General features: G+C 46.4%; 4 protein-coding genes and 1 long non-coding RNA gene across 7 annotated transcripts; 1 reads left to right on the forward strand and 4 right to left on the reverse strand.

Moving 5' to 3' along the window:
• The first annotated feature begins 43,530 nt into the window (after positions 1-43,530).
• On the forward strand, positions 43,531-97,724 carry LOC135401120 (neprilysin-1-like). 2 transcript variants are annotated; one of them, XM_064633317.1, is made up of 3 exons: positions 43,531-43,942; positions 47,382-47,432; positions 94,802-97,724. In XM_064633317.1, exons 1-3 carry the CDS (start codon positions 43,901-43,903, stop codon positions 96,908-96,910), a joined length of 2,202 nt encoding a protein of 733 aa, XP_064489387.1. In that variant the 5' UTR covers positions 43,531-43,900; the 3' UTR covers positions 96,911-97,724. The 2 variants fall into 2 exon arrangements, with proteins under 2 accessions (XP_064489387.1, XP_064489388.1); XM_064633318.1 differs by lacking the exons at positions 43,531-43,942; positions 47,382-47,432 and adding an exon at positions 71,008-71,298.
• Positions 59,256-65,676, reverse strand: LOC135399885 (uncharacterized). 2 transcript variants are annotated; one of them, XM_064631620.1, is made up of 4 exons: positions 65,584-65,676; positions 64,711-64,765; positions 64,165-64,306; positions 59,256-59,502 (listed from the first exon to the last, which is right to left on the reverse strand). In XM_064631620.1, exons 2-4 carry the CDS (start codon positions 64,754-64,756, stop codon positions 59,313-59,315), a joined length of 378 nt encoding a protein of 125 aa, XP_064487690.1. In that variant the 5' UTR covers positions 64,757-64,765; positions 65,584-65,676; the 3' UTR covers positions 59,256-59,312. The 2 variants fall into 2 exon arrangements, with proteins under 2 accessions (XP_064487690.1, XP_064487691.1); XM_064631621.1 differs by having other exon boundaries at positions 64,711-64,762; positions 65,584-65,649.
• LOC135401121 (acetylcholinesterase-like) lies at positions 97,195-99,575 on the reverse strand. Its single transcript, XM_064633319.1, has 4 exons — positions 99,254-99,575; positions 98,154-99,149; positions 97,476-98,086; positions 97,195-97,415 (listed from the first exon to the last, which is right to left on the reverse strand). The coding sequence occupies exons 1-4, from the start codon at positions 99,389-99,391 to the stop codon at positions 97,262-97,264; spliced, it is 1,899 nt and encodes a 632-aa protein (XP_064489389.1). The 5' UTR covers positions 99,392-99,575; the 3' UTR covers positions 97,195-97,261.
• Positions 99,576-106,206: 6,631 nt separating this feature from the next.
• LOC135401122 (uncharacterized) lies at positions 106,207-109,690 on the reverse strand. Its single transcript, XR_010424723.1, has 3 exons — positions 109,629-109,690; positions 106,470-106,523; positions 106,207-106,404 (listed from the first exon to the last, which is right to left on the reverse strand). It is a non-coding gene; the product is annotated as an uncharacterized LOC135401122 (long non-coding RNA).
• A 2,114-nt stretch (positions 109,691-111,804) lies between these two features.
• Positions 111,805-119,757, reverse strand: LOC135399886 (uncharacterized). The gene is made up of 8 exons (XM_064631622.1): positions 119,709-119,757; positions 119,484-119,548; positions 117,662-117,770; positions 117,351-117,442; positions 115,897-116,004; positions 114,465-114,518; positions 114,109-114,162; positions 111,805-111,840 (listed from the first exon to the last, which is right to left on the reverse strand). The coding sequence occupies exons 2-8, from the start codon at positions 119,532-119,534 to the stop codon at positions 111,820-111,822; spliced, it is 489 nt and encodes a 162-aa protein (XP_064487692.1). The 5' UTR covers positions 119,535-119,548; positions 119,709-119,757; the 3' UTR covers positions 111,805-111,819.
• Positions 119,758-121,896: the final 2,139 nt, after the last annotated feature.

Here is a 121,896-nt window from a genome sequence, read left to right on the forward strand (position 1 = left end):
CCAGGGAATGAAAAAAAAAAAAAGTGTGCAAACGTGAATCAAATCCTCATAGCCTCTGTTCATAAGTTTGAAGGAGATGTAAAGTGAATCGCAAACCTGTAGAAACTGTATGCTTTTCTGAAAGCTTATAACTTGGACGCTTCAGATATGTAATGGCACTGCTGTACATTGAGCATTTTTTCCGTCATCAGCCCCATCTCATCATCGTCTATTTATGTGTGCGTGTGTGTTTGGGTGAGCATGTTTCCAGCAATCGAATTTCAAAGATTGCTGCGCGAAGCAAAGCTTGCTGACGGCCAGACGCGCCAAACGACGCGCAACACGTGCAACACGCGGCAATACGCGCGCACTCTAACAAGAGAGCTTCACCGCAAAGTATACGCTCCTATAGCAAACCATCATCCTGAATGACAACGTTCTCTCCCTTTATTTGATGGGAACTGGGTTCGTACGCCATTTTTGTGGCAATTATGAACTGCATAATGCCACAAAAATAGCGTACCCCCCCCCCCCCCGTTTTCCGCAAATCAGGGGAAAGAACGGTGTCACTCGTGATGATGGTTGGCTGGGAGCGTGTTATGTGATGAAGTTCATGTTTTAGGGTGCGCCATCTATTGAAAACGCAAGCAACTAGGCGAGCCATCTAGGCGACGTCGTGGCGGTTGTCGCGAGTGCAGTGCGCCTTTCATCGTCGACGATGCACAGTTTGTGTTTCCCGGAACACAAGAACGTAAACGAGACATCCGAATAGATTGCCTGGATGCGAGGTTTTGCAGACGTAGGCGATACAGCGAGCAGACGACGCGGAGACGCGGAGAGATAGAAAGGCCAACAATTTACAGTTCCTTTAAATTTTACCGTAGCAAGCACTTTGTACCACCTACGCGTTTCACCCGACGCGAATATATTGCCTCCGCTGTTTGCTGCACTAAGAGAGTTTTATGAGTAGGCAATACAAAAGTTCCAACTCATAACGTTTTCGTAACTGTTTAGCAAATGCAGAGCGAATAATGCATCACCTCTCCCACGATTCGTCACGAGCTTCCGTTCCTTTTTTTTTTCTCTTTCTCACGTTCCGGTAGGAGCGTGCCAACTTAAAGAAAGTAATAAATAATGCTCGTTAGGTACGAGTTCAAATGACGACGACCTAACAGATTAATTCGACATACAATGCAACTAGTCAGCCGGACGAATTAGTTAAGCTAATTGATGCACCCGCAGCTTTAATTGCAAACAGTCATTTTACGCGCAGTGTCTGTAGCACATCAACGGAAAATCAATAGGCGCAGAGATAATTATTGCTCTTCTCCTTCTTTCGCGCTTATTTCATCATTTTCCTCTTGCGGCCTACACGCATCCCACAGCGGATGCATCCCGAGGGTTACTAATAACCAGCAGATGCTCCTCCATTAAAAGACCTCGTGATATTCCTGACGGCAAATGATCTCCCCATCGTTCAATATCGAGGGCGTAGAGGGACCGTAAATCAACGTCTATTACGCAGTACTGTCCTTACTGTCGTCCTTACAGTGCAACCAACGCGCAAAAAAAAAAAAAAGAAAAGAAAAAAAGAATATATACCAGGGAGGCAGACTAGACGTCGCTGTTTCCAACGGAGCTCGCCCCAATGAACACTTACGGTATACATGACATCTTCAAGGAAAATCATTTCCATGATTACGTTGGTAAAGGACGCGGGATGAGATTGACCCGCACCAATATCGCTTTCGGAGCTTCATTTACGTGAAGTGCAATCCAATCCTTTTTTGTGACACTTATGCTGTTCATAATTGTCACAAAAAGGTGTACGCCCCCTTTTTCAACAAATCAGGGCAGATAACGATATCATTCGAGATGATGGTTGGCTAGGAGCGTGCTATGCGGTGAAGTTCATTTTTACCCGGGTTCGAATCCCGGTGTCGGCTGTGCTGTCTGAGGTTTTTTCCTGGGTTTTCCTCAGACGCTTTCAGACATATGTCGTCACAGTTCCCTTAGAAGTCGGCCCAGGACACACATTCCCCCTGGGCGTCAGTCGTGACGTTGCCCACATCTGTGAGGCCGACAACGACGAGCCCTTTCACAACCACCACCACCACCTCATTTTTAAGAGTGCACACTCAACTTCACAACATCTTCACCCACAACGACTTCACCGCATAGCACGCTCGGAACCAACAGTCATGCAGGCTTATATCCCTTTCTCTTTCCTGATTTGTTGAAAATGGGAGGCGCACGCGTTTCTTTTATTCTTTATTTACTTATTTTATTCTTCTGCCTCTACAAAAGGAATCAATGCAATTTTTGCCACAAAAATTGCACTTATCCTAGTTGGCGAGATACACATACTTGAACAAAATTAGGCGCCGTGCTCCGATCGTCAGAGGGGCGCGAGCCTTGGTCCTTCGTATTGGCTCTCATAAACACGTGACCTCTCCCGGGGCCACATCGCCGACAGAGATAGACGCATGCCGTTATGACACAGCCGGATTGACTTCGGTGTTCATCTGGCATATTTTCGACTCGTCAATTTTACCGTTTGTTGCATAACTCTATAGGCATACAATCTCACATCGATGTAGATAAAGGTCTTTTACGTTTATTCGGGATAACCTGAAACAATATGTCGCCAACACTTCAAGGAAATAAGAGCTTATTTCCTGCATATAGGGAGACCGGGAGAGTTGTCACAGTGTTTACTTCTGACTTTGCTGCGACGAAAGTGTACGTTCGTCAGTCTGATGAAACCAACGCTGAATTTTTGGTGCGATCTTTTGGCTACACAACGCACATATTAAACAAAAGCTGGCTTCCAAAAACAGTTTATAAAAGAGATTTGTAAGAGAGATTTGCGCGGAGGTCGTCAAGTGTGACAATACGCCCCAGTAGCGGGGCAGGTTGTCACACGGGTTGGGGCAGGTTGTCTCAGCTGCATTTTCTCGTAGTCTCTATTATGGAGGTGTACCGAATGAAATACCATTCGAAGTGCGCATGGAAAACAAACTAACCGAGCAGAGAAGAACCTATTATCTTAAGCCGTACAGTTGGTCGTGCCGCTAACAAACAGCGGGAAAATGACTCAGCTGCTTTCTTTAAGTAGCGAATGTGACAACTGACCCGTGTGACAACCTTCCCCGATCTCCCCTACCACATGAGGGTTAGACGGTCTATTGTAAAACCGACTGAACTGGGAGGTGGATGTCCAGTCCGCTGCTTCGAGAATTTGGTCAAATGTGACGCCCAGTGGATCCGATTTTGATGAGGAGGCACCTCGAGGCGAGTGTGCTGAGAAGTAGGTAGTGTCAATGCCAGGTTGTGCCAAGTTGCGTTTGATCCAATTAGCAATTGCGGTCGGAAACCATGATAGTAAGTGTCTCCGTGCGCCTCGTATAATGCCAGCTTCCCTATCAGGCAAGTACCGTTCTGTGAAACTGGTAATTGTGGTTGGCTAGCAGTGTGTCATGCGTTGAAGTTCTGTCTCAAAAGTGCATTTAAGGGTGACGCCCTGTTTAAGGGGGGAGCGAATACACCAATGCCACACCATGACGTAGTATCAGCCAGGCTGTCAATGACTCTGATCGAAACACTTTCAAAGCAGAAACTTTATGCCGTTTGCAGTTCTACCGTATCGCATCAGTCCCTCCAAATTACCACGATAATTATCGTTACGCCAAAACTGTCACTCTCAGCAAAATACCTTATTGCGCGCCTGCTCCGAACCGAAATTAACGACAGTTTCATTCTTCCTTCATAATGCCCTCCCTATTCAGCTATCCGTTTGTCCTGCTGGTATGGTAATACTTCTTGGTATCGGAGTCCCAAGTAAGGGAGGCAAACTGCCATATCGCGGAAGCCGAATGAAGTTCCAACGTCGTTAGCGTTAACGCGGCAGCAGATGGCGCTCGCAACCGACGCGTTACGAGACGCCAGTCGCAAAGAGCAAACACACAGCTGGCGCTTCGCAACTTTTGCAACCTTTTCCGGTGTGCGCGAATTGTACGCGCTTTTCTACGAGACTTGCTGAATTGAAAGCTAGTTACGCTTAAGTTTTTTTTCTCTGTAAGAATACACTGAGAAGGGAAGAGGTAGAAGAGGAGATAGTGGGAAGAAGAAAACCCTAATGAGACAAAAGTTTCACGTTTTCGTCCCTATTTTCTATATATTATGATGCCTCAAGGGCCCTATGAAGGGCTTTACATCAAAGCACAAGAGCCTGACTATGCAAGTACACTTCTGTATAGCTTGGAATAACAAACGAAAAGTATTATTCATTCAGTTCAAGGTAATACGCTATGAGCAGTTTGTGAGAGGAGTGAGGTAGAGTGTGGTGAAACCGTGAGACGAAGCGTCTGTCGGCTACCTCGCTTCAAGATGGAGAGGTCACGTGCGTCTCACGCTGGATCGTTATTTGGGAGTAGGACAAATGAGGTCGCTCCCCAGGCATGAGGTGAAAGAGAGAAACTCCGGAGGTGCGCAAACAGTTGACGCACTTGCCTAGCGTACAAGAAAGCAAACAATGGCAAACCTGTTAAAGCTACCACAAATCAACGAGCAAGCGGCTAACATGTTCGCTGTCGTTTAAGAGTTTGTTTCTTAAAAATACATCGCAACATAACACACGCGTGGTATATGGTGCTCCAATCTTTTTTTTTTCTTTTCTTTTAACAGTTTGTTGTCGAAATTGCGATAAAATTGCTAGGGGCGCGACCTCTGGTGTCAAGCAACCCTGATTTTAGCGGGCAACATTGGCGCTCACGTACCCAGATTTTCTGCGTTGTGATTTTGGTTTCCAGGCGGCGCGGCGTACACTTCGCCATGTGAGACCCATTGTTGTGGATGCACTGTTGCCTCGCAGACGTACTTGACTGCAATTCGAAGTTGGGCCCACGGCGTACAGTGTCGCCCACAATTTCCAATTTTAATTTAACCAAAAATACAGCGCTTGGGACAAAACTGGTGGCGCTAGAGACGGGGGAATTAAAAAGAGGAAGAAGAAGTGAGGTCTGCCTGCTCAGCCAAGGCGGCAAGTTTAACTCCTGAAAAAGAAAATTACAAAAAAAGGAGGAGGAGTTAAGACAGTCCTACGGACGAAGCGACGGCCAACAACGTGTCCTGTGCTTTCCGACGGATGTGTGTAGGACCTTGCGGGAGCAGGATGCCTTTCAATGTGACACAGGGGATTCGAAGAGCTTCCAACTGCGCCATCATTACTTCTCGTGCGACCTGGTGTTCAGGGCAGTCCACAACGACGTGCGACAGATGGCCTTGGGTGAAACAAGGCTCGCAGTGGGGGCGAGTCCAATCTTGTAACGGAAGGCAGGTGTTAGTACGGCCTTGCATCTCAATCTGTGAAGCAGGATAGCCTGGTTGCGGCTGAGGTCCTTGACGGGACCTCAGCCCGATCTTCAACTTGACGTTATCCCATGGGGGGGGGGAGGGGGAGGGGGGGACGTCAAGTGCATCACTTCGGCCCGTGAGTCGCCACGGGCTCTTGCGCGAGCCTGTGGCGAGAAAGAGGAAGTGAGCTCAAGGCTCGCGGCCGAATAAAAATCACGATCAGTTCCGTAGCTGATCTCGTCGCATCTAGACGTCTTTGTTCTGTCCTCCATAGTGGTGACCCGAACGTTCTTCACCATGGACGATAATGCACCAGCCCCTCTTCTGTCGCACTTCGCGATCAAGTTACCACAATTCATCCGCCCTCGGCCTGATGTGTGGTTTAGCCAGGCAGAATGCCATTTCACATTGGGCCACATCACATCATCAACAACAAAGTTTCATCACGTGATGTCAGTGCTACCGGAGGACGTACTGATTGAGGTCGCAGACATCCTAAACTCCCCTCCTTCCGACGACCCCTACGAGGCCTTGAAAAACGCTATCATTAGGAGAGCCTCTCCGTCGGACCGGGAATGTCTGCGCGAGCTGACATCGAATGAGCCGTTAGGGGACTGCAAACCCTCCCAACTACTCCGCCGACTGCGGTACCTGCTCAGTGGCCCCCCGCCGCTGCTCGACACCAGGACTCATCGCGAAATGTTTTTGTCGAGGCTTCCACCTTCGGTCCAGATGGTCCTCTCCGCCTCGGAAGATACCACCCTTGAGGCGTTGGCGGAGCGTGCGGACAAACTCATGGAGCTAGGCCGAAACAATGATTTTGCAACTAGTATCTCTGCGCTCCAGTCACCCAGCAACGACCCCGGTGCTTCCTGTCAGACGGCAGTCTCTGTGAGTGGCCAGGCAGGCTTCGCGTCTCTATATGTCAGCAGGTGCGCCGACTTGCCGACATTATGGAGGACTTTCGTTTCGACAACCTTCCACGCCGCCGCTCCTTCTCTCCTCGCCCTCCGAGCCGTTCCCGCCCGCGCCGTGGCAGCAGCCCGAACCGTGCAAATTCTGAGCTTGCCCGATCGCCCCCACCTCGACACCTCTGCTGGTACCATAGCCGTTTTCGCCATCGCGCAAGGCGCTGTGAGGCACCCTGCGGCTGGCAGGAAAACTTCCGCGGGGACCGCTAGCGGCGACGAGCGATTCCCATCAACATCGGCAAGAATGTCGCCTATTCTACGTCAGGAATCGGCTCAGGAGGCAGCAGTTTTTAGTAGATACCGGGGCAGAAGTTAGCGTCCTCCCCGCCACTGTTGCCGACCGCAAGCGGCAACAGTGCGGCGCAATTATGTGCCTTCGAGCAGTAAATGGATCACGTATTCCAGTTTACTACCGGCGCTCCTTGACCCTTGATTTTGGTTTGAGAAGAGTATTTCACTGGGTTTTTCTTGTTGCCGACACAACGTACAGCGTTCTGGGCAGTGACTTCCTGGCGCATCACAACATATTGGTTAACGTCGGCCAGCGAAGGCTTCTTGACGCTCTTACAGGCCTTAACATCAACGGAGTGACCACAAGCCTTCCTTCAATGGGTTTCGCCACTCTCCTTCCGGAAGATGCGACCTATGCCGCGATCCTCAAGGAATTCCTGTCCCTAATCCTGTCGCAGTGTGACTGGACCCAGCCCGTTAAACACCCCGTAGTCCACCGCATATCCACATCCGGACAGCCAGTTTTCGCTAAGGACCGACGTCTGAGTCCCGAAAAACTGGCAATTGCACGACAAGAATTCGATCATATGTTAGCTGTCGGAATCGTTCGCCCATCAGCCAGCACTTGGTCATTGCCACTCCACATGATTCCTAAGAAAACTAGCGACTGGAAGCCACGTGGAGACTACCATGCACTTAACTTGGCAACCGTTCCGGACCGCTATCCATTACCCAACATATCGGATTTCACAGCGAGTCTATCAGGGGCCCAGATTTTCTCAAAGATTGACCTCACAAAGGCATACTACCAGATACCCATGGCAGAAGAGGACATCCCAAAAACCGCAATCGTGACTCCTTTTGGACTATTCGAGTTTCTTCGAATGCCGTTTGGACTGCGTAACGCAGCCCAATCGTTCCAACGCTTCATGGATAACATCACGAGGGGCCTGCCCTTCGTTTTTGCTTACCTTGACGACCTCCTTGTGGCCAGTACCTCCCGTGAAGAACATATAAATCATCTCCGTCAGTTATTCCACCGCCTTGCCGACCACGGCCTTCTTATCAACGCCGACAAACGCGAATTTGGAGTCCCCGCGCTCGAATTTCTGGGTCATCGGGTCGATGCCAGCGGGATTTCGCCACTCGCGAGCAAAGTCACTAAAGTACAGGAGTCGGTTTCCCCTCCCAACATCAAGTACGCAACTCCGACGATTTATTGACATGGTAAACTTCTACAGGCGTTTTGTCCCCCATTGTGCGACAATCCTCCGTCCACTCGAGGAGCTCCTTAAGAATGCCCGCAATAAGCCTTCGGGTCTCATTTGGTCACCGGAGCAAACCGACGCGTTCAACCAAGCGAAACGTGCCTTAGCATCAGCAACAATGTTATTCCATCCTGTCTGTGAAGCTCCCACGTCTGTAATGGTGGACGCCTCCGGTCGAGCACATGGAGCGGTCCTGCACAACACGTCGGTGGCCATTGGCAGCCACTAGCTTTCTTTTCCAAGAAACTCTCACCAGCAGAAGAAAAATAGAGCACGTTCGGTCGTGAGCTTCTGGCTGCATTCACCGCGGTGAAAAACTTCCGATAGTTCTTGGGAGACAAGCAATTCATCGTTTACACTGATCACAAGCCACTGGTATACGCCTATCAATCCGGCAGTAGCCGCTACTCCCCTCGAGAAATCCGTCAGCTCGCTTTCTTGGCACAGTTCAATGCAACGTTCGAGCATGTCAAGGGCGCTGACAACATCCCTGCCGATACGCTTAGCCGCATATCCTCCATTCACCACAACCCAGTTAGCCTCGAAGAGATCGCACAACGTCAGCACGACGATCAAGAGCTGGAGCACCTTCTCTCTGGACGTTCTTCCCTCACCCTAAAACGAGTACGCTATCACGGAATTTCGGAGCCTATTTTCTGTGATACATCTACGGGTTTAGAGCGACCATTCGTTCCTAGGAGCCTCCGGCGCTCAATCTTCGCAGCCCTCCACGGGCTTTCCCATGCGGGTATCAAGGCTACGCAGCGCCTCGTGAGCGCCCGTTACGTCTGGCCGTCCATGAACACTGACATGGACAAGGTCCTGCACGTCTTATCAGCGAGCCAAGGTGCACAGACACACTGTTCCCCCCCTATCCACATACCCATTGCCAACTACGCGTTTCGACCATGTCCACATCGATATATAGTCGGGCCGCTTCCTCCTTCGAACAACCATCGTTACCTTTTGACATGCATCGACAGGTACACGCGCTGGCATGAGGCTTCCCCGATGCAGGACATTACCGCCGAAACCGTCGCACGCACTTTTGTCTCAACATGGATCGCCCGCTTTGGTACCCCTTCCCAAATCATAACCGACAGGGGAAAACAGTTCGATTCCCGCCTTTTCACGGCCTTGACGAAGCTCCTGGGTACCAACCGCTGCCGTACGACCGCGTATACCCCGGCAGCTAACGGGCCTGTAGAACGTTTCCATCGGCACCTCAAAGCAGCGATCATGGCACGAGACGACCCATCCCGGTAGCACGACTCCCTTCCCCTCGTCCTTCTCGGGATCCGGTCCGCTTGGAAACAAGACCTCGGACGCTCGTTTACGGTACGACTCTTCGCCTTCCGGCCCAGTTTTTCGGCAGCCCCTCGCCGGTTCCCGTCGACCCTTCGGTGTACTTGTCCCGCCTCCGCGAGCAGTTCTCCAGGATGCGGCCGACTCCAACACGTGCTCAGCAACACGGAACAACTTTCGTGTCCCCGCACCTGCGCTCCGCTTCGAAAGTTTTCGTTCGCACGGATGCGGTCCGCAAGTCTCTCCAACCTCCATATTCGGGCCCTTACACCGTCCTGATACACGGGCCCAAGCACTTCACCATCGACTTCAACGGGAGACCAGACACCGTATCTATCGAGCGACTCAAACCTGCCTTTACCGAAGCCGACGTCTCGGCCTCCAGTTTCACATTTGAAGACTACGAGTGACTCCGTCCCTTCTAAGGGGGGGGGGGGGGGGGGAGCCATTGTGGCGAGAAAGAGGAAGTGAGCTCAAGGCTCGCGGCCGAATTAAAATCACGATCGGTTCCGTAGGTGATCTCATCGCATCTAGACGTCTTTGTTCTGTCCTCCATAAGCCTATACCGCAGCGGCTTTGGAGCGCGGTAACTTTAAATATAACGATAACGTAAGGGTAAGGATGTAGGTACTCACCCCTGTAAGGATCAGCGGTGAGTACCGGCGATGAAGGAAGATTACTTCAGTCACGTGACGTTTTCAGAAAAATCTGAAAGAAAATAAAAGGAAAGGCTCAGAAAAGCATTTCCTGTCATCGTCGTCATCATCAAAAACAACAACAACGTTTACGGAATCAAGTCCGCTCCGAACTCCGCTCTCATTTTTTTAAAATTCCGTGTTAGCGCCGCGAAGCAACTGCGGCCATGAGCGGCGTACAGACGTGGACAGGTGGAGAGAGGACAGCAGGAAGGAGTGGGGGACAGAAGGGTTAGTATGCGTCCTGAGTCGACCTCAGGGGGAACTGTGCTAACATTCGCCTGGAAAGCCTTCGGAAAACCCAGGGAAAACCTCAGACAGCACAGCCGGTGACAAGATTCGAACCCGTGTCACCTCCCAGTCTCAGCGTGGAAAGCGCTCATCCTAACCACTATGCCACGGGAGCTGAACTCCGCTCTCAGAAAAGGGGCACTCTGGCTGAGAAAGCACAGAATTCATATCAGATTTAATTTCGAGTGTTGCGTCGGTACATTAACAACTGGAATCACTTCGCCATGCCGCGAATGAAATTCTACAGGACTAATCAACTGCTATGACGAATACAGAACGCTTCTTTTCCTTTTCCTGTTTTTGTTTTGTTTTGTTTTTTAAGCGGAGCTGAACCATAGAATCCAACCATGACGGCGAACCAGGCCCCACGAAGTTTTATGTGTCGCGCGCGTTTACGAAGTCGTACAGTTAGCTTCCAGTCTGAAATGATTCCGAGGGCCATTCGGACGGGGCTCGCAGCGTAACAAATGTGGAGAAAGCTATTTCCTCCGTCCAGTTACATTAAAGCCTGGCAAACACCGTAGTCGTTAGTTTTAACGACAGCATTCTCTCCAAACAAGACCTAGTTCTCATTAGTCTCAGGGCCGTATCTAAAAACGGACAGCGAGCGCGCAACAATTTTAGCATGCAAGCAAACACTTACAGGACATGGCATAGTATACGTTGTGAACTTTCGTTGATGAGAAAGCTTTTCTTTTGCTTAGTTGCTTCCGTGATGTCACTCCATGCGAGAAAATGGGACGCTTTCTGACGCTGAAGTGAGAATAATAATGCACCATAGTTTGTTCAAAGGCCCGTCCACTGCGGAATAGCAAGCCGACGTCCCGTTTGGCTGACCTTTCCCTCCGTTTTTTTTCTCCTTTGGTCTAATCTCCGCTGCAGTCGAAATGAAGAGCGCCACGTTTCATACATTATGTGAACAGTTTGTGGATGAAATAGGATTCTTTTGCTCACTTTGCTCAGAAAAGCCGCCACCCTCTGAACATGTATACGGCTTGCTAAACATGGTATGTTGGTGAGATTGCGTAATTCCATATAGCCGTATCACGTTTTCTCTTTTTCTTTTCTTTTTTTACAGCTTCGCATAATATCAATTTTTGTTGTACAGCTTTTAGTAAGTATGCCTTGCAGAGTTAATTGGAAAGCCCCAACGTTCCCTGCCAGCTCGAGAGAATGGCGAATCAGGATATCGACAATGTACAGGTAGGGGATGTTTCTCATGTTTCGTAATTTCCTGAAAGAAATCTTGCAGCTTCAACTTCCTGCCACGCTTTTTAAAAGCACTTGTTGACGAGGGTTTCCGCGTCTACTGTTCCTGCGCATTTGTTTACAAGGCGAAAAAAATGGGGTACATAAACGTTGGGTGACCCCGTATACTGCGGCTGCGCGAAACACGAAACGTGTGCCTATTGACTTGTTGAACGGCGCAATATAGACACAAACACGGATAGTAGCTAGACAGGACGAGCTACCCGTACAGCGCGACGTTCGTGGAAGAGGAGAGAGGCCTGCTTGACCTTGCCCTCGAGAGAGATGTAGCTCAGTTCAGAGTAGACATGTTTTTGAAGCCCTTCAAAAGTACTTTACCCTTTAAAAAAACGTTATTTAGTTTGATTCGTATTATATATCAACCTCGACTCCAATACTCAGTATACACAAATCTACCTGCTATCTACGAGTACGTGTAAACTCCCAATCATAATTACTCGGTACGCAAGGGACTTTCCAAGCGAATGTCGGTACAGTTCCCCCTGATGTCGGCCCAGGGCGAATACTAACTCCCCTCACTCCTTCCTGCTGTCCTCTCTCCATCTGTTCACATCTGTACGCCGCTCATAGCCACAGTTGCTTCGCGGCGCTTTATACGGAATCAAAAAAGAAGTGCGCAAGGTATATGACGCCTTCAGCGTGCCGTGCACTACGCGCTTCCCCGAATTTTGGAAAGAACCCGCGAAGCTTCATAGTTTCGGAATGTCCAAGGGTAGGTGACGTCACGGAGAGTGCCCTTGCATCCCGTCGTTCAGCAACAGCGTGCGCGCCTTCGCGGTTTCCGCTCTCCGCCCCATGTTGGAAGATCGATTTCTGTCCTGCAGCTGTGGACGGAAATCCACCTAGGAGGAGTAATGTTGTCAGACGCGTAGCTGATTGCGCACCTCATGACATACTGTACTTCTCAAAGCTAGATATTAATTTGGTGATACTTCCGCGTCACATAGAGACCCAAGCAGCACAGCATATCTTGGCCCAATATTGGCTGGATATTGGCAGTACTGGGCCGATATTGGCCCGATATTGCCGATATCCATCCAATATTGGGCAAGTGTAATGTGCTACTTGGGGATAGTGATAATCCGTGGCTTTACGTCGCGAGACAACTATACAGTGTTTTGAGAGAATGCCGTGTGAGACAGTATTCGTCGTAATGGTTATGCATTCTGAAAAAAATAAAAATAAAAGAGAGAGAGAAAATACCAGCAACGACATCGCAATTTTGTACTCGTCGTAATGCGATTTTATGGGAAAATTAAAAATAATCATTCCATTTCTGATAAGGTTGAAATTTATGGCAACAGCCGACGAAGGAGAACTGCTTTGACGAATCTCAGACATTCCACTTCGGCTAGCTGCATGCGGCGCGATAGCAAGTAAGCAACTCCATAATCGAGTTTTCCGAGACGAAGGTAATTGAATCACGGACAGCCAAGAGGCATTAGGCACAGGTTGAAGAAAAAGAAGAGAGAGAGAGAAATAAAAAAGAGGGAAATAGAAAATGATAAAGCAAAGGCTAAAAATAGGAATGACCTTTACCACAATTCCTCAGCTTCGTGGCCGCTTTTGCTTTGCCAGCTATAGGTCGAGCTCCTAAAGAGGCTAAACAACTAAACAGGCTTCTAAGCATAAATAAACGGATGACAAGTATCATATCAGTCTCTACTTGACTTCGGCGGCATGCAGACCGAATAATTATTTATTTGTGATTATAGCCAGCAGACAGTTAGCCAAGTTAGGTAAAAACCAGCTAACAACATCATGAGCTATCAGCTATCAGCTAACAACAAAATAAGTACTAGTCAACGACAACTCTGCACGCAAAATAAAAACAAAGCTTAACAATAAACCAACAGCAGAATGATAACACGACACCTAAGTTCACTCAACAGGAATACTAAGCTAACGTTCGATAGCCAATGAAAATGAGGATGCACGAGAAATTTCTGTAACATCTGCTGGCAAATCATTCCTCTCGCGCATTGTGCGAGGGAGAAATGAGAAATACCAGACATTCTTCCTCGAACGTAGCTCACAGATGAGCTTGACGTGTTTTGTGTCTTGTCAAGCGACTGGAGTTATACGCCAAATAATCGTCGAACTTTAACCCTATCTTATCGTAAACAATGTTACGCAAGACTTTCAGTCGCTTGAGTTTTATCCGAAGAGTCAATGAGAGAATTCCAGAGGCTTCGTGCAGCGTCGTTACTGATGACCTATGATGATTACCGCCTGATGATTACTCTCTGATAAATACTGATGATTACCGCCTCTGCAGAATATGTTCGACACCCTTAAAAGAAAGCTCCACCGCATAGTACGCTCCTAGCCAACACAACAAACACCGTGTGAGTGACGTAGAAACGTGTTATGCGGCAAAAATGTTGTTTTTAAAGTATTGGAAATGGGAAGCGTACGTCTTTTTGTGACACTTATGTACACTCTTAAAAATGAACTTCACCGCATAGCACGCTTGTAGCCAACCATCATCTCCGGAATGATATCGTTATCTGCCCTGATCTGTTGAAAACGGGAGGCGTACGCCTTTTTTGTGACACTTATGCTGTTCATAATTGTCACATCGAGCCTGGGAGGTACCCGGGTTCGGATCTACACTCTTAAAAACGAACTTCACCGCATAGCACGCTCTTAGCCAACCATCATCTCGAATGATATCGTTATCTGCCCTGATTTGATGGAAACGGGAGGCGTACGCCTTTTTTGTGACACTTATGCTGTTCATAATTGTCACAGAAAAGGCATACGCCTCCCGTTTTCAACAAATCAGGGCAGATACCGATATCATTCGAGATGGTGGTTGGTTAGGAGCGTGCAATGAGGTGAAGTTCATTTTTAAGAGTGTAGGTGACGGCTGTGCTGTCTGAGGTTTTTCCTGGATTTTCCTCAGACGCTGTCAGACATATATCGGCACAGTTCCCTTAGAAGTCGGCCCCGGACGCACATTGCCCCAGAGCTTTAGTCGTGACGTTGCCCACCTCTGTGAGGCCGACAACGGCGAGATCTTTCAGCAGGACCACCACCAGCATTAAGAGTGTATTTTGCACTATCACTGCATTCAACGTAGTCATGGTAACATATATCTCCTCTGTCCTCCATATTTTCAACGACGATTTTTTTTTTAAATTACTCCCACACATGTCAGGTTGCCACGAAGCTTCGGCATGTTGACCAAGACAAAACATAGTGACTGTCTTTGCAATCTCGCGCGAAAGAAGCGCGGAAATAAGACGAAAGTCAAAGAAAAATATCTGCGTTCACGGCAAGACGGGAAGAGAATGCTCCCCAGCAAGGTAGAAAGTCTTGCAATGCAGTTACTCACCCTGAGCCGGTCACGTTCGTTAACCAGACCTAAAGTCGTTAACCTCCTCGGAAGCATTCAAAGCGGAAAAGACTTGAAGGTGAAGACAAGACGAAAATCATGCATTCCACGTTCCCTCGAGACAAAGCAAAGTGAATTTATTCCTGAGAGGACTAACGAAGGAACAAAGGAAGGTGAACAATATTACTCACAAAATTCCTCGTTGAAGTGGCAGCACCTGAAAGAATTGTTGGAGGCAAGCTGGGGAAAATGGGACACGTGGTTGGTGGTGTTGAAACGTTCGATTCGCAGATCTCCTGCGAGACCATGTCTTGCGCCACTCATTGAGTTTCATTCGGGAGACGCACAGCAGTTTAGGAAGTGGAGCTTCGTGCATGTGTACTTTCGTAGACAAATGAAGTACACACATCGTGACTTAGACACACTCGTAGTCGGAAGAGACTGAACACATTAAAAGGAAGAAGGAATAACTTGGCACTGTTTGTATCTGCTAGTTTTCGTCCGAGATATTGGTAGTTTAAATCTCTTATAATTTTATACGAGGTATGTACTTATTTTATGGCCCGCTTGTATGTCCTACGCTGCGTAGCACTGCTTCTAAAAAATAGCTCTTTCCGTCTTAATTAGACACATCGCTTATCACCATGGTTTTGGCGCGCCATTGCCTTCGTCATAAAGCTCGAATCGCCAAAACTGCAACGAACAGGCGAAACCATCCGAGTAGCTTGAGCAAGCGTTGGCATTCCGTGAACAACGCGAAATACCGCCTCGCGGACTCTCTGTAGAATCTCCATTTTCTTTTCTTATTACCATCATCATCAAATACATGAAGTGACGATGAATGAGGAGAGAAGACTTGCTACATTATTCCCATCATCATCATCATCTTTATTATTGTTACATATTTTTTAACAAGTGTGAAAGACGAGGCCGAAAAAAGCTGACCAGCGCGAGGGAAGCGCACGTTCTGCATTTCTGCGATCCGGCCTGCTGGGAACCGGATGCTCTGGGAGACTGCTGGGAGCTGTCGTCAAAGGACTTCTCATCATAATAAAGGGTTCGTTGTGTTTTTGGAGCTGCGGAAGTCAGGTCCAGTCATTCTTAGAGTGGAAGTTCCACATCAATTATTATCATTACCAGTGTCGGTCTCGATGTAAGACCCTCTCAAGCATCGGAGGAGCCGCATGACATTTTCGTACTGATTTGCTTTTTTGCCTTGTCCCATCCGTGTGTTACAATGCGTTTCTGGACACTGGGAAGAGGAAGTAGTAATAATAATAATAATAATAATAATAATAATAATAATAATAATAATAATAATAATAATAATAATAATAATACACCTCTACCCGAGAAACGTCATCATGACATTGGTAGACAAACTGAAACCGAAACATATCGGAAGGAGAGGGTTCCACGAATGGTCACTTGTTCGCTGCCTCCTATTGAAAGAAAAGTAGGACCGAAGGTCGCGTCCCTTTCAGGGACCATATACCGTAATCCCCTCAAGACCGTGGCTTTTGGGCTCGACCGTGTTCGCTTCTAGCTTCGAGCATAGTTCAACTCTACTAAACTGGTGGCGCTGTCGAACACTATGACGTCATTTGTTTACAAACAGGGAGAGGTCTAATGGGAGTAGAGGAAGTTATGTTTTGTGCGAACGTTATTACAACGGGAGAGTCGGCCTCTCCAGCTAGACGAGTATTGCACACAGCGATATTTAGGAGGCACTGCTATTGAAATTTCCACACGCACGTCCTTGCTGGTATGATACTTTTGAGATTACGTTCGTCAATCCTAACAATTTCCATTCTGATGTACGAAAACTGGAGTTTCCCCGACACTTCGACACACCGTGACTTCATCTCCCATCGCGAAGAGCTGGTCGGCTTAACTTAATTAACGAGTCGCCACGTGCGGTTGGCGTCGCGCACGTCTAATTCCAGAACTCGTACCGCGAAACTAAGGTCGGGGAATGCTGGCCTGGCCTTCGAGATATCCGAAGCCAATTGCGGGACGCGGCCACGGACGATGCTAATTTGCAAACTCGGGGGAAATTCTCGCTTGTGCGTTGGATTACGAGATTCCCGGGGCACCTCGTATATATTATGGTGATTAATCACACGAACGTTTAACTTGAAGATGTAAACTTGCGAAGTGAAATGAAAAGGAAGGTCTCAATTCGTGGAATCCCGTCTCATCAAGAAGCACGTCACCGATACCTGTCATCCAAAGCTTCTGAACAGTCCACAGTCACCAAACCGCGTGTAATCGATATAAAAAATGCATATATCTATGGGCATTGCGCACGACGCGTTTCACCGCGGTACTTTTATAGGGCCATCGTTAATGATTAATTTGTTTTCAGCATATTTTTTTGTTTGTGTCACGTGGTGTATCTCATAACCCTATAAAAAATAGGACGGTCCTATGCGGTGGTTGCTCCTGTAAGGCTTTCGGTTTAATATCTTCAAGAAACATTCTAGTGGACAACGAGTAAAATCAATGAGAGAGAGAGAGAGAAAGAGAGGAACCAGCTCGCGTGGCGTACACTCTTAAAAATGAACTTCACCTCATAGCACGCTCCTAGCCAACCATTATCTCAAATGATATCGTTATCTGCCCTGATTTGTTGAAAACGGGGGGCGTACGCCATTTCTGTGACACTTATGCTGTTCATAATTGTCACAGAAAAGGCGTACGCCCCGTGTTTTCAACAAATCAGGGCAGATAACGATATCATTCGAGATAATGGTTGGCTAGGAGCGTGCTATGCGGTGAAGTTCTGTTTTTAGAGTGTAGTGGTTAGGATGATCGCCTTCCACGGCGAGCCTGCACTCTTAAAACAAAGCTTCACCACATAGCACGCTGAAGGCCAAACATTGTACAGAGCGATACCTCTATCACTCTTGATTTGTGGAAAGCGTGGGGCGTACGCCTTTTTTTGTGATAATTAATATTTCTGCATAAGTGTCACAAAAAGGCGTGCGCCTCCCGTTTTCAACAAATCAGGGTAGAGAACGACGTTACTCGGGATGATGGTTGACTAGGAGCGTGCTATGTGATGAAGTTCATTTTTAAGAGTGTGGGGTGTGACGCGGGTTTGAATCCCGGCACCACACTCTTAAAAATGAACTTCACCACATAGCACGTTCTTATAGCCGACCATAATCTCGAATTATATCGTTGTCTGTCCCGTTTTCAACAAATCAGGGCAGATAACGATATCATTCGAGATGGTGGTTTGCTAGGAGCGTGCTATGCGGTAAAGTTCATTTTTAAGAGTGCAGCTAATGTGTCTAATGTTTTACCTGGCGATTTTCCGCAAGACGAATGTCGTCACAGTTTCCCTGAAGTCTGCCCAGGACGCATACTAACCCCCTGTCCTCCCCCAGTGTTTCCTGCTGTCCTCTTCTCCATTTGTTTACGTCTGTACGCCGCTCATAGCCCCAGTTACTTCGCGGCGCTTACGCGGAATTAAAAAAAAAGAAAAAGAAAACAGAGAGAGAGAAGCGTTCGTTGGCTCCCGAAAGTTTTGCTATATCAACGTCGCAACCGGAGTGGCAACGCAAACGGGCGGAGGGAACATACGTTTATTCGAAGGCAAAACCAACAAGGGAAAAAGTGCAAGAGTCGGTCAGACGGAAGGTTGACTTGCCGTTCCGGTGGAAAAGAAAGAGAAAAGCAAAAGAAGGAAAGGGACGGGTGAAGTAGGGCGAACCTCGCTTTCAGCTGGTTCACAAAGACTTCGCATCCTAGGAGAATTAATTTGAGAAGAGGCGAAGAAAATCAACACGCTAACATGGCACGAAACTACATCACCTCGTGCCTTCGCTGCTACGCTATACGTGGGAAGGAACTTTGTTTACTGCTTGGCGTATGCATATTCGTACGCGCACAAGAAGAAGCGAACAGAGCAGTTTGCTCTGGCGTTTACAGGATCAGCATTCAGCCAGGCTACACTCCCTTTTGCTTCCCTCTGGGTGTTTACATCAACAAGACAGCGGTCGTCAGAGAGACACGGAGAAAGACGCCAACAGTTTGAAGCCACCTCTACTACTGCACCAACAAAACACATAAAAAAAACACATAATAAACGCAACCCAACCTCTTTTCGCGACGCATTGCGCAGGAGTCGTTTTCTTGGTGAGTCCGAAGGAGAGAATGGAAAAGAAGCTGCGTCATTTCCGGAAAGCAGGGACGTTGTTCCGCTTAGCTCTCGCTGCCTTTACGAAACCGCGGTTCCGGTGAGCTGCAAATAATGTGTTGTGAACGGTACATTAAGGATAACTGAGAATATAACGCACGTATCAGTATCGGACAACTTGGTGTTGCTGATATATTCCGATACGGACGTAAAATACGTTCTTGATGTGGGAACTCCTACGCATATTGCTGTTGACGATTGCTACGCTTATTGCTTATAATGTTATAGTTGAACACCAGGGCTTATACGCATTGAGTTCACCAGTGCTCCCGCACATGCGCTGCTGCACACCTGTTTCCAGAAACGGGATGACATGACAGCAACCAGCAGATCTTGCTGCTCACACTCTTAAAAGAGAACTTCACAGCATGACACGCTCCTCTTTGTGACACTCATTTAGTTATATTAACTGTCGCAAAAAGGGCATACGTCCCACGGTTTCCCAAGACAGCAGTGACAACCCGACACTTTAAATGCAGATCTTCACCGCATAGCACGCTCCTAGCCAACCATCATCCCGAATGACAACGTTCCCTCCCTTGATTTGATAAAAACCGGGGGCGTACGCCATTTTTTGTGGTCATTATGAACTGCATAATGCCAAAAAAATGGCGTACGCCTCCCGTTTTCAGCAAATCAAGGGAAAGAAGGATGGCACTCGGGATGACAGTAGGCTAGGAGGAGCGTGACATGTGGTGGACTACTTTGGTGAACTTACTACTGGTGAACTTTCCGGAGATTCAATCTTTTCCCCAATGAGTTTCCCTTTCCCCTTTCTGCTACACTGCTGCATCGCAAAGACAAGACGCGTGCTCGGGGAAGTAGAATTGCGAGCCCAATGGCGTATTCTAACGTAGCTGGCAATGTTGTTCTATAGTGTATCGTATAGTCGTCCCACATCAGCGGGCAATGTCACGACTTCCGCGAAGATAGAGAGGTTGATGATGATGATGATGGGGGTGAAAGGGGTGCGTTGAGGTAGGGAGTTTCGGGACTGCTGATTTGTTCTTGATTATTTTAGAGTTGCAAACTGTTGGGTTTCTTCCTACATTCTTAAAACAGAACTTCACCATATAGCACGCTGAAGGCTAACCATGATATGATACATTTATCACACTTGATTAGGATATATCGCGGCGCGTACGCCTTTTTATGCCAATTAACATAATTGAATATGGTGTCACAAAAAGGCGTACACCTTCCGTTTTTAACAAATCGGGAGAGAGAAGAATGTAATTCGAGATGATGGTTGGATATCTGTATAATTCGTTTTGGATATCACCAATGCAATGAACTGGATATTGGCGCGACGGTATCCATTTATCATAACCGGAGACCGGAACTGGGTTGCACATCTCGCATATGCGCATTAATACACTCTTAAAAATGAACTTCACCACATAGCACGCTCCTAGCCAACCATCATCCCGAGTGACATCGTTCCCTTCCTTGATTTGTTGAAAACGGGAGGCGTCCGCCTTTTTGTGACACTTATGCAGAAATGTTAATTGTCACAAAAAGGCGTACGCCTCCCGTTTTCAACAAATCATGTCAGAGAACGATGTCACTCGGGATGATGGCTGGCTTGGAGCGTGCTATGTGGTGAAGTTCATTTTTAAGAGTGTAGTCTTGCACCCTAAACAGGGAATTGCACTGCATATAGCACGCGCACGCTCTGCTGCAACCTTTGCGCCAGATAATATAATCACCGCTTCTGTCTGAGGGAGACACCGCTTTTGTTTCATATTATTATTATTATTATTTATTGTGACAATTTTACACACATCCAAATTTCCAGAAAAAGGCGCGGGCCTTCCGTTTTCAACAAATCAGAAAAGAAACGACGATCAGTTCTGAGCGTGTTGTGTAGACTCTCTTCAGTGCGTGACGTCACAGCGATGCGGCGGCGCTGCTGTCGTATTTCGTGGGCAAAAATTGTGTGATCATCGAGTCACAGTGTGTTTTCGGTCGTTATTAAAGGCATGCCGCAAAGTGGTGTAGCTATTGCATGTGCTACGCGGTACAAAAAGGCCAAATACGCCGTACACACCATGCGGTTTCCTACTCCCTTTTTCCCACCAGCGACGCCTGCTACATGCGCATGCGCAGGCGCACCGTCTTGTTTACAAACTGAATTCCGTTTTAGAGTGTAGTATAAGGCTTAGTCTTATTAGACAGGCAGCTGCCCAGTATACAGGGTGTTTGCTCTAACGTATCCAGAAATTTTATTTAAAGCGAGCGATAGAGGAGAAACGAGCGCTACTTTTCATCTACTTGACTAAGAAACAGGTGCTACTAGTGAAGCAGTTACCTGTTTCTAACTCAAGTAGCAGAAAAGTACCACTTGTTTATTCTTTTATCGCTCGCTTTAAATATAATTTCCGGACCCGTTAGAACTGTAGCGGCCATAGATAACGACGAAGATGGCCACGCGCCTGGAGCACCGGCCTCAGTTCCACCAGCGTGGCCATGGAGACAGGCCACCGTCATCGCCGCTCGGGATTCATGTAGAGAGACGCCGCCTCCTCTACATTTGGTGACCCGAACGATGAACATCAAGTTCGGAGCAATTCGGCCCTTCACTATCCCAAATTTCTGACGACACCATCGACGAGCACTACCACAGCGCGCTATCTATGGAAGCCATCGCCATTCCTCGGCTCACGACGACAGCATCACGATTGCCCTTCTCCTCTCGACCGACTCGCCGACCGCTCACGTACACTCTTAGAAATGAACTTCACTGCATAGCACGCTCCTAGCCAACCATGATCTCGAATGATATCGTTATCGGGCCTGATTTGTTGAAAGCGGGAGGCGTACGCCTTTTTTGTGACAATTATGAACAGCATAAGTGTCACAAAAAAGGCGTACGCCTCCCGTTTTCAACAAATCAGGCCAGATAACGATATCATTCGAGACGATGGTTGACTAGTGGCGTGCTGTGCGGTGAAGTTCATTTTTAAGAGTGTACCGCTTCCGTCGACGCCACCGATTCGGACGACCACACAACGACCCGACCGCTCACTGATTATCCCATCCGCCCACCGACCATCGCTTCACAGCTTCCAGGGACCGGCCTGCGCTGTCCGTGGCACACTCACGACCCGCCCCTTCATTTCTGCATCTTGACGCTCATCCACTGCCAGCCACGACACCAGAGCAACGTGCTCGTCTGCCGGTTTCGGCTGTCGCGGCAGCCGACGCCACGGCACGCGTCAGCCGGCATCTCGGCAGTCAACAAGGCTAACGCAGCCTCACTTCCTGGGACCCTGCGAGCTCTCGCTCCCGGGCCGGTTGGGGCACCCCAGGCCACGACTCTTGCGCACGAGTCCGACGCCCAAAGACTTCGCCCCTCATCTGCCCCGCTCAACGATAGTTTCTCGCAACGGGTGTTGTGCCGTGCTACGAACACGTCCAGTAGTGCGCGTCGTCCACGGTCGCTCTTGCTCTCTCCCTCCTGTGCCGACGTGATTCTTCATTCTTTCCTGTCGCCGCTCCGCGTCTGAGGGGGAGCACTGTAGCGGGCCGTAGATAACGACGAAGATGGCCACGCCGCCTGGAGCACCGGGCTCAGTTCCACCGGCGCGGCCATGGAGACAGGCCACCGTCATCGCCTTTCCGTGGCATACCATCATCGCCGCTCGGGATTCATGTACACTCTTAAAAATGGACTTCACCGCATAGCACGCTCCTAGCCAACCATCATCTCGAAGGATATCGTTATCTGCCCTGATTTGTTGAAAACGGGAGGCGTACGCCTTTTTTGTGACACTTATGCTGTTCATAATTGTCACAGAAAAGGCGTACGCCTCCCATTTTCAACAAATCAGGGCAGATAACGGTATCATGACGAAGAAAAATCGTAACGAAGAAAAATCGTAACGAAGAAAAATCTCGTGACGAAGAAAAATCGTAAGATAACTAGATAAGAGAACTTTATTTCATACTTTCAAGTGTGGGATGTAAAGCAGGGCAAAACAGCCAGAGGCTTGACAAGGCCTTCTAACACTTACATTTTTTTGCAATAACCAATACGCGAAAAATGCAGCCACGCAATACATGGAAAACAATTTTTGAAAACAACAACAACGCAACATGGAAACATGGAAAACAAGAAGCTCATTTTGGTGTGATGGTTATGTTTGTTTTTTGGTGCATAAATGCGAAATACATTTATGCACCAAAAAACAAACATAACCATCACACCAAAATTAGCTTCTTTATGTCCCTAATCGCAAGACAAGAAATATTGCCGTTCTTGGAGGCCAGGTCATTTAACAACTTCAGCATCCTGTACACAACGGACTGAGCACTACAACACGGAATATTCCAAGAAGACTCAGTTCTAAATGGATCTCTACGTGTTCGTTCTTTTAGAGAGAATATGTGTATGTGTGATTTTTTTATTCTTATGTTCAAATAGAACTGCAGTAATAATGAGAGTGAAGCACAGAAAGCCAGGACGAGTTCCTCCGGTTACATCCTAATTAAATATGGGCCGGAACACCGCGATGTGTGCTGAACAAGATTTCCAACTATACTGTGCCCGACATACGCAAACCATCGTTAAATGCACGGTGTCAATTTTCCCTACCGATTCGCTCGACTACCTCCGTGACAGCGACTAATTGGGTGGTACTCATCGAGGGTCATGTTTCGGCTCACGGGTCGTTTGGTGCGGTATTCTTCGTCGTTATTATACGCGTCAATTAAACACGCTTTCTTGTTGATGTCAAAGCGTCGTGAAGAAAATTACCTCGCCACTGGAAAAACTGTTCCACCGTTTTCTTGTAAAGGTCTGGTACTGGCACTGAAGCTGTTCCTGAACTGTTCGGCTGTTTAGAGGCACGTGATCAATGGCGTTCGAGACATCGCTAAAAATAAAAACAAAAGAACGGGGGAAAAAGGGGAGGGAAAAGAAACGAGAAAATGACTTTAGAGTGATTTCTAGTCGCTGCTTGTGACAGCGGCTCTTGAAGAAAATCGAAACAACAAAGTTGCATGAAGCCTGCATTGTTTTTCACTGTTCTAGTGGCAGACGCACCGATTTCTTTATCTTTTTTACAGCACACCATTACTAAAGCAGAAGTAGAATATGTCATGTTTTGCGGCTGATGGTTGATGTCAACACTTTTAGACTGAATGAACCAGAATGAAATTTTTAAAAAGCGTTCACGCGAAACTCAGTTCTCTTGTGAACTCGAAACTTTTCAATATACCGTGGCACAAACAACTTCCATTCATTGATGTTATGAAGACACTCGGTGAATCAGACTCATCAAAAGCCATTCAGTGCCTAATAAAAAGAAGCAGCCCTTGGAAAAAAAGTGCATTTCCGTGTCGTCTCATCACCCTCCCTCCTACACACACACACACACACACACACACACACATACAGATTCCTCTGTTCCTTTCGCCCTTTCATATTGAACTCAGAATCCCTTTCAGTCGGCTCACAGTAGGAAATAGGGCCAGGGCATTCTTCGGCGCTCACTGCATTTCGGTTATGTAACTTGGTTGCCTATCCGTGCAAGTTCCTTCGAGTGCTATGGGAACTTGGTCGATTATGCACACTGAAAAAAAATGAAAAGGAGACGCATATATTGTCAGTCGGGTAGTGTGTGTGTGTGTGTATTCTATATTACACAGTGATATATATATATAAAAAAACAGCGTCTCTTCGTATCTTTTGCGCCGAACTCTTAAATTGCGTTAACTGTTAATTGTTAAAACGGGAATGCGTTAATTGCTAATGTGTTAATTAGTTGGTCTTCCGCGTGCTATGTGGTGAAGTTCTCGTTTAGGAGTGCGGGTTTCCGCGCTGTCAGTGTTTTCTTCGTTGTTGTTGCGTCATTAAACAGCAAATGAATCAATCAATCAGCACATGTGAGTGGCATGTCAGCTGTCGAACTTTCATCTGCAGTGTACGCACTTCGCATAAATATTTTGGGAATGTCGTATTTGTTACGTTTCGTAATAAATTTTTCAAAGCGATTCTAAAATAAAAAATTACGATTTATTATTCTTTTTCAAAAGTGGAATACGTTGTCTAGGAAAACCCTGTACATCTCACATTTTCTACAACATTCGTATAAGGTCGCTTTGACGTGAATCTCCCAAACCGCCGAGATACTGGATAAATATTGTGGCGAATACGGCAGAAGCGGTTCTCAACGCGCAACCCATTTTGTCCGCATATATTAAAGTATGAATGCTTCGATATGCACTCGCGCGGCATAAATATTAATTATATTGGTATGGCTGCCGATGTATGCTCTACCTTCCAGTCAATACTTGAGCATTCAGTACGGAGAACAGCCCATTGGCTATTCCTGACATTCTGCACTGAGTCTCCCGCATAACTCTTTTATTGCATGACAAATGTTCGCGCCTTTGCATTATTGGTAGAGATATCTCCACGTGCACACGTATTGGACCCTATGCTCTGAAACAAATGGTCATTAAACATTTCATTTCATTAAACATTCAGGAGTGAAACTTGCCGCCTTGGCTGAGCAAGCAGACCTCACTTTATTATCATTCATATTATTATTATTATTATTATCAGTGAACGTCACCCCCCTCCCCCCTCCCCATTAAACATGCGCGTAAGCGATCGTTCACGAAGCTCAGCACAACATAAAAACCACCTCGCGTGGCTGTGTGCTGGCCATGTCACGTTGAGAGTGGGAGGTAGCCGGGTTTGAATCCCAGTGCCGGCTGTGCTGTCTGGGATTTTTCCTGGGTTTTCCTCAGGCGCTGTCAGATATATGTCGGCACAATTCCTATAGCAGTCGGCCCAGGACGCAGATTACCACAGAGCGTTAGTTGTTGAAGTTGCCCAACCTCTGTGCTCTTTCGCTAGCACTATCACCACCACCACAACATAAAAGTAGCATTCGCAATACACGTGACGTGTGTCTTCTAAAAGGGGTACATGAAAAATGTGAATGGCATAAGTAATGCAGATGTAATGACCGTAATGTAATGTAAGGCAGATGTAGTAATGACCGTAAGTGCACGAAATGTGGCTGAAGGCAAACACTCGGAGCAGCCAATTTCAACGTGGAAAAGAAGGTGAGGTAAGCTATTAGACGCTGGTGTGATAAAGTAAGCGCATGGAGTTTTCTCACAGATGTGTCCGTACCTGTGGAAAGATGTCGGGCCAGCGTAGCGACGGAAATTGGGCGCACGTGCACAAAAACGACGCTATAGAATTTCGACTAATGAAGCATGGGTTATACGTTGCAAGCTTTGCAGTCTATAGAAGCAAATTCAAGTTTCGGTGCTACAAGGGTATGATGAAAGGGTGACGTTATCACGCGTGGTACTCCTAACTGAAGCTTCTAAGGACTCGCTGTTGAGTCGTACACTCTTAAAAATGAACTTCACCGCATAGCACGCCCCTAGCCAACCATCATCTGGAATGATATCGTTATCTGCCCTAATTTGTTGAAAACGGGAGGCGTACGCCTTTTTTGTGACAATTACCACAATTGTGACAAGTGTCACAAAAAAGGCGTACGCCTCCCGTTTTCAACAAATCAGGGCAGATAACGATATCATTCGAGATGATGGTTGGCTGGTAGCGTGCTATGCGGTGAAGTTCATTTTTAAGAGTGTAGTTCTTGACAGGTCAGTCAGCCGAGAAAAAAATAAAAAATAAAATGCATGGCTTAAGTACAAAACACACACACACACATTAAATGTGTGTTGTTTTCCTTGCTATATGAGCGTTTCTTCTTCTTCATCTTCTTCTTCTTCTTCTCATTTCTATCATATGAAGCGAATTCCATCAAACTGGTTTTACCGCATTCGATGTAGTTACGGGTTGAACATGTGCTGAATCTCACGTTGCTCCTGCCCTCTAAAAACAGAACTTCACCGCATAGCACGCTGTGCGCCAACCATTGCCAAGAATGACAGGGTTATCGCTTCTGATTCGAAGAGAGACGGGGGCGTACGCCCTTTTTTTGGCAATTTTCATATATCCAAACTGCCACAAAAAGTCGTACACCCACCTCTCTCTTCGAATCAGAAGCGATAACCCTATCATTCGTGGCAATGGTTGGCTCGCAGCGTGCTATGCGGTGAAGTTCCGCTTTTAGAGTGTGGCATGTGACTTGTGAGACTAAACGCAACCTTCTTCGCTAGCGGATCACGTTGACAAAAAGAAGAAGCAACGAAACCGTGCAGCAACGAAAGGAATATTGTAAACGAGGAAGATATATGTGTCTGCTGCTTAGTTTCCTTCTGCGACTTTCGGACATTGCGTTAGGAATGTCCATTCCGTGTTCTAGGGATGTCGCGTCGTCTGTGTGTTGCGGAACCGCTGGAGAAATTGCTTCAGCGCATGGCGGACAACAAATTTTCGTTATCGCAAGGAAACACAAAACAAATTCAAAGAAGGCGTGTTTGAGTTTCCTGCTGATAGTTTCTCGTTGACACTTGTAAATAAATAAATATTGTAAATAAATAAATAAATAAATAAATAAACAAGTATCGACACTAGACAGACAAGGGCTTCACTCCTCTCCATTGGTTGGTGTCAACGCAAGATTTCTCGTTGCGCCAATCAGTCTATAAAGCTGAACTGGGTGTCTGTTCCTGTAAAACGCAAGACATTTCCATTCACACGGCATTGGCTGCGTGACGTTGTTTGTCTTATTCACATGCAGGGCAATGTTCGCATCCACAATGCGCACAACAGTGGGAGATATAGTGGAACGCATCATTTGAACGCATCACAGATGGCACAGTTTCTTCACGGCGTTTGGTGAACTTTTGACCTTGTACTCTTAACACAGAACTTCACCACATAGCACGCTGAGGACCAAACCATTGCCCAGAATGAATGACGTTATCATAGCTGATTCGTAGAAAGCACGGGGCGCACGCCTTTTTGTGACAATTATCATAACTGCATAAGTGTCACAAAGGGGTGTACGCCTCCCGTTTTCAGCAAATCAGGGGCGACAACGATGTCATTCGGAATGATGGTTGGCTAGGAGCGTGCTATGCGGTGAAGTTCATTTTTAAGAGCGATACTCTAATCGTTGGCGTTAACTATCATTAAAACAGCTATTCGTGCACACGCTACGCCCGGCAGACGCGTTCAAGTAAAACCTGGTTAGGCACCAAAGTTCCCTGTATATAGTATTCACCCCTCCGGGTGTTTTCTTCATACACAAAGCAGACTTCTCTGCACAGAAGCAAGCCACGGTATAGGATGATGACCTTACATAAGCGTCTAATGCTAGGCTTTCCGGTCTCCGGCATGTAAAATTAGCGCCTCGGGACTTGGTACACATTCGTGCTTGGTAGATCGCACACACTGCAGTAGCGCCACCTGCGTCGCGGTAGCTGTATCTAAATTGGAAATTTATTAATGAGTCCTATCTAAGAGCCTCCCGTATGCAGATGAGATCCCTTGGCGCCTGAATGATGGAAACCGTTCGCCTGGCATTAGCCTAAAGCAAGAAGCTCCTGTTACAAATGGTCCCTTGGGAGTTTTACTAACGCGTAGCTTCACACGTGTCTATTGAGTGCAATCAGAGATGCTCGAACGTCACGTTCAGATCGAGTTCTTGAAAGTGCGGGGAAATGCGTTTACGCTCATTGTTTACAATCGGGTATTCAGGTGGCGAATGAAGATGATGCATTATGGGAGGTACTTCTAGTTCGTTATGTTAAGTAGCAGTTAGCTGCATCCTCCACCTCTTTTTTCTTCTTTATTTCTATCAATGTGGAAATTTTATAAATTTCCATAATCTTGAGAATGTGAGGAAAAAGTTACTTTCGCAATCCTTTTTCTTAGTACCTGTGCGTTTAAGTTTAGGGTTACGAAACGCAGATTACAAATAAGAGGGAAACGATTTTTCTTTTCAACTTCATGACCTAGCTCCTCAGGAAGATGAACGTGACGACAAGCGAGGTTGGTGCAACGTTTGCACAGAGAGTAAGTACACTACGTATATAAAAAAAGGAGTATTTTTGGTCCCTTTTTTGGGAGTAGGTGCATTTCCACAACCATTGGGCGCTTTCGGTACTAAATGCGTGGAATTCTATGCACCTCTGGGGAACAATTGCAGTGCTGGAAAGTAAATTTCATGGTCAGGGGAGTAAAATGGGAAGTATTTGCAATCTAGGTAACTAAAGGCTGCAACTGCTCCCCAGTTTGCTCCTTTTGTCCTCATAGGGTGTAGATTGGACAACGAGAAGAGAGAGGAAAGCGCAACAGAGGAAGAAAGGGTGAAGCCACCGAGGGTGGAGGGTGCCTCTGCATTATGGAGCGACGCGAAACACAAAGACACACACAATGATATAGTCGCGACTATCATTGTGTGTGTGTGTGTGTTTCTTTTTCTGTGTTCTGTGTGTTCTTTTTGTTTTTTGTTTCACGTCGCAATTCTTACACATGTGCCAACCGGCCCCATATGTTGCATTATCGAGCGGTTTGCCTGCCAGCTGACGGCATTCCGTACGGAGTATGGGACGAGGCTTTCTTGGTCCGACATTATGTGGAACCGTGCTCATATATGAAAGCGTCTGCTGTAAGTCCAGGAAAAGCCGCAGACACACTCTTAAAAATGAACTTCACCGCATAGCACGCTCCTAACCAACCATTATCTCGAATGATATCGTTATCTGACCTGATTTGCTGAAAACGGGAGGCATACGCCTTTTTTTGTGGCACTTACGCTGTTCATAATTGCCACAAAAAAGGCGTACGCCTCCAGTTTTCAGCAAATCAGGGAAGATAACGACATCGTTCGAGATGATAGTTGGCTGGGAGCGTGCTATGCGGTGAAGTTCATTTTTAATAGTGCAGGCACTGCCGTTTCAAAAACACCTCCCAATATTAGCCTCGCATAAGCCTACATATAGTGCTAGAGGCGCGAATGCTTCGCGATTCTTCCATTGAAGGCTCGTGCTGAATTTAGCTCACTTATCGCAGTGGCGCCTGTTACATTGCCCAGAATGGTGACGTGCGGTTGGATGACGCTAAGTGTAAAATGGGATAAAATGTGAACATTCATCTCACAGTAATAAAATGGCGATTTAACGGCAGGTATTTTGAAGAATTCAGTTCTAGCAGTGACTGAACATATGGGAAGTTCCACACGCGCAATGGACTTTTTTCACGTACGCGTCGTATCCTAACGGCCTTCCAGTGAACCACGCCAGACATGTACAAAATACTCAAAAATGTATTTAAGATAAGATATTAAATACTAACGTTAGAATGTAATTAAGATAGAGTACAAATACATGAAAGTTAAAATAATTAAGATAGAGTACAAAATACTTCAAAAAGTATTTGAAATACAATTAAGATACTATTTATCCTTGAACGCAAAAAGTCACCCGTCACTGGTCAATGCGGGCTAGTTCCATCTCAAATCGAACAATCCGGTACACTTGATGTCTCGAATGAAGGGGAAAAAATATATATGTTGAAGCCATCGGTGAGTTAGGAGAAATAAACGCTTTCCGAATTCTCTGCGCTGCGCGGTTCGGGAAGTAGGAGAGGAGGAAAAAACTGCCTCTCGTAAGACGATGTCGTCGCGCGCGGGTTTGAGCGTTCGCTACAAGGCTATTTCTTGTCACATTATAGAAATTTCTTGATCTGGCTTTAGACCACTTGGGGCACAATAGGATCCTGCGTTGGCAGTGCTGTACCGGTTTTTGATTGTCTGCAAAAAAATATCAAAGTTGACTCAAAGTGCCGAAAAACACCATATTCACTGCGGCTTTGCGGACGATGTACAAAACGGATAAGACTGAGCTTTATGCCGTTTAATTAGTCATTCATAGGGCTATCGAATTATGTATAATTTGTTGCTCTACTCTGTAAGGAACGTAAGCGATACCTCTTTTAGTAGCACCATATCACCGAAAAATAACGAATTTCGGAAGCCTTTATCTAAAAAACCCCACCAAAAACTTGCCTCGAAAACTTTATATGTTGTAGGTAGTTCTTTAGACTATGCACAGAAGCAAAATCAAAATTCGGACTTGATCGGTAGGCGCACTGTGAATTTTTTGCCAGCCCTATACGCGGAGCGCATTCAAGCGGAGGCACCGTGTCCCGCGTGTTGCAAAATCGAATTTTCCAGGGACTTTCAACTGCTGTCTTCATATAAAAAGTAATTGCTGTCATTTGAAACCATTCTGAGGTTTCAAAGTTTCCTTTTCAAGGTTCTGAGCGTTTGCGTTCATAACAATGGTGTAATCGCTGAATCTAGATTGTGGAGCAACCAGATGTGCTAGCATTTTTTGCGGGATGTCACGCATGTATTGCAAGTGCTGGGAGCAAGGGAAGAACATAATGATTTTACATCTTTGTAAGAGGCATATCTGTTCAAGGTTATTCTAAACAAGCATATTTACTGTACGCATTATGGCAGGAGGGACGCAGTGACTTCCAGTATTCTTTGAAACATTTCCTTTCCTACGGCCTCATGACCTCGGAGGGGGGAAATTGCACTGAGGAAAATGTTGTAGTGTCATACGCACACACTCAAGGCTAATTCATGGTGCCTTTTGTGAACCTTGCCGAAACAGCCCGACCGGCGCCGCTGTCCAGTATGTCATTCGGTTCGACATACTGCGACCATGGGAAGGTCCTGATCGCATTTACTCCCTGAAGACACCTTGCGCAAAGTTTCGCCTACACACAGAAGACGCTTCACTCACTTCTCGACTACAGGAGTGCATGGAGTGCCCTTATACAGAGTGTGCGACGACATCTGCATTACTGTAGTGTGTCGTCCTGGTATCACACCTACCTCAATGACCTCTTCGTTGTACAGTGCTGATCGTGTGGATTTCGCTAACTACCGCCTCATACACAAGAAAAAAGTGCTATAGACAAAGGATTTTCGCTTTGCTTCGGAGATCGGCGTAGCTGCCATAAAGACTGTGGTTCCAGCAGATCAAGCCGAAGGCGTAACATAAGTGGGTCAGCTATGCAGAAGCTGCTTCAAGTACTTCACAGCAAAGGTGGCTGAATCATAACACGCAGCAATGTTGCCCACATTTGAAAGAAAATCTAACAAGAACCTGCCATCAAAAGTAACATTAAGAAAAGTGGCTTCCACAACGGCCTAAAGCAGTTCATGACACGAGCACTCTCATCCACCCAGAATGCTCTGCATAACTTACGTTACCTTCTCACCTTCGTCACCTTGTCTTCTTCGCTGTCAAGTTCTTGTTATTCTGTGTACTGTAAATATGCTTCGATATGATCACCGTGGACAAACATACCTCTTACAAAGACGCAAAAGTATTCTAAAGCATTCTGTTCTTGACGGGCTCCCAGCACCTGCGATGCATGTGTGTCATCCCGCAAAAAATGTGAGCACATATGGTTGCTCCACAATCTACATTCAGCGATTACAACACTATTATGAACGCAAGCGCTCAGAACGGTTTCAAATGATAGCAATTACTTTTTATGTGAAGACAGAAGTTGAAAGTCCCTTTGGAAAATTCGATTTTGCAACACGCGGGACACGGTGCCAAGGTTTGAATGCGCTCTGCGTATAGGGCTGGCAAAAAATTCACAGTGCGCCTACCGATAAAGTCCGACTTTTGATTTTTCTTCTGTGAATAGTCTAAGGAACTACCTACAACATATAAAATTTTCGAGGGAAGTTTTTGGTGGGGTTTTTTAGATAAAGGCTTCCGAAATTCGTCATTTTTCGGTGGTATGGTGTTACTGAAAGAGGTATGGCTTACGTTCCTGACAGAGTAGAGCAACAAATTATACAGCATTCGATAGCCACATGAATGACAAATTAAACGGCATAAAGCTCAATCTTATCCGTTTTGTACATCGTCCTCAAAGTTGCAGTGAATATGGTGCTTTTCGGCACTTTGAGTCAACTTTGATATTTTTTTGTAGACAATCAAAAACGAAGACAGCACTGCCAACGCAGGATCCTATTGTGCCCTAAGTGGTCTAAAGCCAGATAAAGAAATTTCTATAATGCGACAAGAAATAGCCTTGTAGCGAACGCTCAAACCCGCGCGCGACGACATCGTCTTACGAGAGGCAGTTTTTTCCTCCTCTCCTACTTCCCGAACCGCGCAGCGCAGAGAATTCGGAAAGCGTTTATTTCTCCTAACTCACCGATGGCTTCAACATATATTTTTTCCCCTTCATTCGAGACATCAAGTGTACCGCATTGTTCGATTTGAGATGGAACTAGCCTGCGGCAAGTCGCCGCTATGTCACATGAATCACCGAAACCCCGCGCACTACGCCGGCAGCCGCTGTGTGATAGGAGTCATCTAAACACAAGTCCCACAAAGATGACAAAGAGATACCACATAGCTCCACTAAGTATATGTGACCCAGAACACAGCAAACTTCTAGCAGGTCCCTGCTCGGCGAGGTCAGAATTCGGCGTCACCGCGTCAGGGCACACATAATAGAACCCTCACTGGCCAAGGATTAGTACACACGGGGCAAGATCTCTAAATGGAGACTTCCAAGAAGGGCAAATGTTCAAATCAAGTCCGAGGGACTCAGGAAATTTCTAGAGTTTCCACTGAACAAGCAAGATAATGGAAAGACGAGACACAGAAAGTTTGAGAAGGAGATCCAAAATATGTAATTAGAGTATTGAGTAGAAAATACCATAAAATGTATTTTAAATAAAGTACAAATACACAAAACAAAAAGTATTGAGTAGAGTGCCAAAATACCGCAAATTGTATTTAAAATACAGTATTTTAAATACAATACTCCAAATACGTACAAGTCTGAACCACGCCAGGAGCGCGTCGAAACAAATCCACGTGGGTAGCACAAAGGACCAAAACCGATCCGGTGTGCGACCGACGAACTCGAGCCGTTCGTGCGGTCTGCCCACTGGTCCCCATACTGAGCCACCTAATGAAGGCGGAGATAACCCTCTCCGGCGTCTCAAGGTCATGCGCATGCGCAGAAACCGTTGTGAAACAGGCACGTCGTCTGCTGGTGCAGAACGTGACGGCCCACGTTCAGCGCTTAAATTACGTCCAGTTCGTATTCTACGTCAAAACATCATAGGTATAACGTTTACTCGAAGATACAGCAGTAAGGAATTGAATTTATACATGAGTAGCACACATTTCAAACCACATTTGGTGAAGGGGGGCAGCCACCGCAGCACGCATAGTAGGGTGGAAGGAGGTAAAGTACAACCGTTTCTCGCAGAGGAGCGTGGTATGTTTTAACTTACTGGGCCATGTATAGGCAGCGCCATTGTGGCTGGTACGTAAACTAAGTGGGGCAGGGCATTTACCTGGGAGCCTTCTGGCTTCTACTAATATATGTGGGCTAAGGCTTGATAAACAACGTGGGCGCCAGCCCTGTGCGAGGTGCTTCAGAGAATCAATATAAGTGATTGATAATCGCGCCGTTTGATCTCGATGCTCTGGTCTGAGGAGCTCTCAGGAGGGTATATCTTGTGACGCAGCTAACGCAGCGAGGATACGTTTTTAGTTCTAAGGAAGGTTTTGGTGACAGACGTCGCAGCCATGCTGAACGCAATCCCAAGATCGTGCAAGTTTGCAATACAATATAAGCGACAGACGCTATTTGTGAATATTTAGAGAAATTATATAAAATAACGATAAGTAATAGACAGAAGACTTTTTGCTAATTGTATTGAAGCAGAAGCCTTATTATGTGGGAAGTCGCCCATATTTCGAAATTTCGAACAGGCACTGTTGTTTTATTTCAATGTTCTACTTCTTGTTAATTTTTAGGTTTTTCACGTTTTATTTTATCTAATTAAGATTGGAATGCCGATATTTCTGTTCTGCAGGAGCCCTGCTTCTATCCTCAGACTCGGAATACATGTGGAATAAGCCCATCAAAAGAAACGAGCGAAGGTTAAGTGCCGGGCGAGAACACAGTACTGGAAGACGGGTGCCATGGGAAAGGACAGGTGAAATGGAAAGGCTGCAGAAACGTGTTGTGAAGCTCACCACGATTAGAAAAACAAAGACGACAGACGACAAGTAGTCATAGTATATTTTAAGTTAAAAAATATGCCGAAGAGGGCATTTGAAATAGAGTTCGCATGCATTTCGGAAAAAGTACTGAGTTAGACACTAAATACATATACAACGGTAGTCAATTTCAGGTACAATATTTTGGGCAAGCATTCATGATATGTTCAAGTCTGCCTATAGAGTAAGGAAAGAGAGGGAGTGCTATAACGGCTTACCTGCATCAAAGCTTTCAGTGCTACCTTGTAACCCCCTCTTATGGTGCACGCACTTCGTGGAAAAGCGCAGACCTAATGGGAATGTACTGCTTACGCGACGACGTGCTCCTATTTATGGCGCTCACATTAGCGTCGTGGCTGCTCCTAAATAGAATGTCAAGAGCCGGATGGTGCGAGACAGAAAGTTTGCGCAACAGTCACGTGTCAATGCATTACGACTTCTACTGGAAGGCACTATATGCGTAGATGGCTTCTGTCATGAAAAAAAACGAAAAAACGAAAGGGACTTTGATGAGTTGATTCTGATATATACTCTTCATGAGAAATTGATGTTCTGAGGCTAGAACGTATGAATGTATGTATGAGTGAGAAAAATGTAAGAGACAAAAGGGGATGAGTCAGAGAGTGGTTGGTTTGCCCTTCAGATGACGCGCCCTTGGAAGTCGCTGGGGGGGGGGGGGGGTTAGCTTAGCTCAATTGGTGGAGCTCGGGACCGGTAATCCAGAAGATGTGGGTTCGAGTCCTACACTCTAAGAAAAAAGGTAGAATTTTCTACCCAATGTGGTAGAACGACAGTACCTCTACCATTTCGTGCCAATCCACACGCGCCTTATACTCCGAGGGTATAAGAGTTGGCGTCCCTTTTCCTTGCTCCTCCCTCCCACGTTTGTTCTAAGAAAAAAAAAATTGTAGACTTTCCTACCCAATCTGCAGTTATACCCAAAAGGTAAAATTGGTTTGAGTAGAAATGTGGTTGCAGTGCAGCTCTGCCGAGATGGGTAGAAATTTATACCTTTTTTTTTCGTAGAGTGTACAGCTGGCTAACCTTTCAGTGACTTCCATCTTTCATCATATACTCTTCAGCCACCTCTACATGCGGGTATTAACAACAGTACTAGTATGAGCGTAAGTGACAGAAGGCGTGTCGGAAGGATTGTGGAAGGTAGTCAGCATTACTTGTTGTGTGGTGGCTGTCATGTAAACAGGATATCAGTTGCAAAGCTTGGAAACACCGTTTTGAAAACGGCCGGAAATAAAATTTTTCACGTGTTGCTCCTTTTACGCCGCGCGATACGAGCAGCCGTAGAGAGTTGAGTTGAATACGTATAAAAAGGGGGAGAAGGGGAAAGGAGGGGGGAGCAGCCGTAGAAATCACCGCCGTGACGCATCTACCAACGTGTTTTCTACCACCGATTGCAGAGGCCAAATGACTGCACTGGTTCGTGCTTCTCGGAAAACGTTTACCACAAAGACAGCGCAATAAGAAAATACGAGGACGGAGCAAACTGAAACTACAGGACCGCATCAAGGGTAGCTATGGCCAGCAGACCGTGACAAGCGGTAGTCGTTGTCACTGTGCACATGATGGTGGTGTGCATTTAGAGGGGGCAAAGGTGCGAATGGAGCCAACCTGTGGCGGCATATTTCAAACCCATTGAGGAGCCAAACAGTTGCACATTCATCGTAGCGACTTGTGGGAATGATGTAGCGGCTGCTGAAGGACGGCGAAGTCGCTCCGCTGCCAGTGCCAGAAATGCAACCGCACAGCTCTGTTCCCTCTGGAACAGATTGGAGTCTGACAAGCCCATCCCGCTGTCCTGGGCACGCCGCCCTGAACTGGCGGGACTCACATTGAAGAATTCCACCTCCTCTTCAGCTGGTACTCATGTCATCACACACGTGACTCCCATAATTTCGAAGCAGTTTCAAGGTCACCTTCATCGAGGAGCCCTTTTTGAAGCCTGCTGCGGAACTAGAACTGTCTTATTAGACGGGGGCTTTAGAAGGTCCGCACTTCAGATGTACATACTTGAAGGTACGTGTGTTACAGTCTACAATAAAATGTTAAGTCTGTTCATTCTGTATCCTGCCACCTGCCGACCAGTTCCAAGGCCTCCCGATGGCTATCATTGAAGACAGGATGCGTCGTCCCATTCATCAATCGCCAGGAAGGGATGCTTAGCGGAGGAAGCTTAACAGGAAGGGAGCCCTTCCAGAGTATGAAGGCGGTCCCACGTGCTTTGAACTTCTAATGTGATGCAATCATTCAAGGGACCAGGGAGCCATGGGCATACTGTCGTCGTCCACGCTATGGTATGTGACGCGCACCCCCTAGCACTCGCTTAACAAGCCGCACGCTCAAGTACTGCTCACGGTACACAGTAAATTTTTTTACGCCCTTCCCGGTGTGAAAAGGGTGTACTATGAGGACACACCCGAATTACACTTATACTACACTCAACTAAGCACCCGTGTTGGTGTAAAAGGGGTGTAATGTACCAATACACCCCGATCACACTTATGTTACACACCATGCTAAATTTTGGAACACTCATGTCAGTGCAACAGGGGTGTATGCCGCACAATGCTCAAAGCACCTGTAATTTTCTTTTTCATTGTGATAATCTTTGCAATATATATATATACTATAACTTCTTATGTGTGTGTATGGATAACTTGGTACATACAGATGGATGCGAGAAGATATAGACCATAAGTAACGGAGAGACTTGGGAAGCCGTATAAGGATTAACAACAATTGCTACTTTTATTGCATTAACAAGATTAAATGGGAATTATGGGAATTACTAGAAACAGATTTACAGTCGTATTGCCAACTGTAGGACATCTGTAGTCAAAATTAGGGGTCGACGTTTTGGCAGTCAGCGCTGCCTTCAGCAGGACTAAACTTGAAATTGGTGACAGGGGCTTGACCCCCTGGCTGGAAGGTTTACTGGCGCGGGTGACATTGAAATTAAAATACATATGTGTATGTAAGTAAAGGGCTAATTTTCTGTGAGTGATTGTGAAATTAATATACGAAAAGAAAAAGTAGAAGGAAACAAAGATTATGAACAGTTAGGAACAAACAAGGGAAGTTCGACAGCAGCGGCCTTCAACTGGGCTTGCAAATGTCGAAGACAGGCTACTGTTGAAGTGTCGACTTGGTTAAAGCGGAAGCACTTGGCTTAGCTAGCAAAGCCTTTCTAAGCTCTTGGAGTGCACAGCTAGCTAAACTCTAAGAGACCAGTTCCCGTGGCATAGGGGTTAAGATCATCGCTTTCCACGCCGGTGGCACGGGTTCGAATCCTGTCACCGTCCGGGTTTTCCGAAAACTTACCCGACGAATGTCAGTTCCCCCGCAAGTCGGCCAGGACGCACACTAACCCCCCTGTTCCCCACTCCTTCCTGCTGTCCTCTGTCCACGCCTGTACGCCACTCATGGCCACAGTTGCGTCGCGGCGCTAACACGGAAATAAAAAAGCTCTAAGAGTCTAGATAGTTAAGATGTTCACACTTGAAATGCAAGCTGCAGTGGAACTAGTGTTCCGTGAATTTCGGGAGCAAGCATTTTTTCGTTTTTGGGGTCAATACACCCAATAAACACCCGTCTTTTGGGTGTAACATGTGACACCCCCGTTACACCCATTATTGAGGTGTAGCATTTACACCCATAAGGGTGTGAGTTATCTAACACTCATTTTACACTCATAGGGGCGTAAATAAATTTACTGTGTATGCCACTGTCAACCGTACAACACCTTGTGCATCTCCTGCGCACCAGCCATCCACATGTACATTGCCAGCGGTACTTAGGTATCAGTTTGGCTTAACCAGTAGGCCATCATCCATTGGCGCATTACAAGAGGAGCCGGAACTTGCGTTGCACGGTGGACATCCACCGTATAACCTCATCCTGCTTCATGACCGTCTTCGGCGATGTCTCTGCAGCGTTCTCTCAACACCCGTACTACGGCACAGGTAGCGGGACAGTAATATGGAACGGGGATTTTACACGGGGGATGGTACAGATTTGACAGTGTATTACTATCTGCAGTAAACCCTTGACTATGTGTGCTCTGCCTGTCTCTCATTGTATTTATTTACTTGTGATGGAACAGCGCAATCTAAAGCAACCACCAACCACCAACCACCGCTGCCTCCCCCCTTGCTTACGCGGCACTTGGCGCAGTCGACAGGAGTATTAATTTAAAAGCACTAATGCCCGTGTATCTCTCTCTTCAGCGACTCAGTCCTAACCGCGGAAGAAGCTCAGCGGTATATTTACATAATTCCCAGCCTGATGAATTTTAATTGTATATTTAAGCTTCCTGATTCTCATTTCATTCCGCTCTGCACGATACTAATACGTCTCCGAGCTCCAAATGCAGAGGAATGTGTGCCTCAGAGATCACGCGTACAGAACGCGATGAAAGAGCTCCCACCAATGTATGCACAGAACTAACACACGAGATGTGGCTGCGCAGAGCCCATCCATCGCATTTCATCAGGAAAATTAATGCCGCGAAATGAATACCACAGCGCAGCCGGATCTCGTGGTAGAGTACTTTGCTTCGCCGAGCTTTGTATTACATGCGAAGAAAATTTCAGGAATGGGATTTATTCCCCGCTTCCGTTATTTGTTCATTAAGAAAAGAATGGTGTAATCTTCATATTCCTCTTTTGAAATCATCGAGGTCATTCCCTGTTGCGGAAATACGTATATTTCATGTGCGTATTTTATGGGCGAAAAAAGTTATTGAAGAGGTCTCGCTATCGTATAAAAAAAGGCTCAGGTTACTAAGGTAACAGCTATCAACTGCGTCACAAGGACGCGAATCCGATATTATGTCGGTTTGCGACGCCGTTTGCGAGTCGGCTTCACCGTGCGCTTTTATGTATGCGATGAAGCCGACTTGCTATTTGAGTGATAGACTTGTGAAGTGCGTTCGCACACCGGGTGTAAGAGTGAGATTCACTCTTAAAACAGGATTTTCGCTAAATAACGTTCCGACGACCAACCGATCTGATCACGTGAGACTTGAGGAAAGCACGTTGCGTACTTCCTTTTGTGACAATTCACACAACTACACAGGTATCACAAGGGCGTACGCATCTCGCTTTCAACAAAGTAGGGGTCGGCACCATTCCATCCGTGATGATGGTTGGAGAGGAGCGAAGCGTGCGCGTTGTTTTTCCTTTTCTAATTTGTCGTCCCTGTAAAGCGTGCTTTGCCTGTGCGTACTCGTAGTAATGAGGTGAAGCCCGCTTGCGAAAAGGCGACTCCATCCGCACTCACGAATGCCGGAATGTAACCCCAGAGACGTTACTGTAGGTACGCAGAAATGTGCGCTTTGCGTCCTTTCACGACAGGAGCCTCCAAACTGCATGCGATACGATATGACTGACGACGCCATCACGTGCGCAGGAACCGAACCGCACTCGGCGAAAAAAGCTTTGACGATCAACGTGAGAAAAACAACGAAGGGCTGAACAAAGGGAAACGCGCAACGGATGTTTTTCAACATGAATGCGCACAGCGTTGCTGCTCCATTGCTTACTTTCGAGCCGTCCACAGTAGTGTTGTTATAATTAAAGGAACGAAAACCGAGAGACACGGGACAGGTACACAAATTACGTGTCCCGTGTCTCTCGGTCTTCGTTCTTTTAATCATCATGCGCCTGTTAGTCTGTGCCCTTTTCCTTTTGTCGGGTGTTGTTATGATTTCTGAATTGTACTGCGATACAAAAACGTGACAGACTGTGTTTACATCCGGTGCTGCTGCCGGTGGACGTCGAAGGGCTTTCCGCGAATCATTGAGTGATAAAGAAATCATGCTCTGCACTGGTTGGCCTTCACCGTGCTATGTAGCGAAGTTCTGAAGAGTGGCTGGGAAGCAACGCTCGGTGGTTTGGACAAAGTTCTCTATACGCCATTGAAGGACGTTGACGAAGCAAAATACTGCGGGAATTACGAACCACAAAAAAATACTGCATTACATACGCAATTTTGACATTATCCACAGTCACTCCTTTAGCTTTGTTAACGTGTTGTGCGACTTCTTACTAGCCGTTAATGAGCCTGACGTGCGATGCTCTCGTCGTCTTAATGCGAGTTGTTTTAGTCTAAGTCGATCGCAGATCATCAGTGCCTTCGTTGTGTGTGTGTGTGTTTTCATTCCTTCATCTTTTCGTTCCTTCATCATGTTGCGCCAAGTGACCAGATGGCGTAATAGTATTTTTGATTGCTCGAGACGGAAAAGATTTGACATCGAGAGAAAAAAAAAACAACAAGAAAACGAGGACTTATAATCCAGCTGTCCAGTAATCACCGCGTTCATCTCGAACCATTTATTTATGTAAGCGTAAGTGGATTCACGTTCGCCGCTCGTGTGACATGCTTTGCAGGTGTAGCTCGACTCGTCACTGGAGAAAAACAAATGCTGCCACTTAAGTATAAGACATTTGCTTTCGCCGCAGCTCGCATAAGGATTAAAATAACGACGCAAGTTTCTCTCTCTCTCCTCTTTTTTTCGTTTATTTTTTTTTTACATCGCAAACTGGACAAACACCGCACCTTGCGGGAACACGTTGGAGAGAGCAGATTATTTTAAGTAGTGTTCGGGACTGTTGCCATTTGCAGGCCTGACAATTTCTCGATTCACAGCTTGGGATCTCATTAGAAGTTTTGCAGCAGTTCTTATTTTATTTTATTTTTTCTCGAGTAAGACTGCGATGACAGCGGCCTCACGTGGATGACGTCCTTCATTTTATCAGTATTTTTGACTCACACGTCGCCATGGGAGTAGTGGCGCGCGAATATTGGAATTTTTCGAATATCGAAGCGAATGCTTATATGTTCGATTCGAATTCCGAATCGAATACGTATTTCGATGTTCGAATTTCCACTCGAAATCGAATGCCTCTTCCACACCGAACATATTCGAATAGTTGCCGGGAAAAAGGCCGCGCAAGAACAAGCAATTAATCTAGAGCGAACCAGCGGCATGGCCGGGTTTTTTTCTTTTAATCCGTGTTAGCACCGCGAAGCAACCGTGGGTATGAGCGGCGTACAGACGTGGACAGATGGAGAGAGGACAGCAGGAAGGGGTTGGGGACAGGGGGTTAGTATGCGTCCGGGGCCGACTTCAGGGGGAACTGTGCCAACATTAGTCTGGATAGCCTTCGGAGAACCCCGGGAAAACCTCAGACAGCACAGCCGGTGACAGGATTGCATGGCCGAGTGGGCTAAGGCTTCCGCTCGTTTCTGGTAGCCAAGGTCATGCTGAAGACTGGGAGGTGGTGGGTTCGAATCCTAGCGCCGGCTGTGCTGTCTGAGGTTTTCCCTGGGTTTTCCGAAGACTTTCCAGACGACTGTCGACACAGTTCCCCCTGAAGTCGGCGCAGGACGCATACTAACCCCCCTGTCCCCCACTCCTTCCTGCTGTCCTCTCTCCATCTGTCCACGTCTGTACGCCGCTCATAGCCACAGTTGCTTCGCGGCGCTAATTCACAATATAAAAAAAATCTACAGCGAAACCGCCAGCGACACTGTTCAAGTGCACTAGTAGTCTCGACCTATCACTTCCCTTAAGTCAAAACGAGGTGGCGCACGAAACTCTGTTTCGCCCTCGAATGCACCACCTTCTGAATGCATACTGACAGATCTGGCGCTTGTATACCGCTACAAATTAAAATATATCTGTTGTCTGCTGACGTTTCCTTTGCACTTCGCAGTTTGCACTTAAACCGTTCCATTTTGCAGCTATTAGCTTCCTCTTCGCTTCGGTCCTACAGTTATTCGCTTCGTATTCGCTTCGGCACTATAACTATTCACTATTCGTTCATAACTATTCACTATTCGTATTCGCTTCGGTTTTCTAACCACTATTCGCACGTGGGGGGGGGGGGTATATAAGTTTAATGAACAGGAGGTGGCGTCCACGCAGGGAGAGGTCAGCCAGACCTATGTCGGCTTGCTACGCCCTGGTGGAGAAAAAAAAAAAAGGAACGGCCGGCTTCGTCGCAGTGGAAGCGAGCGCCTAGGACCGCGGTTCTCAGGTTACAGCGTAACCCTCAGCTGCACTCTTAAAAATGAACTTCGCACCTCATAGCACGCTCCTAGCCAACCATTATCTCGAATGATATCGTTATCTGGGGGCGTACGCGTACCATTATCGGGGGCGTAAAACGGGAGGTGTACGCCATTTCTGTGACACTTATGCTGTTCATAATTGTCACAGAAAAGGCATACGCCCCGTGTTTTCAACAAATCAGGGCAGATAACGATATCATTCGAGATAATGGTTGGCTAGTAGCGTGCTATGCGGTGAAGTTCATTTTTAAGAGTGTGGGTGTCCTGTAGGTATTGCAGGAGAGCCTTTGTAACGGCTCCCTGCTGTTGGCGTGCGACGGGGCCGAGAAGCACGGTCAGTGAGAGCGAACCGTGTCCCAGGCGTTGGCGGCGAGCGGCGAGGACAGCGCGGGCTGCAGAGTACTCCGAGCAGGTTAGTAGGAGGTGCTCAACGTCTGCTACTGCGCCACAGGTAGCGCAGCTGGCTGAGCGACTCCTTCCGACCCTGCACAAGTATTGCGGTGTATATGCGACGTTGAGTCGGAGCCGATGGAGCAGCGCTTCTTCTGCGCGGACGACCTGCTGGGGTGGGGTGGCGCATTTCGGAGGCACACCACTGGCGGATCTTTATAAGGCAGGTGGACGATATGAGCGGTATACTAGCTGGCGGGCCGACGTCTTGGTGGGCGCGCCTCGCGGCGTCTGCTCGGGTGTTCCCAATGAGGCCTATGTGGCTGGGAACCCACTGTAGCCGCACACTGTGGCCAGAGGCGCAAACGGAATCGCATGCGGTGGTGATAGCCGTGTGGAGGTCGCTGGTGATTTTGGTGGCGTGAGAATTCAGGATCTCCAGGGCTGCCTTGCTGTCGGTGAGGATCGTCCACTCTGCAGGTGGAGAGGACGAGATGTGCACGGGTCTACAATGGAGCACTGCTGTATCACCATCGGTATGGTACTACCCTTGTAACGTTTGAATGGGTGGCAAGAGAAAGTCACGTACAGCGTGATGCTTTTTTTAATTATTATTATTGTTTTTTGTTTTGTTTTGTTTTTTTGCTGCGAGACGCGTACCTTCTGGAGGCTCTCCAGCGAAAATACGGACCTCCACTTCAGTAAATACCAGACAGTGAAATACACTCGAAAACGCGGAAACCTGGAACTCATTTGCTGCACTGTATATCAATTATCATCAGTAAATTTTGGACTGCCTAGAGTCCATATAGCAGATTAAAGGATTCCTTGAAGAAAGGCAAAATAATAATGGTGTAATATGTTATCTGTTAACTATGATGCGCTGTAGAACCTCAAACGAAACATATGACGCATGCCACATAAACTAATTTTCTCGAGACGAGGGTTCGCGATTTTTTTGTTACTCTCTTTCTCTCTTCTTTTTCTTTTGAGATTGCTCTTTAACTGCTTCGCGTATCATCTTGCTGTTCTCGGTTTTTTATTGTGATAACTACTTGTGTGCCTAGTTGAATAACGACTGCTTTTTCTCATGTAATGTGGAACGCTTGTGCTCCCCCAAAATTGTTGGGGAATTCCCAAGATTTACCACCAATCGATGGGACAACTTCCAAAGGCTATAGAATAATGTATAGTGCACAATGGAACCTCCCGTACGCTTAAAACGAAAACGAAAACGAAAAAAAAACACGAAAATTGTTCTCATAAAATTTCCTGCGCGGCATGCGTAATTTCCTCATCGGTCTTGTCTCCCCAGTGCCGTACATGGCAGCCATTGTATTGTGCGCGAACGTTTTCTCTGTCTGCTGGGTGCAGCGAAGCTGACTCAACAACCCGCAGCACTACAGTACACAGAAGTCAGGATCTCTAGCGTCTAAAAATAACACGCATCTATCGCGAGTCAACAGGAAAAAAAGTGCTCTCCAGAGGGACTATACCATTACCGTCGTACTTCGAAACACGATTTATTTTGGGCATAGAAAGATAGCCAGGTGTTTTTCACAATCTTCTGTCTTTTCCGCTGAGTCAGGGCTTGTATGTTTTTGCACTGACTGTGAAAAAGAAAAGAAAGAAGCGCTCGTAAAAATACGAAAAACTCACTTTTTCGTTCGGTGCACACGTCGCGGTTCTGTGTTCACTGTTGTTTGAGAATTATGCGACAGGCGAGTATGACAGCAGGAAACGCAAGCTTTTGCATGATTAACACGAATGAACTGACAATGCGCCGGAGTTTTCTGCTACCGTTGCTTACAACGTGGAAAACGTTTTTGTTGGTGTACAACTTAATGGTTGCTTAACGCTGCTATGTGTGTTGCTCAAGGTTCCGTGGCACGAAGTAGAGCGTATAATGACGTTCTCGCGGTATCAAGGACCTCCCCCTTGTAAATATTACGTGTCTTGTGCCAAGATTCTTGTACACGTTCACTTTGGAAACAGAACTTCACCACATAGCACGCTGTGCGCCAACCATTAGCACGGATGATATAGGGTTGTGGTGTCAATTGATTGTGTTTTTGTGTCAATTTGGATATATGATAATTCACACAAAAAGGAGTACGCCCTCCCTCTCTCTCTCTCTCTCTCTTCGAATCGGAAGCGATAACTTTATCATTCGTGGCAATGGCCGTTAGCGCACAGCGTGCTATGCGGTGTAGTTCTGTTTTTAGAGTGTTCAAGAACCCACACGCTAAAAACAGAACTTCACCGCATAGCACGCTGTGCGCCAACCATTGCGACGAATGATATGGTTATCGCTGCTGATTCGAGGAGAGAGGAGGGCGTACGCTTTTTTGCGGCAATTTGGATTTATGATAATTGCCACAAAAAGGCGTACGCCCTCCTCTCTCCTCGTATCAGGAGCGATAACCTTATCATTCGTGGCGATGGTTGGCGCAGAGCATGCTATGCGGTGAAGTTCTGTTTTTAGAGTGTACTGTTACGTAAAGCTAATCTAACCTACACTCAAGAAACACAACTTACACTCGCCGTTGTCGGCCTGACTATTGTGGGCAACGTCACGACGGACGCCCTCGGGAATGTGCGTCCTGGGCCGACTTCTAAGGGAACTGTGCCGACATATGTCTGAAAGCGTCTGAGGAAAACCCACGAAAAACCCAGACAGCACAGCCGGCACCAGGATTCAAACCGGAATATCACGAAACGTAACTTTGCCAGGTAAAACAGGTTGAAGGCCAACCGTTGCATAGAATGATACCGATATGACACTGATACTGATAAAATCTCTATTTTATTTTTTTCTTAAAACCAATCAACCAACTGATACTGATACTGATTTGTGGAAAGTGCGGGGTGTACTTTTTTTTTTTTTTTTTGACAATTAGTGTTGCGAAAATGCAACGTAACGATCCTCGTTGCTATTACAATTCGATCTTCAGTAGGCATGCGGAACGATGTCTAGTTGTTTCGATGTCCGTCAAGATGATGGTGTCCCTCGTCCGACAAGTGATGATGCTGTCAACTTGTGGTTTGATGTGGAGAGAAAACAGATGAGAGTGATGACATCTGTTGCAAAAATGCGAACGTACGCCTCCCGTTTACAACAGATGTCATCACTCTCATCTGTTTTCTCTCCACATCAAACCACAAGTTGACAGCATCATCACTTGTCGGACGAGGGACACCATCATCTTGACAGACATCGAAACAACTAGACATCGTTCCGCATGCCTACTGAAGAACGAATTGTAATAGCAACGAGGATCGATGAAGTAAGCGCAGTGAAAGTACAAACACTTTCTTGGTCTTCGCTATCCTTTCATATTACGAGGACCTATGGAGTTCTTCCCAGAATACCTCGTTTATTTGTACGTCCCCTCGGTTCCATTCTGATGGTCCCATATTACCCGGCACGGCGTCCACCACTCCTAAACAACGAGCGCAACGTGGACTTAGAGCACCTTTTTCATCCAGGCGAAACACTGTCAAAGAAAGCTCCAATAGCAACACATCTAAAACTCTGTTAGACATGATTCTAGGTATAGCGGGAACCAAAAATAAAAAATAAAATAAAAAATAAACAACCCTATCTGAGCTGACAAGAACTTTTTTTTTTTCGGTTGTTTAGATGCTGCGTTGCGGGTGGTAAAACCGATGAGGTTCGCGCGACTTCGGAAGTGTGGCTCTCAAGGCGTGTGTTTAGAAAAAACGATTTTGATAGTTTTTAATAGAGAACTGCAGAACGACACTAGGAAATGAATCCGCGGTGTTTTTCGCTGTAAGGCGAAATTCGTCGTGCTCATACATTTCAGTTTTCTCATCATACAGTTACGTTACTGTTACTGACGGCGGGTTCATCTCTCCTCGATTAGTGATGATAGTCGTACACGGAATTGTACGTCTCTGCTATACAAGTAGCGTCATTAACACGGTGACCCTTCTTTTCTTTTCTTTTTTCAGTGCTGTAGTGACAACCCCGCTGCATTTGACTTCAACAGCGCAGACGAAATGGTGAGATGCAAGCGAAACAGTTTTATAGGAACAGCTGTATATGCGGAGTTAAGCATCGTATAGCGTGCATTCGCCGTGTGTCCCAGATATCGCGGCGCGGTGAGTCACGGAAGAAGCGCGCTGCGAAGGTGGCGTGACGTGACGTTGGGTATCACGTGAGGTGTGGTGATGCAGGTGGCGGGAGTGGAAAGCACAAGACGCCAGGCCTTTCACCAGGATGGCTCTGCCGGGGAAGGTTCTTAGTGAAAGTTCTTGTCTTGTGTACTTGCAATACGAACTCGTTCAGAAAAGATTGTAAAGATTCCTAAACATATGAACAGGGTTCGACTTGCAATGTATTTGTAAAGCGTAAATCGCGTGGCCCGAAAAACGTCCAAATTCTTTCCGAACCGCAACCGGGGCCGAACCATTTTCGGCGATTGGAGCTTCGGACCGTATTTGGCCCGATCACACACACATCCTGGCACAGCCAGGTATCTCCGACGAAATTGGAAGTGTCGGCAGCCGTAAAACTTGGAGGCAGCCAATGACAGGTTAGCCGGAAGGGCATCATTGACATAACAACAATAGTGAGTGTCAGCAGACCCTTGATAACGTGGCCTCCGAAGTACCGTGTCTACCGTACCCAATGAACTGATAATATTCTCAGTCATGCAGGCCACCACTGGTTCCGGTAGGTACAGCTCCCGTCAACCTTAATAATAACACTGAAAAAAAAAAAAAGTCCCATTTCCGAGCGTGATAACAGCCACCCCGGGTGCACTGGGGGAATGTTAAGTGAACAAAATCCTCGCGTTAAACTAACACCGTAATTTTGTTCAATTAATATTTCCTTATGGCCCCAGGGGTTGCTGTAATCGCGCTCAGGAACGAGACCGAATTTTTTTTCAGTGTTATTATGGTTGACGTGAGCTGTACGATATCGTCACGGTAACGTTTTCAATGGTCTACTAACACCCTCTACTGACATGAAAAACTGGTTGACTGTTGCCGTGTTTGCGACTTCTCCTCCTACACTCTTAAAAATGAACATCACCCCATAGCACGCTCCTAGCCAACCACTATCTCGAATGATATCGTTATCTGCCCTGATTTGTTAAAAACGGGAGGCGTACGCCTTTTTTGTGACACTTATGCGGTTCATAATTGTCACAAAAAAGGCGTACGCTTCCGGTTTTTAACGAACCAGGGCAGATAACAATATCACTTTTGATTATGGTTGGCTAGGAGCGTGCTATGCGATGAAGTTCATTTTTAAGTGTGTATGACTACAGAGATTATCTCTTAGGGCTGGAAGGCTGAAAGGTGATGCGCTCCGTCAGAAGTCTTCGGCCGAACTTTGACTTCCAGTTCGGTAGCACGCCCCGTGATGCGCTGAAAATAGTTTGATCCCGATTTAGGTTCGGGCAGAATTGGGTTAGTTTTTCGTATTTGAAATATGAACATTATATGTTAAGAACTCTCAAACACAGCGAAATAATCGTGTTAAAGTCTGCTACAATGCGCAGCGACACAGCTGTCGCTGTAATTTCAGTGTCGAGCACCGAAGGTTGCACAGCTACTCGGATTTTTTTGTATTGTTTTGTCTTATTCTTTACTCCATTATTATCATTTCATCATGGCGGCCCTCGTCGACTGGTATTGTTCTCTCATAAGTGAATGAAAGCCAGGAATGGAGACGCGCTCACCGCGCTACGGGGAGCATATCATCCTACAATCGGCTGATTGCTGCGGGGAAAACATAAAAGTAGTATATTATCCTTCGTGCGGCTGTCTGTACCAAAAACAGCGGTGAGAACCTCCACGAAAGGGGAACCGGAGAAAACGTCCCCAGCAGAAAGCTCCCCGGAGAAACACCACCAGAGATCATGCCTCCTCAATGGACGATGAAGCTGCCCGGTATTAGCCTTACTGTGACTGGAGTGCATTGCCAAAGATCAGCCTTCCCTCCTGAGGATCTAAAATAGTACTGCTTAGCCAGGGGCGCAAAAAAAAAAAAAAAAAAGAAAAGAAAAGCAGAAGAAGAAACTATGCATAAAGGAAAGAGCATGGCTTTAGACTAGACAAACACTTCTTTCAGACAAACACACAGCTTTTTAAGCTGGATTTTTGAAATATGTCTTGAAAATGTTTACGTTGCCGTCGGCTAAGGATGTATACTTCTTCCGGCACGGTTGTCTGAAATCGCCTGTCCGTGGTTCTGCAGCCCATATTTCCTTGGTTGCCCTCGGAAATGTTGTTCCAATGCTGTATTTAAAGAAAGTCCATATGCTGCACGTGTTTTTTTGCTCAAAATATCTTGCAACACCTGGAGATTTGAGATGGGATAAACCACAGGGTGCAGATGTGCAAGCGTGTGGCAAGCAGTACATAAATCAATTATCAAAAACTGATTCCTTCAACGTGTTCCTTCCGGAGATATACGAGCGTCCCGACTCTAACCTCCCCTCCCAATATTTGGACTTTGTTCCGCGATTATTAAAGACATGACCGAAGTGGGGACGGTGAGCCAGTGTACCAATTCCAGTTCCAATTCCAACCCGTGTACCTCAAACTGCTGGTGAACTTACGGCTAAAGAAGCCTCTGGCCACGTGCAGGGCTGAATTTCGACAAGAAAAACTAAAACAATTTTACTCATACGCAAATGGCGAATATTACTAAATAGAAATGTTACGAAAGTTCAGCAGATGAAGCTACGACTAGCTTTGAGACAAGTTGACTCTCCCCAATGCTGTCACTGTGGTGCCGTTGAAGATCTAGAGCACATTCTTGTCCATTGCCCACACTACCAAGCCTTCCCGAACCGTACTTTCCGGATCCCTTAACGAGCTGGACTCTCGCCCCCCCCCCTCTCTCGCAAAATTATTTGGCTGATGGCCCCTTCCAGCCCACCAACGCTCTATTCTCAAAGCTCTGTTTACCTATCTGGATACCATAGGGCTTCGATCCTAATTGTGAAGGGGCTCATTATTTCATTCCCCCGCATCACCAACAACAATGGTGTTGAAACAATTGGGGTTGATTGGGGTTGGGGTCGCCCCTGGCGATGAAACTCCCCATTCATCATCTCTCAATAAAGTTGTTGTTGTTTAACTATAGTTTCAAACTTTTCACGACTCACGCAGAATGACGCAGAATCGTCTCTAAACTAATTATATCGAATCATTAAACAGCTTGGCGAAGATGGTGTACGACGTCTGCGCCCTCATGTCCAGCAATGGTCACGCACATAACACACCGCTGTTTCACACACTCGTTGAAGGCCTAACAGAGAAATGGTCAGTGGCCTTGCATGCCTTGTAGTTTCCAAGAAGCCTTCTTTCACGAACAGTTAACAATAAGAAAAAGAAAAGGTAGTTTCCCCAGTATCCCAACCCTAGACGACACAGCCCGGTGGTAGCATCCATACGAACCAATGTCTATTCAGCCAGTGAGACGTCTGGAACTTTGATCTGATTGAACACTACACAAACTTTGCGAAAAATTGTCGAAGTCGTATGCGGCATCCCTCGTTCCACTTTACGAATAGCTGTCAGAAAATGCATGAACGACAATAGAAAACAATACAGCGCGTAAGTTAATAAAAATCCTACACACGTTTGCGCACCACTGAGGAGAAACACAAGCAAGTGGACTAAGCAAACCTGTGCGTCTCCCTCTCCACTGTGTCGGCCTGGGAGCCGCAACACATTGTCTGCTGTGCCTTAAAAAGCGGGAAAGAGGGGGAACATGCCTTGTGCGAGTACACATTTATGAAATTGGCTCACTTGAAAAGAAGAAACCGCTCTCCCCTTCAGTTCGATCACCATTGATTATTTAATTGCTTCCACGTGGAAGCTTCGAAGAAAGCTACAGATACGCCCGCGAAGAAAGCTTTCTCCGTGCAAACGCCGGAGAAGAAAAGACCGTCTTTTTACAAAGGGGACGCGACGCTCTTAAATACCACATGTGCCGCACGCAGACTGGCCGCTGGCGAAATTGCCAAAACTTAAACATAGCGCTTGTATGTGGAAGGCAGACAGCTTCAACCCCGAAGCAGTAAAACGAATAGAACCAGCAAAATGATTCTCGAAAAAACGCGAAAGGAACGCGAGAATTTTTGTCCTCGTGACCACCCCATCCAATATGCCTTTTTTGCCTGTGTTCGTTTTAACCAGAACTTCAGCCTGCTGAAATATAGCTGCAGTTCTACAATATTGTCTGAAACGATATTGTACACAGGACTCTGTGCAGTGTGTGACAACATGATTGTGTCATTCCTACGTAATTGTGCGTGTAACAACGCGAGTTTACGCTTTGCGGAGACAGAGCCTTGTCAACCGATTGCTGCCAACAAAGGAACAAAATACGAAAGCAGATATGTCAACGTGACCAGTAAGAGGGGAAAAAAGATCCATTCCAGTTGAAGCAACCAAAACGGATACGTACAGCTTGGGACAAAAGTTTACGGAACACCGGACTGTCGCATTTCTCCATTGGAGCGGCACCCTATAGCGGCAAATAGAAGCGGACACGCATACTGAGAGATGGATAGAATAGCCGGTCACCCATTTCTTATTTGATCTCTTACTGATAGCTAGCCTAGCAGGGGGCCAGTCCGATGCAGAAATACGCCGCTGCCGTGCTCCGTAAACTTTTGTCTCAAGCTCTACTAGGTATCAGAGCGGTGAACCAGCTCACGTGGCGGAGTAGTTAGCGTGCCTGCCATGTCGCGTCGAGACTGGGAGGTGGTCGGGTTTGAATCCAGGTGCCGGCTGTGCTGTCTGGGGCTTTGCTATCTGGGTTTTCCTCAGATGCTGTCAGATATAAGTCGGCCCAGGACACACATTCCCCAGGGCGTCAGTTGTGAACTTTGCCCACCTCTGTGAGGCCGACAACGGGGAGCCCTTTCACAAGCACTACCACCATCAGTGCGGTGATAAAAAAAAGGAAGAGAGAAAAAGAGAATAGGATAGATATGGGCATGGTATTGAATGCATCTTTTCCCCCTTTTACTGGTCACGCCGACATATCTGCTTTTCTATTTCGTGCCTTGCGCTCCTTCCCTTCCAAGAATCACTCTGCAAACTGGATAACACAATAATAGCCAGGAGGAAAAGGCACAGAATTTTCATGTGCTCTTCATATTTACATGTACACAGATAAACAAGTAGTCTAACAGCTTTATTTTAATGATAATGACGGGGGAGTTTCATCGCCAGGGACGGTACTCTACCTCAGTCTTGGGAGCTTGGCTATGATGGAGGATCACCGCACTAGGATTCAGGGACGGATCCAAACCTTGGGTTTTGGCCAGGGGGTTACTTTGTTGAAGCGCGTAGTGAGAGAGAGAGGGAAGTCCCATGTATAAACTGACGTTTTGGGAGAGGCGGTCGCCTCCCCCCCCCCTTTCCTTGGATCCGTCACTGCTGTACTGCAATCTCCACCGACGGCTCAACGACAGAGACAGGCTCTGTGTCCGCATTTGTCGTGCCCCAACACTACAGATAAGGGATGGCACGGCCATCTCATACAGCATCTCCGACGGCGGCGGAATTCGCCGCTGACCAGCTCGCTATGCAATATGCGGCCGCATGCGAGTCACCTGCGCAATGGATTATCTATAGTGATTCAAAAGCCGATCTCCACAGACCATACTACAGTATATTTATTGACAAGGGGGCGTCTCGTCACCGTTGTACACCAGATCCTCGCCACCTATCAGGAATCTACAATAGCGTCATACTGCAGTGGATCCTGGGACATGCAGGCATTCGCGGCAACGAAGCTGCAGATAAGGCAGCGGACATAGCACATCTGCACAATATAATTTGCCATACTCAAAGGCAGATGCGACACACCTGTTGAGATCCGCCACACTGCATGACAATCCTTCGGGCAACAGCGGCTAGATGGTCAAGCTGAACCTGTTTCCTCGTCGTCTACTCGTCTTCTTCGTCGAATTCTTCTTCTTCGTCGAATAGATCCGGACAACAACAACAACAACAACATAGATGAATGGATGACGATGATGATGTGGGATGAATAGATTCGAAGGTGAAGTTCAGTGTCCCACAAAGCCTTACTTGCACAGTGCAGTCGCTCCTCACCGATTTCGATTAAACGTGCCGTATGCGCGTCAGCTTCTTCACAAAATTGTGAGGGCCAACTCTGCGTACTGCTTAACGTGAGCCGTTGTGGAGGACACGGGACACATCCTTATCCACTGTAATACGCTATTGTGATATGCTTCCAAACGTTCATTATTGATGGCCGCTCTCGACCGACTGGTCGGTAGACCTTTTGACATTATAAAAGCGTCATGCGTCTGACTCTCCAGCAAGAGGGATGCAGTCCAGTTCTGACTGCGCTTGTGAATTTCATTGCACCGTGTTCTTTCGAATCCGCTTATTAGGTTTTGTACACTGTCGGTGTTTGAAGTTGTGATTGTTGCCGCTATAGCGTATACCTTTGTTGTTGCTATAGCGCTGCCGTTGCTGTTGCGCACTTGCTATCGCTTTGTATGTGATTGTGGCAACGTGTCTACGTTTTGGTGGGTGCGTGTGAAGAAAAAAATGGCGTTCCTTCACGAATTTTTTGCGGGCGATCTATCGAAAGGATCTTTGTTCTGAAAACGGCTACGATATCAGGTGACCGAAAGGAACAGATGTTCGCATTGAGACAACTTCGTAGCTTTTATAATTAAAAAGTTAATTAACGAAAGTTAATTAAGACATTGCCTTTGGACTTTGCTAATGCCCTCCTAGGGAGTGCCCTTCAGCATATGCTATATTGCAATTGATTTCATCTTGGAAAAAGTGTCATATATATTTTTTAAAAATATATGTTTGCAGCTAGCTGGGACACCCTGTATATATATATAACAACGAGGTTTTGTCAAAAGAGATCTTGCATATGGCACCTGCACGTAATTCACAGAGGAATACTGTTCTGTTCTCAGGGCCAGAATGTCCAGCTCCACAATGTCCCTTTTTTTAAGGTAAAACAGCTTTTATGACCCATCTCAATACTGAAAACGTGATATCTTTAACATCGAACTTTGAAGTAATGACTATATTTACATAATTGCCAAAGGAAGACAATAGCCCGTTTTTCACTGCAGCGTCACTTTAGTGGAATTGCGTTATATTTCCCCCCATATTCACTGAATATACATCTTCAAGGAAAAGGCCGACTTCGAAGCCGGATATTCTCAGTTCCATCTGAATAATAATGAAGAAGTCTACGTGTCTAAAATATCTTGAGGTACTTACACTTTGGCGCACTTGTACCAATATAGAAGGAAAGACATATAAGCAGCTATTGCGTCGTTTGCCATTACTGAGGTGCCGTTGCGCGACACAAATGTTGAGCTATCTAGAAAGACGACCTGCAGATTGTAATTACAAATAAATATAAAATTAATAGAACTGGAGTCTCACATAAGTACGAAAAGTTGAAAAAGACTTTGAATTACATGCAGTCAGTCAACGGCATGCGCCTTACATGCAATCTATTTAAGCAACAACAACAACGTTATTTCATGATTATGATTGAATTATTATTATATTCGGTATAGATTTCTTATTTTAAAAAAAAGGTATCACACCATCGCAGATGCCATTTCTGCAGTCGCATCATGCACGTAGTTTCGGTTTTGGCTCGTTTGCACAGCAAACTTTTGCGATGGGTACATCAAAGTACGTGTCAATACAATACAGTACAATACAATACAATACAGTACAGTACGTGTTCGTTTACGGGGATTTTCGAAACGATCGGGTAGGTGATTGTGGCTGCAATTCTGCTAGATCACATTTTCAAGAACACCTCTAATTAAAAAGTTCTTTAACGAATTTTAGGCAATTAGTGATTATGTAGTTACCCACTCTCTTCGAGAGAATGTCCACGTGGCCATAAAACCCACCTGCAAGTGAGTATTTCGTCTAAAAAAGCAATGAGAGCAATAGACGCCGTCTCTGCGTGCAAAAACGGCGTCTATTGCTCTCATTTCTCTTTTTTGAGACGAAATATGCACGGAATAAAAATAAATATCGTCTTTATCAACGGCATGCTCTAAATAGGTTTCATATGTTACTGGTAATTATTCAATTTCAATTCAATTCTTTATTTTTCCAAACAAGTTGGTGGGGAGGTCAGGCAAAAAGCTGCTAGTGTGCAGCTTGACGCGTTAATTATTCAAAGTGTAGGAAACACCTCGTGATGTCTTATGTCGGAATTGTGCACAGGTTTTATACTACAAACGAACCATTCTCCCTTACAACAAACATTGATTCAGGTGGGAGGATACTTCGTTGCCTCTATACAAATCCCGCTATAACTCCTGCGTGCAGCTGGTACAGCTCTCAGGAAGGAATGCAATATCTACACGACCGAGAAAAGAGAGAGTGAAAAATCTAACAACATATAACAACGAAAATAAGGTCGTGATGGAATGCTGAAATGTCAGGGAATCCCATAAGCACTCTGTGTACCCTTCTTTTGTTCCCGTGTTTGAAGAAGCTTGGAACTGAGGAATTTTGGTCGATACTTTAGTCTGAGCTCAGTCATTTCTTTCGCCTTTGCGCTAAGCGGCTGTCTTTCGATTTGGTCGACGGCATCCGAGGAGCTTTGCCAAATAATGTTCAAGCACGGGGCGGGCGGATGCTTTACACATGACCCGCACCATCCTTCACAGAGGGCCGTGGAAGACAGCGCTAAATAAATTCGACGCCTTGTCATATTCATTTCATTTTCATTTTACGGTGTTCAACTGTTGCGTAGCGTGATACAAAGTGGAACACATATCTTAGAACCGTAGGCACCGTTGCGTTAAAGAACAGGCCTCGGGGCAGTTTTGGTTGACGCGATACCGGGAACCTCTGCCAAGACTTCAGGTGGCATCAAAGTCCAACGCGGGACGAGGAGCTGCAGGTACAGACTTGGATAGTGGGGTTTCCTGAAAATGTGGTATGAGAGGTTGTTGTATATGCTCGATCCGGATCGAATACGTATTGGTCGAGCCGAGTGTTGTTTGCAGTGGCGCGTCATCAGGCAAGTGTAAAGCCTGAGTGATTCTGTAGAGCAGGTGGTGTCCCTCTACGTGAATCCTGACTGGGGGTGATGGTATGTCCCAGCGTGCAGATGTGTGGCGGCCCGTGTGTGATGACGAAGACGTGCCTCTGCTGCCACGCGCTACGGCTCTGGCACGGCAGTTCTACCGGCACCGTCCTAGCGTGAGGCCACGACCATCTGCCCGCTGGGACATTCCATCATCGCCGGTCAGGACTCATGTAGAGGGACACCACCTCCTCTACATTTGGTGACCCGAACAACGAACACCATGTTCGGCATAATTCGGCCAAGCACCATCCCAAATTACTGCAAGCCCACCTCCGAAGGTACGGTGCAACGTTCTATACCGAGGAACTGCTAGGCGACGACGTCAACTCAACGCGGCTCCACTCATCGCAACGCCCGGCCGCGAAACACCGTGGTTGTACCCATCTACCCGGCTCACGTCGCAATGGTCCCACACTTCACGTCACATCGCCACACGCTTCGTGATGGTACTCCTCGGGCTTCCACCAGCGGCACCTTCCCGAGCATCACGCTCCTGTACCGGTTGCGGTACGCCGCTGTCGACCGCCCCACCCGCATCTGCTACGCTTGCGGTCCAAGAACCCTGCCCGCCTCGCCTTCCCACCAGGCTTCCATACAAGACACTGGCAGCTCGTCCAGATGCGGTCAAGAGGCTCCGGGACCAACATTCCACCGGGGACACGCACGGAGGCCACAGTGAGTTTTACTCCCGGTCTCCCCGTGCTTCACGATGGTCCTCCCCGCAGTCTCCTTGGCGACAACACTACGAGCCCAGCGCTCATTCGGCTCACTTCGGCATACCTCCCTCACACCGCCCCTGGAACCCGCCCGGTCAGCGCTTGCCCGCACCAACCATTCTGCTGCTACTGCGATTTCTGAACAAGTCGTCCCTGTTGCACGTGTCGCCCGTCTTCCTCCTCTTCATGTATCGACGCGGACCCCAACCGCTAGCTCTACACCGCTCCGCGTCTGAGGGGGGGAGTGATGTGGCGGCCCGTGTGTGATGACGAAGACGTGCCTCTGCTGCCACGCGCTACGGCTCTGGCACGGCAGTTCTACCGGCACCGTCCTAGCGTGAGGCCACGACCATCTGCCCGCTGGGACATTCCATCATCGCCGGTCAGGACTCATGTAGAGGGACACCACCTCCTCTACAGATGCGCCCTGCCTCGCACTAGAGGAGCCCTATTGCTCTGAGAAGTGACGCCGAGATTGGGGGCCACTCCAGTGACATCACCGCTCGCCAGTGACCCCCGCGTGGCTCCAAAGAAGCTACCCCTTACAAAAATATTTAACTAGATCCTATAGGAGTTGTATAGAAATGCCTAGATAAAGCACATTGAATTTCTATAGGAATACTGTACAGTTTTTATGTACTCTTAAATATATTTTCTATAGATAATTGGTGACTGGTTTCTATAGAATCTGGATACAGGCGGGATGGATACAAATCCTATACAAAGCAGTTAGGAACTGAAAAGAAACTGAATAGAGATTGAATTGAGTAGCTGTCCGAATTCTATACATTTCTTGTTCGATGTATATATAGCACGTATACATTGTCTTTATTTGTGATGCTTGGTGTTTGACTGCATAGCCCTGAGGAACATGCAACAGTGACGATGTTGTAAGGTAAAACACACTCAGATTTATTTACATTTTATGTACAAAATCACTGTTGTGAGTGGCCAACAATGTAAATGTTTTCAATGTTTTTCAATTTTGTTCTGAAAGTTATTATTTTCCTTTTCACTAATTTATTTTGTGAAAATAAATCAATTTGATAGCTGCAAAGACAGTTACTGACTGTTGTGCGGGTATTGAGCTACGTAAGGTGAGAGGATACATTTCGATAGGGGATATGTCTCTATACAGAATGGATACAGAATATATACATTCTGGATTCGGATGTCTCCACAGAAAATAAATTAATTTGATAGCTGCAGAGCCTGTTACTGATAGTGCGCAGGTATCTAGCTACATAATGGTGAGAAAATATATGTTTCATGGAGGATTTATATCTATAAATAATGGATACAGAATATATACATACTGGATTCATATGTTTCTATAGAAAACATATAGAACCCACTAATTAAGCTCTCTATATAGATCCTATGCAGTTTTTATCTACAAGATAGACACTGGATACGCTAGATAGACATTCTATAAAACCCCTATAGAAACTAGAAATTCATTTTTGTAAGGGACAGCTCCCCTTCTATCCTCACGTCACTTGCCCCACGAAGTGACGTGAGTTCTCTCTTCTCGAAGAGCCGTTGGGGCCCCGCCTTTTCTTTTTTCCTCCATGCCTAGCTGGCAGGCGCACTGGCGCGCGGCAGCAGAGGCACGTCTTCATCGTCGTCCACGTGTCGCGACAATTCAGCCGCTGGAAACTACCTCGCTTGAGCAAGGACGCGCAGTTTGGCGTTGCTTGTGGTATACTCCTGTAGGCAGAGCTTCACCCTTTTCGCCAAAACACTTCGTAAGGATGCCTCTGACTTTGAGCATGTGTCAACAAAGCACGTCTAGAAACCAAAGGTATGGCCGACTGAATAACAGCCTCCAATCGTTGATGGTTACCCCAAGGTCGTGCAGAAGAATGAAGTGGGCCCCTGAAGTCGGCCCAGGACGCGCACTAACCCACCCGTCTCCCACTCTTTCCTGATGTCAACTCTCTATTTGCCCACATCTGTTCGTCCACATCCACAGACGTCAGAGAACAACAAACAGAACGAAAGTGCGCAACAACAGCTATTTAATCAGCAAATTAGCGAGGCGTGAGAGCTAATCAGCTCCTAGTTGCCTGCAAGAGACCTCAGGGCGTCGCACATTCTCTTCACGCCCGGCGGGCAGGACAGCGTCCCAGCTTCGTCGGCAATTTCCTCGAGGAAGACTTCACGAGCGTATTGGCTAACTAGACCCGCCAAGTGGGCGCAGTTGCCTGCCAAGTGTCGCTTTACGCAGTCATCCATGTCGTCCAGAGCACTAAAAGAATGCGAGCGGTAATCCTGTAGATTGAGCAGGCGAGAAATAACAAGTTACAAGTATAGCTACAACGGTATCCGCAGAGTTCCGCAGGTAGCCTACACAGTATTTGTTGTGCAGATACCTGACTGCAGTTCGTGTGTGGGTATACAGGGTGTTCAAAATTAAGCTTTCACGAGCGCTACGCAAACACAGCGATGACAGGAAACCTGATGATAACTTTACGCTACTTGTGTAAGAAACAGGTGCTGCTAATTATGTAGCACCTGTTTCTTACTCAAGGAACAGAAAAATAGCACTAGTGAAAGCTTAATTTTGAACACCCTGTATATCCATAACGGGGCCCCGGGCGCAAGCTGTGCTGTCTGGGTGTTTTCCCAGCGTTGTCTTCAGACGCTTTAAGACATAATGCCCTGTGACGTCTGCCCAAGGCGCACGTCCCCCCCCCCCCCTCCCCTGCGATAGTCGCGACGTTGCCCGCCTGAGCGTGGTCGACTATACGGCAAGCAGTTCCACCACCACAATCATAACGGTGCAACCGCAGAATATCAACAATGTCCTAGTAGTTTTTTAGTCTGCATAATACAATCTAAAGACATAACTTAGAGGGACGCTAATGTGTAAAGTTTTATAAGCTTTCCTTCTCCCTCCCCTTCAAAAGAAGCGCGACAATCCGGAGAGGACTCGGATTGGGTTCCTCAAACGATCTCACTCTACAGGGTGTTTCAAAAAGCGTGTCATTCGGACTTTATAAAAAAAACGGGCCGACGGAAAAATACGGGGTAAAGGGCACTTGTGTGGCAACTGAATTTGCCATCTTGCAAAAATATTTTAATTCGATTTTAATTAACATAAATTGAATATCATTAATTGAACTCCAAAATTTCCCAAGTCAACCTCACGTTTTTTTTTACAGAACTAGAGAGCCCGTAGCGAACTTAGTCAGACCCACCAACAAATCCGCTCGATATTGCAAAGGGTACTGCCCACAAAAAGTCCCGAAGTTGAGGCTTCAGAGTTTCGGGTATTCAACAGCGCACCAAATTAGTCGGAAAAATGCGCGGAGGGCAGGACATGCTCCTGCCCCCATGAAGCTAGAACAGTTTATCGTCGGACCGGCGTGCAGCACAAGACGCGCAGATAACAAGGCAGGTGACATTCCACCATACGTTGATAAGCGGCAAACAAAAATTATTCCGCCCCTTTTTTCCCGCCCTTTGTTTTTTCGACCTTCTATCTTTCATGGGGGCATGAGCATGTCCCCTCTCCACGAATCTTTGCGTCTGATTTGGTGCGCCGTTCAATACCCGAAACTTGGAAGCCTCAATTTCGGGACTTTTTTGGGCAGTTCCATTTGCAATATCGAGCGGATTTCTTAGTGGATCTGACTAAGTTCGCTACGGGCTCTCTAATTCTGTTAAAAAAACGTTAGGTTGACTTAGGAAATTTTGGAGTTCAATTAAAGAAATTCAATTTATTTCAATTAAAATCAAATGAAAATATTTTTTTCGAGGTGGCAAATTCAGCTGCCACACAAATGCAGTTTACCCCGTATTTTTCCGTCGCCCCGTTTTTTTATAAAGTCCGAATGACACGTTTTTTGAAACACCCTGTATAATCCGCCTTTTCAGAAAGAGCTAGCGCCACCGCTCGGCGAACTGGCGAAGTAGAATGGTTGTGAAATATGGCGTCAACTAAAATCATGTGCGTGCTGTTTCCATTGGTCACAAAGGGTTAATTGGACATCACCTGAAGTTCATGGAGCATCCTGGATGCAACGTTGTTCTGTGCGCGAGCAGCGAGCAAATGCTGGACAACTTCCAGCATTCGCTCACTGCTCGGGCATAGAACACCGGTGCTGGACAACTTCTTACCGTCCTCGGTAGCTCAGTCGATAACGTGCTGGCTTGCTGAGCTCAGGATCGCGGGTTCGATCTCGGCCGAGGGCGGTAGCAATGCATGTGGCGGAGGTAAACATTGCTTCCAGCACCGTGTGTCGGAGATTTCCGGCGCACGTCAAAATAACCTCAGGTGGTCCAAATTATCCGCAGTCCTACCCTGCGGCACGTGCGACATGTCGCCACACTGCGCAGACAAATCTTACGTGTAACATCATGGTACCATTATTATGTTATTATGGACAACTTCTTCTGCTGTGGGTTCAGTCGTTTGCACGGAAACCGGAAAAAGTTAAACTTCTTCCCCTTGCTGTACTTTGGTTTGCAACTGTCGAACAAACGTGCTACGTGCTGTCGAAGCTGCTGTCTCGCGCATGCTCCGTTAACATTTTATGAAATCGCCCATTGGTCAAAACGCTTGAGGATACCTACCAATGAGGGCCCACTCCGCATTGGCGCGCTTTTTGAGAAGGAGAATAGGAAGGAAGGCATATTGCTGTTTTTTCTATCGATCGTAAATCACGAACGACTAAACGGATGAAACCCGTTCCTTTTGTGTTGATACCAAGGAAACGGCATCTCTGATTCCGCGAGGAAATTGCTTTGCGTACTATAGTGCCCCTTTAACCACATAACAGGCTCTAAGCCTGTTGTGTCTTTTGTCATTCCGCGTCCTTGTTCTGTTTCGGCGACCTATATACTGTAAAAACAGTGTGTGTGTGTGTGGTGCGCTTGTGAAAGGGCTCGCCATTGTCAGCCTCACAGAACTTCATCCCATATAGCACGCTCTGTGCCAACCATGGCCACGAACGATAGGGATATCGCTTTAGGGGGCTTAATCGCATTACGCTTTCGATTTAACGAGCCGATACGATCTGACGAGTCGTTGGCCCAACGAAGCGAGCGACCTTAGCTACAATACATTGGGGGCACAATCGCTAGCCCTCATTATTAACGGCTCGTTAGGTCCGTGACATCACTGTACTGGGCAGAGAGCAGCCTGGATGCACTGCTAAAGGCGCCCAATGGTGCTGTCGCCCAGGTCGAAGAAGACGAAGGTGGTTACTTTTTCAAGTATGGTACTGCTGAACCGAGTGGCTAACCCTCGACTTCCAGGGGCACGGTTAGCCGATTTGGTTATCTTGCAAGCGAAGAAGCCCTCCGTCATCTTGCGTAGTATATAGGAGGCAGGGCCGGCGTCTACTTTTTGGTCCTGGTGGGGGGGGGGGGGGCACCCCGAGATTTGCCCCGGGCCGCACGGCGCATAGATGCCCCGCGGCCGAACGGGGCATGTATGCGGGATGCTGCCGCAAATCGTGAACAGGGCCTTGCATGGCGTGATGGCATAATGTACGTCGCGTCCCGTCGTACTGCTTACCATTTTATCTCAAACGTACGGTTAGGTTTCCAACCACTGCTTTAGCAACCTAACAGCAGCTAGCTCGCGCTCCAGCACTTTACTCTGTGGAAACAGTAACGTCTAAAATTCCACTGTAAACGGGGAAAGCGCAGCGCATCACCCAATTCCCAGAAATAAAAGAATTCTGCCTGTATTGCATTCATTTCTTCGCTGATTAGGTGTCGAAATGGTCTATCTAGCACAAGAAGTCCCCATCATTAACCCCACTTAGCGACTTGACGAGCGGGTTGATGACCCGCTAGGGAGACGAGCTTGATAGATCGCTAGGCAAGCAGCAGATGACGCCACTGTCACGTTTACGAAAACAAAAGCGTCACAAGTCACGTGAAATTCGTCAGGTGTCGCATACTTAACGTGTTTCGGGCGTCGCGATTAGGCCGAGGCACGCGACTAAACTGAAGATATTAACGAATCACGGTTGAACGAATCGTTAAATGTCACGAGCTTCCTAGCTCGTTACGACTGCCAGAGATTACGCCAGTGTTCCGTTAACGAAAGGGTACAAGTTGCTTAGACACGCCGTCTTCCGCGAGGGACGTTAAATACGGGGTGCCGTGTGATGAGCTTTCATCGCACGTTAAAGAACCCTCAGGTGGGCAAAAAGCAATCCACAGACCGACCGCTGTGGCGTCGCTCATGATCTCAGTTGTCTCGCGACGTAAACACCTAATTATTATTAAGTTAACGAAAGGAACGGCTCACACGTCACGTGTCGAAGTTATCGAGCACCCCACCCCTCGTTAACCGGTTAGCCGCGTTGGCGATTAAGCCACCTGATTCGAAGAGAGAGGAGGGCGTACGCCTTTTTGTGTCAATTATCATATATCCAAATTGACGTAAAAAGGCGTTCGCCCCCCCCCCCCCACACACACACAGATACACCCTTGTCCCCCACAGACCTGCCTACTGTCAACTGTCCGGGTCTGCACGCCTCTCATATCTACAGCTGCTTCCCGTCGCTAACACGGAATTTTAAAAAAAATTCAGATGGTCGCAAGTTTCATTCGAATTATGCGCTTAAGAAGCGTTTTCCTGGCGAAAGAGAGAAGAAGAGGGCGTACGCCTTTTTGTGTCTATTGTCGTATATCCAAATTGACACAAAAAGGCGTACCCCATAACATCGTCATCATATATCTGTTGTTGTTACAATGAGTTCATATCGTACAGTTTTACATGCTTCTTTTTTGCTACGCTGTTAATGCAAGTGAAGTATTTCATCGGTGAGTATGGCGTGATGCAAGTCATAAAGTAGTGTTAATTATAAAAAAAGAAACAAAAAAAAACGTAGTATATCGGAAGCAGGCTGCGAAATCAGCGCAACTCAAATTGCATTCGGTGTCTCACCAGCAAAGAACAGCCTCTTTTTCCTCGTCCGTCTCCAAGGTGTCGAGAAAAGCGTCATCGTATAGTGGTAGCTTATCGAGGTCCGACACGCAAGTTGCCACTTCTTCCCCGGCGCTCTCGCAGTCCTGGGAAGTGACGACCTCTGCAAAGTGTGATACTTGTGTGCAAAGTGTGTGTATGTGTGTGTGTATGTTTTACTCTTGGGCTCATGGAAATGGAGATTCCGTCTACATTCTCAGCAGTGCAGTTAACATTTCTAGACAACATACATTTCCAGCAAGACACCGGTCTGCCCTTTGTCCTTTAGTGCGCCTCCCGTGTCTTCCTTCGTATACTATAGGGGCCTTTACGTAACACCGAATATGCTGATGCAGCCTTACTACCGTCTCTCACCCATCGTCAACTCATTGTTATTTCGATATCTCATAGAGTGCCGTCGGCATTGGGATAGCGGACCACAACTGAAGTGGCGAAGTTCTCCATTCATCATCATCATTCTATTTGTTGTTGTTGCTAGACAACAGTAGGGACTAAACTTTTACTTACTCAGAAATACGAAGAGTACGAACGAAAATGCAAACACCTTCATCATCTTTGTCTGCTGAAAAGTGAAGATAGAGAAAGGTAGTGACGCACTGTAATCGTCATCCCACTCATATATCAACCCACATGCACTGAGGCATGGTGCCGCCTCACCCACCTCATCCCACCTCATCACCTCATCCCATCGTTATTCATGTAGTTGTTGTTGTTGAATCTAAAAATAATGATTTAACAACAACAACTTTATTACAAGATGATGACTTGACAAGACAAGATGATGACAAATCATGATTTGTTCTGTACATGCCTGTCTGGTCTCTGTTTCTCTAGCATATGGTGACGATCGTTTCAGTCGTGTAGTTTCTCTTTGTGATATTTTGTGACTTTGTAAAATTTTGTAGAACTCAGTGTACATTGTTGTTTGTATCCTTATCTGGTTACCGGTCGTTGCTCAATCATTGTAAATATCATAAATCGCTGCATTTTGTTAGTTTTGTCACTGGGTCGTTGCAGCTATCATCGTATATTGTTCACTGTCATGTTTGTTGTATCAACATCTTTTGGGTAGTCATTCTAGTTATCATCTACACCCGTTGTATCATAGCTGTTATAATACTGTCGCTGTTGCTACCACTTGTTCCTTGTTATTAAATTTTCTTTTCAATGAATGCGCGGCCTATTAAACGGTCGTCGGGGCAGTACCCTCTGCGGTCCCGGGAAGATTCTTTCTTAAAAATTCTGGGAAACTTTGGGAAACACAGCAGGAAAACGTTAAGGAAGACGTTAAGGAAGATGGGCTCACTATTTTTGTGTCTCATCTAATCAGTCAACAATACATACACGGTTGGCAATACAAGACTGGGAGGGAACACTCACTGGATTCACTTTCTCCAGAAACAGGAGGTGCTGTTACTCGGAGTACGCTACTTGGACGAAGCCTCATCCCGTATGGGGTGTGCTGTACTTATAGGAGGCAGGAAGCCCGTGTTTGGTTCACAGTATGATAAAAGTACATGTGCAATGTGATTGGAGTAACGCTTTCGTCGACGTCATCAGCCATGCATAAACCCTGGGTCGGTTACTGTGCCGAATAAGTTATGCATGCGCTCTAAGCAAAGAACATCGCCGTACTACAGTGTCTCAGCCAGTGATCATTTGGAATAATATCGCCCTCGTCTCCGATTTTTAGTTTTATTTATTTTTTATTTTATTTTTTTCAAAATGAGAGTATAGTATGCCTTCTCTGTGAAACGCAAGGTGAGCTGCCTCAAGCATCCCCCCACCACCACCCGCGATTGCATTCAAATTATCTCCAAAAAGGCGTAGCTCACGGTCCCTCTCCCAAAATCAGAAGTGATGACCGTATCGTCCTGTGCAGTGGTTAACATTTATTGTGTTATGCAGTGAACGTTCTGAACGTTCAGTTCAGAACGGGAGGGAGGACCCCTAGGACCCCTATATGTATATTGTAACCTCTTGTATAATATTGGTTTTGTCAAATAATTCTGAAATGTGAAACGTTCTTTTTCTTTTTTTTTTCTGTGAATGTGTAGAGGCAAAGTACTGTAACGCGGTATTCAATTATAGCTTGTGGGTCGATATAACACATTACCGATTAGACGTCACATACACCTTCGCACGAAGGAACATGTGCCGAAAATTCGAAAGTTTCTTACTGCTGTCACACGCGTTAGAAAGAAGAAGAAAAAAAAAGTAACGAAAAATATGGAGGAAACCAACATGTCCTGTATGCTCCTCAAAAACCGAAAGCTCGGAGGTTCTGGTCTGGTCTCCCTAAGCAGGACTCTCTATGTCGTCTATGTGTCGTGTCCTGTGTCTTAGGGGGGCACAATCAGTTCCTGAGATTCTGAAAGGATATTGACAAGCGCTAAATGGTCCAAGGGTTGCCGCTGCATTACTTTCTTGAACATTGTTCATTCGGTGACCCTCATCCTCACATTCACACTTTCTGTTCATCTACGGGCTCCAAGGTCACAGAAGTGACATTGGGGACGTTTCCCAGATATAGCGTTCCACGTGCAGCATCCAAAGCGGTGTTCAAGTTCGCAGAGTTGTTCAGGTATTCGAACGTATGTCGTTTTACCAAAATCGAGGACAGGAAAGAAGAATGCACAGGGATAGGATAGGATAGGATAGGATAGGATAGGATAGGATAGGATAGGATAGGATAGGATAGGATAGGATAGGATAGGATAGGATAGGATAGGATAGGATAGGATAGGATAGGATAGGATAGGATAGGATAGGATAGGATAGGATAGGATAGGATAGGATAGGATAGGATAGGATAGGATAGGATAGGATAGGATAGGATAGGATAGGATAGGATAGGATAGGATAGGATAGGATAGGATAGGATAGGATAGGATAGGATAGGATAGGATAGGATAGGATAGGATAGGATAGGATAGGATAGGATAGGATAGGATAGGATAGGATAGGATAGGATAGGATAGGATAGGATAGGATAGGATAGGATAGGATAGGATAGGATAAAAAATAGTTGCAGATGGGAGTTTCAAGAATGCACTTGTCTTTGTGATGTGTTCAAGAAAGCGAATATTGAAGTGTTCAAATTCCATATTTTACATCACCACCCCTAGTGAACAAACACCATCGCCCTGCTAAATGCAAACCCGCATCCGACAGAAACCCAAGTTTGACCAAGAGAGAGAAACTGACTGACAGGATCCAGTTGCACGTACGAATTTCTCTGTCTGTTTTCTTCGAAAATTCTAGTGGTTACGAGGCATTATTTTTTAAATATTTGAGTGCATATAAAATGATCAACAGATAACAGATGCGGAATTCATGTACCGCAGGTCATCGATCACATCGTGGTTTGATAATCCACATTTAGTCTCGTCTTCCTTATTTGTGTTTCTTTCCAACACTAAGTGTGCATACGCATAGATTAATTGCAGTGTTTGATAAAAATGTGATTTGTTATTGCCTTTGTAGGTCAGTTTTCGAGCAACACAGACAAATAAACTTATTGAAGAGAAATTCATGAACACGGTTATAGACCACCGCGGGCGAAGCAAAAATGTCTACCAACCAGTTGAAATCGACTTATAGTTGCTCAAGGCCAAATAAAACAGTTACACAGCCAGTGGGCGTGTACTCCACATCCGCCACTGGCAATCTGTTTGGTCTGCCTTCCGTCCTTTTACTGCTCACTCTAACGGACGTCCGCACAATTCCAAACCTATCACACCACATATTGGTTCCTTTGATAAAGTGCATGTCAGAAATAGCCTCTGTACTATAGCTGAGACGCTGAGGCTGTTACCATGTTCGACTACGTGTCGGCTGCCAACCCGAAAGGCCGACGAACGGTATCGGGGCTTTTCCGTGCTACGCTCCACTTCCACACAACAAACAGGCGCAAGAAAAAAGACGAAAGCATACAACGTTCACATACACTCGTATACAGCACGAAGAAGGACAACAAGCGAGTATTAAAGAATGAAGAGGCGACACTGTGCCATTCGAGATGAAACATGCGAGACAATACCTCCGCGCAAACAATGCGAGATAATACCAACAGGATCGGTGACAGAAAGCATGCGGGCATTTGTAACGTACTTGCACGAGAACCTGCTAAATCTCGCGGGCTTTTCTATGTCAGCTTCCCTGATGGGCTCGTGGGCTCTGGTCGCGGTATAGAGAGGACTTAGTGCTACGATGACCAGCGGCCAAGGTCTTTGAGCATATACTTCATGTAAATGATGGCCGTTGAATTTGTCCTCCTATGTTTAACTGCCAAGTCCAGTACAACGTTAATTTGAGCATGTTGAAAGACCTATAGTGCAAGTTTTGCAGATACACCGGCCACAGAACATTGGACTCGCTACTGTGCACGCATGGGCTGTTAGCTGCTAGCTAAATGGAGTAAAAATGTTAAGGAGCCGTCCGGTGTCCGTGAGGAAGTCCAAGAGCTCCGACAGTCAGTTGTTGCAACGATGAGTCTGCTCAAGGTCCAAATAATACCCTCAATCTCAGAGGACTTCCTATAACTTTGGCAATTGATGAACGCAAACAGGACCGTCCTCGTCATGGGCAGCACAGTGGAGCAGAATGCGCTCTCTGTCCGCAAGAGCGCCACTGGTGGGACAATTTGGGAAGTTTTTTTTTTTTTCGAATTTAAAAGATTCCAAGCGGGGTATTGGCAACATTTAAACGCAGCCGGTGCACTAGAGATGCTCGTGACCTGCTCACACCACGCGAGATGGAAAATTCCATAGCGGGGTCCATGACTCCAAGGAGTCCAAGGTTGTTATTTGCATCTGCCACAGGTCAACGATACTGATGCAGTTTATCTGCAGCAACTAAGTGATGTTTTAAGCAGCACTCTGAGACTGTGAGGTACACGGGTGTCGAGGTAGATTGCCGTTGTTGGCCGCACTCAAGTGGGCATCGTCACGACTATAGCCAAAAAAAAGGAAAAGAAAGTGGGAGAAAGGGGAGTTGAGGACTTCAAAGTGATGTAGAAGCAGGATGACCGGTACTGATGGGACGGAATCACACTGTAGGTGAGAGGTGCACTAGAGTGGTCTCTCCGCTAGGCCCGTTGCTTGAAGAAAGCGCACGAGGCCGCGAGTTTTTGAAAGTCGTTCCGCACAAGAACCTTCGGGGAAGAGGACGTCCGTCAGTATACCAGGCCTGGCGTGGGGAAGATGGGTTTCCCGCATGGCATGGTATGCACGGCATTCTATCAGGATATGCGCAATTGTCTCCGGATGATTACAGTGTCCGCAACTGGAGTCCTCCCTGGAGCCGATCTTGCACAGTTGCGAGTTCGTGAACGCAGATCCTGTGCGTAATGGATGGAGCATTGTCTGCATACCACGGGGAAGATCTTTCGTGGGGAGAGAGGGTCGGTGATTCTGCATGATGTCCTGTATGCCAGGGTGACGCACCTCAACTAGCTGTTTGACGATCATGAGCCTGTCAGTGTCGGCCGGGACTGCTAAGGATGGGCTGCAGCTGTTGTGTGCTGAGGAAGCTAGCTGGTCCGCTCGTTCGTTGCCTCTGATGCCGACATGAGATGGGATCCATTGGAGCGTAAGCTCACCTCCGGTTAGCTTATGCTGGGCACACGATCTCCTTATACATCGGGCCAGAATGCTACCACACATGGGGTTTATCACGTTGTTGAGGGCACTTCTGGAGTCCGTAAGCAAGACGGCCTTAGGTATTCCGGTGACTTGAACCGCAGCAGCTGCGTGTAGCAAGGCCAGGAGTTCGGCCGTCGTAGATGAGATTGGGTAGCGAACTGATTTCCCTTGCCAGGCCTTGTTTATTGACGGGATGTAGTACGCACTGGTAGCACTTTTGGAACGGTGGTCAATGGAGCCATCCGTGAACACCAGAGTATGTGTGTGATAAACGTCGCTGATCAGGTTCTCAGCCGCCGTCCTGGCCACTAGGGGGCTGGACTCGCTCTTCTTCCGTAGACCCGGGATGTGAAGCGTTGTTGCGGGCACGAACTCCCGCCACGGCGGCGTAGGTGGACTAGCTGGGAGCCGAGGAAGAGCGCCCCTGTTGGCTAGAGAGCTGGTGGCACTAGCCAGGCGTCCTAGGGATGTGTGTGTCCTCTGTTCGAGTTCGGTGAAGAGGGAATGCTTGCTTGCTCGTCGACATGACGTAACAGCTACGAGTCAGCCAATCAGGATGGTGTTTTCAACGGCGGTAGCCAATCACGAACAAGCTTTCAGCCATGGAGACGAACAGCCGTCGTCTGCGAGTAGTGATTGAACGTCCCTGTGTACAAAATGGGAAAACTTTAAAATAAAGCGCAAAACGGTCCCATATCTTTCTCCAGACTGATTTTCTGGAAAGCGTGTTGCACTTTTTGTCTACAGATTCAGGTCTACAGGTTCCAAGCTAGCTGCAATCATTTGCAAGTTCTTGAATTCGCAGAACGGCGACTTTCAGTAGCAGACGAATTCTGACTTTATATGTCCACGTAGCGAAGGAGGGAGAGGAGGCAATAAACAGGCCTTCCGTATCTAGGTGGCGTTCCCCCCGAGCGTTAGTCGAGACGTCGCGCTTCTCTGTGAGGCCGACAACGGCGAGCTCTTTCAACACCACCACCAACGTGTAGATTGTACACAGATTCGGCGATAACAGATATCTCCTGTTTGCCTATAGCCAAGTCACTCGTAACGCCCACGTTCGTTTCCTTGTCCTTTTTCGGCGCGCGTTCACTCACCGATTTCGAGATAACCTGGCAAAGGACGCCAGTGCTTCTGCGCAGTGTGCGAACCGCTCCGATAAAGCGTAGTCTTCGGGGACACTTTGGGCATGGCCCTTTGCTTGCTCCGTTAGGAAGCTGCTTTAACGAGCAAGCAAACGGCCGTGCATTGGGTACGTAAGCCGTGTGCGGACGTTTAAGGCCCACACTAAGAAATGCTGAGGATACGTATATCGGCTGCTGTGGTGTCGCTCACGGCTGCGGTTATTTCACGACGTGAAATGATCATGATTACCCCGTTCTCCTTCCACCGACGGCGAGGAGAGAAAAACTTCGTCGAAGCATGAGCTCCACATTAGGCGCACCACACGGTAAGCCCCTGCAACGGAACTTTTATACGAAAGTAAGTACGTCGTCTTAAAAGTCCCCCATCAGTGTCTAATGGAGACATTCTGGAGTCCTTTGCACATTCACTTTTATTCCCGTTAAGTTTTTATGTTTTTATTTCCGTTAAGGTAGGGAAATTGTAAGGACATCTCGCATGAACATACGCGCGAATCAATCATGCCATTTAGTTCCCACTCGTACGAGTATATGTAACAAGTGCTGATACACCTCACATTATTTTGCGCATGAGAAAAAAAAATGTGCGAAAAAAAATGGAGGAACAGTTACGCAATTGTAGCGTGATTTTCAGCGTCTGCTGCGTGTGACTCAATTAATGCTTGATGGTTGTTATAACGGAGTGGACATCAGAGGCGATCTGGGGATGCGACCACATACCGATCACAACTGTAGAGATGATCTCCGTCCATACGAGTCCTGACCGGTGGTGATGGAATGACCAACCGGGATGATGTTCGTGGCCTCTCGCTAGGACTGTGCTGGTAGAACTTAGTGGCTAGCAGGTCGTCGTTGTCTGTGGCAGCAGATAAGCTGCCACAGCGTTATCTTTTCGCATGACGGGTCGCGTGACGCCCGGGCGACCACTAGATCTCGGTACGGTCGTCTACTCGTCTAGTCGTACGGCGACCACTAGATCTCGGGTCGTCGTTTGTCGCTGCAGCAGATAGGCAGACGACGACGACATTACATTTCGCCTGACGAGTCACGTCACGGGGTCCCATGGCGCCCGTGCGTTTTCTGCGGACGACCACGAGATCTCGGGTAGGTCTGCCATTAACAGCTGACGCTGTGAAAGTTAGCCTAAGAAAGCTAACTAACAAACATGGCCCTGGCGCTCATTGCATGCTCTTGATAAAAATGCACAGTCACTGTTACAACCTACGGCGGTATCTTGCTTCACGGTTTCGCAACACGATAATCGAGTTCGAATTGACATGGGACCCATTATAGTATCCCGGAATGAGCACTCCCCCCTCTCAGTCATGTCAGTTTCTCCTTCGATCTACTAGCGCCGGAGACCACGAGCTCAACGCTTTCTTCTCTTGTTGCAACCCCGAAGAATCCGTGTTGGATGCGTTGACTATGTGGAGGGTTCATTACATCGATCCGAAGCTCTTCTGCGCCTCTGCGGCTTTTGTTCTGTGCGCGGACAGAATTTTTAGTGCGTTGCTTTACTACTGATTCTTTCAACTCAAAATTGAACAGAAAAACAGAATGCACTGAAGGCGATCGTAGATTTATTGTGGTACAAGCTTTCGTGCACGAGGCTGCACTTCCTCAGGTACCTCTTGCACAAAAGCTTGTACCACAATAAATCTACGATCAACCTTCGGTGCTTTTGTTTCGGTGTTCTTCAGCTACGGTCTTGACTGCCCTTCTGCGCGTCTTTCTGCAAAATTGAGTGCAAAGGGGAGCTTGGCGTACTTCGTGTAAGGCTGTAATTACAATGTGCTGAAGTATAATATCGGATAGTAACTAAAAAAGAACAAAAGAACATTCGAACGAAGATTCGCGAACGCATACTACTGGGCACACATCGGGTCGTCGTTGTTCGTCAAAAAAAGGGTACACACACTCCAAGGGTACATGAACCTCACTACAGCATATGTTCATAGTCAACTAACCCTTAGTATGGTATTGTTCTGTCTCCTGACTGGTTAAAAAACGGGAGGCATTGGCGTTTTCTGCGAAACCTTGCAATGGTTGAAGCCGAATGGCTGTCTCAGTTTTACACCCCTGTCACACGGGCATTTCGATCCTTCTCTGATCCGATCTGCATCGAACTTCCCGAGCACGCTCGAGTTTTGACGCTGCTACACGGCCACTTTCAATGCGCATTGAATGGTTGACCTGTGCAAATGAATAAACGGAACTCATTAATTTCGCGTTTCCTATATAACAGCGATATTAGTGGTAATTTATCGTATGTAAGCATCATTTGTAGCTTCGCGCGCATGTCCGTCTTAAGTTATGACACTTCACCGGGTCGAGGATGCAAATGGCGGCCGTCGAGCCGTCTTGAAATTCTCAATCCTGTTATGGGAACTTTCTTGAGTCAAGCAGGATCAAAGTTCGATCCTGCTTGGAAGCGGCCGTGTAGCACCATCCGATCTGCATTAGGTTCAAGCAGGTTCGGTCGAGCAGGATCGAAAATGCCCGTGTGACAGGGGTATTATAAAGCGGGCTTCACGTATCACAGGCTAGCGTAAGGTGAAGCCAACTTCTGTTTGTGCGCCGGTGTTGTAAAGCGGGATTCACCTAAACCTTGCGAGCGTAAGGTGCAGCCAGCTTGTTGTTTACGTGACTGCCTTGTAAGGCGGGTATCGAACACCTGAAAGATGACACTGAAGCTTCCTAAAGCTTTAATATGTACATACATGCTTTCGCGTGGTGGACCACGCTTCATCTGGTACACAAAGAAGTATGACCTAACCCTTACAACCAAAAAGAAAATATACCAGCTCCCGTGGCACAGTGGTTAGGATGATCGCTTTCCACGCCGAGACTGGGAGGTGACATGGGTTCGAATCCTGTCAACGGCTATGCTGTCTGAGGTTTTCTGTGGGTTTTCCGAAGACTTTCCGGACGAATGTCGGCACAGTTCCCCCTGACGTCGGCCCAGGACGCATACTAACCCCCCTTGTCCTCCACTCCTTCCTGCTGTCCTCTCTCCACCTGCCCACGTCTGTACGCTGCTCATAGCCACAGTTGCTTCGCGGCGCCAACACGGAATAAAAGAAAGAAAATACGACTTGCGGAACGGCGCGCCAACCGAAAGAACGCCCAATTTTCGACGATTTTGTTGTTGAACAGCTTTCAACACTGATTTGAACACGCCGTGACTCATCTGTGACATTGAGCAACAACGTACTCAAGTGCGTCGAATTGCTCCACACTTGTTACTGCCTATCCTGTATAAGGTCTTTCTCAAGGCCTCATTTGTACCAACTTAAGGGCAAGAGCAAGAACAACTTTATTGTGAGATGATGAATGGGGAGTTTCATCGCCAGGAGCGATACTCTACCCCATTGTTGGTGGTGATGGGGGGAATGAAATAATGAGCCCCTTCACAATAAGGATCTATGACCTATACGTTATCCAGAAATGTCAAGAGCAGGGTTGCGGAATGGGATCACCCATTCCATTCCTATTCCATTCCGAGGAATGGAGGTTTGTGATAATTCCATTACTTTTAATTCTTCGAAATGAGAAGGTATGGCCAATTCCCACTCTTGGAATGGCTTGGCAATCCCATTCCATTCATTTAATTCCATCAATAAGAGAAAAGGGACCCGTAACTGTAGCCCAGTACTGCTATAGAGGAGATTGACATTACCCAACGCGGAAAAAGCAAAAAGACAAGATTATTTCGTCCTTGACCGTGTGGCACCCAGACCAGTCAATTCCAATTCCATTCCGCCTGCGAAAAAAAAAAAGCCTAATTCCATTCCATTCCCAGGACAGTTTCCGCCATTCCATTCCAATTCCATTCCGGGCTCTGAAAAATCCGGAATGATTCCGGAGCCATTCCAACCCCGGAGTGGCAACTTCGCAACCCTGGTCAAGAGAGCTTTCAGGGCAGAGCGTTGGTGGGCTGGACCAAGCAATTTTGTGAGAGAAAGGGGGCGAGAGCCCGTCTCGTTAAGGGTTCTGGAGAGTACAGTTCGGGAAGGTGTGGGCAATGGAGAAGAATGTGCTCTAGATCTTCTACAGCACCGCAGTGACAGCAGTGGGAAGAGTCAACGTGTCTCAAGCGGTAGCGCCTCTGCGCTCTAAAAGCCACATCGAGGCGCGTTCGATGAAGTAATGATGCATCTTTGCGAGTGGTATGTCGAGGCACGCGGAAAGCGAGCGCTGGATCAACTCTGCTCAGCATGGCTGGGCGGAGAATGTCAGCGGTACATTGGCGGGAAGCCAGGGGAGTCATGAGGCGTCGATGTACTGAACGACGATCTCCTCTCAGCAGCGCAATGCGCGTCCATCTCCGAGAGGAGCGAGTTGCTTCCGCGGCGCTGTCGACGTGTTCATTCCCTTCAACACCGCCATGGGCTGGAACCCACTGGAGAAGCAGCCTGTGCCCTGCTTCGTAGACAAGCTTGTAAGCCATTAACACATCCATCACCAACGATGCGGATGAGCCTCGGATGAGTGAATGAGCCGAAGCGTTCGTCGCTGCCTTGGAGTTCCCAGAGCCAGGACACGCCAGGCTCTCACTGGCTTGATAGCTAAGGACGTCACACCGCCGGACGCCACCCTGGTCTCTGCCCGTGCTACCCACCTTCGTACGTCTTCCGGACCTTCTGGAACGAAGAGATCAGGTTCTCCCTCGAGTCCTTCGAGCCCATTTTTATGCTCTGGTAGACGCGAAGTTTTCTACCTCTGCCGCAGCATATACACTGATGACGCACCTAGAAATGGCAAGTCATTTAATTTCATTTATTTCTGTTTGTGTCAGACACAAAACAAGGTGGTACGCCAAAAAGCAGCAGAAGCCGCTTGACTAGGGCGGTAGCACCCTACATTTGGTGCAAACAACAGCGGAGTCAAACAAGAGAAAATAATACAGGCAAATAGTTGAAAGCCATGATACAACATGCACAGTAGAGATAACCGATACAAGGCTATCAATGAAATTCATTCAATGAAAAGGAATAATATTGCACACATGCAGAACGGCAACACACGACGACATTTGTGAAATATCAATACTAGAATTCAAGAAGCTATTTAGAACAATGGTAAGTCTGTAAGTTAAGGATTGTTTGGCGTAATTTGTTCTTATTGACGGTACCTGCCACAGATGTGCTTGGCGTGTCTGCCGACTGGTAGTTCTGTCAAGGTTGCACAGCGACAACCATCTGCTATTGTTTAAGCGAAGGGTCCTTAGGTACGACCTAACGAGAGTGTAATTAGAGAGGATGTCAATTTTCATAATCCTTAGCTTCTCAAATAGGGGCTCAGCCTGTGTGTAAATGGAGACACCTTCTATAATCCTAGCGGCTCTCTTTTGTAGCATGAGTATCTTTTTTAGGTTAACAAAAGTAGTAGAACACCACACGGGGTTACAGTAACAGAGAACGGAGTGAATAAGGGACTGATATATCAAAAGTTTCACCTGTACATGGAAAAGAAGTCGATTCCTAGACAAGATACCGCAAACTTTTGAAATTTTGCTACAAACTAAGTCAACCTGTTTAGTCCAGGATAGGTCAGCAGAGAAAACGACACCTAAGACTTTTACGGAATCCACAACATCTATTTGCTGATTTCCCAGTACTACATCTACCGTGCAGTGCATGGGTCTGTTTTTTGCTTTATATAATACCGCTTTCGATTTATCAGTATTTATTAGAAGACGGTTGTTTACTGCCCACTCATTTATAGTACAGAGAGCAACATTTGCACTATCCACTACCGTAGCTAAATTCGTCCCTGAAAAATATATCGTTGTATCATCGGCGTAGATGTAGAAATCTCCGACCCCAGTGGCATTTACGATATCACTAATGTATATATTAAATAGCAGCGGTCCTAGGATGCTGCCCTGTGGGACACCTGAGGCTACTTTACTGGCGGTAGAAGAAAGGTTGCCCATCGAAACGTACTGAGTGCGGTTTGACAAGTATGACGATAACAAAGAAAGAACGACACCGCGAATTCCATAGTATTGTAGTTTTAGCAACACTAAAGAATGATCAATAAAATAAAAAGCTTTGGAAAAATCTAAGTAAACCCCTAGTGTATACAACACTTCTTCAAAGTTATGAATAAATAGCTCTTTTTGCGCAAGCAAGTGACACACAAGCAGTGCAAGTCCGCCTCGGCATTCGTCATCCCATCCGAAGGCGTAGGGGAAGGACGTCGCCTTTCGCATCAAACCTCATCCACAGCTGCGGAACTCTATGCCATACTTTTCTTTCTGCAGCACATCGTTGATTTTACCACGCGGGAATGGGTCGTGTTTCACTGACTCCGCATCTGCGCTGCAAGCAATTGAACTTAAGGGCAAATGCGCAAATCCCAATTGAATTCTGCGACTGTTTATTTATCGCCTCGGCAAAAGTTCAACAAAAAACACAGACAGCCGCACATGTCCCAGCATTCACGTTAATTAGGTTCATGTTTCCCCTTTGATGACTATGTGATTGCCCCCAAATTTAACTCTCTTCTCTTCGACATTTGCAGAGCTATCTCTTTCTGTTCTCTTTCTCGCTTTAACAAAGGCGAAGCTCGTTTTGGTGTGATGAGGTGGCGTGGCGAATATAAAAGGTTGTTGTTGTAGCAACATGTTTTCCTTTCCATTCGCTCACCTAAAACTCATCGGTAGACGTGAAGAATACGACTCGACACGAAACAAAAGCGGGACTGAAAACTCGCAAAATCAGTGATGTGTATAGCGCAGAGGAGGGAAAGCTCCAAATCACATTAGAATACAAATTACTCTTGTGTGCATTTGCTGTGTCGACCGGAGCTGTATACGGGCAGAGATGCAGTAACCAAACACAGTTCGGTGTTCATCGGTGACTACTGCACTATACTGCTGCATATTGATAAAATCCACGGCAATAGCAGTAAATGTCGTTTTCCTCTTATTTTTATTGATATTTGAATTGAATGACATGTAGCGGGGCAGGTCTTGTTCTCTCGACACAATAATGGTATGAATGTGTCTTTTGCGACTATGTCACCTACATGTGCATACATTTCATCTAAGTTATTCCGCGGTACCCTTAGGTTAGGTACGCGGGGGTAATGTGTTGTCCTGAAGTGTATTTTTGCGAATGCTCGAGATTTGTCGAAGTCTGGTCTTTAACGGGGTCATAGCGAGCGAGGATTATGGAGCTGATTAACATGATAGGTGCAGTTTAATGTGGCGTGCTCTCTACTGTTGGTTTTGTGTAGCTGTACGTGCCTCATCCTATGAGCACGGTATCGTGTATCCGCGGGAGCGACATTATCGGGCGAAATGTCCGTGGAGGAGAGCGCGAAGGTGAGCATGCACCAAGAAGGTAAGAAGGTATCCGGGAGAACGGTATCCGTTTTTATCTTCACTTTGTTTGTATTTGTTTCACAGTAAATTTTAAAAATTGTAACTGAATAATATCTTGAAGGCAACGAGTTACTTTTGTATTTAGTATTCTACTCAAGTACTTTTCAAATAGAGTATTTAGTGCTCTACTCAAGTACATTTCAAGTACGAGTATTTAGTGCTCTACTCAGTTACTTTTTTTTTGCCTGGTACTTTGGAACTTAACTTAAATACTCTGTATGTATTGTACAATGTGTCTTGTACAAGCCTGCGCCAACTGTTTTCGTCCGAAAAGTGTTGAGATATTAAACAAACTAATTTCAAAGATCAGCGCTGCTTCCGCGGCCGCAGAAGCTCCAGCGGTGTGACGTCACTCCCTAAGCGGAGGAAAGAGAGGGCGGTGCGCAGAGGAGGAAAGACGCCTTGAGACGCCCGCACGGCCGCGGCGTTTCTTTTGTGATGGTCGTGCCCTCACTGGTTCCTAGGGAGTGATGTTTTCTCGTTTTTGCAGAGGAGGAATTCCGAAATACCCTCATCATCCGGCGTCTGCTCTTCTCATGTAACAAATAATGAGTATAATACAAATAATAAGTAATAACAGTCAAACTAGGGCACTATTCCGCGTGGGATTTTCGATGCCGTGGGCAGTGGTCCAGGAGGAATGAAATACGCTATATTTTTGCGTTTGCTGCGCGTGTATAGCATCTGTTGCGCGTGTCCCTGCCACAAGTAGTAGAAAAGACGGCTGTATTTCCAGACTTCTGTCCAAGTTCGCATGGACTGAAGTAATTCCAACCCACGCTGTACTGATCTGTATAGTTAATTCACGTGTACGAGACAGCTTCTTTTGATATGCTAACAAGCTATAGCGCTTCCGTTATTAAACCGCCCTCCGCCAGATGGCTGCGACAGGTCATTAAAGCGCGACTCTTATCGAGAACATCGTTTTTTGCTGTCTGGCTCCTGCTGTAAGTTAGGAAGAAGCATGCCGACTAAAAACGTAAAACATAAGACGAGTATCTTGCGTTTAACACCTTCTCATTTTTAAAAATAATGTGATAAAATATTCGCCATAATGATGGGCAAACACGTTCATCTTTCCACCCGATGAACATATAGTCGACAGAAGGCTAGCATAAAATACGTTAAACTGTCATATTGCGCCGTAGACGGACGTGTTTTGTTGAGCAACTTCATTCGTATCTCCTTGCTTCTTTTGTTACGACCATGCTGTATATCAAACAAGGATGTTCTCGTATATGACGTGTATATACGAGGGGTAGCTATACAGAAAGGGTGTTTTGTTACAGTGGAATGCAATAATATTTGTATATACAGGATGCGAAATCGTATGACGTTTGACATATGTGTGGTAAACTGCGATCGAGCACATTTCTCTTGATATCTTTCCGGCTGCACCAAGTGTTGCAGTTGGGCAAAGCTGCTTCGCTTCAGTGCGTCTTTTGAAATATGGAAGCACGAGAGCGAAGTACTTCGTGCGAGTGCGCTGAATAAATGTTACGGGTGGCGTTGACCCAAAGCGAGCGAGAAAATCCAGTACTACCGCCGCAGCAGAAGGCACTTTGTCTAACATATGGGTAAGCAAAAGAATGACCATTTCTTAAAGGGGTACTGAAGCGCGAAAATTTCGGAGTGAAAAAGATGCCGCTACCTTGAAAGCGACACAAATGCAACTGGTATCATCGGTTGCGTCGTTCGCGATTTATGAGTAGCGCACGGGAGTTCATGCATATCTTTAGAATGTGTCCTGATGAATATCCTAACGTTTTCCCACACACTACCAATCACAGCGACGCAAATCTACGATGTTTCCTGTGTCATAAGTTTTGGCAAATTTCTTCCTGATTTTCATATAATATGGCGGTTGCATAATGACGTCATATTTCGATGCCATTTGGTTGCATACCATGGCATATTTCGGGGCCTTCTTCTCTCTTTGTTTTAATAAATATATTCCCCCAATTTGAATCATTTGAAGCCGTTTTTTATACCTTGCTCACGTTGTTTCAAAATGGAGTAACTCAAATAAGAAATGTGCATTCGCATTTGTAGAACGTTTTTCAGACAATTTACGTATTTAATACGGTTCCAAGGTACGGAAAAGCTTCTGTAGCAACGTTCCCGGCATCACAATATTTCTGCATATTTCGTGCATATTTAGATGTTTCGCGCCGCATATTTGCATGCATATTTTGGAAGATTTTTGTGCATGAAGTCCCGGGCCCTAGCCAAAGAAGCCGCAATTTTACTGTTTCCCTCTCTCTTTCCTTCTCAAAAAGGCCAACGATGCGGAGCGCGCTCTAATTGGTCTCCGCATACAATTTGTCCAATCATCGCGGGCTGTCGTTTGAGGAAAATAATCAGAGACCTCTCCGCACGCGCTTCTTGAGAGAGAAAAGGAAAGCGTAAATCACGAACGACACAACCGATGTATCCCGTTTTCCTTCGTGTCGGTTTCAAGATATAGTGGCATCTTTTGTGCCCGCGAGAAGAAAGTGTTGCACTTCAGTGCCCCTTTAACACTATTGAGTACAGTTTTCTGCATTCCTTTATATGCTTTGTCTTGCTTTGTCGATCTAGTTTCAAATTGCATGCGGGTGGACACACAGAAATGATGTGCGCGAGTGAGCTCGGGAAATTAAAATGGACAATGAAGCGATCTGTTTCTTCCGTCTTTGTTTCACAGAAGACCCGTTCCTGAACATACAACCGAAGTTATACGTTCGGCAAGCGAACGTTTCATTCGCGTGTATCGAATTTTTCAAAGCTGACACACTCTGCACTCTTAACAAATGATGGTGGTGGTCGTGGTGATGAAAGGGCAGTAGTATTCACTCATGTCGTAGGACGCCAGAGGCGAAACTACGGCAACCCTGCCACCCCTGCCCCTGAGGGTATTTTTTCCCACGTGGCGCGTGTGCGGAGGGTTGTCAGCGCGCTTATCAGCGGGGGGGAGGACTGCGTGCGCGCTTACCCTCTCACATTTTTCAGCTGGGGCCAACTTCTTTCGACATTTTCGAACCTTGGCCGACTTCGTTCGCATATTTTTTCCCGCGCCCGGCGGGCGGCACTCGGGTGGAGGGCTGCTGTGGTGTGCGGAGCGTTGCCGAAGGACTGCGTGCGCGCTTACCCGCTCACATTTTTCAGCCTGGGCCGACTTCTTTTGTCATTTTTCAATCTGTGCCGACTTCATGCACAACAGCTAATATTCCATTATGACACATTTAGTCAAATAAGATATTTTTAATCAATATGATTACAATCAAAATTAAAAGTTTTATTATAAAAAGTCTAACATTATTGTACGTGAGCACCATAGTGGAGTTTTAATTACAAAGTTGTAATAGATGTATGTAACTTCAAGAACAATAGCTGGGCCGACTTCTCTAGCGATTTCTTATTATTTTTTCCAGCGCGCGGTGGCTGGCGCGCAGGTGAGGGGCTGTCCGCGTGCTTACCAGCGGGCCGAAGAGCTGAGCGTACACTTATGGTTGTGCACCCTGGGCCGACTTCGCTCGCATTTTTTTCATGCGGCGCTTGGGCACTTTACATGCCAGTAGGGGCATGCACACTGACAACACCAGGCCGGCCTCTTTGGCGATTTTTCACACTGGGCCGACTTCGTGCGCAATTTTTTTCAGGTGATGCGTGAGTGGTTTACATGCAAGTAGGTGGGTGAGGGGGTGTCCGAGTGCCTAACAGCGAGCCGGAGAGCAGCGCGCGCCCTTATCGTTCTGTATTTTTCCACCTGGGCCGACTTCTTTGGCAATTTTTCACCCGGACCGACTTCGTTCTCAATTTTTTTTCAGGCGGCACGTGAGTGGTTTACATGTAAGTAGGGACATGCACACTCTCATCCCATCCAGGCGACGATACCGTCTCACCTGGGCCGACTTCCATCGTCATTTTTCAATCTGGGCAAGTTTTTCTCCTTCACACAGAGTCATAACATAATTCCTGACACTAATGACTTTAATAAATATATTTTCACTTGTTCTTTTGTGTATGGCTATCCTTTGCATGTAAACCGCCTACTGCACACGTGTTGCAGCTGGAAACAAAAAATTGCGATTGAAGTCGGCACAGGTTGAAAAATGACAAAAGAAGTTGGCCCAGGCTGAAAAATGTGAGCGGGTAAGCGCGCACGCAGCCCTCCGGCCACGCTCCGCCCACCACAGCAGCCCTCCACCCGAGCGCCGCGCGCCGGGCGCGGGAAAAAAATATGCGAACGAAGTCGGCCAAGGCTCGAAAGTGTCGAAAGAAGTCGGCCCAGGCTGAAAAATGTGAGAGGGTAAACGCGCACGCAATCCTCCCCCCGCCGATAAGCGCGCTGACAACCCTCCGCACACGCGCCGCGCGGGAAAAAAATACGCTCAGGGCTCAGGGGCAGGGGTGGCAGGGGTGCCGTAGTTTAGCCTCTGGCCTCCTACGACATGACTGAATACTACTAAGGGCTCGCCTTTGTCGACCTCACATAGGTGGGCAACGTCACGACTGACGCCCTGGGGGAATGTGCGTGCTGGGCCGACTTCTAAGGGAACTGTGCCGACAAATGAACTTCACCACATAGCACGCTCCCAGCCAACCACCATCCCGAATGACAACGTTCTCTCCCTCGATATGATAAAAACGGGGGGCGCACGCCATTTGTGTGACATTACGTAGTTCATAATTGCCACAAAAATGGCGTACGCCATCCTGCTTCCATCAAATCAAGGGAGAGAACGTTGAGATTCGGGATGATGGTTGGCTAGGAGCGTGCTATGCAGTGAAGCTCTGTTTTTAGAGTGGGTGACATGCCACCGCGAGCAGTAGCAGCAGGACTGTCGTGCGGAGAAACTTGACGCCATCACCGCTGCGCCCGATTACGTCACCGGCGACGTCGTCGGGCACCGAATGATTGGTCTCATGATTGGTCAGTTGTTCTTTGTACGAGTTGTGTGCAGACCCAACGTATGGATACTTCGGGAACATGCGTGTAGCAGTGAAGAAGCGTGAGGAGGAACACGAGAGGAAGGAGAAACGCGAAGGGGAGGTTCTGAGGGCGATTTCGGCCGCGCTTGCTTTAAAAACGGCTCGGTTTAATTGAGAAAAAAAATCTAGTGTTTCAGTACAGGAAGAACCGTTTTCAGCAAAAGTTTGATGATGTGTTCGGGAAACTTTGTAGTCGCTTCGACATTAGGCTATATGTTATGGCGTTTTCTTGTGTGCCCTCGTACAGGATGCCAATCGTGTTCAGCTTCTTTAAGCAAATTTGTTTATTCACATCGCTCCATCACAGCACTCTATGGTGTTAAGAAATGTTGCCTTGAAGCTCGCAGCTTGGTTTCACTCATTTGTCCCTTCTTCTTGTCTCTTCGTCCATCACCGTCAACGGCGAATTTACATCCTTTTACGTGGGCTTGTGTTTGTATGTGGATGGTGTAATGAGTGATTCTTCGAATAAATCACATTGAAACTGGAGAATATTTTCGGGGCGTTCGGAACATTTCCTTTTGAGCGACGTCCGTTTGTACAGGTTTCACGAAAATCTCTCACTGAATATGACAGATCAAAGCAAGGCCGCAGGAAATTCAAACTAAGAGGCATGATGCCACAAGTTGCCTGCTATGGGTAGTGGAACCTAGAGTCACTATATAAGCTACGTCCCAGAGTATGGACACTGAGTTCCAAAAGTGAGCATGCGTCATCTTGTTTCCGCGCCACGCTACCCACGCGCACGCGCACTTTTGCCCCTGATGCTATCTATCGTGCGCGGGTGAAATGTTCCTTTCGTTTTCAAGCGGTACCGCCCACTTTTGTACGCCTCCCAAACCTTCTAGAAAGAAGAGATCAGGTCCCCCCTCAAGTCTTCCGAGCCCATTTTCATGCTCTGGTAGACGAGAAGTTTACTATGTTTACGGCAGCATATACTGATGGTGCATCCCGAAACAACAAGTCTGCCTCAGCCTTCGTCATTCCATCCGAAGGCGTCGTGCACGGAAGACTCCTTTCACATCCAACCTCCTCCACAGATGCGGAACTCTATGCCATCCTTTTCTTTCTACAACACATCGCTGATTTTCCACCCCGGGAATGGGCAGTCTTTACAGACTCCAAATCTGCACTTCAAGCAATTGAAAATTCCGGCATACGAGGCCCATCCGCACCCCTAGTCACAGACGTGTTAATAGCTTACCACACTATCTACGCCGCAGGCCACAGGCTAGTTCTCCAGTGGGTTCCAGCCCATTGTGGTGTCGTGGGGAACGAGCAGGCCGACAGCGCCGCAGAAGCAGCACTCTCGTATCGGAAACGGACCCGTATTGTTCTGCTGAGAGGAGACCGCCGTTCAATTCTGCGACGCCTAGTCACACCCCTGGCTTCCCGCCAACGGACAACCGACATTCTTCCCCCCTCTATGTTGAACATAGTTGATCCCACGCTCGCTTTCCGCATGCCACGAAACACACCTCGTCAAGATGCTGCATTAATCCACCGAATGCGCCTCGATGTGGCCTTTACAGCTCAGTGGCGTTACCGCTTGAGACAAGTTGACTCTCCCACCTGCTGCCACTGTGGTGCTCTTGAGGATCTGGAGCACATTCTTCTTCATTGCCCTCACTACGAACCTTCCGGAACCACACTCTCCGAGTCTCTTCGTCAGCTGGACTCTCGCCCTTTCTCCCTATCAAAATTGCTTGGTCCCTGGCCCAATCCAGCCCAGCAACGCTCTGCGCTCAAAGCTCTTCTGACATTTCTGGACACCATCGGACTTCGATCGTTATTGTGAAGGGGCTCGCTACTTTATTCCCCTTTATTCCCCCCATTCCACCCAGCAATGGGGTAGAGTATCGCCTGTTGCGATGAAACTCCCCACTCTCCAAGGTCAAAAATAAAGTTGTTGTTGTTGTTCGTTTTCAAGCAGCAGTTGGCGGCCTTGAGCTCACGTTGACATCCCCGGGACGCTCTGGTTGACAATACATGGATTATCGCACAACAGTCATACACGCTTCTCTATCCCACAACGTTAGCCGTCTTTGATCCTCAAATGGGGATGGTACAGGTGTGGTGCGGAAACAAGAAGGCGCTCCTGCTCTCTCTTGGACCTCAGTGTCGACACTCCGAAGCGAAGCTTATTAGTGACTCTAGTAGCTACCGGTTCTAAGCGCAGGAAAGGAAAGAATACTTGCAGCAGTCGAGTCAACATGAGCTTTTTTGAGAATGGTGTACGTGTTAAAAAGGCTTTTTCTTTGCACACTTGTCGGGCGAGGAATGAGCCTCCAAGCTACAAATGCAAGTTGCACAGCTTGGATCCATGTCAATGCCAGGTAGTTTGAATGAAAGAAGGAAGTGAGTGAAAATGGTTTGCTGGCTGTATGACTCGAACCCACATCTTCTGTATGGCCGGTCCAAGGCTCTACCAATTGAGGTAAGCTAACACACATCCCCAGCGACTTCCAAGGGTGCATCATTTGAAAGGACAAACACATCCACTCACTCACTCATTCTACTTTCACTCTTACCTGCTTTCTCACTCATGCATACATTCATACGACGGAGCGACGCAAGCGGCATCTGCTGAACACGATGGAAATTGAAGTTCTCAGGCTGGAACACAGAAGAAAGGACAACACAACACACCCTGGACCGGCAATCCAGAAGATGTGGGTTCAAGTTATACAGCTGGCTAACCTTTTCAGTGACTTCCTTCTTTCATTGTTCTTAGGCACTTGAGGCTTGTGTGTTGTGTTGTCCTTTCTTCTGTGTTCCAGCCTCAGAACATCAATTTCCATCCAGGTAGTTTCCTTGGTTAATGTCTTGGCCAGACTTGCCGTTTCGGCTGCCTCGAATTCACTTTTTTTTCTTCTTCCTTTTTTAATTCAATTCCGTTTCAGCGCATTGCGTGAATCACACTCCAGTGCGCAGCATTTACTGATTTTCGTACTTGAAATACCGCACGATGAATGCGGATGAAATAGCACAGGGTCAATGACTGCTAATACTCAATTTATCGGACTCCATCGAAATACATTCACTGAAGTGTAATAACGAAAGTACCATTGCTAAACATAGTTAAATTACGAAGAATGTCTTTAAAGTGAATACTTTCCTCGTCGCTACGCTGATAGTTCTCGAAGCATAACCTTATATTTATCCGCTGTCGTGGTTCACTTGTTCGATGACGACAGGCTCTTCGGGCTTTTGTGAGCCAACTTTTCATCGAACACTTTCTGGGTGATCTCCAGAATCTGGCCTAGCAATTTACCCCAGCCACATACGGCCACCGGTGTCATTAGTTTCGGTCCTAACAAGTGCTGGAAATAGTCCTTCATCACCTTGATCAGGGTCGCGAAGTGCTCGATAGTTATCCCTTTCCGACGACTGTGACTGACGCTATTCTTACGTATCAGGGCTTCTAAGATGGTTGTCTTGTCCATGTTGTCTATAACTGCACTTAAAAAGTAGAAGACGGCCAGGGCATGAGCGATGAGGCGAGGATTTCCGGCCAGTTCCGCCAGTGTCTTGCCTTCGAAATCTCGGAACACTTCCTTTGACTCTGGGGACTTTTCGAAGAACACCAGGAACAGGCCTACGCCGTTATCTGCATAGTTCTCGCGTACTTTCGCCCAGCAGGCCTTTACTGCTTCCTTTTCCTTTGTTGTCATTTCGGCTTTTGGATCGCATACTGTGATTCCTTTACTGCCTCCTCTGCCCATTTCTTGTGTGGTCGGTAACAACGACAAGTAAATCACACTGCGAGCTCGCTTTCTCTCGTCGTCGTCGTCTTCTTCCTCCTGGATGGATGGATAGTGGTTCTTCTTCTTCTTCTTCTTCTTCGTCCCACGGAGAATGGCCATTAGCCCCAAGGGAGTGGTTCCCCATGGTCGGCCTATAGCCCGCCATAGTCGGCCTCTTTGTAACGAGGCCTTCATTGGTGTTGATGTCGATCTCCATGTATCTTTATTTGACGTGCATCGTATTCAAGAAATTCGAAGCTTTGCATATATATAGGCCACTTATCCTGCGGCACGTGCAACATGTCTCCATACTATAGGCAGACAAACCTTATGTGTTCGGGGCAAGAGAACAGGGAAAAATGCTAACAGTGCTGAAATCATGGAGAAACAATTATCAGTACTTTCTTGGAAAATTTTGGCCTATTATCCGCTTCGCAGTATGGTTTTCTGCAACATAAGGATACTATATGTGTATTGGAAGATTTTGCTCATTGTTTGTATTCTGCACTTGACGTGAACCTTGTAGGTGTTGCGCTTTCCTTGGATTTGTCAAAAGCTTTTGATTCTATAAATCATGAGTGTCTTTTGCGAAAATTGTACTCGCTGGGGTTTATAGAGGCCATTTCTTTAATTGGTTACGTAGTTACTTACAAGGACGTTCACAAAGAGTCGTTTGTTAATGGTAAACACAGCAAGTCCGCCGCCCTCCTTACGGGCATGAAAGAACTGATGTTCTGAGCCCATCTTACGGGCGTTCCTCAGGGTTCCTGTTTGGCCCCTATCCTCTTCAACATCTATGTTAACGGCCTGTCAGATGTGGTGAAGGGCACTTCAATAGTTCAGTACGCTGATGACACCCTCCTGCTCTCCAGTTATTTGCGACTCCAAGGTGCAGTTCCATCATTACAAAACGACGCCAAAAAGGTTATGGACTGGTCCTTTGTAAATTGTCAACGCAGCAAAATCAAAGCTAATATGTTTCAACAATGCTCACAAACATATTGATTGTGATGTTTTTTTTTTTTATTTGCACAGGTCTCACTGCTCTAACTGCGCTTGTGCGCCTTTACAATTCCTATCTTCTGTAAAACATTTGGGTGTCTATTTCTATACTGACTTGTCATGGAACACACATTTGTATTATGTTCTTAACAAACTGCGCGGAGTTGCTTGTTTGCTTTGCAATATTAGGTCGAGTATTACTTTCTCAGTTCGCAGGCAGATATTGCTATCTTTGGGCTACTCCATACTGAGGTATGGTTTAACAATCTTTTAGAACTTTTCCTTTACTTGGAAGAACTGGCTTAACCAGGTCTTAAGGTCTGCTTTAAAAAGTGTGTCCTTTGGCCGACAGACTCGTTCAAACTGCTTATTTAGACAAAATAATCTATACATTTGATAACTTATATGCCCAGATAGTGATTCGCAAATATTACTGGACCGATAATCTTGAAACGGTGCGGATTTGTCGAATACAAACCAGGCGCCATGAAATATATATTGTCCCTAGAATCTTCACTTCCTATTGAAAAGGGAACGCTCTCACTATGTTCCCCCCGTTTTTAACTCTCTACCAGCTGATGCTCTGAATTTATCATAGATTGCCTCCCTAAAAACTAGGGCTCGGGATCTAACACGTTTTTTCGACTTTCGTTTAAAACGTTTCCGTTTAAACGTTTTATACGCCGTTTAGATTCCCGTATAGTCTGGAAAAAGTTTCCTTATGAAACGTTTAAGCGTTTCGTTTAATGCGAAACGTTTAAACGTTTTGTTATTGAGAAACGTTTAAGCGTTTTGTTAATGCGAAACGTTTAAACGTGTCGTTAATGTGAAACGTTTAAGCGTTTTGTTAAAATGAAGCGGTTGAACGTTATGTCAAGATGAAGCGTTTAAACGTCTTGTTAATACGAAACGCAACGCCTTTCGAAACGGATAGCTATTTAAGCAACTTCTTACCTTTATTAATGGGAAACATGGACGCGCCAGGCATTACTGGAACAGAGACAGAAGTTGTCCCCGTTATGCCTGGCGCGTCCATGGTTCCCATAATTACCAACTACGCCAGTTTCTCACTGTCTTATATGTAGCTTATTACTTCAGTTCATATTTGGCTTTTAAGCAACCCTATTTGTGTTCATTTTCGTCTTAGATTTCATTATGAACCGACGTGTTTCACTATAGGTTTAATCATGTCGAGCTCGTAATGGCGGTGATGACGTTTGAATCTTTTGGGTAGTTTATACTAAAAATTTCATATTTATCTTGTTTACGCGAGTAGTATTTTGGTGAAAAGACCAACGCGGAAGATTGTCACCTTGCGCGAGTACTTTAGCCTGAAGCATGAAACCTGCTCTTTCCTACTGGTTCCCACTTTTGCACTCTAAAACCAGAACATTTGCCAATTACGCGTTAACCCGAACCAAGTAGAAGAAGAACCAATCACTGTCCTGAATGATATCATTCTTGCGCCAGAGTAGGAAAAAAGGGATGAGCACGACTTTTGTGGCATTATGCGCTGACGCGAATTCCCACAAAGAGCCGTACACCTCCCATTATGAACAAATTGGGATGCAGAAAAGGATAACACCCATAATTGTAATTCTGCCGGACGATGTCGATGAGATAAAGCTCCGTTATTAGAGTGTCAGCGATCCCAATGCCATGAGTGCACGCGGAGCGGAGTTCGGTGTACGCTGCGAACGGGGTCGTGGCAACGCTCTATTAACCACCAAGAAACGGAATAAAATGCGCCCTGCGCTGTGACTGTTCTTTATTAAACATAAGACGGTCACAAATGAGCGGGACAAAGTAACATGCCACTTTTACGATACCCTGCACTGTCTTTCAAGGAAAGTAAGCTGTAGTGTTTAGAGGAGGAAAGAAAATGATTAAACGTCTCCTAAGAAAACGTTTATATATGTATACGTGCCGCTGTACGTTTATGCGGACGAAAACGTTTAAACGTATCCTGGGAAAACGTTTAAATACGTACACGTGCTGTTGAACGTATATCTAACAGAACACATTTAAACGTGTTTTAAGAAAACGTTTAATATGTGAAACGTCTTACGAAACGCGTTTCTTAAGTTCTTAACGTTTAACCTAGAGCTCTACTAAAAACATTATATTAAACACTACTACTAAAAATATTATAATTTGGTGTTTACGTCGCGAGACAACTGAGATCATGAGCGACGCTAAAAACATTGTTTCATTCTTTATTCTGTAGTTGAATGCGCTTCGCTTCTTTTTTTTTTATTGTAAATCTTTGATTAACTTTTTCGTTGATGCTCTTTTGGTTTTTTATGTGCGGTTTATGTGCAGTTTTTAAGTGCGGTTTCCACTGTTAGCCAGGACGTGCTCACAAGCCCTCGTTGACTCAGGCGAGTCCTCGCATTGTAATCCGCTGAACAAAGTGAATAAAAGAAGAATAAAGGAATTATTATTGTTATTGTTATTCTTATTGTTATTATTAAAGGAGAAGTGAAATACCTCTCCGTAAGTGTTTTGTTTTCGGCTAGAACCTGTTGTGCAACAGATAACGCGAGCTTTTTCGGAGGAACGGCGAGCACAGCCAACACCTGCTAGATGCCTGCTGTTACAACTGTTGATGCTGCTATGCCGTCAATGAAAGAGCGAACAAGAGAAAAGCTCGAAGCAGCTGGAAAAGCTCACGCAGGCCTCCATGCGTGACGTAGTGCGCAGGCCTTCTAGGAGGTGTTTGCACAGCTGACTTCTAGGCTCTGACGCGCGAGAGAGGCATCTGATCTGTACACCCTCTACCCCTTCCAAGAGCGTGTAAGCGAACGAGAGAAGACGACGTCACTTCATGACGTTCGTGGTCCTCATAGGAGTGCCGATCAGGTGACTCGTGACGTAGGCGGCGCTCCCCAATAGCAGCCGGATCTTCGGTGTCCAATCAGACCTTACGGCTGCTCCCCTCGCACGCGTGATGACGGGGCTTGCTGACGTTACGCGAGGAGGTCTCGTTGGCTGCTGTTTCCTGGTGTTTTTCTTTTTTGTTTGTTTGTTTAATTCTATTGCGTAGTGACAGAACAACCGCGGAGCAAAAATAATGTGCATTGTGCTTCCGATAGACTGCTTGGCGAATGAGACAGGGTTCCGAGCAATGCTAAATGTCTCTTCCCTGCCTCTTTAATGAGTCGGCAAAACGAACTTTTGAGGTGTATCAGTGCGCACATTCTCAAACCTAGAGCGAAGCCTTCCGACGGAGCTAAATGACCGAATCCATATTGTTATCGTCGCACGTGCGAGGGTAACGTGATATAGTGTCAAGGATCACGTGCTTCTTTTACAGACTCTGCTTAGATCTTTGAATTCGATGCGCTTGCTGTGAGTGCATATAAGCTGGTCGAAGGTGAAATGATACCGGCGGCGGGTGAACAGCAAATGGCAAGTTTACGTGTACAGTACACAAATTACGACGTGTACATGCTTCTATAGTGTGCTTCTACCTTCCTCAAAGGCAGCAGACTGTCAGTCGGACCAGGACACTGCAATGAACAGCCAGGAAAGGAAGCAAAATGTAAGCTGTTTTGAAGCGGCAACATTCCTGTCGATACGTTCATAGTTGACATGAAAGTAAGAGAGGAGGGCCAAGGGCGCCTTCCGAAGAGTGGAGCCCATGGTGATTTCGGATTATGCACTTCGCGCACTTTCTTCTGGTCTCCCGTGGTCCCGTAATGTTCGAACCCTGACAGCAGAGCAGGAGCCGCACGTTCGAATGGTACAGCACAGAGCAGTTTGAGTCTCTCTAGAGCACTCGTTCCGCTCCCGCTCCGAACGTCCGAGCCAGAAGTACTGATAGTGCGCAGCGCCTCTGGTGGTGAGAGTGCCTAGTGAATTCGTGGCTGACTACCCCAGGGCGGCTTCTGTGTGGGACGTGAACCGGGCGTGGGTCAAAATACATCCCCCGAATTCTCCACAGCTTACGCGCAACGTAACTACGACGGCTCCGCTTGACAGCACCGAGCTCTAACCATTTGATGAACCAATCAGAGCAGGCTACGTGACTCAGGGTGGCTCGGGAGCAGGATTAGTGGGTGCGTAACGTATTTCGATGGCCGCCGAAATTGTCTAATGGATTGGATTGGATTGGTTCTCTGACGTGACGTGACTTTCACAGGACGTTATCATTCGTGTCTAAATTATCCCCCCTCCCCCCCACTTTTAGCTTCACTTGGAATCATTCGTGTAACAGCTGTAGGACAATCATCTCTCTTCTCCCCAGTATGGTTGACACGTGTGTGCTGGTGTAGATTGTGATTGGTAACTTTACCGAAACCGCATATTGGTTTTCAAATCCAGTTTCAAGACTCCGTCATAAGAAGAATAGTCTTCGTTTTGATTGCGAGTTGAAAACTTTGAAGATCCTGGATGCACTTCGTGACCCACCCGCGAAAATATTCGAAATATCAAAATGAAGAAATGGTACCTCTTGTCGAATCGTAGTCGAAATGATGTACACGTCGAAATTTTCATGGCAAGTGGCCGCTGCGCGACACAGACAAAAGGAAAAAAAATCGTAATTCGCTCGATCGCGTTTCTGAAAACTGTATGAGCGCGCCAAGTAATAACATATGTTGTCATTGCGCCGAACGCCTCTGTTTCATAATTGAAAGTTAATTAGTCAAAACTGATGTGGAAAACGCCACAGGAGATTGCTAGTCCGGCCGGAAGTTGGCCCGCTTCACCCGGAAGAGTTGTTTATTGTAATTGAAGAAAATACATTCCCCTACTTTATCACATTCTGTGACCATATAGTCAACGCGGACATTGTGGATGTACGATGTCTACATGTATAAATGAGGTGCCGTCAGCACCTCGTTGAGAGAAAGTTTTCGGGAAACTGGATTTATTATGGAATAAACCAGCGCTGGGGGGAAGTTAGCAGGAATTCCGATGTTCGCGCACAGGGTCCTCCATCATCATCAAAAGAAATTTGTTGTTCCTCCACCCTTTTTCGGGTCAAAGACGGATACAATGATAAGAGAGTTTTGTAAAGGTTATCTTCATCATGACAACACGACCCAGGAGTTCGCTGGTCCTGGCGGCTGTCGACAGGGCGTGGAATGTTCTTGTGTTAGCCACTGGGTGTGATGGATTGGAAGTGTGTTTTGTCTAGAGGGTTCCACGGAGTTAGATGGGGCCGCGAGCCGGCTGGGAAAGATGAGGAAGAGGAGGGCATATTTTAACGCTTTACAATTACGCTTAAATAAGTAAGTACTTAAATTTCCTATCGTTGAGAGTACAGCTTCTTCTTCGTTAGCGGCTGAAAGTAACTTTTAAAGTAGCACAGAAGTCATTTTTAACACCCTGTTTCCTTTCTATAAAACTGTTAAGCAGGCCAGTGGAATGCACCATGAGAAGTAATTCACCCAACAGAGTCATAATTGTCACAGAAATTGAATTTAAAGTACGCCACAGAAAGCGACCGCGCGCAACGGTGGCGGAGAGCTGGACCAGTCTGTGATCTGCCTGTGACCTCGCGCTGACGCTACAGAGTCCGCGCTGGCTGATTGGTTCAGAGAAATGCTGTCTGCTGCTCGGCTGTTCGGAGCTCTGAAAAAGCATTGCTCCTGGCTCGGTCATGATTCGGCCGCCCCTTCTATCCCCAACTCTCCGGGGGAACTGGCAAAACTAGTTTACGGCGGCGAAGGAACAGGGCACTGACCCCCATTGACCAGCGAACCAGAACGCGCGGGCTGTGTAACGTCATCAGTGACGTGGCATCATGCTTCTCCTCCTCGTTACACCTGGAGTTGCGAGTTTAAGGGTGAACGCGAGAAGCTATGTTTATGTTGCTTTTTTTTTCTGGTAAACAAATTGCACACATCAAAACTTTTCGTGCTGCTCGGTAAATTGACCCACACACTTTCATCAAACGTCTTAATCTTTTTTTTTTTTTTAATGGCCCTTTGTACACCTTTAAGCTTGACTGTGACTTCCTTTCCCCAACATCAATCGGTTCTGAAATTTGGGAAATTAAGAATGGTAAACATTGTAAGTAAGAACGGTAACAATCTCGATTGTATATGGCGTGACTACTTCAAATAACTCGAAACTGGGGGAACGACGTTTTTGTCTGTCCAACGTACTGTGCCTGGCCCGCGTTAGACTCGATGATGTAGGTAACATTGGTGAAGTTACAGATAAGGGTCTGCTTTGATTTTGACTATGAAATTAGAATTTGAGTGATTTGGAGCTTTAGGCTAATCTGCATGCCTTTTCGAGTTCAAAGACCTGTCTGGCAGAGTGCGGCCGCGTCTGCGGGTCACATCTGATAGTTTGGAAAATTCATTCATGTGCTCTTGACTAGGGCAAGATGATGTGATCAAAGCGGACCTTGCGCATAACGCTCCCGCCGCGGTCCCCAGTTACGTGTACGGAATCGTTTTATACGTCACTTTTGGCATTTCTCGAAGAAGACTCGCCGATCCTCTTTTGCGAGTTTCGTTCAGAACAAATCTCGTGTCCGATGTCCGTCCACGTACCGAACGTACAAGTTCGGCTGCATGCTGAGAAACATATCTTCTGTCAAGCAGAAAACGAAACCATTCCGTAGACCCTTTAAGTAAATCAGCCGCAATGTGGACGAGACGAATAAAATAACTGCGAAATTAATAATTTGTCATCGCAGTTTGTCTGACTAATGCATACATTTGCGCTCTTTTCTAGTCGGAAGATCCACTTCATGGTGAACTAAGTGAAAAAGAGATAATCGAAAGACGCTCTACCTTGGAGATGGCCATGGTGGTGCTTCTGTGGCTCTCCGTTATACTGGCGCTGGTGGCCGGTGTCTGCGTCATCGTCTACCACACCCGTGGTGCGAGCGATGTGTCCACGACCCTCGGGGAGCTTCTGGGCAGAAATGCTCCATCCAACGGAACGGCTGCCTGCAGCACCAAAGACTGTCAATACGCAGAGTGGCTCATAAGTACTTCCGTGGACATCGAAAGGGACCCTTGCGGCAACTTCTATGATTACGTCTGCTCCGGAATTGTTCGAAAATATCCATCTTGGTTCAATTCGCGGACTAACACAAGAGGCATACTTGACGTCATGCAAAATAATGTGTCCTCGGCCATTGACAGCTTCCTGTCGAACACTGCAGTGCCTCAGGCGGGACAGAGTGCGTATGAGAAGGCCGCCGCACTGCACCAAATCTGTATGGAACTCGAGATCGGAGGTGGTCTTGAGCATGAGTGGGAAGAAACGTTGAAATCATTCGGTATAAGCCCCGCTAACTTAAGCTTTGACCCGCTGGAAGTCACCGTAGCTTTCATGCTAAAGCTCAGCATACATTTTGCGTTTTCTCTGAATCCGGCAATTTCTCCAGTAAGTAAAAACGTGGTCGTCAGTTTAAGTCGAAGTAAAGAATTTGTATCCTGGAAGGAGGAGCGCGCAAAGTTGATCACCGAAAACCGGTACAGGAACTATGTGAGAGAGGTCTTGGAATGGCACTCCGTCAACGGGAGCTTGTTAGAGATCGCAATAACCGCGGAAACGAACGTTATTGCACTTGGTGCGAAGCAGGATCCCGCGGGTCAGGAAGACTACACCTTCCTTCTCTCCGATATTGGGTCTTGGAGAAACGACGTCAACTTTACTGAAAGATGGAGTCGCCATCTTAGCCTGCATTCTTACGCGAACCTACCGGGAAACTTGACTGTTTACGGCAAGCACGAAGATTTCGAGTTTTTCATGGATCTTTACGGCAGCAATAGTGCCGTCAACAGCGCAGATCTTCGGATGTACATCGCTTGGACAACCATCAATCAGCTGGCGAGGTTGGCTGGTATACTCGGCAATCGCACCGAGAAGCAATGCAAGGATATAGTAATGCGGATATTTCCCTACGCTGCAATGTCAGCAGTATTTTTCGAGACATCAACTCAAAGGAAAATGCAGCACATACAGTCCATGACTAACAAGATAAGGACAGAAATATCACAATCATTCCTGAACGCCTCCTGGTGGGACAAACAGACGCGTGATTCCGCCCTCGAAAAGTTGGCTAAGCTTAAGATCTGGTACGCCTATCCGCCCACTGTGGAAAATCCACGCGCTCTTGAAACGTTTTACGCCAAGTTTCCCGATGTTCGGGGACCCTTCATGTCAGCGTACATAAATGTCTCCCGCGTCTACGCGGCATACCACACCCAGCTCCTGGCAATGTCCACGGTGGACGGCATCAACTACGACGCCTACCTCTCTGAGAGCTACCTAGCTTCTACGGCGTACGTGACATCGACAAACTCGCTCTACGTGCGAGCTGCAGTGATGAACAAGCCTGCGTACATTTACGGTGGTCCAGACGAAATTAACTACGGAGCTCTAGGAAGGCTTATTGCTAGCGGGATTATGCGAGGCTTCGATGCAGAAGGACGAAAATACGATGTCAACGGACGCGTTTCGAGTTGGTGGACCGATCGAAGTGAAAGTTCGTACTTGGAACGCGAAAACTGCGTGAAATCAACCATGAAGGGAATTCAGGTCAGTACCTATATTCAAGATATGATGGCTGAACGTTCTGTTTATAATGCGTACAAGAAAGCATCCAAGAGTCAATGGATGGAAGTCGCGGGCACGGGCGACCTCACGAGAGATCAACTGTTTTACGTGAGCTGGTGCTTGCTTTTCTGCGGAGAAGACCCGGCGAAGACGGGGGTGCCCGTGGGTCAGAGGTGTAACATGCTGCTCAAGAATTCTGAGCTGTTCGCCGAAGCATTTTCCTGTCCTTCGCAGTCTCCGATGAATTCAAAAAATAAATGTAACTTTTGGTAGTCTAACCTATTATGAATAGAATCACTGAAGCAGCCTTTGTAGCGAGAACTGCCACTATACGAAAATGACTCATCTAATCACTCAGCCGCACAAGTGTCTGACGCTGGATAAAGCATGAACTGGGAAGAAACGCCTGGGAATACCAAGCTAAGGAGTTGACTTTGGAATTGTTACAAGCCATGTTCTTCTCACATATGGGAAAGGGACAGTGACTTACACTGCGGACATGCATTTGCATACGCTTATTCTACTATGATAGAGAGTCCATCACAGCAATGTCCGCCGTATGTCAGCAACGCAAGTAAAACAAGTTTATTGCTAGCACATTGCATTCCAGGCTGAGATTACGGGTTACAAGGGTAATATATGCGGGCGTAATTTACGACATATTTCATCACGAAAGTATTCAACTACGTGAAAGCTTTCTTCCGTAATTTCCACCAACGTCGGAGTCGTCCTGGTGTAGAACGGCCACGCATCGGACCCATTAACCGACGGAAGGTACCTGCAAAGATGAAACAATCTTTCAGGCTTTACCGTTAATGCGCGACAAGTGCTCCATTACCCGTTCTTCGCAAATTTGCTGAACAGCTCTATCATTTTTAATTGGAGATGATGTTCCACCCCAGTGAGGGATCTGTTACCGAAGAGGAATTCCATGTCCTCAAACTGCGCTGGTGATGTATCTGACCGGACGCTGAACGAAGGCTTGTGGTTGAAGAGATACACGAATACCTGATTGCCATCAACACTGAGCTTCTCCGCGAAATATTTTATGGGGCAGATATAAAAGACGTCCCCGAATAAAATTTGGACCGCCTCCATGACCTTTTCCCTGCCATCGTCGCGTACTTGGTAGGGCAGGTAGTACTCGACGAGTTCAGTGGCATTTCTGATGCCGTACTGCGTCAGTTCTTTTGTAATGACATCCTTGAAGTCCTCTTGTTTTGCGGACGCTTGAGCGTGGTGAACGAGGAGCTCCGTAAAGATGATTCCTTCTCCGCGAACAAATCCGATGAGTATTTGCTTGTTCCGGATGGGTGACATAGCATGTACGCAGGCTGGTCTGCACGGTAAGAACGGTGTGTTGAACTTGGGTCCGAATCTGTAATTGGTGTGGAACTTAAACTGCAGAAGTGTCCCCGTAGGGATCTCACTCAGGCAGGACACGGTGGTCTGAGGAAGACAGAAAAATTATTGTATATATATATATATTCCAGAGGACTACAAAGAACACCGGTACCTTCAGATTCCAAGGATCCCGGCACCTCAGCTTGCCCGCCAGAGCTTCTATATTTTCACGAAATGCCTCCGTGTTGTCCTTTAAGGGCCGGTAGGGCGATCCACTTTGCAGGATAGCTCTGGGCATGCCTTGAATCCAGTGTCTCTGTGGGCTCATCATATGGTAACCGACGGACACTGAGCCGGCCTCATAGCCGTGCAGTATCACGGCGAAAGGGTCACCTCCGAAGTAGTTAATATTTTTCCGCACCCACTCCAATGCTAACCTCTGATCGTCAAAGGCTAAATTTCCGGGTCTCTCCTTTGTATTGTCACTCAAAAACCCGAGTAAGTCAACTCGATAGTTTGGCACAACGACGACGACGTCACCTCGAGATGCCATGAGAGCTCCGTGGACTACGTCGATGTCGTTGCTACCATAGTAGAAGAGCCAACCAAAGAGGAAAAACACCACCGTCTTGTTGTAAGGGCCCACATGGGGCGTCCAAACGCTGAGGTGCAGACAGCTCTCCGATGTGTTCCTCTGGGACTTCCCATATCGCGCCAGGAATAGCATTTGCTGGGGGCAGGGCAACGTCACCGCCGCTGGACTATGCACGTTTGTGTCAGCGAGAGCGAAGCGTTTCGAAAGACCAACATTATCAGCGAAAGGAATACCCGCAAAGTGTGAGATTTGGCGGCCGTTGACGATAATCACGTCTCCCATGTGCGTGCCGGAAGGAGTTTGGACACTCACTGGGCTATAGACCACCTTCTGTGATGGGACAAAGATGAAGAGAAGCAAGAAGCCCAGAAGGCTTAAAATGGCTACAATGATTAGCACCCTGTGGCAAAGTCTAGGCCTTTCCGTGGGTTCGTCTAACCGGGAAGAATGCCTCTGCAGGCACGTTTCGAGGACTCGGTGCGAAACGGTGTGACTTTGCTGGCTAGCATCAGGACTCGATGCTGGTTCAACCCGTCGTTCCACTTCTGCGGCGATACGTTTGCAGTCTTCCTCCTGATAGGGTTGACATCACATACTATGACCATCATACGTCACCGGAATGGACTTTCTGGTCCTCCAAGAGAACCATAAGGAAAAGCAACGAGGCAGGTACTTACAGCTATTTCTTGCGGAAAGATTAGTGAGCGAAGCTGGCTCTCAGAACGTCGTGGAAATGGTAAGCCCATAGTGTACGAACCAACTGGCACCTCGAGGTGCTGCTGCTGCTGCTGCTTCTTCCCAACGAGAATGGCCATTAGACACAAGGGGTTTCTTCGCTCGTTCAATGAACGCGCTTCGCTGCCGCTGCTTTTACTTTCTTTCCGTGTGACATACCATATACGATGGCGTGCCACATGTGACGTGCTACCACATAACGCGGGGTATTTCCTAGTTAAAAAAAAAATGTGCACATTGTAACATATGAGCTGCTTGCACAGGGCGTCCTAGCCAAGTCGGACCAGGCTTTAAAAAAGGACGAAGCGCCCTACGCGGGCGAAACCAACGGAGAGTTGTTTACGCTCGCATTCCCCGTTCACGAGTAATTTTTTTCGTTGCTCCTAATTAGTGAATTCAATTTCAATAATCAATTACCTTTCTAATAATTGCTCTGGGAACAAATGTATAAACTGGAAAGTTGTACAGCATGGCGAGAAACATATAACCCAGGCGTTCCCGTCAACGTACCTCTTGAGTGAGCTTTTTTCTTGCAAAAACAGAAAAAGAAAGCGCGCGAAATTGAGAGCTGGACCACGCGACAACCTTCGCGCGCAGCTCGGATGTGCCGCGACCACACTGCCCTCAAAAGTACGGTAACGAAACCGTCCTCAGCTGATCTGAACAGCGCTCGCTGATCAGCGCAGTGCTAGAATGAACAGCCGGATGCTGACGGATCGGGTAACCAGGAACGAACCTCGCCCCCTTCGCCTTCTTTCTTTACGATAAAAAAATAGAGAGGAAGATAGAGCACATGGGTTAGATGTTTCTCACCATGCTGGACAAATTTACACCTTTGCTCCCAGAGCAATAATTAAAAAGTTCATTACCCATTCACATTGGATTGACGAATTAGGAGCAACAGAAAATTACTCATGAACCGGGAATACGAGCGTAAACAACTTGTTTTCGCTCGCGTCTTTTTTTTTTAAAGCCTGGTCTGACTTAGCTGGGACACACTGTACAGTACCACACAGATGGTTCTCCCTCCTGTAATGCATTTGTTTGCTATAGGAAGGTTGCCACCATGTCGTTACACGCTCACTGAATCTTAATACCGTGCTGTTGTACTGCTTGCGTCACAGTTGTCTGATACCTTCATTCGAAAGGTTCAGCAGTCCGTATTGGCTCAACCGCACCTGGAAGTGCTGTACCATTATTGTGTTTGAGGGTGGGCATCATGCCGTGCAAGTCTTTTAGTGGGAAGAAACAATCTTGCAACACCTCCAGATTTCACACAAGTGTCTCGTAAGCAGCGCCTGTAATTTATGGACGATTGTGGATACCATACTTGTATTCTAAGGGGTTACTAAACAGCTTTGATGAAGGCACGGAAACTGTAGGCTTTATGCACGGCAGTGCAATATATAACAGCACTTGTCACGAAATGTTGAGAAGGATGTCGCCCGGGCTCATTCGCTAACATGTTTTCCTCTCCCTGGATGTGGCACTCATACAGATGCCAATGGCAGTTGTGATGTCTTAATTACAGTAGACGTTCGTCCAACAAAGCACAGCACGATCCATTTCTCTCACCGGAGAAGCATCATTTAGTACGTCTCTATCAGACTCCCAGCCTTATCTGTAAAAAAAATTTTGAACCCGTGGAAGAATATTGATACCGTGCTTTCTGCACAACGCCTGTCAATGCCCTTCGTGGAATCAATTGAAGAAATTCATTATTATCAGGTTGACTTATCAACGTCCGTTCGTTTTACAACGGCACCATCACACGTGCTTACCGAAAATCGATATTTGGTTGACCCACAACACGAGGGGTGGCTCCATCTCGTGCTGTGCTTCAACAGTCCTGGATCCATTCGGACTTCTCTTTATTTCGGAGATAAAATGTTCCCAACTTGTTTTCTCTTTCGTTTTCAACTTTTAAGCGGGAGTATGCTCACGAGATGCTTAAATCTTTTGACACCACATTCTTTTGTAAAGTTATTCGTTTCTACCGAAAGATGGCGTGATAAAGGAGCTAGCGACAGGCCTCTGGCTAGCAAGCTCCCCCTGTATCGTCTCCCTCCGAGCAAGTAGTCAACGGCATCGACCTGCGCCCCGCATCAAAACGTAGACGTGACAACGTACATTTGAAATGTGAACATTACGCATGAAAACGTACAGTTGACCACTGACTGACGCTGACTCTCGCGGGTTTGGCCCCTAACCCTCCCAAAAGTCAAGGGTTAGCTGTATTTGCCACGCGGTAATCGGAAATCAGCCGAACGGCCAGTGAAAAACGCATAAAGCAAAAATTATGAACACGGCACCTCCTATAGGTCGAAGATGATGAGAAGGAACATTCCCCAAATGTTTCCAAGAGTTTTCTAAAACAGAATATCACCTTCGCCACGTCCACTACATGTAGATTTGATGAGGAATATATGAGAAGTCCTAATAAAACGAGAAATATTTATTGGAATCAAATTTGTTTCAAATGGGGTGGTTGACTATACGTTCATGCAGAGTGTCGAACTGAACCCGAACCCGAACCGAAAACCGTTATTAACCGTTTTTTTGGCCGAACCGGAAGTGAACCGAACCGAAACAGTCGACGCCATATTGGAGTTGAACCGGGACTGAACCGTTAAAAAAATACCGGTAACCGGCTCAAATAACGGTTCTTACGAAACTAAAAGCGGAACTTTGCATGTTGCACCTTTTTTTTATCTTTTTTTCTTCTTTTATTACTTTCGCAGCCTTCCTCTTGCTTGCCGGACAAGTCGTGCCCTGCTGGAATGCCGTGGATTTTCTGAAGTGGCGAAATAACAAGTTTATTTTAAGATGATGAATGGAGAGTTATGACTGAAAACTGTTATGACTACTAATGTCTACTAAAGACATACACATCAATATATATAAGAATTAGGGATCAACGACAGTTTTGGGTAGCATTAAAGAAGTGACGTATATTATAATAATATAATAATCAACCTGAGCTATACAAGGTGCCCACCCTAACTGCAGAAATGATCGCTGACACATAGCGCTGTCCAAGAAAAACTGACTACTCTCCTATGGCGTTTGTGTTACAAACAGGTCCTGCATTCTAAGATTCGGGCTGTAGCACAAACGTCATAGGAGAGCTGTCAGTTCCTATTTAACATCGCTATGTGTTAGAAATAATTTCTACTGTTATCGTGGACATCCTGTATAATAAGGGACGGGTATAAATGCATTTTTGGTGTATTGAAATATAAATACAAAATACTTTGTTGAAAGAGATATTGAAATGCTCTGCATAAACACTTGCAGATAGAAGACTGCATCTTCTAGGTATCTTCTGTTCGGCCGTACAATCAGTTCCGCAAAGGAGAACACCTGTCCACAGATGCCGATGAAGAAAAGCTTGTACTAAATTTGACGATGATTCGTACAACAAGGTAGTCGGGTAGTCCCGACCGTTGTCCGCAACAACAGTGGAAACTGGCCATCTAAAATTGTTTGTCGCACAGGGTAAGATATGAGTGAGTATGTTGCGTATTTAGGAGTGCTTATAAGGCATTTACAAAAATAGTGAAAAAATTGTATTTAAATATAATTATAAATAAATTTTATTCAAGTCTGCATTTAAATACAAAATATAAATAAATGTATTTATATTTTAAATACTGTTTTAATTACAATGCATTTACATACGGCCCATCCCTGCTGTATATAAATTGGATACGTCGTCGGGTTGCATGGTCGGCTGTGCGACTTTTCATCTTTCAGATTTTCTCTTCATTTCTTTTTCTTTTTTTGTGTGTCTTTGCTTCTTCTGTCCTTTTTTGCGTAGTGCTTTGCGAAAGCAAACTATCTGAGCTCAAATACAGCATGCGTCCTTGTGTACGACGCTGCAGGATAAATTGCCAACATGCGTGTGTGAACTTACAAAAGAGCATACCAACCTGGTTGTCTTTGTGCATTTGAAATAAAAAGGTGAATACAACCACACTGACCGTATTTAAAAATCGTGAATTGGTCGAAAAGAAGTCGAACTCTGTTTGCACTTGCTTTTGCATGTGCTCTCTCTTTGTTTCACAGACACATCACTCTAACGGTGACACAACACGGCGGCGGACAGTGACGAACGATAACTGGCCTTTTACATAAAGGCCGCAGTCTCAGAATCACACCGTTCCAATCCAACTACCATGAAGCGTCGTTTGCTGATTAACGTGTATTCGCGTCTCCTGACTGGTAATCAATACGCCTGTATCAATGACTAAATGGCTTAGGCGAAGGTAGCAGGCTTGGTTGACTGTTATATTCCTGCCGAACAACCCAGTTGGTAAGTTAACTACCGCGACATGAGCTACATACCGGGGCAGTCAACCCAAACCCGTAATTCGTGGTTATGCTGCTGTCGTAACCATTACTTATCTTGTCTTTCATCTTTCGCCAAATCATCACCAACCAATTTCATCGCAAAACCTTTCAAAATCTTGAACGACCGTTACCGTCTTGCGGTCCACTGTATATACCACAGCACTGTACCACACAAACGGAAGTGTGCTTTGACCTGCCTGTTGTGCTCCATTCCCACCTGTGGCCCGTGAACCGGTTCGCGAACCGAACCGTTCGGTTGCCTTCTAAAGCTGAACCGGAACTGAACCCTTGTCGAACCTAAACCCGCACCGAACCGATAAACGTTTCGGTTCGACTCTCTGCGTCTCGTATCGAGTGGATTTATCTGGACTATATTGTAATTCGGGAGACTACAATACTATTAACAGTCTGCGCCGATAGTTTTCGTACACTTCTGCACATTCTCGGGGTGTGTTTCATCCGAGTGTCTCCTTTCCTCTTCAGGTAGCGCTTCAGTCTTATACTCGGAATTTCGACAAAAAAGCAAGAAACAGACAAAAAGGAAGATATACACGTGTCATGCAACTTAGCCACATATAACCTTGTAAACCAGAAGAGGTGCAAGCGGTGGCTGCTCCGCTACTCCTTTTTCTTTCTTTGTTTTAAGCAAAATATCCTGCAGTACAGCACCAAACTGCTGAGATCTTGCATTGGTTGCTTATTTACCTACGCCTGCATTGCGCCCCATAAAGATTACGATATATGTGAATATCAGGGATGGGCAGTATTTAACTACATTGTAATTAAAATAATACTGTAAACGTATTTTTATTCACGGTGTATTAAGTTTCGTCAATTGCACCGTCGGCTCTTTACAAAAATATTCGCGCAGACTTAATTTCGCGATTTCGGTAGAAGTTTCCTTTCCCGAGGTTGAAAAGTTCATAAAATTGTGTGCAACATGTCTGAAAGCTATGGTATAGATGAGCGTTGTTCCTGTGCGGGCCCCGTGACTCGAGAATCAAGGCTGTTCTCAGCTCTACAAACGTGGAACCCATCCATGCTGCATGGTGGATTGATGAAGCTTTAAACCGCGGGATAGTTGATGAACAGTAGTTACACGTTAAAAAATAAAAGAAGAAACAATAAATATAAGCCAATGAACCAAACATTAAAATAAACAGCACATTTTGTATGCATCCCAGAGACAACTTTTTTTTTTGTAGTCACAAACCGTGCTAATTTATTCGCGAGTACAATTTTCGCGATTATTTAGCAGTCGCGAAATTTGCGAAAATTAATACATCTCGAATAAAAATACGTTTACAGTTGAACAAGAGATAAACTGATGTTCTGAGGCTTGGAACAACATAGAAGGGACAGATACAAACAAAGCCTCATATTGCCTAAGAAATCAACGATGAAAGAAAGTCACTGAAAAGGTTAGCCAGCTGTAGGGATCGAACCCACATCTTCTGGATTGCCGGTCCAGGGCTCTACCAATTGAGCTAAGCTAAGCTGAGAGGCGTGTTAGCTTAGCTCAATTGGTAGAGCCCTGGACCGGCAATCCAGAAGATGTGGGTTCGATCCCTACAGCTGGCTAACGTTTTCAATGACTTTCATCTTTCAACGTTTACAGTATTTAAACTATCAATACATGCATTTATACTTTGTATTTAAATAGAGTATTTAAACTATCAGTATTTACAGTAAAAACACAGTAAACACAGTAAACACATTTACAGTAAACACAGTATTTAAACTATCAATACATGCATTTATACTTTGTATTTAAATAGAGACTCGAAAAATGTATTATTTAAATACAAATTTTTGGGTATTTGTTTTTGCAAATACTTTATCAATACCCCTAAATACGCAAGATACTGATTTATGAGAGAACTGATGTTCTGAGGCTGGAACAACATAGGCTTTGTATGTATTTGTCCTTTCTATGTTGTTCCAGCCTCAGAACATCAGTTCTCTCATGTTCAACAGTTGCCGCTTGCGTCGATCCCGTCGTATGATTGTGTGCGCGCGTGTGAGTGAGAAAGAGTGAAAGGGGGATGAGTGAGAGAGTGGTTGACTTGTCCCTTCAGATGACGCGCCCTTGGAAGTCACTTGGGAGGTGTGTTAGCTTACCTCAATTGGTAGAGCCCTGGACCGGTAATCCAGAAGATGTGGGTTCGAGTCCTACAGCTGGCTAACCTTTTCAGTGACTTCCATTTTTCATACTGATTCATATATGAAAGTGACATCTTCCTCACAGTATTTATGGTAGTAGTTACGGTATTTAAATACTGTATTTATATTTTGTATCTAAATACTCGTATTGAAAACTATTTATGCAGAGTATGTAAATACCTCTTTGAACAAAGTATTTTGTATTTATATTTCAATACTAAAAATGTATTTATACCCATCCCTGGCAAATATAATATAAAAGAAAGAGGCTAACTAGTGGACAGCACCGGGACTGTTCTGCTAAGTCATAGGACGACGTTAAGGGATGCGAGGGATGCACTTCCACGTCGAAGCCGCTCAGGAAAGAGTGTCTATACAGTCTGATTAGGGGCAGCATTTAATGGGACAACGACACATTATGTACCCAACTCGATCAACCCATTGTGGACATTGCGGACACACCAGTCTCAGCGCCTCCTCCTCCCCCACCACCTCCTGGCGGGGGACCTAGTTTCCCTGGTCCGCCCCTTCCCGAAAGAGAGCTGCGGTATTCGAACAGAGTGCAGAGGTTCTCGGCCTGCAAGGCAGGGAACAGCAATTAGACGAACACGTCGCATGGAGCATGTATACAAACGATCTTACCTTTACGATGAGACGCACGATGATGTAAAAGAAATGAAGCAATTGTCGAACGAACTAGAAGAAATAAGCTTCGGATGTAATAAGGGCAAGGCTGCGTTCACACCTGGCACACTTTCAACGGGCAGTATTTCGAGCCCCATTTCGAGACCTCGTTCACACGGAGCAAGTCGGTAGCTCCACTCACACAAGCAACCTTACGGCAACCGGAGAATGTGGGTTCGAATCCAACTGATGACGTACTTTCTTTAACTGCTGTTTATCTCAAATCTTAGTCAGTTTATTACGCCAAAAGATCATAATTGTCTTCAAAAAATGGCTATTGATATGTTTGTGCGGCGTTAGTAGAATAAAAGGATAAAAACGTTTCTCAGCTGCACCTGCAGGATTTGCACCATCAGAACAGGAGCGAAATCACATCACGCTGTCGCGAGTCACGTGGCAATGCTTGCGTCGCTGATTGGCTGGTGCACCAGCAAGATTGCGGACGAGGAGCGAATCCGAGCAACTAGAGTTGCTGGAGGTTGCCGGTGTCGGCCGACTGCCAGCAACTCCAAAATTGCTCATAGTTGCTGGAAAAAAGTTAGCCCGTGTGAACGATGCCTAACCGAGGCTATTTTGAACATTACAGATCACGTTGATCTCATTTTGATCTAGATAAGCAGAGTCTGATCACTTGAACGGTTTGACGTCGTCCGCCAATCAAAACGTGCTTTCGGTGGCCGTTCCTCAATTTAAAAAAGTAATCGAGTTTAATGCCTTTAATGTCATTTAAGAACTTGAACGCTACAAATGCAATGTCAAACATTACGGAAATAGCAGTTATATCGAAATATTTAATATATTCAATGTGAGGGATGTCGTGCAGTTGAAGTGTTCCTTTATATTTCGTTGGATGTCTTTCGCTATCGTATAGTATTTGTCGACATTTCTATGTTCCAAGAGACGTAGCTTTATTATTAATGCGTTAGCATTAGAAGGCTCATGTCAAAGGAAAAACTGCGGTGTCCATCTACGGACACGAGAAAGAAACGAGAAGGAAGGAGATACTGTTACAGGAGTAGCTTGAACGAAAACAACGAAAACAGCGGGAACCGACAAGAGAGATGTGTTATCTATAGACTCAGACTGCGACTGTGGTTTTAAACTCTCAGAGACTGCCATGGATCCTGATGTGATCATCCAAATCAAGGGCTTCTCCTACATCACTGAAAACAAACGTCCTTGAAACGGAAAGGCCGGAGTTGCCATCTACGCTAAGGGCAAGTTCTCTCTTGGCGACGCCCTACGCGGCGTCGTGAGCGGGCGGCGGAAGTAGAGGCTCATTACCGCCGCCCCGTCAGCGCGCACGATTTTCATGTTCCCAGCACAGTGACATTCCGTCGTCCAAAGCAGACGAAAAATCAGGAAGCGTGGCATTTCTGTGTCACCTAATTGGTCGCCAGCTGTCGTTTGTCGGCAGCTCTCGCCAACGTCGTGAAAGAAGTTCGGCATGGCAGGTTTTTCTTTTTTCTTTTTGGCTCGACGATTCTCCTCACCCGACTCCGGAAATGCGCGACTATTTCCGCCGCCCGCTCACGCTGACGCCGCGTCGGGCGTCACCAAGTGAGAACTGGCCCTAAGGGTGGCATCAGCGTTGCGCCTCGAGAGATTCGCTGCAACGTTCACGAATACGGTGAGTCCTGTGCCCAGGGACGGATCCAGGATTTTTCTGAGAGGGGGGTCCAGCCTTGACCATCGTGGTGGATACACGATATAGTTCAATAGACCTCTACCCGAGAAACGTCATCATGACACTGATAGACAGACTGAAACCGAAACAAATCGGAAGCGGAGGGCTGGGTTCCAGGAATGGGCACTTGTTCGCTGCCTCCTACTGAAAGAAAGGTAAGACCGAAGGTCGCGCCCCTTTTGGGGATCATCGTAATCCTCTCAAGACCGTGGCTTTCGGGCGCAACCTTGTTCGCCTCTAACTTCGAGCGTAGTTCAATAATCTACCAAATAGGTGGCGCTGTCAAGCACTATGACGTAATTTGTTTACAAACAGGGATAAGCCTATTGAACACTATGTAAAGACAGAAATTGAGGAGGGGGTCAGGACATCCTGACCCCCTCTCTAGATGCGCCCCTGCCTGTGCCGTACGTCGTAATTGTGTACCTCCAGCCAGGGATTACACACAGGCAAGCGGCAACCGCTGTAAACCACATGATGGACTGCGTTATGGAGTGGGTCGTCATAGTAGGAGACTTCAACCAGACTTCTAGTTCGCCTTAGATATGCGTTCTCCGTGCTTTGTCCGTTCTGCCGTCCCCAAATGTTCCATCTCCACTGACAGAGGAACGGGCGTGAACCACGTCTACCAGACGACGCGCCTGTGGGTCGTTACTTAGGGTGGTGCAAGCCTTCAAAAAACTTTAGGAAGATACATTCCTGGATCCCTTGGAAATGCGTCAGCATAACCCTTTCGAAACGCCTTAGGGTAACTCCTGATGTTAAAAGGCAACACGAACCCAAATGGGAGGAGCCAAATAAAAGAAACAAAAGAGAAGAGAGCGAACAAAAGAAGGAACAAAACAAAAAGAAGCAGAAAAACAAGATGATAATAACTGGGGGTTTACGTCGCGAGACAACTGAGATCGCAAAAAAAAAGAGAGAAGGAGGAAACAAAAGAAGGAACAAAAAAAAAGAAGCAAAAGAGAAAGGATGAAGAAAAAAAAAAGCAATCGAAGAAAACAAGCAAAACAGAAAGAAGGAAGCACAAGAACGAACCAAAGGCTTATACCAACTCATATCCAAAGGATCCACCAATGGATCTTCCTAATGGATCTTCCTCCGTGTTAGCGCCGCGAAGCAACTCTGACTAAGAGCGGCGTATAGAGATGTGAACAGATGGACGGAGGACAGCAGGAAGGAGTGGGGGCACACGGGGAATAGTACGCGTCCTGGGCAGACTTCAGGGGGAACTGCGCCGACATTAGTCTGGAAAGTCTTCGGAAAACCCAGGGAAAAACCTCACACAGCACCAATTGGTGGTAGGATTCCAACCCACCGCCCCGCAGTCTTCAGCACGACCTTGGCTACCACCAACGAGCGTGGGACGCCTTAGCCCGCTAGGCCATGACGCTGGTGAGGGACGTAGCGCGGACAGCGTGCAAACTTACCCCAGGGCTTGGCGGCCGTCTTTGATTCGTAGTAGTTGTTGTGGTTGTGGTGGTTTTGCCCTGCAAAATTATTACTATATACTATTACTAAAACTATAGCGATTACTAAAACTATTGCTAAACCATTACTACTGCTCTTCCAATATACTCCCAGCCTCGCTTGCAATGTTGCCTCTTCCGCTATCTCTCCGACTGAAAGCAAATCCGGCGACAACAGCAGCAACAAGAGAGTGAGAGAGAAAAGCGGTGTTTTCTTTTTTTTTTAACACTGTAGCGGCACCCGTCGATGACAGCGACGGTGCCGGTTTCTCGTTGCTCGTGCCGCGGTTTCAGTTCATTCAACCGTGGTCACACTCATCACGAGAAAATACCTCCATCTCCCAGCAGGCATGTTGTCTTTTAATAAACGCATCAAAATCCAGTGCAGGGAAACGTAAAAAGACGACACAATACCGCACTAAACTGCAAAACGATGACATCTTATGTTCCCCCTGCATGCGTTTTAAAGCTTTTGTCATGGACTACAAAACAGCTCGGTTCCTTACTCTTTTTAACCATGTTGTGTTTGCTCCGCTACGCTTTGCGACAACATCTTGCGGATGTAAATGTCTTGTCCTCCGGCACGCAGCTTTATGGTATAAATTTCGAAATTCCAGGTAAGGGTATTTTGTAAAAGACCCTCGTAAGTGGTGAATTGTACAAGAAACACCATTTGAAAGGGCATATTCTACAAGCAACGCCATTTCAGGGAACGTGTATGCCGTTTGAAACACTGTTTCACATGCATGTTTTACAAACATCTCTTTCGACACTCTTATGACATCTTTCGGTTAAAATACCCCTTTTACACGCCGAAGAGTCTAGAGGCAGATTCGTGTTGGAAAACGTTTTTGAAACTTTTTTTTTTCATCATAAACTGGCAGCGTATTTCCGTTACAAATGCACAGCATCGTGATCTTGTAACGTTACCGATACTCTCATAGCCCGCGACGACTTTCTCACAACCCACATTTCTAACTGTTGAACAGTTTCGCTGTTACCGCTAGGCGCGCTACAGAGCGCTGTACAGGAGCGCACGTTTTCCGCAACTGAGATTATACCTAGGGTTCTGCGTTTTCGGTTTTAATGGAAAAACATCGAAAAATATACACCGGGTAAATTTTCTCTCATTCGGTTTTAACCGAAAAACTTCGAATACAGAGGAACATCTGAATCCTGATCTGAACAATCTGAAGAATCCTCGTAGCGAACAAGGTGAGCAAACGCCTTCCTGTCATTTCCTGCAGCACTTATAGAACTCGACTAATTGGTGAAAGGCAGGAGCTGTTTCTTAGAGGCACTTATACTTGGACATGTTCTTAACATATTCTCGTACTCAGCAGGTCATATTCCTCCTATCAAGCTCAGCAAACTGGTAATTCGCATTGGTTGTTGTTGTTGTTAAGGCTGCGTTAGACGCACACAGCACTGAAATTACATTGTAATTGCTATTCGGCAATAACTGTCGAGTAAACCATGTACGCGCAAGAAAAAACGTCGAAAGATTCCGATTTCGCAAAAATCAATAAACATCGAAAAACATACGCCGAATCTGCCCCAAAATAAACATCAAAAACGGGGGAACTAATTATACCTCAGCAAATCCCCAACAGCTTTCTTTGAGGGGAAGGGAATGACTCTTCAGCTTTGACCCAGGAGACAATGCGGCGCTCTTATGAATTCCGTCAGGGTGTTGTTGACCGCAAACTGTGGTGAAGTCTTTGGCAGTACACCTCGAATGCAACCTCGTCACGCCAAAGTCACGCACTAAGTATTCTTAAATTCAGGTTGATCTCCTTGGTCATGTGGCATTACCGCATGCATGTCGTCATGTCCCCACCCTCAATATAAACTCATACTAAATGCATACACAGTCGAGAGATAATGGCCGTGAAATGCAATGACCTACTACGTAAGCACATTCGAAAACAAAATAAGGTTACAACCCAAATAACAACGATATTTCTTCGAGAAAAAGTACGGGATAAAGTAATGGCAGCGGTATTGCGTTACGTTTTGCTTCGGTAACGAGTATCGGCATCACGTTGCATTATTTTTGCAACGGCTACAATACTGGGACGACAATAGAAGGACTTGGAATATAATTACTTTGACAGTGATAAAACAGCTTGTACAGCACATCAAATGCGGTTTATCTACTTACCTTATCCCGCTATACATGCAGAATGAGAAACAGAAAAGAGTGAGAAACAGAAACATAACCTGCACGTGCCGGTTCATGACAAATTGCTGACTGCATGAAAAGTGTCCTTGAGCAGCATTATGGACGTCAAATGCTTACAGTGAGTGTTCCTTACATTCCTGATATTGCAACGAAACCCGGAGGTTTTCTCGACATGTATTTTACGCGTACAAATAAACAATAATCATTATTCGGGGTTTACGTCGCGAGACAACTGAGATCGCGTAAAAAAGTGATATTGAGGAACACAAGGACGAATAACGGCACGCGAGTAACATCGTTGACGAAAATGATGTAACATGATGAAAATCGTTGTATAACCCAACAAAACCACAAATTTTTCAGAAACACTTCACCTCGTGCATACGCCATAACTTCATATGACAGACTCTCGGAGTTCTCCCGGGGCGAAGTTGCCACCCGGCCGGTCATTAACGAGCTCCCCCGCCTACTTGTCACCGGTGTTGTACGTAACAACTGTTGTGCGTAACAAGGTTACAACTAACCCCGTTACCGTTATCGATACCTCTTTTGCTATCGAAGTCGGGATCCCGATACTTTTGCAATCGGTATCGGAAAGGTGTCTGTTACAAATGTGTGGTAATGCGACTTCCGTGCGATGCTCTTTGTAGTGCCCCAAAACTTTCTTCACCGGTCATGTTTCTTAATTTTATTCATTGTGACAGATATGATAACTTTGAACATCAGCTACTGCTAAAAGTCACCCAAAATGTCTAAGCTGTGCAATAAATGTTCAGCTTTTTTTGTTGCGAAATCGTCTCCTCCCAATTCGTTGTTATCCAAATTGAATACTAGTCACGAGAGGGGTTACGATGTTGCAGATTTCATGCAACTTCTTCGTATTTTCAGAGAAAGCATCGCGTTACATTTTTTGTACTAATGGTAGTGGTACTTCGTTACCTCAAATAGAAAGTATCGATATCGGTATTTCGCTACTTTCGAAGTAACGAGTATCCGTATCGCAATATCACGTATCGGTAACCGGTACAACACTGCTTATCACCGGCTGCCTGTTGAAACTTGAAAGGCAACGACTGCATACCCTTGGGGGTATTGACAGAAGTCGTTTCGCGGAGAAGTTTCAGCAACTAGACCTCTCCCTGCTTAGAAACAAATGACGTCATATGGTAAAACAGCGCCGCTAACTGGGTGGGTAGATTGGAACTACTATAGTCAAAAATCAATAAGTCGCAAGTTTTTATACTGTAAGGTTTTATGCAATTCCTTGCATATTATTAATTGCCTTGTTCTGCTCCATTCTACCAGTAACCCTATCTTTTCGGTAGTCCTTTCTAAAGATGGCTACCGTGCTTTTCCATCTTCAGGAGCCAGAGTGCACCTCAGTGCATCTTCAGAGTGCACTGTGCACGTGGTGTCTGTATACACAACAAGGGCGAACTAAATCATAATAACACACAATCGACATTCCGCACATGATTACGACGTTGGCATTCGTCGTCTTTTTCCGCGGTGGACTGGGAACGCGAAGGAAGACACCAAAGCGACCAACCACGTGACCTCTTTTGTGTGTTCCACTAATACAAAGAAGTTACCCTTGACCCTCGTGAAGGAATACAGCTTTGTGAAACGGCCGTGTTCTCCGTACGAGCTCTTTCAGTATCACTATGTCTACCAAAGTCATGAATACGTCATGGTGACGCTTCTGCAGTAGAGGTCTATTTGCTGAGCCCCTCGAAGGAATTTGGAACGTGTCCAACTCCGATGTGGCTGTCCCTTGCAGGTCTTGTTTTCTGCCTACGTACGCACGGGTACGCTGCTGAATGTGTGCATTCTGTCCTTAATGCTTTGTCTTTTACCCTCCCCATTATTTATTCTCTCTCTTCTCTATTTCCTTCATCCGATTCTCTGCTCATCCTCCTCTCCATTTTGGTCTTACTCACTCAGCCGGCTTTTTTTTTCATGGCGAAAGGTGGCAACTAAAGCCTGGAGCGATCTCTTTTATCGCACATGGGACAAAAGATGTTTCCAAAAGTCCATGTTTGAATATAAATGCCATTCTAATAAGAAAACTGAAGTTCTACTTTTTGTTTCTCGTGTGTTTCGTAACTACACACACACAAAAAAGAGATATTTTCGCGACAGGTGTCTCTCTTGCACAAGCACACGTGACTGCAATTCTTTATGACTGCCTAATGGGATTTAAAATGTGTCTATGACATGGAGAAAAAAAAAAATAGCGGCACAAAGCTAACTTACACGCTTTTGTTGTCTGGTGTCCCTTGGATGTCTGCGTTCCTGTACCTCCTGTATCTGTTGGCAACACATGTAAGCCATATTCAGACGTGCGACATTACTTTTTAAACACAGTGGTATACTAGTAAAGAAGAAGTGCGGTGATGTTCATACTGTCCAGGCATGCGGACGTCGATTTTACTCGTGCAACTATAAATCACGTAAAAAAATTGATACTTTTCTGCTGTTATTTATTTGCAGATACTATTATTATTATATACTATTATTGGCAGATACTATTCTGCAAAGTAAAGTAATAGAGGTCGAGCCCAGCTCCTCGAGAAGGGCTGTGATGCAAAACCTTACGTGATTTCACTTACACCTTCATGTTGCCAAATAGATTTCTTTTCTTTTTCGGAAGCCTCCGCCGACTTCTGCAAGGAGGAAACGAAACAAACGTCACGAAGGGAAGCGGGCTCAGAACGTCAAAACCTCTATTTGCCCATTTTAGTTTGACGTTCAGTAATTAGAGATTTGAACAAGAAAAACGAGTAGACTTCCCCGAGTCGACTGACGACTACACCCTTAAAAGAGAACTTTCCCACATACCACGCTGAAGGTCAGCCATTGCACCAGATGATATCGTCTGGCTTGTGGAAAGAGCGAGGCGCACGGAAGGACCTCGACATTCCCAGTTGCGAAATCCCCGATCTCGAAATTCACGCTCTCGAAACTCACGCTCTTGAAACGAGGAACGACGAAAATCGAGGATTGCTCGATCGCTTCGTTAGATGACATGGCGTATTTAAAAACACGACATCACTATTTCATCGCTCGAATTCACGGATTTCCGATGGCTGTCCAAGTTGTTTTAGCGTACGAAGGCCACGTTTTAGAAGCGGTTAGGGTTAGCAGAGCTGGCACGATGGAGCACCATTTTGGTTATATTTGATTAATCAAGTTACTCTAAGTTCAGTGTTTGTATTTCTATGTCCAAATTGGTTAGTCTAAGTTCGCCGTTGGCAGTTTCCCGCGCGCGACTGCGCGTTTTATAAGTCAGATAACATTTATTTACAGTGGTTTATTTTGCAACGAGGATTTCGATCACTTTACTTCGAGGTACACCCGGGCTTACTCATAAGCCCCACAAAGAGGCGTAATGTATCCCATTTTCAACAAATAAGGGGAGAGAACGATCTCATTCGGGATTCTGGTTGGCAAGGAATGTGTTATGCGGTGAAGTTGCCTAACTGCCACTACGGACTAAATCTCGTGTCTTCAGAGTCCTACCAAAGTTATGTTACTGAAATCTTTGTCTCACTTTACACTCCTGTAAAATATTTTGGCTCTACATGACGCGAAACCGTGAGAACCTTAGTTTTAATTTTTGAGAAGTCTGACGTCATGTTAGGCTCCGACGGAGCGCCCGGCTCTCATCTGGCAACGTTGCTCCCCTTCGTGTCTTCCGGGGGGCTCACTTTTTGCCCAACGTGACATATCCTCCGAGAAGTCCGACCTTCGAGAAAACACAAAGCAGGGAGAAGACAACTCTCCCATTTCCCTCTTTTCCATCAGCGTCACGTGACCCCACCCCCACCCCGGGCCGCTGGCGTCGTTGCTGGGAGACGAGTGCCCTCGCGGGAACATAACACCACTGCAATTAATACTACAGTAATTACTACTAATAATTACTAATGCCAATTATAACTACAATACTACTACTACTCCAAATACATTTGTTGTAATTACTACGCCTTCCCAATGGCGGGCGTGACGACCTCCAATGCTACTTCTCACATAAATTCAGCTCACAAATATTGACGGGATCGTGTAGTTGGCGGACAAGAATCCTATGACAGCGTCCGCCACGCAGTCACCACTGTGCCACACTCCTGAGACGAAGATCAGCGTTGGGTTGTCCTATATAGTGCCGGAGAAAGACACACACAGACAAACGCATAAGTACATATATCACATTTGCGTTCCCCAAAGACGTACCACACATGATATATAGAGTGTTATCCTGTTGTACATATGCGACACCACTACTGAACAACATGCAAATACCCTATCATAACAGTATCCCCGTGCAAAGCGTAACGCTTCCCGCAAGCTCCAGTGACCATATGACACCAATGGGACTGCCATCTAGCGCACTCACATCCAGGTCACCACATGGCGTGGTGTGATTCTCGCGGAAAGGATGCGCTTTCAAGCCCAACGCCTGCATATAACTAGTGATAGAGGGTACCTTTAAAACGGTACTAATGGACACCTTATGTATGCTCCCAATTATATTAGGGAACTAAAGTATAATTTCTTTTCCCTCACCAAATGGAAGATACTGTTACTTCGACAGCAATACAAAAGGAAGGCGACTTCTTCGTTGTGTAATCCGTGATTTAGGAAAGCGCAATCCGAAGCATGACCCCAAGGGCACGCAATTTGCACTTTTCCTCTTACCTCCTCCTCAAGGGACCGGACAATGCGGCCGACGTCCTATCGGTCTGCAGACGATTCTCTGCGATGACTGGACGTCCTTGTCGCACTTCTCGAGAAGGAGAGGAAGAAGGAAAGCGCAAATCGCGGTTTCCTTAGCGCTTAGATCACGACGCTTAGCAACGATATGTTTCGTTCCGCGACTAGAAATTTTTGCGCTTTAGTGCTCTTTTAATGCGTTTAACGTTACCCGAGAAACGTCATCATGACGTTGGTAGACAGACTGAAACCGAAACTAATCTGAAGAGGAGGGCTGGGTTCCACGAATGGGCACTTGTTCACTGCCTCCTATTGAAAGAAAAGTAGGACCGAAGGTCGCGTCCCCTTCAGGGACCATATCCCCCCAAGACCGTGGTTTGTTCGCCCTCTAGCTTCCAGCGTAGTTCAAGTCTACCAAATTGGTGGCGCTGTCGAACACTATGACGTCATTTGTTTACAAACAGGGAGAGGTCTATTGGGCGTGGTACCCGAAATTGGCCCCGACTGCCCGTCTACTGCTGATCGGTAGCGTAACTAGTACAATGCCTAGGACAACTAGGACAATAGCTAGTTTTAGTGATTCGTTTTCGCTTGCACGGTTCGCGAACGGGGTGTTGCGGGTGAATGTGAATTGCATGCAAACGCACATGTGAAAACGCATGGAGAATGTGATTATGTGAATCCACTCAAGATGTAATCCCCTGGTCGCGCACAGGCGAATCCGTTCGCTAGCCGTTTTAACGAATACGGTAGGCAGACTAAATTCCGAAGTTCAACTGTTGCATTACCGTAGCGCATCCCAAGATCAAAGTGATGTCGAACAGAACGCTGACACCTGCTAGGCCTAACAGAATGTTGTCGGAAGTCTCGATGCCGCCCACTGCACAGGCAATGAAGAGAAATAAGTTCGGAGGGAGATAAGTTGTAAATACTACCAGCTGGCCATAAAAAAAAAAAAAAAAAGAAGAGCTTGCAAAACTGGGTTCGTCTGCCACCATGACTTTTTATGTTGACGACCATAGTGATAACACGAGCAGGGTCTAGTATTGGATCTTCTGTGTTTCAGTGGTCTTTTTCACGTGAAGGCTGCGAAACTTACCCCAAGCACTGATGTTGTGAACGTCCGGAACGTAGTTGTACCATTCGTGTTCAAGAAACATATCTCGGAGACAAAATTCCACAAATGCGACGTTGAATCCATTTATGGCCTACGTGAGTTCGAAAAAGGTGTTGTTGTGAATGCACACATCACATATATTATCAGTGTCTTTACTGCTTATCGTTTTGGCAACTAAAATGTGGAAACCTGGTGTTCTGAGTGTTTTTTGTTGCGTTCACAGCGAAAAAGGAAAGCCCTCACGGTTATGGGAAGAGAGGCGCCGATATTTCGCGCAGAAACTAGTTCTTCTTCTGCGCACCGCCCTCGTCAATAGCATAGTATTTCAAGGGTGAGGGACAATATGTTAATGGGATTATGGGTATTATCGTTCAACAGCGAGGATCGTAAAAAAATTCAACTAGGCTTCCACAACCTTTCTATGTTTCTACCTTCTGCAGGCGTACTCCTTCTTATGGTATGTGTGAGCTGCCGGACGAGGAACACTACCCAAGCCCATGGGTACTGGTCGCTGTACGCGCGGTGCCGAGTTATGTGCATCGTGCCCAATCACAAGCGACACAATTCAAGAGATATAGCATCCTATGGTGCAAGGGAGTGACATTTAATATGGCTCGAAGCCATCAAGTAATCTACCCAGAGTCAGCATGCACAATATTTTCGCTGCGCAATGAAATTGATAAAAACACTTAACAAAGCAGCACATCGGCCCGGCCTGATCTCCTCGCGTGATGTCAGCGGACGTGCGAGCTGCCGTAAGCTCTCATTGGCCACCGAAAATTCGTCTGCTACTGCTGAAGTGCGTCGCCCGCGCCGGCTACATCACGACTGAGACCTGTTTCTGTGGGCCAGATGGCGCGGGTGAGCAGCAATGGCAGCGCCCCAAAACATGCAACGCGCGGTGGTTTAGCAGACGACGGCGGCACTTTCAAATACATGGTATCGAGTTGTTCGTGCTTGACAAGATGCACCGCTTTTTCTGTGGGTTTCCTACGGGTTTTGTAGCTTTCCTTTGCGCCATATCACTTGAAACACCATACAGAACCCGCGGATGAAAACTACCTATAGTTGGATCCGTGGCCGCTTGGGCCTGAAATGGCGCTGCGCTCGACTTTGCAAACTTCGCTGCAGCAGCCCCATGGGGATTGCGAACATCACAAAGTGACGTCGACTGCCCTCGTTCACTCGCGATCTTTGCAGGAGTGGAGGGTTTCTAGGAGATAGGCCATTCAGAGGACTCTCGCGCTCGTCGTTCGTTTGCAAGGCCTCACGTAAACATGTGTGCCGCCGCACCACGCCGCACCCGCCGCCGCCGCTGGTGAGTTTCGGTACGCCGCCACTGTTTCCAAACCGGTGCGTCGAGGGCCAACACGAAAACACGTATTGTAGCCCTCTCGCGAACTCGGATTTGATTTTGTCTGCTTGTCGAATGTCTGGATGTCGGATTTGCTTTTGTCTGCATGTAACAAAACGGAAACTACTCAAAAGGCACAACGTAAATACATCTCGCTCACGCACCACCGATTTACTGATTGCGATGACGGTAGGCTGCAGTGCTGTGCTGTTTTTATTACGTTTTGCCTGTGTTTGTTCGCGCTGCTGACGCCACCGCCGGTCAAAGTTCCATCGGCGTACTCGCCTAATCACACGTAGCCAAAAACGAGCAAAACAAAGAGGGGCAATCCGCTACTCCCGAAATGTTAGTCTTGTAATAAGAACAAGCCTGTGATATGCCTTTAACAGAAATGTCCGCCTGTTTGTGCATTTCTCAAGCCCTACTCAAGCCCTATAAAACGTGACTTACCAGGCAGGCCACCCCGATTAGTGTGAGGGTATCTTTCTTGGTTCCGCACATTGGGGCGGTTAGGGCTGCGCAGTGAAAAACACGTCATTTTAGGCATTCTCCACCGTACTGATGCGAACGGGTGGAACAGGTGGAAAGTACAGAGTAATAGCATCACTACACGAACGTTAAACATGAAATTGGAAAATTCCAAAGATCTGCAAAATTTACGTCGAACGTACTCACCGGTTGGCCGCCCGTAATGGTTGCAACGTCTTTAACTTCGTCGTCTTCACGCGGAGCTTACTGGCTAACTGCTAACTGGAACTTACTGTTCATCTAGACCATAATGCTGCGCAATAATAACCGTTATATTTAACGGCGAATTTTTGTGGGGATGTTCTTTCTGAGGACCTTTTTCTGACGCCAGATCGAATATGTCCAGCTTTTTACAATGGAACATGAATCGCGAAGTATGTTGAGTGTGTGAGTTACGTGGTAATGGTGGTGGTAATGGTGAGTTACGTGGTTTGCTGTATTCCTTGCTACCAGATACTTCATTAACGTACTGCACCAAGAAGCATGTTGGCTTGGTAATTGAATGCTGATGTGTGTTCGTTATGCATGAAATTGTGTTATGACACACAATTCCATCATACTGTAGTAGGTTTGCCCTCTCGTAAAGTCTACCCTCCAGCAAGACCAGTGCTTGGGCACCGTGTTATGGCGGCAAGACCCTCACTAGGGGCGCCACTGTGCCGTCTCTTGGTGGGGACCCCCTTTTTGTTTCGCTTTTGTTACTTTTGTTGCTTGTTTTGTTACTTGTTTGTAAAAACTGTCATATTGGACTGAAAATGCGACTTACTTGGAACAAATATGTCGTCTTCGCCATGCGATATCAGGAAAGATCAACGCTGGAGATCCTCTTACACGTACAATGCCTTGATACGCAATGCAATGTGCGGATACTGTCCGGGAGTGTCCCCTCGACACGGTTAGTTCAGTGAACACCAGGGTGGCGACTCCCAAACTTCTCGGTGCCCATATGTCCGTGTGTATATGAACCGTGTCGTGGGATATTCTCTGAGAGACTGTAGAAAGACGTCGTTGAAAGTTTCCTAAGGTCGCGGCTTGCTAGGAGGCATAGTACAAGTTGCGGGGCACGTCGTTCCTCCGCGAGAGACGTTAAACAGGCTCCAACAGCTCCCTATAGAGCCCATAAAGTTTGAGATAATTCACACAACAATGGGAACACGACCAATGAAACTGCGACATTTTACACATTATGCATTACGAGTCGGCCAATCAGGAGCCTTAATGTTTGGCTGGACTTCCGGCCGGGCCTGGCTACCATCGACTTCTTACGGATTTCACGCCTTCCGCCGTTATTCGATGTTTAAAATAGCCAAAGCGACTTTTGCCTAAAATAAATGACACATAGCACTGATTCAAATATTTGATACGTGGGTGCACTGTGCATACAAAGCCCACTTCATTGCTGACACACTGTGCAACCGTCTTGAAGCACTGCTGTTCAATCCCTAACACCGAGCCGCCAGTCTCATGATACCAAGCATCATATGTACCATTTCATGATGAGCACCTTCATCATAGATTACAGTAAAGCGGAAAGCGCTTGTGTGGCACGTAATCCTGTCTTTGTGGCCAGTCCTCGTAATACGACGGCGCCCGAGCGTGTTCTTCATGCTCCAACCGCTCCAGCTCATGACAGCATTCCAGTTCCGCAGTTCATATACTGTTCGTGGGATAATAGTTGTGTCCAGAAACAGCACAACACGCGTACCATATATCAGGATTGGCCATGAGCGACGGTGATGCTCTGGTCATGAACCAATGAATGGCAAGGTCCCAATCAGCTGCTCAAAATCAGCACCACCATTACCTGTGAATTCAGAGAGTGAGAAAGAGCTGAACTAGAGTCACTAAATAACTCTAAGGTGAACGAATAAAAAACGGTGTAAGCTGGAGAGTAATTGCAGCTTCTAGTATCCGTAGATTGCAATTACTCCCCATTTTAGTTCCCTAGTGCTGAAATTGCCCCAGGACATCAAGAATAGTTACTAAACTTGGCAAATGGTCCTCTGAATGCAACAATCGACCTAAACGAACAAACAAACGACGTAAACAATCGACGTCTGTACTCCTTGTCTCGGGTTTAGTTCGTAGTAAATACGAGTATGTGCATTTTGTGAATTTGATGGAACAATGCTATGTATCTAGATAGAATTTCTTTTTTTTTTTTTTGCCTACAGAGTAAGAAATAGTGGTTCTGGCGTGGCAAATTGTGTCTGATGCATATCACAAGATTTTATATTACTCGATATGTCACGGTTTAATTCAAAGTATTTCCATTCATGCACATGGATTATGTACACAAGGACTTTGAGGAGAAAGCATGAAATGCTGTACCTAC

Source organism: Ornithodoros turicata, chromosome 7 (assembly GCF_037126465.1).
Source record: "Ornithodoros turicata isolate Travis chromosome 7, ASM3712646v1, whole genome shotgun sequence".
In the NCBI taxonomy this organism is placed as follows: Eukaryota; Metazoa; Arthropoda; class Arachnida; order Ixodida; family Argasidae; genus Ornithodoros; species Ornithodoros turicata.

Coding starts and splice junctions, on each gene's coding strand:
- LOC135401120 (XM_064633317.1), top strand. CDS start 43,901: ATGTGCACGGGTCTACAATGGAGCACTGCTGTATCACCATCG. Junction 43,943..47,381: donor GCACTGCTGTATCACCATCG/GTATGGTACTAC, acceptor TTCTTTTTTCAG/TGCTGTAGTGACAACCCCGC. Junction 47,433..94,801: donor TCAACAGCGCAGACGAAATG/GTGAGATGCAAG, acceptor GCTCTTTTCTAG/TCGGAAGATCCACTTCATGG.
- LOC135399885 (XM_064631620.1), bottom strand. CDS start 64,756: ATGATGAAGGTGTTTGCATTTTCGTTCGTACTCTTCGTATTTCTGA. Junction 64,307..64,710: donor CGTACTCTTCGTATTTCTGA/GTAAGTAAAAGT, acceptor CACACTTTGCAG/AGGTCGTCACTTCCCAGGAC. Junction 59,503..64,164: donor AAAGAGGCTGTTCTTTGCTG/GTGAGACACCGA, acceptor GCATTCTTTTAG/TGCTCTGGACGACATGGATG.
- LOC135401121 (XM_064633319.1), bottom strand. CDS start 99,391: ATGGCCATTCTCGTTGGGAAGAAGCAGCAGCAGCAGCAGCACCTCGAG. Junction 98,087..98,153: donor GGGATCCTTGGAATCTGAAG/GTACCGGTGTTC, acceptor TGTCTTCCTCAG/ACCACCGTGTCCTGCCTGAG. Junction 97,416..97,475: donor AGCAAATTTGCGAAGAACGG/GTAATGGAGCAC, acceptor TCATCTTTGCAG/GTACCTTCCGTCGGTTAATG.
- LOC135399886 (XM_064631622.1), bottom strand. CDS start 119,534: ATGTGCGGAACCAAGAAAGATACCCTCACACTAATCGGGGTGGCCTGC. Junction 117,771..119,483: donor TAATCGGGGTGGCCTGCCTG/GTAAGTCACGTT, acceptor GAACTCACGTAG/GCCATAAATGGATTCAACGT. Junction 114,519..115,896: donor ACACGATCCCGTCAATATTT/GTGAGCTGAATT, acceptor TCCTCCTTGCAG/AAGTCGGCGGAGGCTTCCGA.